At 43.9% G+C, this 144179-nt stretch overlaps 8 protein-coding genes and 1 pseudogene across 10 annotated transcripts; 2 read left to right on the top strand and 7 right to left on the bottom strand.

The window, feature by feature from the left end:
* Nucleotides 1-588: 588 nt before the first annotated feature.
* Nucleotides 589-3106, bottom strand: LOC311137714 (NADH dehydrogenase [ubiquinone] 1 alpha subcomplex subunit 6-like). Its single transcript, XM_084172268.1, has 3 exons — nt 2949-3106; nt 1068-1183; nt 589-806 (listed from the first exon to the last, which is right to left on the bottom strand). The coding sequence occupies exons 1-3, from the start codon at nt 3085-3087 to the stop codon at nt 675-677; spliced, it is 387 nt and encodes a 128-aa protein (XP_084028394.1). The 5' UTR covers nt 3088-3106; the 3' UTR covers nt 589-674.
* A 1419-nt stretch (nt 3107-4525) lies between these two features.
* On the bottom strand, nt 4526-35401 carry LOC311139205 (TRIO and F-actin-binding protein-like). Its single transcript, XM_084174107.1, has 13 exons — nt 35026-35401; nt 33367-33423; nt 32732-32800; nt 32524-32613; nt 32251-32360; nt 30589-31021; nt 29664-29901; nt 29339-29450; nt 17654-17813; nt 17382-17495; nt 14450-14536; nt 6910-7109; nt 4526-6786 (listed from the first exon to the last, which is right to left on the bottom strand). The coding sequence occupies exons 1-12, from the start codon at nt 35029-35031 to the stop codon at nt 6948-6950; spliced, it is 1638 nt and encodes a 545-aa protein (XP_084030233.1). The 5' UTR covers nt 35032-35401; the 3' UTR covers nt 4526-6786; nt 6910-6947.
* A 10246-nt stretch (nt 35402-45647) lies between these two features.
* On the bottom strand, nt 45648-48068 carry LOC311148235 (nucleolar protein 12-like). The gene is made up of 6 exons (XM_084185131.1): nt 47892-48068; nt 47369-47474; nt 47160-47208; nt 46838-46992; nt 46649-46743; nt 45648-46233 (listed from the first exon to the last, which is right to left on the bottom strand). Exons 1-6 carry the CDS (start codon nt 48002-48004, stop codon nt 46020-46022), a joined length of 732 nt encoding a protein of 243 aa, XP_084041257.1. The 5' UTR covers nt 48005-48068; the 3' UTR covers nt 45648-46019.
* A 983-nt stretch (nt 48069-49051) lies between these two features.
* Nucleotides 49052-67515, bottom strand: LOC311105159 (sterol regulatory element-binding protein 2-like). Its single transcript, XM_084147207.1, is given in 23 exon segments — nt 49052-49779; nt 51427-51676; nt 51832-51946; nt 52045-52221; nt 54551-54725; nt 55434-55566; nt 55889-55992; nt 56085-56202; nt 56320-56491; nt 56623-56792; nt 56923-57172; nt 57360-57370; nt 57373-57390; nt 57393-57407; nt 57410-57535; nt 57717-57921; nt 58065-58216; nt 58319-58430; nt 58722-58997; nt 59248-59397; nt 59588-59736; nt 59954-60487; nt 67172-67515. Coding segments are annotated over 22 exon segments (3486 nt in total). The 5' UTR covers nt 67275-67515; the 3' UTR covers nt 49052-49779; nt 51427-51455.
* Nucleotides 67516-68301: 786 nt separating this feature from the next.
* On the bottom strand, nt 68302-77067 carry LOC311147378 (uncharacterized protein). The gene is made up of 2 exons (XM_084184074.1): nt 76951-77067; nt 68302-70919 (listed from the first exon to the last, which is right to left on the bottom strand). The coding sequence occupies exons 1-2, from the start codon at nt 76970-76972 to the stop codon at nt 68923-68925; spliced, it is 2019 nt and encodes a 672-aa protein (XP_084040200.1). The 5' UTR covers nt 76973-77067; the 3' UTR covers nt 68302-68922.
* Nucleotides 77068-77250: 183 nt separating this feature from the next.
* On the bottom strand, nt 77251-86834 carry LOC311104061 (coiled-coil domain-containing protein 134-like). 2 transcript variants are annotated; one of them, XM_084145720.1, is made up of 7 exons: nt 86613-86834; nt 80661-80785; nt 80400-80521; nt 79931-80015; nt 79427-79608; nt 79144-79215; nt 77251-78884 (listed from the first exon to the last, which is right to left on the bottom strand). In XM_084145720.1, exons 1-7 carry the CDS (start codon nt 86804-86806, stop codon nt 78759-78761), a joined length of 906 nt encoding a protein of 301 aa, XP_084001846.1. In that variant the 5' UTR covers nt 86807-86834; the 3' UTR covers nt 77251-78758. The 2 variants fall into 2 exon arrangements, with proteins under 2 accessions (XP_084001846.1, XP_084001847.1); XM_084145721.1 differs by having other exon boundaries at nt 86457-86688.
* Nucleotides 86835-90438: 3604 nt separating this feature from the next.
* LOC311139195 (meiosis inhibitor protein 1-like) lies at nt 90439-114095 on the bottom strand (annotated as a pseudogene). Its single transcript has 27 exons — nt 113946-114095; nt 113589-113712; nt 113451-113501; nt 112958-113031; nt 112166-112271; nt 109086-109289; nt 108783-108952; nt 108519-108633; nt 108319-108430; nt 108104-108203; nt 107663-107767; nt 107385-107493; nt 107168-107259; nt 106934-107075; nt 106741-106852; nt 106530-106590; nt 103482-103579; nt 103047-103224; nt 102136-102221; nt 101551-101655; nt 101121-101231; nt 100663-100835; nt 100239-100323; nt 98689-98870; nt 97719-97800; nt 91282-91388; nt 90439-90591 (listed from the first exon to the last, which is right to left on the bottom strand). The product of its transcript is annotated as a meiosis inhibitor protein 1-like (transcript).
* A 4021-nt stretch (nt 114096-118116) lies between these two features.
* Nucleotides 118117-125310, top strand: LOC311148225 (ankyrin repeat and fibronectin type-III domain-containing protein 1-like; the record flags this gene model as incomplete). The annotated part of the gene is given in 18 exon segments (XM_084185119.1): nt 118117-118278; nt 118494-118752; nt 119120-119320; nt 119461-119574; nt 119690-119787; nt 119965-120055; nt 120289-120396; nt 120629-120728; nt 120974-121103; nt 121216-121335; nt 121541-121762; nt 121866-122032; nt 122279-122282; nt 122286-122444; nt 122650-122812; nt 123911-124077; nt 124200-124398; nt 124601-125310. Coding segments are annotated over 18 exon segments (3174 nt in total).
* Nucleotides 125311-141856: 16546 nt separating this feature from the next.
* Nucleotides 141857-143260, top strand: LOC311105255 (GTPase IMAP family member 9-like; the record flags this gene model as incomplete). The annotated part of the gene is made up of 2 exons (XM_084147344.1): nt 141857-141917; nt 142221-143260. 2 exons carry the CDS (start codon nt 141857-141859, stop codon nt 143258-143260), a joined length of 1101 nt encoding a protein of 366 aa, XP_084003470.1.
* Nucleotides 143261-144179: the final 919 nt, after the last annotated feature.

Genomic DNA, 144179 nt, shown 5'->3' with positions numbered 1-144179 from the left:
GATTTAGCTAGTGATATTTTCTACATTGATGGAAATATTTGTTCTATGTTTTCAATCGTTCTGGGGATATTGATTTATTTGGGAAGGCCTTAGTCAGGTGACAGGCCTGCATAGGTGTCCCTATTTATGTGGTTTCTGATATAGGTTATCAAGAACCCTTGGTCCAAACTGTTAAATTTGTTTTTGATCAACTGATCTAATAAAGACGACCTATATGTAATGTCCGTCAGTGGCATGTCATTCATGACAATTCACAAACTATTCAGAGTCTTATCAACTAATAACTGGCTAATTGAATTGGAGTGGGTACAGGGTAAACACAGGGTCCATGACAACCATACTGATATTCCTTGGTATAAGCCATGGTCTCAGCATCCATCTTCTGAACTTGGTGATCATAAGGGCTAGTTTGCACAAACACTTCTGTATCACATTAAAGCATCTCTACTGTGGCAACGCAGAGGAATAGCTATGAAGTCCACAAGGAGAGCATTAAAGGAGAGCCTTCCAACTTCAAGTGGGAAGTAACAGTCCCATGACTGTTTTCACAAAATGAAAACATTTGTACAAGGAGGACTTGACACAAGATTGGGTATCATGTGTATATTTACAGTTCAATAAGGGGAAGCCTCTGTTACACTGGACAAAACAGGGTGGAAAGTACAGGGAGCAGTTCAATTGTCATGTCCAACATAAAATCTGGACAGAAAGTCTGCAGGGCGTGGTACCTCCGTCTCATGGAAATAGCGCATAATGTGGGTCTTCTGCTTCCAGACATTGATGGTCTCCTGCAGCTCCATCTTACCCTATTGTAAACAAAAGTATGCAAAGAAAACATCACTCACTACACTTGATATGTGGCCATTGAGCTTTGTAAATATTCACATAAAAAAAAAATCTTGATTTGGATGTGTCCCATGTAAAATGATGTAGAGCATGGTAGCCCAGTTATATAGACAGAGTTTGTATCTCGGTCTAGCAGTATAACACTAACCCACCGTGCAACTAAGAAACTGGGTTAACTGCATGAGAGCAAACTAACTGATTGGGGAGCAGAGTAGACTAACCTTAATGACAAGCATGTCAATCACGCGGGGGTCATTGACGTGCTTGTTTCTGTGAAACATCTCCCTCACTTTGTCTCTTCCTTGGCGAGCTGTGATGTCCAGCTGGAAGGTAGTTACTGTGGGACAAAACATAAGACAAGAAGATGTGGGCATTTTATAGGACAACAAGCTCAAGCAAATATTCATATCAACGAAATTGCTAATCATGTCCTATCTGCAAATGTAGGTAGTGTATTGTACTGTCCATACATTAAATAAAAGAAGTGGTTCATGACGATAAACTAGCTAGCTAGCTAGCTCATTGACTAGCTATGTAACCTTAGCTAGTTAGCTGCTAGTACATTGAACAAAAGTATAAAACGCAACATGCCACAATTTCAAAGATTTTTCATGAGTTAATTCATAAGGAAATCAGTCAATTTAAATAAATAAATTAGGCCCTAATCTAAGGATTTCACAAGACTGGGAATACAGACGTGAGTATCTGGAGTGACTACAATTTGCCTCATGCAGCACGACATCTTCACATAGAGTTGATCAGGCTGTTGATTGTGGCCTGTGGAATGTTGTCCCACTCCTCTTCAATGGCATTGCGAAGTTGCTGGATATTGATGAGAACCGGAACACGCTGTCATACACGTTGATCCAGAGCATCCCAAACATGCTCAATGGGTGACGTCTGGTGAGTATGTAGGCCATGGAAGAACTGGGACATTTTCAGCTTCCAGGAATTGTGTACCGATCCTTGCAACATGGGGCAGTGCATTATCATGCTGAAACATGCGGTGATGGCGGTGGATAAATGGCACGACAGTGGGCCTCAGGATCTCATCACGATATCTTTGTGCATTCAAATTGCCATCGATAAAATGCATGTGTTCATTTTCCATAGCTTATGCCTGCCCACACCATAACCCCACCACCACGGGGCACTGTTCACAATGTTGAAATCAGCAAACTGCTCTCCCACACATCTGCCCGGTACAGTTGAAACTGGGATTAAATCTGTGAAGAGCACACTTCTCCAGTGTGCCAGTGGCCATCGAAGGTGAGCATTTGTCCACCAAAGTCTGTTACAACGCTGAACTCAAGACCCTGGTGAGGACGACAAGCACACGGATGAGCTTCCCTGAGACCGTTTCTGACAGTTTGTGCAGAAATTATTTGGTTGTGCAAACCCACAGTTTCATCAGCTGTCCGGGTGGCTGGTCTCAGACGATCATGCAGGTGAAGAAGCCAGATGTGGAGGTCCTGGGCTGGCGTAGTTACACGTGGTCTGCGGTTGTGAGGCCGGATGGACGTACTGCCAAATTCTCTAAAACGACATTTGAGGTGGCTTATGGTAGAGAAATGAACATTAAACTCTCTGACAACAGCTCTGGTAGACATTCCTACCTTCAGCATGCCAGTTGCACACTCCCTCAAAACTTGAGACATCTGTGGCATTGTGTTGTGTGACAAAACTGCACATTCTAGAGTGGCCTTTTATTGTCCCCAACACAAGGTAAACCTGTGTAATGATCATGCTGTTTAATCACCTTCTTGACCTGTCAGGTGGATGGATTATCTTGACAAAGGAGAAATGCTCACTAACAGGGACATAAACACATTTCTGGGATCTTTTACTTCAGCTCATGAAACATGGGACCAGCACTTTACATGTTGCAATTTATATTTTTGTTCAGTGTAGTTGCACCACGTTAGCTAAATCTGGCCATAGATTGAAAGTATATGTTAGCTTACTTACATCGACATGATGTAGCCAATGAGCTAAATAAATATGTAGCTAGAAAGAGTGCCTTACAGCTAGTTAACGTTAGCACGACCTTGACGCTGGGATCCAGCTCGTGCGGTTCTAATACAAAGGAGAGGTTGTTTTACCTGTGTTTGGAACCTCTCTGTACCAGGCACGATACAGTTCCCGAACTCTGCGCTTAGCTTCATCCAGATCCCTGCTGAAAATCGGTTTGACAACTTTAGCAGCACCAGCGGCTGTCCGGGTCGCCGCACTGGACGCCATGTTTGTTTCTTTTATCTTCTTTCCTGGTTAGCCTCGTTTTAATTCTACACTGATTTGAAACATGTATTAGTCCTGCCACCTAGCGTACAAGAGGACATTTATCTGCTTCATGTGGGCTCACTATCTGGGCTCAAGTCAACTCACACACAAAAAAAATGTTTTATTATATGCAGATAGTAATAGGCCAGGTTCAGGGATATACACTATATATACACACAAGTATGTGGACACCCCTTCAAATTAGTGGATTCGGCTACCCATTGCTGACAGGTGTATAAAATCGAGCACACAGCCATGCAAGCTCCATAGACACACATTGGCAGTAGAATGGACCATACTGAAGAGCTGTGACTTTCAACATGGCACCATCATAGGATGTCTCCTTTCCAACAAGTCTGTTCGTCAAATTTCTGCCCTGCTAGAGCTACCCCGGTCAACTGTAAGGGCTGTTATTGTGAAGTGGAAACGTCTAGGAGCAACAAACGGCTCAGACACAAAGTGGTAGGCCACACAAGCTCACAGAACGCTGAGTGCTGAAGTGTGTAAAAATAGTCTGTCCTTGGTTGCAACACTCACTACCAAGTTCCATCAGCACAAGAACTGCTCGTCGGGAGCTTCATGAAATGGGTTTCCATGGCCAAGCAGCTGCACACAAGCCTAAGATCATCATGCGCAATGCCAAGCGTCGGCTGGAGTGGTGTAAAGCTCGCCGCCATTGGACTCTGGAGCAGTGGAAACGCGTTCTCTGGAGTGATGTATCACACTTCACCATCTGGCAGTCCGACAGACAAATCTGGGTTTGGCGGATGCCAGGAAAATGCTACCTGCCCCAATGCATAGTGCCAACTGTAAAGTTTGGTGGAGGAGGAATAATGGTCTGGGGTTGTTTTTCATGGTTCGGGCTAGACCCCTTAGTTCCAGTGAAGGGAAATCTTAACGCTAGAGCATACAATGACATCCTAGACGATTCTGTGCTTCCAACTTTGTGGCAACAGTTTGGGGAAGGCCCTTTCCTATTTCAGCATGAAAATGCCCCTGTGCACAAAGTGAGGTCCATACAGAAATGGTTTGGCGAGATCGGTGTGGAAGAACTTGACTGGCCTGCACAGAGCCCTGACCTCAACCCCATTGAACACCTTTGGGATGAATTGGAACGCCCACTGCGAGCCAGGCCTAATCACCCAACATCAGTGCCCTACCTCACTAATGCTTGTGGCTGAATGGAAGCAAGTACCCACAGCAATGTTCCAACATCTAGTGGAAAGCCTTCCCAGAAGAGGGGGGGACCAACTCCCTATTAATGCCCATGATTTTGGAATGAGACGTTCGACGAGCATGTAGTGTACCATTAGACTAGCCTACATACCATTACGAGTTAGGCTTAGTACAGAGTTCTGAGACTAGTGTAAGTCAGCTAAATATGGATGATTCACACGGCTGTATTAACATGCATTTTATTGCTTGTAAAAGGATGGTACTTTACAGATATCGCATGCCCTACATTAAATATGAAAAACATTGTCAAAAGACAGTTGTCTACTTTATCATCTCGTCACAAAACACATGATAAAAAAAAAACATTGGCTCACTAGACATTTTTGTGGCACAAAAAAATCATGCCACACAATGTTTGGAGGTGGAGGTTGGGAAACGATCGCAACATGCATCTTCTTAGCCTTAGTCAAAAATCAAGAATCCTTGCAAGGTGACAACATTTCATCAAACTTCTACAAGCAATTCTCCAGTCACAGAAGGCACTATATAAAACAAAAAGCACACATTCAGATGACTTTATCTACACACTAGAGGAATGATTGTGATTTCCAATTTGGCTTCCCAGGAATTTACAGTAACAAGCCATGAATGTCACTTTCTCTGTATCAATCCCAATGGTAAATAGTTATAAAGTTTATGTTCATAATGGAGACCAACATTGTAAGATGATATTACACGGAATAAAGCGACAAATAGGTTTGCGAAGTAGAAATTTAACAATGACAACAATCACTGAGAGCAACCATGGTTGATATACAACATTAGGGTCGTTCCACCTCAAAAAGCACAAGAAAGAGGATTGAAACCCACCGTCTCAAATTGTTCAGAAATCATTTCTGTAGTTAGTAAGAGAAGATTAAGATTCCTGTAACATTTTGTTTAAATATAATTTGATCTCATAAATTAAGCTAATTGATTGTGCCCAAATTGGACTAAACTTCTTATAAAATTGGACAACCCTAATAAAATACAATGAATGGCAGTCATGTTTTTCAATAAAATTATTAGCTAACAGCATTGTGATTAGTGACATTTAGCATTAAATCCAACCCAATACCATTGCAAAACACTATATAGTGTATGTTTGGGACTTTTATCATTGAAGACCGTAACACTGAAAACATTAGAACTGCTATAGCTTAATGGTTTTCTTGTTCACCAGGAATGGTCTAACAGTAACTAATCCAGACCTTTTTTGAAGGGAATAAACCACACACACAAGGGGGCCATTTCCTGGACACATATTAAGCATAAAATGACAAACTGAATTGCTTTCATGGAGGACTGGCTGGTTTTCTACCCAAAGTTCCAAATGAAATGAAATGTTGTAATCTATTTAATAAACACAAGAGACCAGCAAAATGGATAAAAGAGCGCGGCAGTATAGCAGGAACAGCGACATCTAGTGGTCAAAACCTGATACTTTCACACTACTTTATGGTAGATAATGCAAGCGACTTCAATTATTAATTTCTCTGAACAGGGGGGGGGGGGGGAGAAAAACATCACCAGATTCATAAGGAATACATTACATAGTATGGAGAAGCAATACTCCAAGCCGCAGCTTCATACTACTTGTTAAACATAGAGAACTGATACTGTATACTGGTTGTTGGTGTTGGATTGGCATGGGGTGTGGTGGGTCCGTTGGTGGCTTTTGACAATGTTAAGAGATTCCTCATGTCTTACTCATTAGTTGGAAGAAGTTTGGTCCAAATCGGATGTTGGGTACTATATTTATTGAATATTATCTGAATCCTATAAAAACAAAGAGAGGCAAATTTGGGTGCAATCAATTACCTTAATTTCTCAGAGATCAAATTAAGTTTCAACAAAATAATGTTTCAGGAATGCCAATCTTAACCGTTGCCAACTACAGAAACGATTTCGGACCAATCCGAGATGGTGGGTGTCATGGCTTGCTGAACTAACATGGAATGACTCATTGGTCTGTACAAATCCATGCTCTGAGATGAAAATAGTTTTGTTTTTGGCGAGAATTTTATCCTGCTTCCGTATTCAGCTTTTTGACAGTAGCCAACATGTAGACCAACTGTTTGTATGTTGGCTACTGTCAACATGTAAACAGTGTCTACATGTAAGTAGGTATTCAGAGAAAGGTAATCCAGTACTGTTTCAGGTCACAAATTCATCACAGCAACTTTCCACAAATAATCCAGTTTCTCAGACCAATATTTTCATTCACTCACTCTCGCACATCCACAATAGAAAAAAAAGTTTAAAAAGTGCAGATAAAAATGTGCGCGACCCAGTGTAATATGACCGATCAGCTGATCCTAGTCTATGCCGCTCATTGGCTGAATGATTGAAAGCTAAGGCACTATCATGGTCCCCCTAGCCGGCATCTTCTGGTGTGAAAACTTCTGCTCCTCTCCTATTTCAGTCACCATTGTGCCCACACGACTAGAAAAACAAACAAAAAATATTAGGCAATCACAGTTTCATCATAGAAGATTGATGTAATCTACTATTTCAAAGCTGTGTGAACATGCCTATGTATCTCTTAATAATGAGCTACGTCTATACCTCTCTGTGTCTCTGAGCAGAGCCCCAGGGGCGGTATCTCAGTGCTCCAGGCTGTTGCCTAGTTTCTGGCCCTCCTGCAGGGCAACTATGGCCAATCTCAGGTGCTCCCTAAGGCTCTGGATCTCCCTCTCGCTCCTGCTCTTCATACCACTCAGCTCCCCGTGCACCTCTTTATACTGCTCACAGGCCGACTGCTTCTCCTATAGGGGTAAGGACACACATACAGAGGTTTATCAGATGGACAAAGTATACCTCTTCAACTCCGGGCAGACATACAATGTTGGGATGGACAGAATAGCCTGAGGACTTGCTCTTGTGATTGACTTGGAGCCATCAACCACAGAAGACAGCTTTGCTAACTTGTAGATTAACATTCCAGTTTGTGTGCATAGTTAAAGTAATCTCCTCCTATACATTGGTTCCTAATAGACGGATTGGTTGTTTAGCAACAAAACCGACGCGTGTGCAGCTATGGGGCAAAAGACGGAGTTGGCTTATACTGTTGACAACATGCAAACTGTCTCCAAATGTTTATTGAAAACAAAAACATTTGCAAAATGAGCACTTGAAGTCTCAAATGCATCGTTACAGTTGTTGGCTAGCTAGCTAGTAGCTAATTTTAGCCATATTGGCATAGACATGACATCACAGTCATAACACCTCAAAACAAGACATGGTATCAATAACAAGATACAACGAGCAGAAACGAGCCACCTATGATTCCCCACATGGCAGCTTCTTGTCATTGTTGCTAGGGGCAATTCCACGTTAACGGAATTACCCTGTTTTTTCACTTTCAAATGTATGCCAAACAAAAACCATTGATTTCAGAGTTTAACTAACCATTCAACTCTATACACAATTTCCACTGAAAACTGTACATAAACTAATTTAGCGGAAGAACTGTGCAGATGCGAAGTTGGTAACGGAATTACGGTAAAATCTCCCTCAGGTTTTTATGCAACCACGTTTTCCAAACACTCTTAAATATCTTATTTCGAATTAAGATTCAAAGATGTCTGCAGAAAGAAAGGAGTGTCAGCTATGACATGGCACCTTGAGTTTGAAAAAAATCAATTTTGGTTATTGAACTACAGTAAATGAATTTACACCCGGTAACGGAATTACTATAACGGAATTATATCATGGATCCCTGATCTATACCACACAGAAATGCATAATTATGTGTTGCAATCAGTTGTGTTGTGACAAGGTAGGGTTGGTATACAGAAGATGTGTGGTTCCCACCGTGAAGAATGGAGGTGGTGTGATGGTGCTTTGCTTGTGACACTGTCAGCGATTTATTTAGAATTGAAGGCACACTTAACCAGCATGGCTACCACAGCATTCTGCAGCGATACACCATCCCATCTGGTATGCGCTTAGTGGGACTATCATTTGTTTTTCAACAGGACAATGACCCAAAACACACCTCCAGGCTGTGTAAGGGCTTTCTGACCAAGGAGAGTGATGGATTGCTGCATCAGATGACCTGGCCTCTACAATCACCCGACCTCAACCCAATTGAGATGGTTTGGGATGAGTTGGACAGCAGAGTGAAGGGAAAGCAGCCAACAAGTGCTCAGTATATGTGGGAACTCCTTCAAGACTGTTGGAAAAGCATTCCTCATTAAGCTGTTTGAGAGAATGCCAAGAGTGTGCAAAGCTGTCATCAAGGCAAAGGGTGGCTACTTTGAAGAATCTAAAATATAACATATATTTTGATTTGTTTAAAACTTTTTTGGTTACTACATGATTCCATATGTGTTATTTCATAGTTTGATGTCTTCACTATTATTCTAGAATGTAGAAAATAGTTTTAAAAAATAAAGAAAAACCCTTGAATTAGTAGGTGTCCAAACTTTTGACTGGTACTGTACGTCTATGTTAGGTTCAGATTTGGTCCAGTCCGGCACATCTAGGATGGAGTACACAAATTTCAACGTCCATGGACATGTTGGTCGGTGCTCAGTGGGTGAGGATGCTGGTTACAGTAAATGTAAAGAGAGGGGGCTCATGGGTAGGTATCAGTAAGAACTGGGAGAGGTGATGTATGAGCAGCTGAGAAATAAATATAAGAACATTTATTTCACTCCATGCATCAACCACTGTTTGAGGAGCATGCTCTCGCTGCGCAACAGGTGATATTCCACCCAAACTCTGTATGCCACGGGCTCTCCGACCTTGCTCGTGCAGCTACCCAGTGCTTAAATTTGGGAAACCAAGTGAAATCTGGTCTGGAACATCCATAGTAACATGTTTTCGCAACGAAACGTATGTTATTAAACTGTTGACAGCCCCTCTGCGTGCTCGAAAAAGGAATAAAGGAGAGAGGAGGAGGAGATGGAAACTCATGGTGGTGAGATATTCTGTATAGCTAAAGGTATTACTAGGCTATTCAAAATCGCCCTGCACAATCAATGAACCATCTGTGTCGCTCGCCTAGGGCTATTCGTTCTCTCCCAGACTCATGGATAGAAATTTTGGAGCATAGAATAAATTAACTACGGTGAGGGAAAAAGTATTTGATCCCCTGCTGATTTTGTACGTTTGCCCACTGACAAAGACATGATCAGTCTATAATTTTAATGGTAGGTTTATTTGAACAGTGAGAGACAGAATAACAAAAAACGCATGTAAAAAATGTTATAAATTGATTTGCATTTTAATGAGGGAAATACAGTGGGGGAAAAAAGTATTTAGTCAGCCACCAATTGTGCAAGTTCTCCCACTTAAAAAGATGAGGTCTGTAATTTTCATCATAGGTACACGTCAACTATGACAGACAAAATGAGGAAAGAAAATCCAGAAAATCACATTGTAGGATTTTTTATGAATTTATTTGCAAATTATGGTGGAAAATAAGTATTTGGTCAATAACAAAAGTTTCTCAATACTTTGTTATATACCCTTTGTTGGCAATGACACAGGTCAAACGTTTTCTGTAAGTCTTCACAAGGTTTTCACACACTGTTGCTGGTATTTTGGCCCATTCCTCCATGCAGATCTCCTCTAGAGCAGTGATGTTTTGGGGCTGTCGCTGGGCAACACAGACTTTCAACTCCCTCCAAAGATTTTCTATGGGGTTGAGATCTGGAGACTGGCTAGGCCACTCCAGGACCTTGAAATGCTTCTTACGAAGCCACTCCTTCGTTGCCCGGGCGGTGTGTTTGGGATCATTGTCATGCTGAAAGACCCAGCCACGTTTCATCTTCAATGCCCTTGCTGATGGAAGGAGGTTTTCACTCAAAATCTCACGATACATGGCCCCATTCATTCTTTCCTTTACACGGATCAGTCGTCCTGGTCCCTTTGCAGAAAAACAGCCCCAAAGCATGATGTTTACACCCCCATGCTTCACAGTAGGTATGGTGTTCTTTGGATGCAACTCAGCATTCTTTGTCCTCCAAACACGACGAGTTGAGTTTTTACCAAAAAGTTCTATTTTGGTTTCATCTGACCATATGACATTCTCCCAATCCTCTTCTGGATCATCCAAATGCACTCTAGCAAACTTCAGACGGGCCTGGACATGTACTGGCTTAAGCAGGGGGACACGTCTGGCACTGCAGGATTTGAGTCCCTGGCGGCGTAGTGTGTTACTGATGGTAGGCTTTGTTACTTTGGTCCCAGCTCTCTGCAGGTCACTGGTTCTAGGATTTTTGCTCACCGTTCTTGTGATCATTTTGACCTCACGGGGTGGGATCTTGCGTGGAGCTCCAGATCGAGGGAGATTATCAGTGGTCTTGTATGTCTTCCATTTCCTAATAATTGCTCCCACAGTTGATTTCTTCAAACCAAGCTGCTTACCTATTGCAGATTCAGTCTTCCCAGCCTGGTGCAGGTCTACAATTTTGTTTCTGGTGTCCTTTGACAGCTCTTTGGTCTTGGCCATAGTAGAGTTTGGAGTGTGACTGAGGTTGTGGACAGGTGTCTTTTATACTGATAACAAGTTCAAACAGGTGCCATTAATACAGGTAGCGAGTGGAGGACAGAGGAGCCTCTTAAAGAAGAAGTTACAGGTCTGTGAGAGCCAAAAATCTTGCTTGTTTGTAGGTGACCAAATACTTATTTTCCACCATAATTTGCAAATAAATTTATTAAAAATCCTACAATGTGATTTTCTGGATTTTTTTCCTCAATTTGTCTGTCATAGTTGACGTGTACCTATGGTGAAAATTACAGGCCTCTCTCATCTTTTTAAGTGGGAGAACTTGCACAATTGGTGGCTGACTAAATACTTTTTTCCCCCACTAAGTATTTGACCCCTCTGCAAAACATGACTTAGTACATCTAAGGAGGGATTTTGTCCCACTCCTCTTTGCAGATCTTCTCCAAGTCATTAAGGTTTCGAGGCTGACGTTTGGCAACTCGAACCTTCAGCTCCCTCCACAGATTTTCTATGGGATTAAGGTCTGGAGACTGGCTAGGCCACTCCAGGACCTTAATGTGCTTCTTCTTTGTTGCCTTGGCCGTGTGTTTTGAGTCATTGTCATGCTGGAATACCCATCCACGACCCATCTTTCAATGCCCTGGCTGAGGGAAGGAGGTTCTCACCCAAGATTTGACGGTACATGGCGCCGTCCATCGTCCCTTTGATGCGGTGAAGTATTCCTGTCCCCTTAGCAGAAAAACACCCCAAAGCATAATGTTTCCACCTCCATGTTTGACGGTGCAGATGGTGTTCTTGGGGTCATAGGCAGCATTCCTCTTCTTCCAAACACGGCGAGTTGAGTTGATGCCAAAGAGCTCGATTTTGGTCTCATCTGACCACAACACTTTCACCCAGTTCTCCTCTGAATCATTCAGATGTTCATTGGCAAACTTCAGTCGGGCCTGTATATGTGCTTTCTTGAGCAGGGGGACCTTGCGGGCGCTGCAGGATTTCAGTCCTTCACGGCGTAGTGTGTTACCAATTGTTTTCTTGGTGACTATGGTCCCAGCTGCCTTGAGATCATTGACAAGATCCTCCCGTGTAGTTCTGGGCTGATTCCTCACCGTTCTCATGATCATTGCAACTCCACAAGGTGAGATCTTGCATGGAGCCCCAGGCCGAGGGAGATTGACAGGTCTTTTGTGTTTCTTCCATTTGCGAATAATCGCACCAACTGTTGTCACCTTCTCACCAAGCTGCTTGGCGATGGTCTTGTAGCCCATTCCAGCCTTGTGTAGGTCTACAATCTTGTCCCTGACATCCTTGGAGAGCTCTTTGTTCTTGGTCATGGTGGAGAAATTGGAATCTGATTGATTGATTGCTTCTGTGGACAGGTGTCTTTTATACAGGTAACAAACTGAGATTAGGAGCACTCCCTTTAAGAGTGTGCTCCTAATCTCAGCTCGTTACCTGTATAAAAGACACCTGGGAGCCAGAAATTTTTCTGATTGAGAGGGGGTCAAATACTTATTTCCCTCATTAAAATGCAAATCAATTTATAGCATTTCTGACATGCGTTTTTCTGGATTTTTTTGTTGTTATTCTGTCTCTCACTGTTCAAATAAACCTACCATTAAAATTATAGACTGATCATTTCTTTGTCAGTGGGCAAACATACAAAATCAGCAGGGGATCAAATACTTTTTTCCCCCTCACTGTAGTCCATCCAGTATGCATAGAAATACAGTCCACACAAAGGCGATTACTCAAATGTGTTTAATTTTAGAGTATAGGCTAGACCAATTAAGTACCAAAGACATCTTAAAATCAGTTTTGTTTTATGTTTTTCTGCCATGCGTAATATGCAGTAGGCTATGTATTGTAATTTATAATGGGGGGGGGGGGGGGGGGGGGCTTGGGCTCATAAGAATATGCATATTGTTTTTCAAATTAATCACCTTAGAAAGCTGTCAATTTCATTGTGTTAGGCTTTGAAACAACATCCACAATGACCATGTTTACACTGTTTCAACCTGCTGTTGAATTTCTTTCTTCAAACTAGTCATCACAGTGAGGTGAGTTTTAAAAGTATGATAGGCCTACTGTTTGATGTGATTTTCGATTGCATTTGCATTGATGTCAGTGGTTAGAGGGACAATAGAGCCCTGAGCACCAGGCCATTAAGACCTGATGGTCGTTCGCATATCAGGAGATGACCGTGATTCAACGGTCACGTAGAATTCTACTGCGGTCATGACTGCCGGTGTGGCGGTATTACGGTCACCGCAACAGCCCTATTTGTGACTTATGATTTCCCATTGTAGCCAATTCAGTTGCAGTAATTCCGTTACTGATTTTTTTGTAAAAAAGAGATTTAACCACTTAATAATTCATAAACAAAATTGATATCAGTAAAATCACTATAACTAATTGATAGGTCTACCATTACTTGTTACTTCTGTGAACTTTCATTATCTTCCCTCATGAGAAATTAGAAAATATTAAAGATGTGGGTTTTTGGTAATGGAATTACAAGGCACAACGCAATATTTCCTAGACTCCAAAATTAAATATAAAAAGTGTTATTAGTTGGCAGGGGTCTTTACATAAACATTATTGCGTTTTGATGATGTATTTCTGATACCTTTTAATACTTTCTGGTAGATGTTTTCTAAGACCCCTTTTCCATCTGTTTATGCAGAAATTAAACCCTTGTGCCAAACATTTTTGTTGAAAAATGTATCAATAGCTAGGTTTCCATCCAACTGGTGACACATTTTCATGTGAATATTCTACAACCTGCATAAAAACAATATGCACAAGTTAAATGGGTTTCAATCACATTTTCAACTCTACTGGTGGTTTTCCTCACAAAAGAAATGTGCGTTATATAGCGAGTGTGCCCACTCTGGTCTTGGCACGTGTGCTCTAGCCAACAGCTCCCAGATACAGTGCGGGTATAACGTACATGATGAGATTATTATGGACAAAAGAGTGAGTTAAGCATTGATGATCATGTCACCAGAATAAGACTAAATATTTATTAGAAAAGATCATCAAGCTCAACACCTTGCACATTCACCACCCTGTGAAGTTCATCATAACTTACTTCATCTGTAGCCTAATAAACTTAATGCTTTCCGAGTTGTAGTGGGAGGACCACAACATATCATTGTGTGACTCCAAGTTTACTTCTATATGATGGTTATTATAGCAATATTTGCGCATAAAAGCTTTTCTACCGTAATTTCTCGCAAAAAGATCACCTTCTGTAGCATATTTTGTTTTGTCGACATTTGGAAAGTTTCCCGAAAAATGTTCTGTTTCCATTAGGCCTGTCATTACATTTTTTTATCCGACATGTACTTTACTCGCATAAAAAGGTTGGATGGAAACCTGGTTTACGCCTTCATTTCCCAAAAATATAAATTCTTAGCTATCATTTGACACCCAATTTGATGTGCTCCTATGAACTTCACATGTTGGTACTTATGGGTCCTTTGATGGAAATGCCCCTAGCTATCTGACCGTTCAGAATCATAACGCATGCCTTCCGGCCACATCGATACACATGCATCATTTTCGTGACGTTGTCAGCCACCCCGTCTATAGATGAAAACATATCAGACCACTATGCCTGCACACAGATACACAGTGAACCAGTACCGTGTTCAGGAACTGCAGTTCGTTCCTCAGACAGCTGATCTCCTTGTGCAAGTACTGCACCTCATTCTCCTTCACCCTGAGAAGAACCTGTGTCAAAACAAAATATAATATTATTACAAGCTAACAAGAGCCATCAACCCAACATCTAAGGCACTGAGCAGACAAAGAGCAACTGTCCCTAAAAACGTATAATTTAGAAAACAGACCATGTGGCATCTATAGGAGTCAGAAACATGTTTTTTGTCAAAATTGACTACAAAGTGTAAATAGGATGATTTTGGTAATAAAGTCAGTCTCGTCCAAAACTGAGTTTTGTGAGACTTGTTGTTGTGATGCAGATGAAGGTTGTTTTTTTTTCAATCCTGCCCACATCTGGCAACACAAGTAATCATCAATTCGGAGTACAGCTGCACGCAACCCAATCGTAATGCTTGTGGTAAATTTGGGTTGACTTTGGATATCCTATGTACATGGGACAATATGTACAATTCCAATAGCTCCAAATTTCAATGACTTAACCGCCAACTATAAATTGTAGAGATTCAACTAGCCCCGGAGATAGGCTATCCAAAGTCAAACCAACTTTGCCACGGTCGCACAACAGCAGGCTGAAGCTAAATGGCAAAATAAATAATTACTCTTCCCACCTGCGAACACACACACACATCAAACCAACGCACGGTTGAATTCAGTCATGGCCGCTAGCATTTCTTAATGAATCAAATCTAAAAAAACGAGGCCAAACTAGGAAGTGCAGTCACCATTTAACAAATTAACTTGTGTATTAAAAACACCTCTGGCGTCTCCATGGGGCACAGCATCCAGCAGGGGGCAGAGTGTTTCATTTACATTTACATTTTAGTCATTTAGCAGACGCTCTTATCCAGAGCGACTTACAGTTAGTGAATACATATTTTTTTTATACTGGCCCCCCGTAGGAATCGTACCCACAACCCTGGCGTTGCAAACGCCACGCTCTATCAACTGAGCTACATCCCTGCCGGCCATTCCCTCCCCTACCCTGGACGACGCTGGGCCAATTGTGCGCCGCCCATGAGTCTCCCGGTCGCGGCCGGCTGCGACAGAGCCTGGATTCGAACCAGGATCTAGTGGCACAGTTAGCACTGCGATGCAGTGCCTTAGACCACTGCGCCACTCAGGAGTTTCAGTGTGCAGTGACGTAAATGATGCATTTACAGTACCCGTCAACATTTGGACACCTACTCATTCAAGGGTTTTTCTTTATTTTTACTATTTTCTACATTGTAGAATAATGGTGAACACATCAAAACTGTAGTAACCAAAAAATAGTTAAACAAATCAAGATATTTTATATTTGAGATTCTTCAAATAGCCACCCTTTGCCTTGATGACCGCTTTGCACACTTGGCATTCTCTCAACCAGCTTCACCTGGAATGCATTTCCAACAGTCTTGAAGGAGTCCCCAGATATGCTGAGCACTTGTTGGCAGATTTTCCTTCACTCTGCCGTCCGACTCATCCCAAACCATCTCAATTGGGTTGAGGTCGGGGGATTGTGGAGGCCAGGTCATCTGATGCAGCACTCCATCCCTCTCCTTCTCGGTAAAATTGCACTTACGCAGCCTGGAGGTGTGTTGGGTCATTGTCCTGTTGAAAAACAAATGATAGTCCCACTAAGCCCAAAGGTGGGATGGCGTATCGCTGCAGAATGATGTGGTAGCCATGCTGGTTAAGTGTGCCTTGAATTCTAAATAAATCATAGTGTCACCAGCAAAGCACCCCCACACCATAACACCTCCTCCTCCATGCTTTACTGTGGGAACGACACATGCAGAGATCATCCGTTCACCCACACCGCGTCTCACAAAGACACGGCAGTTGGAACCAAAAATCTCCAATTTGGACTCCAGACCGAAAGGACAGGTTTCCACCGGTCTAATGTCCGTTGCTCGTGTTTCTTGGCTCAAGCAGGTCTCTTCTTCTTATTGGTGTCCTTTAGTAATGGATTCTTTGCAGCAATTCGACCATGAAGACCTGATTTACGCAGTCTCCTCTGAACAGTTGATGTTGAGATGTGTCTGTTACTTGAACTCTGAAGCATTTATTTGAGCTGCAATTTCTGAGGCTGGTAACTCTAATGAACTTATCCTCTGCAGCAGAGGTAACTTTGGGTCTTCCCTTCCTGTGGCGGTCCTCATGAGTGCCAGTTTCATCATAGCACTTGATGGTTTTTGCGACTGCACTTTTTTTGCGACTGAAATTTTCCGCATTGACTGACCTTCATGTATTAAAGTAATGATGGACTGTAATTTCTCTTTGCTTATTTGAGCTGTTCTTGCCATAATATGGACTTGGTCTTTTACCAAATAGGGCTATCTTCTGTATACCCCCCTACCTTCTCACAACACAACTGATTGGCTCAAACGCATTAAGAAGGAAAGACATTTCACAAATTAACTTTTAAGAAGGCACACCTGTTAATTGAAAATCATTCCAGGTGACTACCTCATGAAGCTGGTTGAGAGAATGCCAAGAGTGTGCAAAGCTGTCATCAAAGCAAAGGGTGGTTATCTCAAATATAAAATATATTTTGATTTAATTTATTTTTGGTTACTACATGATTCCATATGTGTTATTTAATAGTTTTGATGTCTTCACTATTATTCTACAAGGTAAAAAATAGTAAAAATAAAGAAAAACCCTTGAATGAGTAGGTGTCCAAACTTTTCACTGGTAGTGTATGTAAAAATTCACAACATATTTACATCGTACCACACATGTCCTTCAAGTCACTGCCCTACATAGTAACCAACTGCACGCTGCCTTTCATAATCCCTTCCCTTTCTATTCAAACATGAGACAAGTGCCCCCTATGTCATTGTTGTAGGTAGAGGCGCTTGTTATTGTTGAGGGGCTCTACAACTTATCTCCTCCTCTCCTCCTAACCCACCTCCAGCTCACAGGACGGCCTGTCCTGGTTGTCATGGGAAACACCCTCCGATCCCTGGCCCGTGACGATGGAGCGCATGAGGCTGATCTCCTCCATCAAACGGGTCTGTAGGTCCTGAAAGGAGAAAACATTCAACAGTATTGAGCATACTGACAAACTGCTGAATGTGTCAAATAGATACATACATTGCTTGTCTATAACAAAAGTGTTAGGGTAGAGTAGGCTAAAGACCCAAACAGCTGATAACAAAGACCTCCAGACTCCTGGCTCACCTGGTTCTCTTTCCTCAGCTGCTCCAGCTCGCTCTCCTTGCGAGTGATGTCTTTCTCCCTCTCCCCGTTGCTCTGCTCAGCCCTGTTCAACTCCAGACACTTTTGGGAGTACCTCTCAGACAGGCCGGACAGCTCCCTCTGCAGGGCCTGGGTCTCTACCCTGAGGGGACGAGAGAGGATACACAAACATTTAATATAAATAAAATGTATATTATAGTAAATACTATATTAAGCCTGAGATTAAAAGCAAAACTGGAGAGACTACTGGTATTCTGTAGAAAACTTGACACTGCACTGGCTGTGCACAGTCAAAACAGTAGCAGCCATGTTGTGTTTACATGGCAGACCATTACATGAATAACATGCAGTCTTTTTAAAAATCGAACCTTGAAAATGGTGGTGAGGGTGGGTGTGCTTCGTTCTGAGTAATTCTGGTTTCACAAGACATTTGTTGTACAACAGTGGTTTAGACGGAAACCTCTGCCCACACCCATTAACCACAAATGTAAAAAGAAAACCATAAACACACACACCTCACGTAAAAGTAATGTTCATTAACATTCTATGCGCAACACATTCCTTGACTTTTTCCACATTGTTGTGTTACAGCCTGAATTTGAAATGGATTACATTTTGTGTCACTGGCCTACACACAATACCCCATAATGTCAAAGTAGAATTACGTTTTTAGAATTTTTTACAGATTAATAAAAAATGAAATGCTGAAATGTTTTGAGTCAGTAAGTATTCAACCCCTTTGTTATGTTATGCCTAAATAAGTTCAGGAGTAAAAATGTGCTTAACAAGTCACAAGTTTCATGGACTGTGTGCAATAATAGTGTTTAACATGATTTTTGAATGACTACCTCATCTCTGTACCCCAACACATACAATTATCTGTAAGGTCCCTCAGTCGAGCAGTGAATTTCAAACACAGATTCAACCACAAAGACCAGGGAGGTTTTCCAATGCCTCGTAAAGAAGGGCAAAAAATAAAGAAAGCAGACATTGAATATCCCATTGAGCATGGTGAAGTTATTAATTACAATTTGGATGGTGTATCAACACCCAGTCACTACAAAAGATACAGGCATCCTTCCTAACTCAGTTGCCGGAGAGGAAGGAAAACACTCAGGGATTTCACCATAAGGCCAATGGTGACTTTAAAACACAGTTACAGAGTTTAACAGCTGTGGTAGGAGAAAACTGAGGATGGATCAACATTGTAGACCATGAATCAACATTGTAGTTACTCCACAATACTAATCTAAATGACATAATGAAAAGGAAGCCTGTACAGAATAAAAATATTCCATAACATGCATCCTGTTTGCAATAAGGCACTAACGTACAACTGCAACAACAAAAAAATTGCCAAAGATATTAACTTTATGTCCTGAATACAAAGCGTTATGTTTGGGGCAAATCAACTCAACACATCACTAAGTACCACTTCATATTTTCAAGCATGGTGTTGGCTGCATCATGGGTATGCTTGTCATCGGCATAAAATAAATGTAATAGATAAAAATAAATGGGATAAAAATAAATGTAATAGAGCTAAGCACAGGCAAAATCCTAGAAGAAAACCTGGTTCAGTCTACTTTCCAACAGACACTGGGAGACGAATTCAACTTTCAGCAGGACAATAACATTAAACACAAGGCCAAATTTACACTGGAGTTGCTTACCAAGACGACATTGAATGTTCCTTAGTGGCCAAGTTACAGTTGACTTAAAATCAGCTTGAAAATCTATGGCAAGACTTGAAAATGGCTGTCTAGCAATGATCAACAACCAACTTGACAGAGCTTGAAGAATTTTAAAAAGAATAATGTACAAATATTGTACAATCCAGGTGTGCAAAGCTCTGACTTACCCAGAAAGACTCACTGCTGTAAATGCTGCCAAAGGTGATTCTAACACGTATTGACTCAGGGGTGTGAATACTTGAGATTTCTGTATTTCATTTTTGATACATTTGCAAAAATTTCTCAAAACATGTTTTCACTTTGTCGTTATAGGGTATTGTGTGTTGATTGCTGACCAACAAAACAATACATTGAATCCATTTTGAATTCAGGCTGTAACAACAAAATGTGGAATACGTCAAGAGGTATGACTACTTTCGGAAGGCACTATACACACCCTCACTGAAGAACACATACAGTGGGGAAAAAAAGTATTTAGTCAGCCACAAATTGTGCAAGTTCTCCTACTTAAAAAGATGAGAAAGGCCTGTAATTTTCATCATAGGTACACGTCAACTATGACTGACAAATTGAGGAGAAAAAATCCAGAAAATCACATTGTAGGATTTTTAATGAATTTATTTGCAAATTATGGTGGAAAATAAGTATTTGGTCACCTACAAACAAGCAAGATTTCTGGCTCTCACAGACCTGTAACTTCTTCTTTAAGAGGCTCCTCTGTCATCCACTCGTTACCTGTATTAATGGCACCTGTTTGAACTTGTTATCAGTATAAAAGACACCTGTCCACAACCTCAAACAGTCACACTCCAAACTCCACTATGGCCAAGACCAAAGTCTGTCAAAGGACACCAGAAACAAAATTGTAGACCTGCACCAGGCTGGGAAGACTGAATCTGCAATAGGTAAGCAGCTTGGTTTGAAGAAATCAACTGTGGGAGCAATTATTATGAAATGGAAGACATACAAGACCACTGATAATCTCCCTCGATCTGGGGCTCCACGCAAGATCTCACCCTGTGGGGTCAAAATGATCACAAGAACGGTGAGCAAAAATCCCAGAACCACACGGGGGGACCTAGTGAATGTCCTGCAGAGAGCTGGGACCAAGGTAACAAAGCCTACCATCAGTAACACACTACGCCGCCAGGGACTCAAATCCTGCAGTGCCAGACGTGTCCCCCTGCTTAAGCCAGTACATGTCCAGGCCCGTCTGAAGTTTGCTAGAGTGCATTTGGATGATCCAGAAGAGGATTGGGAGAATGTCATATGGTCAGATGAAACCAAAATATAACTTTTTGGTAACTCAACTCGTCGTGTTTGGAGGACAAAGAATGCTGCATTGCATCCAAAGAACACCATACCTACTGTGAAGCATGGGGGTGGAAACATCATGCTTTGGGGCTGTTTTTCTGCAAAGGGACCAGGACGACTGATCCGTGTAAAGGAAAGAATGAATGGGGCCATGTATCGTGAGATTTTGAGTGAAAACCTCCTTCCATCAGCAAGGGCATTGAAGATTAAACGTGGTGGGTCTTTCAGCATGACAATGATCCCAAACACACCGCCCGGGCAACGAAGGAGTGGCTTCGTAAGAAGCATTTCAAGGTCTTGGAGTGGCCTAGCCAGTCTCCAGATCTCAACCCCATAGAAAATCTTTGGAGGGAGTTGAAAGTCTGTGTTGCCCAGCGACAGCCCCAAAACATCACTGCTCTACAGGAGATCTGCATGGAGGAATGGGCCAAAATACCAGCAACAGTGTGTGAAAATCTTGTGAAGACTTACAGAAAACGTTTGACCTGTGTCATTGCCAACAAAGGGTATATAACAAAGTATTGAGAAACTTTTGTTATTGACCAAATACTTATTTTCCACCATAATTTGCAAATAAATTCATAAAAAATCCTACAATGTGATTTTCTGGAGAAAAAAAAATCTCATTTTGTCTGTCATAGTTGATGTGTACCTATGATGAAAATTACAGGCCTCTCTCATCTTTTTAAGTGGGAGAACTTGCACAATTGGTGGCTGACTAAATACTTTTTTCCCCCACTGTACCACACAGTTATGGTACTGCAGAGTTGGGAGGCCTAGGGAAACTAAAAGGCCTAATCCGTGACCAAATGTGCCTGCATTCCTCAAGAGCCTAACAAGAACCACAGCGGTAATGGTCTTAAAAGAGAAGAGGGGAATTGTTGTGTTGAGTCTCCATATTCAACCTCTGTCCCTAAACATTTTAGACCTTTACTTAAAAAATTATATAGGGTGATATGGCCCATAAATACCACAATATTAATCAAATTTTTGATGATATTATGTTTTTCAATAATACAAGTTCTAAATATGCTTTGAGGAGTTCATGACCCTAAGGTGGCAACAAATAAGTGATTTCAAATCGGGCTCTCATTCTGATTGTTCTATACTGTTCAATCCAACCTCAAATATTTTTTTCTGATTGTTCATAAAGTTCAGCATTTCCTGCACTTTCGTTATCATTTCCACACTGCCACTGATATGGGCAAAATAATATAGGCTTAGTTAAAATCGGTGAACTGTTGGAATCATAGAAATATAATGATTATTCTAATTCTATAGTTGGAATAAAGTGGGCAGCACCTTGTATACATTGTTGTTTGATATGACAACAAATGAATAAGCCAGGGAGGAATTATTGACAGGGTAGGAACCTAATTGTTGGTCAGTGTTTCCAAGGGACCCTAATTTGATGTTACATTACATGTTTTCTTACCTCATGTAGGTAGCTAGCTACATATTCATGCTTCACCTATTGCTCTCTGATTTCGAACAGTGGTTCCCAACCAGGTGTACTAGGACACCTGTGGGTACTTGGCCTATCCACAGGGGAACCTTGAAAAGACCATAGGCAGAGACAGCCAGTATTTCTGTTGCATGTATTTGAAATACGTATTTTAATTACTTTCAGTATTTTGTAATTTGAATTAAACTAGGCTGAACTACACTCCAATGTATTTAGTATTTTCAAAATACGGTCATTTGCAAACTACTTTTCTATACCATTTGTTTTATAGCGGATCACATTGTGGCCCCTCTTTCACCCTGCATTGGTATCAGAAGTCTTATAGCACTATAGTGTGATAAGAGTGTCTACTAAATGAACTAAATATAAATGTACACTACCAGTGAAAAGTTTGGACACACCTACTCATTCAAGGGTTTTTAATTATTTTTACTATGTTTCACATTGTAGAATAATAGTGAAGACATCACAACTATTAAACCACACACATGGAATCATTGTAGTAACCAGAAAAGTGTTAAACAAATCAAAATATATTTTAGATTCTTCAAATAGCCACCCTTTGCCTTGATGACAGCTTAGCACACTCTTGGCATTCTCTCAACCAGTTTCATGAGGTAGTCACCTTGAATGCATTTCAATTAAAAGGTGTGCCTTCTTAAAAGTTAACTTGTGGAATTTCTTTCCTTCTTAATGCGTTTGAGCCAATCAGTTGAGTTGTGACAAGGTAGGGGGGGTATACAGAAGATGGTATTTTACCAAATAGTGCTAAGTCCATATTATGGCAAGAAAAGCTCAAGTAAGCAAAGAGAAACGACAGTCCATCATTACTTTAAGACATGAAGGTCAGTCAATACGGAACATTTTCTTCAAGTGCAGTCGCAAAAACCATCAAGCGCTATGATGAAACTGGCTCTCATGAGGACCGCCACAGGAATGGAAGACCCAGAGTTACCTCTGCTGCAGAGGATAAGTTCATTAGAGTTACCAGCCTCAGAAATTGCAGCCCAAATAAATGCTTCACAGAGTTCAAGTTACAGACACATCAACTGTTCAGAGGGGACTGTGTGAATCAGGCCTTCATGGTCGAATTGCTGCAAAGAAACCACTACTAAAGGACACCAATAAGAAGAAGAGACCTGCTTGGGCCAAGAAACACGAGCAATGGACATTAGACTGGTGGAAATTTGTCCTTTGGTCTGGAGTCCAAATTGGAGATTTTTGGTTCCAACTGCTAGGTCTTTGTGAGACGCGGTGTGGGTGAACGGATGATCTCCGCATGTGTAGTTCCCACAGTAAAGCATGGAGGAGGTGGTGTTATGGTGCTTTGCTGATGACACTGTCAGTGATTTGTTTAGAATTCAAGGCACACTTAACCAACCGGCATTCTGCAGCGATACGCCATCCCATCTGGTTTGGGCTTAGTGGGACTATCATTTGTTTTTCAACAGGACAATGACCCAACACACCTCCAGGCTGTGTAAGGGCTATTTTACCAAGAAGGAGAGTGATGGAGCGCTGCAAAAACTTGCTAAGATAATACAAAATAGCAGACAGTAGTTTGCAGACAGTAAGATACACAAACGAATAGTGGAAAGCAACATCGTTGTCACCAACTTGTTGCATCTATCTGACCATGCAGACTGCAAAGTGAACTGCAAGAAAGTGCTCGTGACTCCATGGTCAAGCAATTGCTTTCCCCTTGAGTGACAGGGGGCAGGGCTTGGTATGGGAAGCGGCATGCAGCAGGAGGAGAGGGAGAAGGACTGAAGTAACTGAGTAAACTATAAAAACTGATATTACACGCCTCAGAGTTGCTTAACACATTCAACAAACCAAATATTGAAATACCGTTATAGAAGTAAAAACCCAAACCGATCTGTCGCATGTAATGGACATACACAGAATAGTCCAAATTGGTGAAGTGAAATGAAAAAATAATTTGTTTAAAAAAATAAATAACGGAAAACTGGTGCATGCATATGTATTCACCCCCTTTGCTATGAAGCCCCTAAATAAGATCTGGTGCAACCAATTACCTTCAGAAGTCACATAATTAGTTAAATAAAGTCCACCTGTGTGCAATCTAAGTGTCACATGATCTGTGTATATGTGTATATATATATATATATGTGTATATATATATATATATATATATATACACATATACACACACACACACACACACACACAGTTAAAAAAAAATAAAGGGAACACTTAAACAACGCAATGTAACTCCAAGTCAATCACACTTCTGTGAAATCAAACTGTCCACTTAGGAAGCAACACTGATTGACAATAAATGTCACATGCTGTTGTGCAAATGGAATAGACAACAGGTGGAAATTATAGGCAATTAGCAAGACACCCCCAATAAAGGACTGGTTTTGCAGGTGGTGACCACAGACCACTTCTCAGTTCCTATGCTTCCTGGCTGATGTTTTGGTCACTTTTGAATGCTGGCGGTGCTTTCACTCTAGAGGTAGCATGAGACGGAGCCTACAACCCACACAAGTGGCTCAGGTAGTGCAGCTCATCCAGGATGGCACATCAATGCGAGCTGTGGCAAGAAGGTTTGCTGTGTCTGTCAGCGTAGTGTCCAGAGCATGGAGGCGCTACCAGGAGACAGGCCAGTACATCAGGAGACGTGGAGGAGGCCGTAGGAGGGAAACAACCCAGCAGCAGGACTGCTACCTCCGCCTTTGTGGAAGGAGGAGCAGGAGGAGCACTGCCAGAGCCCTGCAAAATGACCTCCAGCAGGCCACAAATGTGCATGTGTCTGCTCAAACGGTCAGAAACAGACTCCATGAGGGTGGTATGAGGGGCCCGACGTCCACAGGTGGGGGTTGTGCTTACAGCCCAACACCGTGCAGGACGTTTGGCATTTGCCAGAGAACACCAAGATTGGCAAATTCGCCACTGGCGCCCTGTGCTCTTCACAGATGAAAGCAGGTTCACACTGAGCACATGTGACAGACGTGACAGAGTCTGGAGACGCCGTGGAGAATGTTCTGCTGCCTGCAACATCCTCCAGCATGACCGGTTTGGCGGTGGGTCAGTCATGGTGTGGGGTGGCATTTCTTTGGGGGGCCGCACAGCCCTCCATGTGCTCGCCAGAGGTAGCCTGACTGCCATTAGGTACCGAGATGAGATCCTCAGACCCCTTGTGAGACCATATGCTGGTGCGGTTGGCCCTGGGTTCCTCCTAATGCAAGACAATGCTAGACCTCATGTGGCTGGAGTGTGTCAGCAGTTCCTGCAAGAGGAAGGCATTGATGCTATGGACTGGCCCGCCCGTTCCCCAGACCTGAATCCAATTGAGCACATCTGGGACATCATGTCTCGCTCCATCCACGTTGCACCACAGACTGTCCAGGAGTTGGCGGATGCTTTAGTCCAGGTCTGGGAGGAGATCCCTCAGGAGACCATCCGCCACCTCATCAGGAGCATGCCCAGGTGTTGTAGGGAGGTCATACAGGCACGTGGAGGCCACACACACACTACTGAGCCTCATTTTGACTTGTTTTAAGGACATTACATCAAAGTTGGATCAGCCTGTAGTGTGGTTTTCCACTTTAATTTTGAGGGTGACTCCAAATCCAGACCTCCATGGGTTGATAAATTTGATTTCCATTGATAATTTTTGTGTGATTTTGTTGTCAGCACATTCAACTATGTAAAGAAAAAAGCATTTAATAAGATTATTTCATTCATTCAGATCTAGGATGTGTTATTTTAGTGTTCCCTTTATTTTTTTGAGCAGTGTATATAGAGTGGGGAGAACAAGTATTTGATACACTGCCGATTTTGCAGGTATTCCTACTTACAAAGCATGTAGAGGTCTGTCATTTTTATCATAGGTACACTTCAACTGTGAGAGACGGAATCTAAAACAAAAATCCAGAAAATCACATTGTATGATTAAGTAAATAATTTGCATTTTATTGCATGACATAAGTATTTGATCACCTACCAACCAGTAAGAATTCCGGCTCTCACAGACCTGTTAGTTTTTCTTTAAGAAGCCCTCCTGTTCTCCACTCATTACCTGTATTAACTGCACCTGTTTGAACTCGTTACCTGTATAAAAGACACCTGTCCACACACTCAATCAAACAGACTCCAACCTCTCCACAATGGCCAAGACCAGAGAGCTGTGTAAGGACATCAGGGATAAAATTGTAGACCTGCACAAGGCTGGGATGGGCTACAGGACAATAGGCAAGCAGCTTGGTGAGAAGGCAACAACTGTTGGCGCAATTATTAGAAAATGGAAGAAGTTCAAGATGACGGTCAATCACCCTCGGTCTGGGGCTCCATGCAAGATCTCACCTTGTGGGGAATCAATGATCATGAGGAAGGTGAGGGATCAGCCCAGAACTACACGGCAGGACCTGGTCAATGACCTGAAGAGAGCTGGGACCACAGTCTCAAAGAAAACCATTAGTAACACACTATGCCGTCATGGATTAAAATCCTGCAGCGCACGCAAGGTCCCCCTGCTCAAGCCAGCGCATGTCCAGGCCCGTCTGAAGTTTGCCAATGACCATCTGGATGATCCAGAGGAGGAATGGGAGAAGGTCATGTGGTCTGATGAGACAAAAATAGAGCTTTTTGGTCTAAACTCCACTCGCCGTGTTTGGAGGAAGAAGAAGGATCAGTACAACCCCAAGAACACCATCCCAACCGTGAAGCATGGAGGTGGAAACATCATTCTTTGGGGATGCTTTTCTGCAAAGGGGACAGGATGACTGCACCGTATTAAGGGGAGGATGGATGGGGCCATGTATCGCGAGATCTTGGCCAACAACCTCCTTCCCTCAGTAAGAGCATTGAAGATGGGTCGTGGCTGGGTCTTCCAGCATGACAACGACCCGAAACACACAGCCAGGGCAACTAAGGAGTGGCTCCGTAACAAGCATCTCAAGGTCCTGGAGTGGCCTAGCCAGTCTCCAGACCTGAACCCAATAGAACATCTTTGGAGGGAGCTGAAAGTCCGTATTGCCCAGCGATAGCCCCGAAACCTGAAGGATCTGGAGAAGGTCTGTATGGAGGAGTGGGCCAAAATCCCTGCTGCAGTGTGGTCAAGACCTACAGGAAACATATGATCTCTGTAATTGCAAACAAAGGTTTCTGTACCAAATATTAAGTTCTGCTTTTCTGATGTATCAAATACTTATGTCATGCAATAAAATGCAAATTAATTACTTAAAAATCATACAATGTGATTTTCTGGATTTTTGTTTTAGATTCCGTCTCTCACAGTTGAAGTGTACCCATGATAAAAATTACAGACCTCTACATGCTTTGTAAGTAGGAAAACCTGCAATATCGGCAGTGTATCAAATACTTGTTCTCCCCACTGTATATATATACACACACCTGTTCTGAAAGGCCCCAGAGTCTGCAACACCCCTAAACAAGGGGCACCACCAAGCAAGCGGCACCATGAAGACCAAGGAGCTCTCCAAACAGGTCAGGGACAAAGTTGTGAAGAAGTACAGATCAGGGTTGGTGTTATGATGAGTTTCTGGTATTGAGAAGTTCAGGATGCAAGAGATCAGTCGACACTCAGCTGGAAGTTTGATTTACATTTATTTCAGTACTGGATCATATGACAAGATGAACGTGTCTTGCCTCTTGTCATATGACTGACTTCCATACCAAATCTCTCAGTTTATATAATGCCCTTCCAATCTACTTTTATCTTACACAGTTGCTAACCATTATTGATTGTCACTCATCTACCACCATATCATCCACCTCCTTGGTGTCGTGTGGCACCTTAGCCAGGCCATTACATCACGCACCCATCCTAAGATTAGCAACAGTGGCCCCCAATCTATCTTGGCACACTGACCTTCTATTACTCACTCGTGACATCACTAACACATGGTGTGTCCTTGTCCTGTGTCTCTCATCTAGTCTAGGAGTTTACACACATTAATGAATCCTTTATCAAAACTCGTTATAACAGTTGGGTTATAAAAAAATATCTGAAACTTTGAACATCACATGGAGCACCATTAAATCCATTATAAAAAAATGGAACCACAATAAACCTGCCAAGAGAGGGCCGCCCACCAAAACTCACGGACCAGGCAAAGAGGGCATTAAATCAGAGAGGCAACAAAGAGACCAAAGATAACCCTGAAGGAGCTGCAAAGCTCCACAGCGGAGATTGGAGTATCTGTCCATAGGACCATTTTAAGCCGTACACTCCACAAAGCTGGGCTTTACGGAAGAGTGACCAGAAAAAAGCCATTGCTTAAAGAAAAAAATTAGCAAACACGTTTGGTGTTCGCCAAAAGGCATGTAGGAGACTCCCCAAACATATGGAAGAAGGTACTCTGGTCAGATGAGACTAAAATTGAGCTTTTTGGCCATCAAGGAAAACGCTGTGTCTGGCGCAAACCCAACACCCCTCCTCCCTCCGAGAACACCATCCCCACAGTGAAGCATGGTGGTGGCAGCATCATGCTGTGGGGATGTTTTTCCATCGGCAGGGTCTGGGAAACTGGTCAGAATTTAAGGAATGATGGATGGCGCTAAATACAGGGAATTTCTTGAGGGAAACCTGTTTCAGTCTTCCAGAGATTTGAGACTGGGACGGAGGTTCACCTTCCAGCAGGACAATGACCCTAAGCATACTGCTAAAGCAACACATGAGTGGTTTAAGGGGAAACATTTAAAATGTCTTGGAATGGCCTAGTCAAAGCCCAGACCTCAATCCAATTGAGAATCTGTGGTATGACTTAAAGATTGCTGTACACCAGCGGAACCCATCCAACTTGAAGGAGCTGGAGCAGTTTTGCCTTGAAGAATGGGCAACAATCCCAGTGGCTAGATGTGCCAAGCTTATAGAGACATACCCCAAGAGACTTGCAGCTGTAATTGCTGCAAAAGGTGGCTCTACATAGTATTGACTTTGGGGGGTGAATAGTTATGCACCCTCCAGTTCTGTTTTTTTGTCTTATTTTTTGTTTGTTTCACACACAAAAAATAGGCATGTTGTGTAAATCAAATGATACAAACCCCCCCAAAATCCTTTTTAATTCCAGGTTGTAAGGCAACAAAATAGGAAAAATGCCAAGGGGGGTGAATACTTTTGCAAGCCACTGTATGTATGTATGTATGTATGTATGTATGTAAGTAAAGGTGTGTGCAGGCACAGGTTGTGTTTTGAGCACTCACTGCTGCTGTGTGCGTAGGGTCTGTGTGTTGGCACTCCCTCCACCAAGCCGCTTTGCCTTCTCCACCTCTCTCTCCAGCTCCTCCCTGTGGGCCTTCTTCAGTGTCTCCATAACTAAACCACAGAGAGAGAGAGAAGAGGGGGAGGATGTGATGTGATCTGATCTCAAAACAAATATACTGTATTACCCCATGAAATGCTGTGGTGTTGACTTTGTTCCATTCTGACGTCACACGTCTCATAAACAACTAAAGTCCTTGAACTGGGGTGCTAATGACCTCTATGTACAATTTTGACCCTTGACCCCATGATCCCGTGACCCCTGACCTTGTGCTGTGTCCTGGGTCTCCTCCCGCAGCAGCCGGTCCCTGTCCCTTTCCAGCTCCCGGGTCTCGCGGGCATGCTGCTTCTGCAGCTCCTCCAGGGCCTGTTTGTGGGCCCGCTCCATGGCCTGAAGGCTGCGGCCGCACGTAGCCTCCCGACCACAGCTACCTCCCCCCCCCACCCTCCCCCCACCCCACCCTTCTCCCTGCAAACGCTCCAGCTGCTGCCTTAGAGACGCCACCTGAGTGTCACAAAGGGAGAGAGGCGGTAAAGTTCACTGAGAGAAAAAGAGAGGCGGCGGGGTATGGAATTACTGGGTTGAACCAAACTGTCATGCGAGTAGTGATGGGGGATTTGAATGACATATTCCATGCAGTCATATCAATCCCACACATCATGCAGGTCATGTGTCTCAAGGGCAATGTTAGGGACTGTATGGACCATAGACAAAGGGATGCAGTGCAACGAGTAAATTAATCTGGACCAGATTCCCCCAACCCCATGATATGATTGTATGGTCTGCACAAGTCCTAAAACTACCCCTGTGAAGACACAGTAGTCAACAGCACACTATACAATGTTATCACATGACACAGCACTCAAAGATGGAATGAGACTTTCAGCCATTTTTTCACTATCGACATCTGATAAACTCACAGTTCTAGAACCAAGGAATTGCTGTCTTACTTTATTTTTCAGGGCAAACAGGTATTGCTAACTAAGCCCCTATTACACCTTCTTCCTTGGTATTTTGAAGACTGACAGGGTCAGTATTACTGCAGAGAGCCTGATTACCATCCCGCATGCATTATAGAGCAAGCCTAGTGTTAAAGAGTTTAACTTCATCTGTAGATGAATCATCTAGATGAATAGTAAATTTGCATTTATTTATTGTTTTTGCAAATTGAAAAACATCTCCACGCACTACCTCCCTCTGCAGCGCCTCATTGGCTGGATGGCTGGACCGTGAGCCCATTGGCAGTAGTGACCTCATCTCCTTTAGTGGCAGTCGCTCAAACTCTGCCCACTTTCTCTCAATGTCCTCCTCTGCTCTTATCCTGGGATCTGAGCCTACACCCGGCCCTTTCCTCGACAGCACCTGCTCCCATGTGCTACTGGTCACGTCTCTGCTCCTCTCCTCCTGCCATTGGGCGTGCTCCCTGCCCTGCCCCTCCCCTGCCTCTCTCCGAGTGGCTGGCAGAGGGCTGGTGGGGACGGGCACTGGTGACAGCTCGACACAGTCAAATCGGCGTCCGGTGGAGGTGGTGATTTCTGATCCAGCATCCCCGTGGTGAGAAGGTGGTGGACGAGTGGAGGCCAGGGAGCGAGAGTTCTCCTTGTCACTACTGCTGTCAGGCAGTCTGGAGGAGAGGAAGGACAGGGAGAAACCAAGTCAGACAGAGAGACAGAGTGCAGATCGATAAAGTGACAGTATAATAGGGCTGTGGCGGTCATTACATTTTGTCAGCCAGTTATTGTCATGCAAAAAACTGCCTGTCTCACGGTAATTGACCGTTAATTTACAAACACATTTAGCATCTCCAGGCCACCAGTAGCTGAATAAAATAGAAAGTATATTTTTCCCATTCGGAGCGAGTGCGCATATGAGCGTAAAAGTGATCATTTGAAACAGGTCCTATACTCTAGATTTAGAGTTATTTGGCAACTTTAGTTGTGAATGATACAAACCTTAGAATGTCTTGGAAATCAAAACATATGGGCTGCATGATGAGACTATAGGCTATTGATGATTTGAGAAAGTAGCCTCAGGCTGCACAGCCGTTCTCTCATCAAGTGAGTACTGTAGGCTAGACCAATTACGTACCAAAGACATCTTAAATAAATAAAAATGTATGTTTTTCTGCCATGCGTGATATGCGGTAGGCTATGTATTGTTTAACAGCTCAATCAATTTTAATTCAGGTTTTTTTTCAGGCTTGGGCTCATATAGGCCTATGCTTAAGCTCAAATATGAGTATGGGTGATTTGAATTAATCATCTTAGAAAGCGCTGTCCATTTCCTTGTGTTAGGCTTTGAACCAACATCCACAATGACCATGTTTTACAGTTTCAACCTGCTGTTGAACTTCATTCTTCAAATTGATCATCACAGTGAGGTGAGTTTTAAAAGCAAGATACTGTTTTGTTAAGTGTTTGATGTGATTTTTGATTGCATTTGCATTGATGTCAGAGTGGTTAGAGGGACAATAGAGCCCTGAGCACCAGGCCATTAGGACCTTATGGTTGTTAGCAAGTTGGGTACTACCAAAGCATGTCCAGAGTGCATAAGCAGAGATTACTGTGGCTCAACTGTCACGTGGAATTTTACTGCGGTCATGACTCATGACTGCCGGTGTGGCGGTAATACGGTCACAGCAACAGCCCTAACACTCAATATCACTATGTAAAAGAAAGCCCTGGTGATTCACTATGTAAGCAACATAACATTACAAATGATTAATGAGACGAAGTAATCCTCGACTGCCCAAGGACATAGTAGCCCGTCTGTACACCTCTATAAGAAAACAATAGGACTCCTTATGTGACTTGTGTATTTGCCAGCTGGGACAGAGAGGGAGGAGGAACTCACTGTGTAAGGTCTGGAGAGCTGCTGGGCCGAACACTCTTCCTCAGAACCTCAATCCAGTTCCTCCTGATCCCTGCAGTCATAGCTGACAGTGTGACAACTGCCTCCCTCGTCTGACCAACAGAGAGGAGAGAAAAGTAGAGTACGAAATGGAAAGGGTGTGGTGAGGGAAAGAGAAGGATGGGGAGAAGATGGAGAAAGAGATCATCATTAAATACCCATCACTCATCTTCACATAAAGAAGAAAAGATTTGGAACAGTGAAAAAGACACTCACCTGTATTTGAAATCCATAGTTCTTCTCTACATCAAACTCAGACACTTTTACACAGGACTTCAGGTCAATCTCCCCATCCAGATCATCCTTCTGTAAGACACAGTAAGGAATATACAAGTAGGACTACAGACACATATCAATAACTCACAATGTATCCCTAAGACAATTATTGCAAGTCAAAATACCTTTCAAGCCGTTGAAAACTTACCTCCTCTGCCCCAGAGTCTCTGTAGTACCTCAGACCAGCATCGGTCAGCACAAACCAGTGCTTCTTCCACTGCAGACACACACAAGCCACCAGTTAAACCAGCACTATTTGACCAATCCGTTGCATTAATGGACACATCCAGCTAAGTGACAGTTCTCAGCAAGACATCATTCAAATCAAGTTAACATGGACCAATGAAACCTATGAAGTACACCGTGTTTTCAAGACATTATGACAAGTATAATAAGAGTGCTTAAAGTGATGCATGGGTCATCTGAGTGTTTGTACTGTGAATTCAAAATTAGTTCAAACACATAACATACAAACCTAGCACATAGATGATACAATGAGCCACAAGCTCATATGAGGACGTTTCATACTCAGTCATATCCTGCTAGAACATACCGGCTGTGCCTGCCTGGGCACACCAAGCTATTACTGGGATAACACATGGAAAGTCTGCAGCTATCGCCTTACGCACAAGCTTTCTCATTAGGAGAGAGGAAACAAACAAGAAACCAGAAGGGAAGAGAGCTAGAAAGAAAGAAAGAAAACAGATAAACAAGTGATACATGACTTCTGACTAGATAAGACAAGAAAGAAAGTCATTATAAATGCAAAAAACATGACTTTACCTCTCCATTCTCATCCAGTTTTGACATCCATCCCTTCTTGAAGTTAAGGAGGTCGGGCTACAAGGAAAGAAGAGAAAGTGTCAGGTTAACGGAACCATTTTGAAGAAGTGAGACAAACACAAAAGTAGAACAAAGGATGCCAGTGTAAAATATAGGATGTTCACAATACAAAGGCCAACATTTTTCCATGTAGAATTTCAAAAGGGCAGGCGTTTCACGCAGTTACATTGCACCATGGCAAACACTTGCGTGTACATTCAAATGTGTGAGGACATGGAAGGGTGGAGGGTTTTTAAAAGTGTTCAAGGCAACAGGAAACAAAAAAGCACGCCTTTGAGTAATATGAGAGAAGACGGGGGAAAAAAAATATTGCTAAGGTAACAGTAACAATCAACAGAGACATGGGGAATTAGAGCATGTAGAGAGATTTGCAGGGTCATTAAATCTACAGTGGTAATGAGACCAGGGGCATATACAGTAGCACTGTCCACATCACTAATACTGTACTATTACTGAAACAGCTTATAGGGTTCAAACATGGATTATACATTTAAAAATCAGACTAATATGTTACTGACATTTAACCACCGCAGCCTCAACTATTTCTAGGAATACTTTCAGTTTGAGAGGGTGACGGGAATACAGGAAAACCTGTGAAGTACTTTACAGAGGAGGTGATCCTGGATGAAGATTAGGAAACTTTTTCCATCTACATTCCTCAGTTTGGGTCTTTATCTCCTACAACCCTCCCCCTCTACCTGGCATCACTGCCTGTTCTCACTGTAACTCATAAGTTGTCACATTGTAACCACCACTGTGCTTTGTTCCAACCAAACCATTACAAGGTCTGAGGAACACTAACAGGCAAATGTATGGTTACAGCATGAGGTAGACATAGAACTTTTTAAATGTTTGGGGTATTTTGACTGATGATAACAAAATGTGTAATCTTTATAACTATGAGCATACTGGTGTGTGGGTCTCAAAGCATTTAGTCTACGTAAATGCTTTAATATAGTTTTGAAATTAATGCAAGAAACTAATAGTTGGCAACAACAGGAAACATCGTTGACAATCTGACACTTCAACACTTGCTTATTCATTTGAAGCAACAAACTATAGGTTGTTAGAATAACCATGCAATTATAGATTCCTCGAAGGCCAATTACAAATATTATAAAATATAAGGGATCTAACAAAACAAACGATTGGGGTGAGGTGTTCGTTTGCACATGCAAACAGTCAACATATGGAGCTCAATGTAGCTCCAATTCAACTGACACTTAAGAGTTGTAAACAATTGGATAACCCTAATGCGCTTACAAATACACTACGTATACATTTTTGATTAGCCCTGATACTTTGGCAATGGCATCAATTATAGCCACAGGTACGCACAAAATACATAACGTGATCTATAGAAAAACTATAAAACAAAGAATTACAAAGGCCACGAAACACAAGAATAGACACACCCACTCCTCGAATAAAAATGTATCAATTTTAATCCCCAATGTTCCATGTTGCCTAGTGGCTGCGGCGAACAATTAAACATTATTGCAACAATGTCTTGGAACAGGGTTCAGTAATAGGCACAAAAAGATTAGGATATGTAATTCAAGTAACGTTAGTAGTATCAAGGCACAAAAGCAAACGTACCGTCATGTTAGTAGGACCCAGGAGGCAGTTGAGAGAAAAATAAGTAAACACTTCAAATAAAAATATTGTAATTGCCTACTCGTCCAACAAGTTTATTTGGTACCAATGTGATCGGGGTACAATTAGTATTGCCTCAGTTTTCTACCTGCTGATCCGTTCGCGTAAAAACTCGTATACCTAGCGGAAGGCTATGCGAAACTAAAACAAACCCCGCCATTTCTACCCATCTTGGTCGGTGAACCGTATCTTATCGCCCAAACCTCTTTTCCATGGACTATTTCAATAGAAACTGAAGATCATAGACATCATTGACACATACAACTCTTGAAAGCCACAATCTCACAACTTTCTGGCCGTTTGTTACGATGTTTTTCGTTCTGCACTCTCGCCCTGTTTGCTACTTCCTGGGCGGATCTGTAAGAATCGTTTGAGCAAACAAGCTAACCAATCAAGTGATCAATATTCTACTCAGAGCATTTGCATATTAAAGTATAGACTGTTTGCCAAAAAAGCAACCAATGGCACCTACTTCCAGACCACATAGCTTCTACTAAAATACACATCAAAGCATGTATTACATTCCTTAATTGAGTAGCTAGATTCTTTATGCTGACTAGGTAAAATCTTGGGAGGCTATTTAATTACGCCGATTCTGTTGCAAAACGTTTATTAAACGGAATCAAACGGGAGGGAACTACCTGAATTTGTCCAATAGAAACTCTCGTTTTAGTTGCAAAACGTTCGCAACTGTTTGAACTAATGATTACACCCCAGCCCAAGAATTTCAAACACGCCCCAGCAGCCCACTTTTGACAAAGCTCACTCTTTATGAAATGCCAGTAGGGTGCAGGTGAAAGAAACAGACCTACATCCCACGGCATACTTCAAAGTCTGAATTACATTTAGGAATGGTGAAAGAAAGCATTGAAGTCACACTGCATTCGAATTGAACAGAGCGGGCCTATACCAGTTTATAAAAGCAGTTTATCGCAACTTCTTGCATTCATAACCTGAATAAATAGACAGATATGTGTTTTTAACATTGTCAACAAAATAGCCTGCATGCAGGTGGAAAGCATTGTAAAACTAAACATTCAGATTAGATATACTGTACAGTAATAAGCGTGTGAGTAAATAAATACTAGATGTTGACCATTATTCAAAGCAGCAACAGGGCAATAAATATTAAAGACACAAAAGCCCTTCTATAATAGGATCGGAGAAGGAAGTTTGGATGTGGGCAGGTGAATGTGCACTCTGGCCTTTTCTCAATTGGATTTGCTCAAGTCCTGCGTCCTTTCTCCTCCATCTTCTCTCACCTCCTTTTGAAAAAGGTCAAAGGTAATCGAGGAGAGGCAGTGAAGAGAGGGAACGTGTAGAACATATAGATAAAACGATATGTAGCATATTGTTTTTAAACGTGTGCATGCTTTTCTCCTCTGACAAAACAAAAGCTGGTTCAAAGGGGGTGTGGCAGATTTCAAAACTCCTCCACGAAGGACTCCGGTAGGATACACATGACTATCCTCCATGAAAGGTGGCTATGGAAGAGGGAAGGACACTCTTCCGTTCGCCTACTAATTAATTGACATCTCCTCGACCACAATGGTTTCTGGGTCACGGAGGAGAGAGGATGGAGGACAGACTTTTTTCCCAAATGAGAAAAGGCCTATACATGCCATGCTCCTTAGTATGGGAGGTTTAGTTTATGAAAACTGAAGGAAGACTAGTCTGATGACCTGTGTACATGGGCCACCTTCTGCATTAAATTAGACAACCTCCATAAAAATGTACAATTTGATATAGGCTACAGAAAGCACACCCAAGTAGACCTGTACCTGCATTTGTTCCAATGAAGAGCTATGGTGTGCCCTCCATGGACTGGCCTCCTCCTCTATAGTGGGGCTGCTGGGCCTCTGTGAAGGATGAGATTGTAATTATTGGGCTACATGCATTATAAACTAGCACTTTGTAGCCAAGTCTCCAAGTTTTCACCATCATTGTAAAGCCCTAGTTATTTGTTGATTTGACAAAGTCGTTTCTGGAGATTATTATTTATTTAATGTGATTAGTGATTAATTTACACTACCGTTCAAAAGTTTGGGGTCACTTAGAAATGTCCTTGTTTTCTAAAGAAAAGCAATTTTTTTGTCCATTAAAAGAACATCAAATTGATCAGAAATACAGTGTAGACATTGTTAATGTTGTAAATGGCTATTGTAGCTGGAAACGGCTGATTTTTGGAATATCTACATAGGCGTACAGGGGCCCATTATCAGCAACCATCAGTCCTGTGTTCCAATGGCACGTTGTGTTTGCTAATCCAAGTTTATCATTTTAAAAGGCTAATTGATCATTAGAAAACCCTTTTGCAATTATGTTAGCACAGCTGAAAACTGTTGTGCTGATTAAAGAAGCAATAAAACTGGCTTTCTTGAGACTAGTTGAGTATCTGGAGCATCAGCAATTGTGGGTTCGATTACAGGCTCGAAATGGCCAGAAACAAATAACTTTCTTCTGAAACTCGTCAGTCTATTCTTGTTCTGAGAAATTAAGGCTATTCCATGTGAGAAATTGCCAAGAAACTGAAGATCTCGTACAACGCTGTGTACTACTCCCTTCACAGAACAGCGCAAACTGGCTCTGACCAGAATAGAAAGAGGAGTGGGAGGCCCCGGTGCACAACTGAGCAAGTGGACAAATACATTAGTGTCTAGTTTGAGAAACAGACACCTCACAGATCCTCAACTGGCAGCTTCATTAAATAGTACCCGCAAAACCCCAGTCTCAACAGTGAAGCGGCGACTCCAGGATGCTGACCTTCTAGGCAGAGTTGCAAAGAAAAAGCCATATCTCAGACTGGCCAATAAAAATAAAAGATTAAGATGGGCAAAAGAACACAGACACTGGACAGAGGCAGATTGGAAAAAAGTGTTATGGACAGACAAATCGAAGTTTGAGGTGTTCGGATCACAAAGAAGAACATTTGTGAGACGCAGACCAAATGAAAAGATGCTGGAGGAGTGATTGATGCCATCTGTCAAGCATGGTGGAGGCAATGTGATGGTCTGGGGGTGATTTGGTGTTGGTAAAGTGGGAGATTTGTACAGGGTAAAAGGGATCTTGAAGAAGGAAGGCTATCACTCCATTTTGCAACGCCATGCCATACCCTGTGGACGGCGCTCGATTGGAGACAATTTCCTCCTACAACAGAACAATGAACCAAAGCACAGCTCCAAACTATGCAATAACTATTTAGGGAAGAAGCAGTCAGCTGGTATTCTGTCTATGATGGAGTGGCCAGCACAGTCACCGGATCTCAACCCTATTGAGCTGTGTGGGAGCAGCTTGACCATATGGTACATAAAAAGTGCCCATCAAGCCAATCCAACTTGTGGGAGGTGCTTCAGGAAGCATGGGGTGAAATATCTTCAGATTACCTAGAATGCCAAAGGTCTGCAAGGCTGTAATTGCTGCAAATGGAGGATTATTTGACGAAAGCAAAGTTTGAAGGACACAATTATTATTTCAATTAAAAATCATTATTTCTAACCTTGTCAATGACTACATTTCCTATTCATTTTGCTATATTTCCTATTCAAACTAATTTCATGTATGTTTTCATGGAAAACAAGGACATTTCTAATTGACCCCAAACTTTTGAACGGTAGTGTACGTCTGTACCTCATTTTAAGGTCAACCCTGTTACTTGAACTGAAGTCTCGTTTTAATATGGTGAAACTATTCCATTTGATATTATATATTTTTTTAAAGAAACATTGAACATCTAATAGTCAAATCATAGTGTAAAAGTTTCTGGTGTTTTGTGGTGGAAAACTGAGCGGGTCGAGCATAACACGTCAACCCTGTTACCCATAGAGAGACAGGCTACAAATGTTTTAACAAAGGAAAGTTTGCATTCAATTGTACTTCCTGTTGCACACAACAAGCTTCCATTCCCCCTGTCACAAGGGGATTCATGGCTGATTTAAGAGGAAATCGTCAACCCTGTTATGGTCAACCCTGTTACTTTATTTGGCACTTAATAGGCACTTACTACAGTCATTTCTGAGATGGGAAAACTAGTTTTTTTATGAAGTTGAACATGTGCTCTTTATGACAGAATGCAAAAATTAGGTGAAATAAAACGTTTCTTTTGACCAAGTTACTGTACACTTCTCAAAGGGCACCGAATTGGCGGAACAACCCACCTGCATGTGCAAAGAGGTGGACGAGTGTGCTCGAGACAGTCTACTGCTGCTGCCATTTTGCCATTCTATGTGGTTTCTCTCTAGGTCCCCTGAGTCATCTAGCCACTCTCTGGAGGGATGCTTGGAGAGGGAGTGGCTGAAACATCAGACACGTGACTTTAGATACAACATATTAATACTTTAAAAACTGTCAGTGACAAAATACTGATGTCACAGCTGAAATACAGAGGGAGAAACCACTTGCAACCCTAACCTTGCTGGTTTGAAGAGCTCCTGTCTCCCTGAGGGTCGGTTTAGAGTCTGTCCCACATGACCAAGCCCCTCCCTTTGGAGGACAGGCTTGACCTTTGGTAGATCGGCCATCATGACGTACTCCTCCCTTTTCCTCCCCGTTGACTCCCCTGTCAACTGGCCAGACTCCGAGGACTCCATTGAACTCTGGGACGAGGTGTGCTTTTGCATCTGAGGGGAGGGACTTCGGTTGCGGTTCGTCAATCGCTGTGTGCTTGGGGAGGAGCTACGAGGCTCCAGACCCCGCCTACTACTGCTACTCCTAGTGGTTTCCCAGGTGACAGCAGAGGCCCTCTGAGAGGGGGCAGGTGTTCTGTTCTCTCTGCCCTCTCTGGATGGGGAGGTGCTATGTAGGAAGTGGGTGGAGCCTTGCCAGGAGCCAGGAGAGGGGTTAGAGCCAGGCCGAGCATCACCGTAAGTGCTTTTTCTCTGGTAAGAGAGGCTAGAGTCACCACCACTGGTGGTTTTCCTGAGGAGTGATTTACCTGGTGGGTCATTCCCTCTTTTGGATGAAGCGGAGTTGCGACTGTCAAGCCTCCGACCGTTGAGGGCCCCACTCTTCTCAGATTTGTGCAGTAGTGATTGGCTGAGGGTGTCATGGCCCCTCCTTGAAGGGGAGGAGCTATGACTATCACGACTTTGACATCTGACAGAGCTGTTCATCTCTGATTTACAAAGCAGTGATTGGCCAGGGGCATCATAGCCCTTTCTCGAAGGGGAGGAGCTTCGACTGTCTAGACTTTGACTATTCAGGTAGTTGTTGGATTCACTTTTGTGCAGAGATGACTGGCTCGGGGTATCATAGCCTCTCCTAGAGGGAGAGTAAGTAGGACGATCACGACTTTGACTTCTGACAGAGCTGTTCGTCTCAGATTTACGAAGCAGTGATTGGCCAGGGGTATCATATCCCTTTCTCGAAGGGGAGGAGCTTTGACTATTTCGACCTTGACTATTCAGGTAGCTGTTGGATTCACTTTTGTGCAGAGGTGACTGGCTCAGGGCATCATAGCCTTTCCTAGAGGGAGAGGAGCTTCCACTGTCACGACCTCGACCATTTCCATAGCCGCTTTTCTCACTTTTACGTAGCAGGGATTGACAAGGAGTGTCAAAGCCACGTCTAGAAGGGGAAGAGCTACCATTTTCATACGCATGAACATTTAAGTCATTCCTAGAATCTGATTTCCGCAGAGATTGTCTTTCGGCATCATAACCCTCCCTAATGGGAGAGCCACATCGGCCGCCGTGTCGACTATGACCATTGAGAGAACTGTTTGTTTCAGATTTGCGAAGGAGGGACTGGCTGGTGGTATTGTAACTCCTCCTCGAAGGAGAAGAATTGCGACTTTCACGACCATGACCATTTATCGCGCTGTTCCCATCAGATTTGCGAAGCAGGGTTTGGCTGGAGGTGTCATAAGCCCTCCCCGAGGGAGACGAGCTTCGGCTGTCACGGCCATTTAAGGAGTTACTTGTTTCAGATTTGCGGACCAGGGATTGTCTGGGGTTTTCGTAACCCCTCCTTGAAGGGGCGGAGCTTTGAGAGTCACGTCCATGACCATTTAAGGAGCTGTTTGTCTCATTCTTACGCAATGCACTTTTAAAATCTGCAATAGAGTTGGCCTGTGATATAGAACCAACTGAACTGGCCATCGATATTACGTTTTTATTCAAGCCTCTAAAATCAACACCTCGTCCATAAGAGATCTGGGGGGGACCTCTAGAAGTATGGTCCCGCCCCTCAGACCAGCCCTCAGAGTCTATGCCCCGCCTGTTGAGGGAGGTGGTACATTCACTTCGTTTGAATGGGGAGGTGCTTCGTGAGGGTGAAGAGGTGCGGGACAGAGAGGAGCCTTGTCTCGATGAATTGAACTTCCCAGACTCCTGATAGGAAGGGGAGTTTCTTCTACTGTATGAGCTGTTGAAACCCCTCCGGTTAGTGGAGGCCAGGGATTCTGCAATCTTAAAAGGGGTGGGGCTTGGGGAGCGAGGACCCACCTGAGCCTCAACCTCGATGGTGAGGTCAAATGTGTCAGGAGGTTCAGGGTTTTCCAGAGGCAGGTCTGGGTTTAGTATCTCTGGGTTTAACCTCTCTGAGGCCAGCCCCAGGTTAGGGTTCCTGAAGGGGATGGTAGCTTTGGGCTCAGGGCTCCGGTTGCTGTATAGGGGGTGTCCCCTCTCTGAATGGCGGTAAACGGGAGGGGGGCTCTGATCCCTGAGAGAACGGGCTCCTCCCGCCCTCCCCAGAGAGAAGTAGCCACTCTCACGATTCCTTTCTTCTTTTAACCCTAAAAAATAAAAACACTCCATCACATAGGAAGGATATTTTTGACATGGTATACTCATTCTAAACGCTGTAATTATTGATACATTCCAAGGAGTTCTAAGGACGTCCACAACGCAGTTCTACAAGATACCACCACACTACTGATAGCACTATCAATAGGTCCCACCTCAACTCATGACATTGAACACAGGTACCTGACCACATCATCATGTAAATAACACCTATGGCTGTAATAAGATACATGTGGTTAAGTGCAGTCCTCACCTGAGTGGCTGCCAATCCTGCCCCTGCTATTGGCCTCCTCCATCCAGGCTTTGGGGTTGGTTCGGTGGGGTGGTGGGTCCAGGCGGGTCATGGTGAGGTGGGTTGAGTGGTGCCGGAGAGGCAGGTAGTCGTCCTCTGCACTGACGGAGCCACTGAGATCAGCGTAGACACTCTGGTCCCGACAGCTGGAAGAGGAGATAGCGTGAAGAGGAGATATTCATAGAATGGTGGAGAGAGGGAGAGAATGAGGGAGTGAGAAAGTATATCTATTGTCCCTCTAGAATCGCAATATGAGGCTCATTGACTACTTGGTTTACAAAGCGTGCTCAATTAGTTACTTGTTTGAAGTTCTTTGTACCTAGTTCGTAAATGACATTTCCCCCCTGCAAAATGCCTAAATATAAAGCCCAATCAAATGCCAAGTCTCCAAAGGTACCTTAACAAAAGTGCACAGAGTAAACAAACATTATTTTCTACTAATCATGTATCCTTAGTGGAGCTTCTATCTCAGACACACACTAGATCCAATAGATTCTGAAGAGAACCTGTCAGTGCTGTCGTCGTCGTCTCCGTCACAGATGTAGAGGTCACAGTCAGGGCTCAGGATGCACAAGGAGCTCTCTTCGTAACCCAGCTGATCTCCTCTGACATCACAGTAGCTGCTCACAACTGACAGGCCATCAGAGTCCTCCTGATAGGTCAATGAGAACACACAGACCAATCACAACGTACGGCAAACACAACATCAGCCGATAGGGCTACATGTGACTTAATGTATTGAAGTGTAATACCATGTTAACCAACACTTTCTGCAATTGTCAATAATTCTGGTTATAGGAAATTCAATGTCAATTTTCACAAAAAACAAATACCAGACACTGACAAATACTGTTTGTACTATGAGACAAAAGCAAACACTGACAAGATAAGACAGTGAACAGCCATAGAAACTACACATTTTGTTGGAACTAGCACAATTTAACTCACTAGGCCTACAATGCATAATTAATTTACAGATACAAATTAACAATGAACACAGGTTTAACGCAGTTGTCATTACCAAACCTGAACGCAACACATCCAAGTCTCTTTATAGATCCATTTCCATATGGGGAAGTTCATGAATAGTGTCTCCCCTCTGTCTCACTCTTCTGTTCCTCCAGACCTCCCTCTCATACTCACACGTTCTGTCTGTCGCTGGATTAGAGTTTCACTGTTGTAACTCTACCTAGATTGTGGTTCTCCTCATTATTATTTCATAGCAGTTGTTTTCTTGACATATCCAACCCTTCTGGGTTGTCTTCAAATACATACTCTAATCTTCAGTTTGACTTGAATGAATGGCAATATCAACAACAACTCTATAACATTATAATACTAGGTAGGTATACAAAATATATTGCAATGTAACACAGCAATGAAAAACAATGAGATAAGATCTGACTTCCACAAAATGTATATTGCCATAATTTGTGGCAATCAAAGGCAAAACAAGGAGAATGCTATGCTACCAATAAAGAGTCGTGGCTTCATAAATGAATGTGCCTTTGCAATGACATACTGTGTGTAGATGTGGGCTGGCTGGTGCTTTCTGTAACCTGCCTTCATGTATAATGTTACCAGTGATTCCCAAAGGGCAGTAAATGATCTCCCTTCATTAATTTGTAATGGGAACGTTCTCATCACCGCCCTCCTCATATATTTTTCCTCATACGTTCCTCCTTATTCATTACACTCAACACAGGGTCATACCTCACCAACGTCTGTTACTGAGCACTTTGTAGTTCATCTTCAACACTTTGAGTGTTACTGGTTAAAGGCTTCTCTAGAGTAGTCTGCTAGCCAGAGTTGAAGTAGACTCAAAGTCAACATTACCACTCAGCCATCTCCCTTACTTCCTCTCATGTATTGATCCATGACTGTCTGACCGCAATGTCTATCTGACCCTTTCCCTGAACCCATATCTTACCTTACAGCTCAGTCTGTATAGGCCCAGATAATCCTATCACTCACCACTCTTCTAATCCCCTCTCCCTTTGTCTTGAGTCCCTCACCTTGGCACTGGCGTCCCTCTCCACTGCCTGTGGTGCTGTTAGTAGTGTTGGTGGAGGTCCAGTGCCTTGCCCTGGCTCCTTCTCCACTGTGAGGCTCAGCTGTGGTGTTTCGGCTGTACCCGTGCCCGAGTGCAGGTGCTTCTGGCGCAGGCAGTCGTGGCAGCGGGAGGAGTCGAAGATGTTGGGCTGGAACTTGGGACAGATAAGGTCATCGCCGGAGAGGGGCATTGCGCGTCCGGAGGTGGCAGTCGCTCACTCATCGCACCCCTCAGAGAACACTGAGGAACAACACAGGCTGTAAAGGCAGAGTAAAACCAAACACAGTATTTAATGAGCCTAAAACACCACAAATTAGAAAAAGTGGTTGTAGTAAAACAGTAGTACCAGTAGTACTTAAGGAAAAATAGTGGATTTCAAAAGAATATACAGTAGTCTATAAGGAGAGAATAACAGCTAAAAACCTTTCAACATTTATATTAAATGTGCACATTGCAAGACATTGATGGGATATTATTACAGTGTAGTTGTAGTAGGACCGTGTAGTAGAGCTGGAAGCAATGCTGTAGCATATTTGATCCACAAGGGTAGTTATTCCATGGTTAGTGCGATAAAACGGAACAGTTAAGCTAAGTGAAAACTAATTACACAAGAGGATATAGTGAAACACAATACAGATAGGAAGATATCAGAACTATTTCCAGCATATCATTAATATCATTACTAAACGTCACTGAGAGCACTTGGTAACATCCCAATTTAAAAACATTTCAGCAATGAAAATCTAAATACAAGTCAAAGTATTGAAGAATGAATTGCTAGATTTCTTAATGTGTATTATTTTTCATTTAATTATTCTCTTCTAAATTTGAGGAAGAGGTTTTCAACGATACCTGACAGAAGAGTCCTCAGCCGTCAGTTAAACTGAGAATATGCCATTTAGAGATAGAGAATATACTGTCCATCAGACCCCCGGCACATGTCTCTTCCCCCTGCTCACAATCCCCCTGAGGCTCCCACTCTTGCATAGATCCGATTGGCTGTTCCGACAATGGATGAAACTGATGCACTTCTGACTGCCATGTTGGCTCTGCTTAACATTACAGAGAACCTATCAGTCTGCCAGATCTAGAACCAATATGGAGTCAGTTGCATGACAGTAACTCTGTTGAGGGTTGTATTAGATATCATGGGCTTTAGAAAGCAAAATGAAATGCTTGTGACAGATGGCACGCGTTAGCTCAGGTTAATGTAAATAAATAAACACTTCTAAGGTATGAGATTAGCATACATTAAGATCCTTGATTATACAACATTTCTTGAAATCAATCAAACAAATGAGGGCATAGTGGTACTATGTCTAGAAATACACACGTAAAGATCTATTCTCTGATGCTCTGAAAAGGATGTTGACTGAGGAGTCAGGTTTCCTATCAAACAATAGGCTATAGAACTAGAGGGATTCACAGACTATTGGTTTATACAAGGATATAAACATTAAAAAAATATTAAAGCAAGTGATTCGTATATATTCTTTCCTTTTAATCCAACTTTGAGCATATACACATTGTATGAAATACAACATTACCAAAACAGTTAGCATATAAACCAAAATGTAGAAAGGAGAGAGCATAACAAAGGAAACAGCAGACAGGTTGTGTCCAATTGGTGAAAACAAAACAGTATTTGAAAGGGGCGCTCTGGATTGAGCAGACATTGGCTTTCAATGAGAATGACTATTTGCAGTTTGTGTATTGGTGATTTTGTTTGCTCCGTAGACTTTCCCAACTGGTACCATAGAAACTCTAAAATGTCCATCATGGCTGATTAGGATCCTGATCAAACAAAAAGGCCAGACAGACCCTTACACTGCAAATCTATTTTTCCTAACTCTCAGTCCTTGTGATGTACCCTCTTCCCAGTCAGTCTGCGTCTTTGCTTCTTGGTGGTCCTCCCAACTCTGTTCTTCTCAATTCTGCCCTTCTTGTCTGTGGCACTTGGCTTTTTGTCTGTTGGCCGGCCTCGTCCTTTGCCTTCCTGCTTCCCTTTCCTGCTTCCCTTCCGCTGCGTCTGGTGAGCGTGGAGCGAGGCGTTCAGTGAGCAGATTCTGCAGACAGGGAGAAGGGGGGATAATAACGTGTGAGAAAAACTTGTCACCACAGTGCTCATATTGTTATATAGGAATCATATTAGACAAAATTAGCTGTCAGAACTGAATACAGAATGAGAATAGAACAGGAATTGGGGGCTCATTACTATTCATTAGCAGGGTGTATAACACAGTTGTTGAGGAATAATGCAATTTGCATAAAGTATCACCCGTTTTATAACTCCTCCAGTGAATATTACCATTATCAATGACACATAAATGTTATTGATAGACACGTCAAATTACACATTTTAATTACACATCTTTAGGATATGAAGCCACAAATTGTGCATTCAAATCTATAAAATATTATTGACAGGGAAAGAGTACAAGTGTTTTTCACTAAATGTGAGTGAGGATGAACACAACATACTTTTTATTGAGGATGGGATTACCAGATTTCTTTGGCATAGCGCTAATTTTCTCCTGCTCCTCCACCTCCTCCTCCTCCTCACCGTCCTCAGTAACCTTCAAAAGACAATTTACAGTTTGAATACCTTTCAGAGAAACTATTTCAAAACATAAGAACACGGGACGTGGAAATCAGTAACAAATGCTTTACATGATTGGTTGCTGACGCAAAGAGACTGGCCCCTGTGAGGTCAAGGTCACTGATGGTTGTTACGGTAACAGTGTGGTTGGGGTGATCGTACTGTACAGACTCGGTTGTGCCCGTTATCACATCCTCCAATTCATCTTCTTCATCATCATCATCATCTGTGGAGAGTTAACCATAACAATAAGAGTAAGTAAGCAGATTAAATGGATTCACACTACATGTTTACTTCTGGTTAAACCTGAAAACACAGATACGGCATGTGAAGGCAGCCAACAATATTCTGTCAAGCCTAACCGACATGTTTAATTATTTCGCTCAAACTCACCGAGAGCCTCTTTTCTTTCCTGCAGTAATTTCAAATACTCCTTGTGTCTCTGGAATTAAAGAGTAAATATGATTAGTGCCCCCTTCTGTCCACATTGTTAGTATTCCCTTCATCTAAACCTCTACTAAAGTGACAACAGTTTTACACACCATGTCTATTTAATTAACACTTGGGTTTTAATCTTGTGCTTTCATTTAGCTGGTGTTTACCTCTTCTTTGACTCTCTTCTGCTCCTCCTTTATCTTGGTCTGGATTTCCACCACTGCTGCTTTCCTCCTCTCCACCTTTCTCTTGTGGAATCCTGTCAGATAGTCCCTGCAAGAGATAAGATAAGTCAAATAGATGAGTACATTCATGACAAGTCACTTGTGGTCAATTTATAACATTCACCAATACTTAACTACTGATAGGATTAAAAGGAAACTTGGCAAACCTATTAGAGGTCCACTAAACAAAGACAGAGAGGCAGGATGATGTGGCTTATGGTTCTCTATCAACGATGAAGGCATTTCATACAAGTTGACCATGTAAATGAGACTTACATAGCAATCTAGCTAGTTTATTAAAAAATAATGTATGCACTCACTAACTGTAAGTCGCTCTGGATAAGAGCGTCTGCTAAATGACTAAAATGTAATGTAAATGTTTAGCCAGAGATGCTCTATAGTTAGCTAACGTTAGCTTGCTATGCGTTGAGGGATTCCTGTGCTGTTTATAATGTGCCAAACTCACTGTCGCTCGTTATCGTTGAACATGACCACACATTTCTCTCTTTTCTTAGATCCAGGTTTAAATTTCTCATGCTTCCCCTTTTCCTTTTTGTTCCAGTTCTTCATGTTTTTCATTTTGAGAACACGTGAGCTTATTTTTCAGCTGGCTTTTTGCTTCAGTACTTCCTAATTTGTGTGTGCATCATACAAAGTGGTCCGACTGGGACAAACTCCCAAGCACTTTGGTTCTTTGAAATTGTGGCCACTCTCTCACCAATGCCCAGTTCTAGAAGTGTAATGAAAAAAAGTGCATTGAAATTAATGTTAGTTATTCAGAATTCTGATGCAAGTAAAATAACATTGCCGTGCCTACATTAAACATTGATAAGTGCAAGACTTTAATATTTCCAACATATTTATGGACAATCTGTTGAAAATACACAAAGCAATTGGCCAATATCAACATTTTTGCACTGTTGAAATCAAAGCCTATGAGGATGGAATAATCTGTTTGGTGGACACTTTTTACCTCAGAGCAGTGTGACCAACACAAATTTGATAATGTAGGTAGGTGTGCAAGTTTCAAATATAGACCACGTTCCACTCTGAACATGAAACCGGGTAGTCAAATACTGGGATCCACAGTCTCCTGGGACATTCCTATGGATTCCTATGGATTAATACAGAAAGACAGCGAGTCTGGAGACAATAGTTATTTCTACTGTGGGGAGTGGCTGTAAGACACCACTATTCAGTCCAAGTCAAATAAAATATTTCAGGGAGGGGAGGTGGAGACAGAAAAGGAGGGCACATACATCATGAGCTCAACAATAAGGCCAGAGACTGAGGAAGAGAGAGCCAAGGGCCAGAGAGAAAGAACCAGCAAGTAGCCAAGTAAGCAGAAATAGAGAGCAGTATAGTAAAGTGTGGGTGGTCCTCTTCCCCCACCTTCAGGTGGATAAACAGTACCAGTGTAGTTTTGTTGACCAGCCCAGTCGCTAGTTCCAGTGAAACACACAATAGGGATCAAGATCGGTGTGTGAGCATAATGCAGAACACTAACACTGCTTTAACAGTGTTCTGTCTAAAAACATCTTGTTTTGTCAACATAATTTTTACAGTAGTATCCCTACTGCTTGGCATTTATAGTGATTTAAAATAAGACACGAACAAACACACACATGCTGTCCACAGTCATCTTTTATTAAAAAACAAAATCATACATAGAAATCCAGAAAACAATACATACAAAGGGGAAAACATTAGATGAGATATTTTGTAACATTATAAATCGTAGTAATTCCATTCACTGCAAAAGGTTGGTTGTGCAGCACTTACTAGCCCACACTAACCAGTCTGATAAATTCAATCTGAAGTAACGGAGCAGATACAAGGGACATGGTTGGGTAAATTGACATCATACACCTTCTTGTGGTGTATACGGCTGGTTTGAGCAGGAAGACATACAGTAGGTCTTTCTCATATTAGGGTAAAGTGTATGAACACATTTCTGTGCATTGGAGTCCATGTCAAAAACACTACAAAGTGCCAATAATGATGTCCTATAAACTGCCATACTAATTACTTGGACAACAGTACTTCCTGCATAAAATATTAGGATAACTCCTTTATCCTAATTTTAAAAAAGTAACTCCTTCGCACTCCTTGCCTTGACAATATAAAACAATAAAGAAACAAGATTGCTCAACAACAAAAAAATATTACAGCCATTAAAATCAGAACACAAAGATGAGAATGACGAAAGTGACAAAGTCTAGCCAACAGACAATACAATTAAAAGTAATTGGACTGAGATTCCACAATGATAGCTCTGACACTGAAAACATCAAGGCCATTATGCTCGAGATTCCCAATCCCACCATCTACAGCAGGGTTCTTCAATTCCGGTCCTGGAGGGCCGAAACACTTCTGTTTTTTATTTCTACCTGGTAGTTAATTGCACTCACCTGGTGTCCCAGGTCTGAATTAGCCCCTGATTAGAAGGAGAGGATGAAAAACAGAGGTGTTTCGGCCCTCCAGGACCGGAATTGAAGAACCCTGACACAGACTACACTTCCCAGGAACTCCTCTTCACCAATGGATCACTGTGGCTTAAACTGGCAAGGCACCCTGTGACCACTTCAATGAATAGATTGGTCAGAATCAACCTTACTAGTGACAGTGACCGAACTGCCCATTACACAAACCATTTAACCTTCCTACAGAGTTGAGGGTACCTTCTTTCTACCCATTCGTTTCCCCTCTCGCATAGGTAAGAACATCCTGCTTTACTCTATTCAAGACTGCTGTCTCTACATGGCTACAGAATGTACAATCTATATACAATCACAACTGCTATACTGTGTATGCGACTGACTGTGTGCATGTGTATATGTGTGTAACCTGTATAAAGAATTGGGCTTTGATTTTCCATTTAGGGTGACTCTCCAATCCATGAACCTTTTTTCTTGTTGAAAAATAAATTGCACTTTTACAGTGCTGGCCCATTAATATTGCACTGCACTGCTGAGTCTAAATAAAGCTGATCTGAATACTGTACGACTACTGTCAACTGTCACCATGCCAACTGGTGTGGTACTATATTGCGCTAGAGTACACTGGCATTGTACAGTCAATGAGGTAGATATAAATAGATACTACTCTGCACTGTACTGTGAGAAGCAAGTTATTTTGCATTGTACAGTAGAGGCTAGAGGGTGACTATCAAAGCTAGAATGCACTGAAGCCACAGTAGGTCTCCTTGCGTTGAACTATTGTATTGGTCAGTCAAAAACACATACATTTTAAATGTATCATTGTGAAGCTTGGACGTACATTACATTTTAGCATGTAGCATCTATAACCTGTGGACTGCCAGTGCATGTGCTTCCCGTCATCTACCTGTGACCTTACAGCTCTGTCAAAAAGCTTTAGACACGACGAGCACAACCTCTTGTGGATGAAGGTCCATTCAACGTGGGGAACAATTCAAAATAACTGTTGGCTGATTAGCCAAGCAAAGAGAGAGACTGAATTGTATGTAGATGAGAGACCCAGTGGCAGCCATTTTGGTCCTTTTTCCCTTAGGGGCCTGTAAGCAGATTCCCTCTACGCTAAGCAGTGTTAGCAACGTTACAGTGTTAGCATTATACCAGTGAGCATATGAGAAAGCATGTGCAGTGGTCCAGTGTATGGGCCGCATTATATCCTATTTCCTTCTGTGTGGCTATGGGGGTGTTGACATTAAATATGACACTGCCAGAATGTTAATAGTAGTCAATGTTCAGGCTGGCAGTGTGAAGATTGAAGGTCCCTTTTGGTGTCTCTCCTGTACAGTGATAGGTCCATGATATACGACTGTTTGCGTAGTTGACTATTAGATGCTGTGTGGAAATGGCTGACTAGTAATTTATCAGTGCTATGTGTGTAGGGCTAGGTGACTATTCTGGGATCTGTATGAGTGGGCTAAATTCTAATATGTGGTGGAGAATAACTCATCACTGATCAGTACTTGAGTGAGTAGATCACCAGTCAGCGTTACTGTGTGTGGGTCTAACTGATCTGAGATCTGTGTGAGGGGGAATCATCAGGAGGCAGCGATGGTGGTGCCCCCGCTGAGGCGGAGCAGGATCTGCTGGCAGTCCTGTAGGGATCGGCGGTCGCCCACTCGCTCAAGGGTGCGCTTGGCCTCAGCCAGCAGGCGGGCGCGGTGCCCTGGTGGGGTCAGCAGGGGTAAGGGTAGGTGGCGGCACGCCAGCAGGATGGCATGAGCCCTTTCACGCTCACCCAGAACACAGTCACCCTCTGCTGGAGGGAGGAGGAGCGAAAAGTAAAGAGATAAGATCTGTAAATTAGCTGAAGGGTGGAAAGCACTACATTTGTTCTAATTTGACATCAAAAACAAATTTGATATCAACTTCAATGGCATCATTCATGATAATAATTGAAGTGCGTGTCCTTACCCGTGGTGTATCCAGGGTTGTTGGTCCTGCGTCGGAGGCTGTGCTCCAGTAGCTGGTGTGTGCGGGTGGGACTGGCTCCAGCCATCAGCCTCACTGTGGTCTCATGCAGGAACACCTGGGGGAGGGCAAGAGCGGGAACACACTTACATTATTACACCACAAATATCCATGAATAATCCATGAACAAGCCGTCTGGTCTGAAGCCCTAGTTACCTTGTGTTGTGCCCGTCTGTAGCATTGTCCCAGCCTTCGCAACGAACTCAGGTCCCGCTGGAATCCAGCCAATTGGGAGCCAGGGGCAGGGCCTGGCTCCCCATTGCTGCTACTTCCTCTTTGCCATAGGCTGGTCCTGAGGGTCAGCAAGAGGTCACAGACCAGGAGCTCCACCCCCTTTGGTATTGGAAAGACAACAGTAAGGCAGACATAAAAAAAACTGTTGAACTACGTAATAAATGACTACACAATGAGTTATGGATACTAATAGAGGTATATGGGACAGTACATGCACCGTAAGTAATGTCTTGTCCTGGATATGGTGTGATATGTTGCAGGTGCCTGCAGATTCGGGAGGCCTCTGTACTGCACTGCAGACACATTGCACTGGGCTGCAGGATCATGCAATGCAACTACAATGCACCACAGCCACCCCCTACCACCCACACACACATAGCCTCTACTATACCTAGCTAGTGTCAGCTTGTGCCTGTGCTTTTGTGAGTCAAACGAGCACCCATGCAACTGTCACAGTGTGCAGTATATGTTTGTTCATGGTGTTTGTGTGTGTGTGTGTGTGTGTGTGTGTGTAGTATGACCAAAGGGCACCGTGAATCAACCAAACTCCATTACAACCTTTACTGCATGTATATACACAAAGGTTAGAGTTGGTTTAAATATAAATCACAGAGAGTGCATACAGTGAGGGAAAAAAGTATTTGATCCCCTGCTGATTTTGTACGTTAGCCCACTGACAAAGAAATTATCAGTCTATCATTTTAATGGTAGGTTTATTTGAACAGTGAGAGACAGAATAACCCAAAAAAAATCCAGAAAAACGCATGTCAAAAATGTTATAAATTTATTTGCATTTTAATGAGGGAAATAAGTATTTGACCCCCTCTCAAATCAGAACGAATTCTGGCTCCCAGGTGTCTTTTATACAGGTAACGAGCTGAGATTAGGAGCACACTCTTAAAGGGAGTGCTCCTAATCTCAGCTTGTTACCTGTATAAAAAGAAACCTGTCCACAGAAGCAATCAATCAGATTCCAAACTCTCCACCATGGCCAAGACAAAAGAGCTCTCCAAGGATGTCAGGGACAAGATTGTAGACCTACACAAGGCTGGAATGGGCTACAAGACCATCGCCAAGCAGCTTGGTGAGAAGGTGACAACAGTTGGTGCGATTATTGGCAAATGGAAGAAACACAAAATAACTGTCAATCTCCCTCTGCCTGGGGCTCCATGCAAGATCTCACCTCGTGGAGTTGCAATGATCATGAGAACAGTGAGGAATCAGCCCAGAACTACACGGGAGGATCTTGTCAATGATCTCAAGGCAGCTGGGACCATAGTCACCAAGAAAACAATTGGTAACACACTACGCCGTGAAGGACTGAAATCCTGCAGCGCCCACAAGGTCCCCCTGCTCAAGAAAGCACATATACATGCCCGTCTGAAGTTTGCCAATGAACATCTGAATGATTCAGAGGAGAACTGGGTGAAAGTGTTGTGGTCAGATGAGACCAAAATCGAGGTCTTTGGCATCAACTCAACTCGCCGTGTTTGGAGGAGGTGGAATGTTGCCTATGACCCCAAGAACACCATCCCCACCGTCAAACATGGAGGTGGAAACATTATGCTTTGGGGTGTTTTTCTGCTAAGGGGACAGGACAACTTCACCGCATCAAAGGGACGATGGACGGGGCCATGTACCGTCAAATCTTGGGTGAGAACCTCCTTCCCTCAGCCAGGGCATTGAAAATGGGTCATGGATGGGTATTCCAGCATGACAATGACCCAAAACACACGGCCAAGGCAACAAAGGAGTGGTCCTCTGTAGCTCAGCTGGTAGAGCACGGCGCTTGTAACGCCAAGGTAGTGGGTTCGATCCCCGGGACCACCCATACACAAAAATGTATGCACGCATGACTAAGTCGCTTTGGATAAAAGCGTCTGCTAAATGGCATATTATTATTATTATTAAAGGAGTGGCTCAAGAAGAAGCACATTAAGGTCCTGGAGTGGCCTAGACAGTCTCCAGACCTTAATCCCATAGAAAATCTGTGGAGGGAGCTGAAGGTTCGAGTTGCCAAACGTCAGGCTCGAAACCTTAATGATTTGGAGAAGATCTGCAAAGAGGAGTGGGACAAAATCCCTCCCGAGATGTGTGCAAACCTGGTGGCCAACTACAAGAAACGTCTGACCTCTGTGATTGCCAACAAGGGTTTTGCCACCAAGTACTAAGTCATGTTTTGCAGAGGGGTCAAATACTTATTTCCCTCATTAAAATGCAAATCAATTTATAACATTTTTGACATGCGTTTATCTGGATTTTGTTGTTATTCTGTCTCTCACTGTTCAAATAAACCTACCATTAAAATTATAGACTGATCATGTCTTTGTCAGTGGGCAAACGTACAAAATCAGCAGGGGATAAAATACTTTTTTCCCCTCACTGTATATTAACTTGCATCCTAAACACCCGTATTTTGGGAGACTACCTTGTTGAGCCAGTTGCCAGACTGGGCGGACAGGGGAACAGAGATGCTGGTGCGCAGGTAGCCGCTGGCCCTGTCACAGTGAGACAGACAGGCCACCACCCCCTCTCCCTTCAGAGGAGACAGGCTCATCTGCACCGCCTTACACAGCAGCAGCACAGCCTTGGGCAACGGGTGACTTCAGGACGACAGGGAGAACAACGGAGGGTTATGGCAATGCTTCTAATGTCATTTACATACACATCACTGGCACCATGCTCCAACACTTTCAGGACTACTTGAAACGGTGCCTGAGGAAGGCCCGCAGCATCATCAAGGACCCAACACACCCCAGCCACGAGCTGTTCACTCCCTTACAGTCAGGTAGACGGTATTGGAGCATGATGTCTGATACCAACAGGCTCAGAGACAGTTTCTATCTACAAGCCATCAGACTGCTTAACACTTGAACTGGACTGACCACCTGCTCTGATTCTCCACACCTTAGTACACATGCACTCACACACACACACACACACACACACACACACACACACACAAGTATATATACATTCATGCTACCCACACATCACAACTGATACCAGACCCTTATTATGATTGCTAAATACTGCACAATTTAAAAACTTGCTCCCCAAAACACATGTAAATATTGGACTATAAATTGTACCTTCCTGTATTATACTTATGCTAAAATGTTTATTATATTCTACTGAGACATTTACTTTATGTTCATATTCTTATCTTTTATTATTTCTTATTGTTATTGCATTGTCGAGAAGGAACCTGTAAGTAAGCATTTCGTTGGACGGTGTATACCAATTGTTTCTCGAAACATATGACTAATAAAACTTGAAACACACACATAAGACAAACAAAGTATACTGACTCAATGGTATGGAGAGCTCTGGGCATTCGCTCTGCTTCTGCCAGCAGCGACCTCACAGCGACATCATCCCCTTGCAGCCAATGGACAGCAGCCTTTAGGACCAACGCCCACCAGCGACTCACTGGGTCTGCCACTAAGCAGAGAAGAGATTACATGAAAACATTATAGACTTCCTATGGGGAAGATGTCACACTTAAAGACAAAGGGTGAAAACGTGCAACAAATCAACTGTGGCATCAAGAGGTTTAACAAAAAAAATTCACATGTTCAATTGAATAAGTCAATTATGTTAATCATAAACTCTATCTTTAGTGTTCAAGATACATTTGAGAAAAAATCTAAAACACATTCACAGCATCTGATCCCCCCAGGAAACAAAGATAAGAGAAATATGTAAATAAATCTGTCCCACACAGAGCATGGTGTGGTTCACACTGACGTGTGCATTCCAGTACCTGGCATGGTGGTGTGATTAGGCAGGGCTGGGAAGGGAGGAGAGGGGGACTCCTCTGTGCAGCTGTTCAACAGCTGGAGAAACTCCAAGGCACTGGAGAACTCCCTGAGAGAGAGAGAGAGATAGTAGAAAAGTAAACAATTTAACATAGGTAAACTGGGCAGAGTGACTGGGCACTGTGAGGACCCTGCCCTTACCCCGAGTCGTTCTTGGGCTTGCCTGCCTCCGTGTCAGTGTGGGGCTGGATGAGGGAGTGCACAGCTCTCTCCAGTAGCTTCTCACAGAAACAACGATGCAGCTGGGCGATGGGGTCAGCTAGAGGAAAGAGAGAAAGAAAGAAAGATAATTAAATGGCCTAATTGTTGCTTAATTGTTACATGAGGGCATTTCTGTATACCCTATTAGCTCTTCCTTCGACTTTATTGTTCACACCTGGGTCTCTCTGGGAAGTGTACACGCCCTCTCTGCTCTCAGACTTCACAGACCAATCACAGCTGAGGAAGAACTGCCTGCCCAATGGGGTGAAGAGCCAGTGCAGACAGTCAGGGATGGGCTTGGAGTCTGATTGGCTGGCCACACCCTCAGCACAGCACAACAGGTAACCCTGGGACACAGACATGTGAGATGACAGTGAGTGGATAGTATCAGAGATATCATTACCATAGCAGTAATGGAGGGATGTGGAGGGTTAGTAATGGAGGAGGAGAGGATGGCGGGATGCCCTGAGACACTCACAGGCAGGCAGGAGAGGTGGTGGCCCAGTACAGTGCGCAGAGCTGTTGCCACAGTGACATAGATCTGGGCCTGCTGGGAGGGGGCCATCTTGCTTTGGGCGCTCTCACTGAGGTTGACGGCACTCATAGACAGAGACAAAGCCCACAGGCCACTGCGCTGGGGAAGCTTCCCTACACACAGAGAGAGAGAGAGAAGTTACAGACATCAGAGGATGGGGTACTACTGTGTTATGTTATCATGTTTACAATGACTAATGATACTGATCTAGGCTCAATGTTCTTGACTATTCAGTGTAGTCACCTGTGAGCTGCAGCTGGCTCAGCCTATGGTAGACCAGAGCTGCGTCCCGGGAGCTAGTCTTGGACTCTTCCCCCTTGTGCTTCCCACCAACCTGGCGAACCAGCCAGCCCAGAGGGGTGGGGTGATGCAGACAGTAGCGAATCAGGTTCCAGGAGAGGGAGAAGAGGAGGTCCCAACGCGTGGTGGGCAGGGCTCTGGTCAAGACTGACAGGCAGGTTTCCAGACTGGCCATGGCTGCTGTATAGTCACCCTGTAGGAGAGGCAAGGTGGGAAAAGCTATAAGAATACTTCTGGAACTTGGCATTCATGTACCTATAGACACAGAGAGATGGTATTACCCAATCAGGGCACCAGTTTAAGAGATACTCAAACACAAGTACAGAGAAAAACAATAAGGTAGGGGACAATACTTTAGACATAAAGGGATGTGAACTCACTCTGTTGAGATGTAGGTCTGCTTGTTTACGGTGCCTCCAGAAGGAGACTGATTTGGGCGAGTGGAGGGGGGTGACAGGCTCCCAGAGGTAGAGGACCCTAACACAGCCCCACACCGCCCCAACACCACTCAACACCCACACCGTTAACCATGGCAACAGGCACCAAAGCCAGGTCACTGTGGGAAAGAGGGGGAGGAGTCAGTATAAATTACATATACTCCAATACATCCTCAAAACAACTCACAACTGAGAACTCGTATCAGTAACTACTACTGTTAAGAAAAATGACTGACTATAATAGCCTGCCTTGAATGCAAGACTTGTATGGTCAGTGTAAGGGTAAACTAAGGGGCTGACCAAAGTTCTGGGTCTGGCTGGGTAATGAGAACAGGGTCCTGGAGGCTCCGTGTGCAGAAATCAAGCCAGAGCTGCCCTGGGCCTCAGATCCCAGGAGAGAGGGCAGGGGGTTGAGGGAGAGACAGAAGAAGGTGAGGGCGCAGAGGAGGAGACGAGAGCGATCCATCACGCCCACGGAAGAGGGTGAGCCAGGCTCACTCTTCACCTGAGAGAAGGAAGAGAGAGAAAGAGACAGAATAGTTCAACTACTATGTAAGTGTTCAACCTTCGCAACATTCAATTCAAACCATTTCCACAAACAAAACAAAAAAATCACACTTCCTTGACTATCATCATCACTGTAGCTACCTGTTCATGGTCCAGTAAGGGGCTGCCAGGCTCTGAGTCGATGCAGTATGGAGAGAACTCATGAGGAGATCCAGAACCAGGCTCTGAGGCTGGAGGTGACATCATCAGCATCTCTGGTTTCATCTCCACATCGTCAGACAGCACCACTGACTCTGACAGAGAGAAAGTGGGAGAGAGCCCAATGTGTTCATGAACTGAAGACCTAAATATCAACACAGTTGTGATGGATTAACTAGTAATAATGGGGGACTTACTGTTCTTGCTGTTCATCTTGAGGGCCAGGTTCTCCTGCCGTAGTTTGTGGTTGACCTGCTGCAGGTATTTGATGTAGTCGATGGCTTTCCTCAGCACTCCTGACTTGTGCATCTGCGTACAAACACATTAGCAATGTGTCAGTGTACATTTGGTGAGAGTGCCCTATAAAAACAGGTCTTCCAGTATAACTCCATTCCTCTACTGACTTCCATGCACGCTAAGAAGTCTGTGGTTCAGCCTGTAGCCTAATTAAGTTTGACACCTGTGAAACATTCAAATTGTTCTAGCATGCTCCTCTCTCTAACTTTCTATCCAACTTGGATCACAAAATAAAACTAAACCGACTGTTCCTGTAAGGTCAAAGGTCAATATTGGATTATTATATCACTTAGTTTTCCTGACCTTGGTGTCGCCGCCCATGACTAGGTCTCTCAGCTCCAGGATCTTGTCATTGATGGAGGAGCGGTACCTCTTCTCGATGATGTTGTGGGTGGTCCTCCTCTCCCCCTCCTTCATCACCCCCCCTGGACCCATCACCATCCCCATCCCCTGGTCCATCACCTGCCTGTTCCCACCTACACAGTGGGAGGTGCCTGACGACAGCTGTTTGATGGGCAGCTTGTCTCCGCACCCCATCATGACTGGCACGGTGGTCAGGATGTTACTGCCCATCAGCGTCTGTGAGGGAAGAGTTAAGGTAAGAGTCAGTGATGACATATGAAACAGCTAAGATACTAAGGGGTCGTTGGATGGACCGAGATAGAACAAAGAAGCATGTTCAATGGAAATTCTCTTCTCATCTCCATTTAAAGTACTTTTCAGTCCAAGCATAGGTTTAATCAGGGTCTTTGTGACCGTCCCCATCAGACACTGAACAGAGAGAATAGAAAGAGAGAGAGTGAAGCAGACAGATAGTATAGAGACCTACCGGTACCTGTAGAGTCTGTGTCTGGATGGGATGGGTCAAGGTGGTGATCCCAGGGTTCTGCATGGTGGACAGAACCTGTGTCCCGTCATGCTTCAGGGTGGTCAGAACCAGATTCTCTGTCTTCAGAATCTGAGGCTGGTGGACCAAAAGCTGAGAGAGACCAGGGACACTGGATCAGTTATAACCAATGATGCCGTACACACAGAGTCTATGGTTACAACATGAGTGATAAGTGCTAGGATCTGCATGTATTTAGAGAGACTTTATAAAGATTGGACGGAGCTAGTTTTGATTAGGGACTCAAATATTGTAAAGTATGAAGCTTGATACTCATGGGTACCTGTTGAACCTGCTGTTGCATGGTGTGGACTGTAGGTGCTGTGGAGAGAGTCTGGATGGTCTGGCCCGTCTGCAGTAGTCTCTGGTGCTGGATGGTCATGGGTTGAACCTGTGGTGATGTCATTATGCTCTGCATCTGCGGTTGGAGGACTGTAGAAAAAAAGAGAGGTATGGTGTAAGGATACACTGTCAAACAGCACCATTCATATAGAAAAACATGCAGGCCCTATTCATATAGAAAAACATGTAGGACTCGGAATATCTTCACATGATAAACATCTATACTAATTTAAGTGCATTTATAATGAATATCCACTGTTTCCCAGTAACCTAATCTTTTCAGTAAAGAAACAAAGTTGCTCCTAACCTTGGAAGCTTGTAGTGGGACTCTGGTGGCAGATGACAGGGTTCTGGATGAAGCGGGACTGGCCACCGTTGGATGTGATCATCACCGTCTGGGCCTGGGTCTGGATGGGCATAGTCTGGTTGTGGGTCTGGACCAGAGAGTGCACAGGGAAGCTATGCGTCTGCATGGGGATGCTCTGGGTGTGGACCTGGATGGTGGGTTGCTGCTGGGGCTGGGGCTGGATGGCCTGCATCTGGGGCCGGGGCTGGAGCAGGGGAGGGGTGCGGATCTGATGCTGCCCTGAAGAGAACGTCTGGACTGGGGTCTGTGGTGGGGTGAGGGGCAGGGACAGGGACAGGGGGGCCAGTGTTTGGGTGGGGGTAAGGGTCACGTTGCTGTTCTGGTAAACTGTGGTAGTGGTGGTGGTCTGGGGTGTCTGTGGGGCTGGGCGTGGGGTGGCCCCTGCACCGTTCTGTAGGGAGCCCGCCGAGGCCATCTGGTCCTCAAAGAGGTCAGGGAACTCCCCCACCTGGTTGCTGACGAACTGGAGCATCTCTGAGGAGAGACGAATTCAAGGGGTTCATGAGTCTCTGGTAGTGGGTAAGCTAAAATGCACTTTATTCTAAGTCATAAAATCATGTGCAATGGCAATTGATTTAATAGACAACAAATTCGACTTTAGATAGTTAGCATAAAATTGGCTTATTAGACATAATCCATTGGTTAATATGGCCCTCTAATGAGTTAGGGCTACACTGTTGCAGTCAACCTGTCACAAGGAAGGGAGAAAAAAGGAATCTATCAAGAAAGGAATCTCACAAGGAACCAACAGGTGTGTGGATTAATTGCATCACAAATCACACTCTCACCTAACTGACAGCGGTACTGATACGCATTTTGCTGGCCTCACTCACGCATTATTAAAGTATACCCCATAATGACATGAAAACATGTTTTTATAAATGTGGGACAACCACATATCACAGGTAGACTTTTCCTCAATAAAGTAGCTATCAGCAAAGTTAGAGCTAGAAAGGGGGGGGGGGGGGGGGTCAACAACTAGGGACTTTTCTAACGCCTTCAAAGGCCTGCCTTAATCAATTGGTCCTGGAGTTCTTATCACTGCCCAAAACGATTTGTTTTAATGTCGTATAGACCTGGTCTTTTTATTAAGAGCTGTCATTTTATTGTGAGGAACTGCAGTTTAATCTGACATTTTTTCAGTTGTCCTCTTATGTGAGTGATCCTTAGTTTCAGGTTATTGTCCTGCTGAAAAGTGAATTTGTCTCCCAGTGTCTGTTGGAAAGCAGACTGAACCAGGTTTTCCTCTAGGATTTTTCCTGTGCTTAGCTCTATTCCGTTTCTTTTTATCCAACAAAAAAAAAACTCCCTAGTCCTTGCCGATGACAAGCACACCCATAACATGATGCAGCCACCACCATGCTTGAAAATTTGAAGAGTGGTACTCAGTGATGTGTTGTGTCGGATTTGCCTCAAACATAAAGCTTTGTATTCAGGACACAAAGTTAATTTCTTTGCCAAATGTTTAGCAGTTTTACTTTAGTGCCTTATTGCAAACAGGATGCTTGTTTTAGATTTGTTTTGTTTTTTTCTGTACAGGCTTCCTACTTTTCACACTGTCATTTAGGTTAGTATTGTGGTGTAACTACAATGTTGTTGATCCATGCTCAGTGTTCTCCTATCACAGACATTAAACTCTAACTGATTTAGAGATTTAGGTGAAATCCCTGAGCGGTTTCCTTCCTCTCCGGTCTCTGCATTAGGAAGGACGCCTGTATCTTTGTAGTGACTTGTAGTGAGTATATTGATACGCCATCCAAAGTGTAATTAGAACTTCACCATGCTCAAAGGGATATTCAATGTCTGCTTTTTTAAAGACATTTCAGCTTTTCATTTTTTATTCATTTGTAAAAAAAAATCTAAAAACATAATTCCACTTTGACATTATGGGGTATTGTGTGTAGGCCAGTGACAAAATCGCAATGGTTTAAATTCAGGCTGTAACATAACAAAATGTGGATAAAGTCAAGGGGTGAATCCTTTCTGAAGGCACTGCAGATTATTAACACACATTAGAAATTGGCCTTGAGTGAAGAGATCACAGGAAAGCCAATAGAGGAAAGAGGAGAATCCACCACCAGCAGAGACTTACAACAGTGACAATGCTGTTTACTGCCGGGGCAAGGTCACTGAAGGAATTAAGAGAGGTTTATGGAGTGGCAGCCTTGGTTTGATACACTGCTACTGTTCTAGCAGAGTCATGGAAGAGAGCCCAGCCAGCTAGTACTAATAGGAAAGCCTTCAAACGACTAGCCCTGAAAAAAATGACATGGTAATCTAGTACAGACGCCCTGAGAGACCATGAGAATGAGGTAAAAGAGCACCCAGATAAGAACATTACTTCAGCTACAGGTGGAGTATGTCTTGACTGTGGACAGCTTTGTACTGATAAGAGCAGTGGAGTTGCACATGCTAAAAAAAAATATGGTTTCAAACCAGTCTTGCAAGAAAAGAGAGTAGCCTACATGTTGAAACTGTTTCTAAAGCCCTCTACTGCAGGGTGTTTAACACTTGTCCATTCATCCTAAGACTACAACATCACAACCATGCCATCTCTCATATCCAGAGGTAGGCTAAATCTTCTCATGTGCTTTACCATTGTCTGGGGTGCATAACAGGCCTACGATCAATGGGAAGAGTGTGCCATTTCTCATTATCAAAATGACAGCTTTACTTAGGCTCACCATTTGCCAATATCATTTTGTCAAGTTTAAAACTGCTGCTGTTAGCAATACTACCTAAATCCCTTCTCTAATGACAATGTCGAAAACATGTCACCTTATACAGAAAGCATGTCCAGAGCATGGGCTTCAAAGGACTTTGGAATTGAAGGACTTTGGCATGGTCTTATAGATTCCACTGTGACAGGAGTGAAAAGTGTCCTGTAGGGACCTATGTATAGATAATGTTGCTAGAATCGGGGTTAAAGAATAATCACGCTTTTATCAATGAGGGGCTGCAACCTTGAACTCACACTTGCGATAAAGAAAGGCCAGACACCTAGGCCAATAAATGCATCCTCCTCCCATTTATGATTATGGTGACACCATTTATCAGCATGCAGCAGCAACTACTCTAAAACCCTTGGATGCAGTGTACCACAGCCTGCTTGGCTTTATCACAGGTGACAGGTTTAATATCACTGGTTGGCTGGACCTCTTAATTCCCTTCATTTCTCATTTTCCTTTACAAAGCTCTTCTGCACAAGCTTCCAACATCTCACTTCTGTTACTGGGATACTTTGGGATTTTGGCCCTTTATCTACTTCCCCAGAGTCAGATGAACTCATGGATACCATTTTTATGTCTCTGTGTCCAGTATGAAGGAAGTTAGAGGTAGTAATGACTTGAACATGTTTCAAGCAGACCACCATAGTCCCCGTGCCCAAGGACCCTAAGATAACCTGCCTAAATGACTACCGACCCGTAGCACTGACGTCTGTAGCCATGAAGTGCTTTGAAAGGCTGGTCATGGCTCACATCAACACCATTATCCCAGAAACCCTAGACCCACTCCAATTTGCATACCACCCCAACAGATCCACAGATGATGCAATCTCTATTGCACTCCACACTACCCTTTCCCACCTGGACAAGACGAACACCTACGTGAGAATGCTATTCATTGACTACAGCTCAGCATTCAACACCATAGTGTCCTAAAAGCTCATCACTAAGCTAAGGATCCTGGGACTAAACACCTCTCTCTGCAACTGGATCCTGGACTTCCTGACGGGCCGCCCCCAGGTGGTAAGGGTAGGTAACAACACATCTGCCACACTGATCCTCAACACGGGGGCCCCTCAGGGGTGCGTGCTCAGTCCCCTCCTGTACTCCCTGTTCACCCATGACTGCATGGCCAGGCACGACTCCAACACCATCATTAAGTTTGCCGACGACACAACAGTGGTAGGCCTGATCACCGACAACGATGAGACAGCCTATAGGGAGGAGGTCAGAGACCTGGCCGTGTGGTGCCAGGATAACAACCTCTCCCTCAACGTGACCAAGACAAAGCAGATGATTGTGGACTACAGGAAAAAAAAGAGGACTGAGCACTCTCATCGACGGGGCTGTAGTGGAACAGGTTGAGAGCTTCAAGTTCCTTGGTGTCCACGTCACCAACAAACTATTATGGTCCAAACACACCAAGACAGTCGTGAAGAGGGCACGACAAAGCCATTCCCCCTCAGGAGACTGAAAAGATTTGGCATGGGTCCTCAGATCCTCAAAAAATTCTACAGCTGCACCATCGAGAGCATCCTGACTGGTTGCATCACCGCCTGGTATGGCAACTGCTTGGCCACCGACCGCAAGGCACTACAGAGGGTAGTGCATACAGCCCAGTACATTACTGGGGCCAAGCTTCCTGCCATCCAGGACCTCTATACCAGGCGGTGTCAGAGGAAGGCCCTCAAAATTGTCAAAGACTCCAGCCACCCTAGTCATAGACTGTTCTCTCTGCTACCGCACGGCAAGCGGTACCGGAGTGCCAAGTCTAGGTCCAAAAGACTTCTCAACAGCTTCTACCCCCAAGCCATAAGACTCCTGAACAGCTAATCATGGCTACCCGGACTATTTGCACTGCCCCCCCACCCCATCTTTTTACGCTGCTGCTACTCTGTTAATTTATACATAGTCACTTTAACTCTACCCACATGTACATATTACTTCAACTACCTCAACTAGCCGGTGCCCCCGCACATTGACTCTGCACCGGTACCCCCCTGTATATATAGCCTCACTACTGTTATTTTATTTTACTTCTGCTCTTTTTTTCTCTCAACCCTTTTTTGTTGTTGTTTTATTTTTTTATTAAAAATAAATGCACTGTTGGTTAAGGGCTGTAAGTAAGCATTTCACTGTAATGTCTGCACCTGTTGTATTCGGCGCATGTGGCCAATAAAATTTGATTTGATTTGATTTGAAGTCTATGGGTATCTACTAACATGCTAGCATTGAATTATCATGTGAGTAGTTTGTTTTCAGGTCACCATTGTGAATGAGACCCTGGTCTCAAATTGGGCTTTATAAGTGGCTTGTCTAATATTGACAATTCATTGGAATTGTCTGCTTCATCTACCACACCAAAGTAAGACTCACATGCGCATGCGCACGGCTCCACAGGGGGTTGGCTTTCAGAGGCACAGAACAAAACAGAGCCCCAAGCCCCCAGACAAGTGTGACACAAAGGACTAAAACTGTCAAGCGGGGACAGTTTCCTAGGGCTGCTCAGAGCAGAAAAAATAGGTTATGTAACCGGAGCAGCTATTGCATTGGGAATAGCGGGGATAAAAGTCTAGATAGTAGGGCCGGGACAATACCAGTATCGCAATACTCATTAGTATTGTGGTAAGGAAACAAAACACAAAGCGGATTTAACTTCTTTAGGGAAATAGCCCTAATGTTAGAAACAAACATCATCTTGTCATCCAGTCACATGTAATTATTTTCCAAGCTTTGGCACACTATATTTCACATACAGCAGGTTTATTAAGGACCAAAGAGTTTGGTCTGCGTCCTGTTAATTTTTGCCATGGAAAGAAATATCACAATACTGGTATCGTCACAGCCCTACTAGGTAAGGCTATGCAGACACCTTCAGAGGGGGGCCCTTAGTTCCAAGACTTAAATAGCCTAGATCTCATATAAAAATATATAATTTAAAACACAAGTGAGTTTCTAATTGCATTAGGCACCTATAGAGACAAACAAAAGATTATGTAGCAGCAGAGTTGCCCACCATCAAACTATTTAAGAGCTTTGGACTACATCTGGGTACCCTTTTAAAAAAGTTTAAAATTGCTATCCAATTTACTGATATGTTTTCCTTTATATAGGAATAACACTGGACCAATTCAACTTACCAAATATTTATTGTGGGGAGGAGTACATTTTGCATAAATAATTTAAGACTAAATTGAGTTAGACTCATACACAACATTCTCTTTTTCTCGTTATATTGTTGTACCCAAGACAAGGGGTCAAAACTCTTTGCATACCTCTCTTTTTAACACTAAAGAGGGATTACATAGCATAGCCTCTGGGGTCTCTTAGTTCCTGCATTGCAATGGGTCCCATCTATCCCATATTGTATGACAGCGACAAATCAGTTCGGTGACTTAGCATTCAGTAATTGGAATCCGGTGACCTGCGCCGGTCAATTCTGTGTCCAAAGCTCCATGCTTTCACAGTGTGCCAAGAGTAAAACTGCTGTTTTGATAAGAAGGGAACAGGGATGCTGTCGCCATATTGAGTCATTGTGCTAAGCCTATGAATGAGCAGGGTGAAGCGGACATGTTTGCCCGTCAAAAAACAGAAGGGGTATTAATGATAGACAATGCTAGTCACTTTCTTCTCCATTATTGATTAACAAACCCTCAACGGTATGACAGCCAGGAAAGAGGTAGACAAGCATGACAAAAAAAACAGCTCAGAACAAAATGTAATGAAGAACATATAGATAAATAAGAAACAAGTAAAACTAGGCTAATAAGCCACTGGGAAAGTATAAGGATATTTTTGCCTACCAATAATTGTATGACAGCTCACAGTTGTGAGTCACACTCAGTTACATTTGAGGAGTTGTTTATTCACACACACACACTAAACTGTTGCATGACCACTGTGCTGTAGGCAAACCACCCCTTTAAAATATGCTTGAATGTAAAACGCGATTGCAATATTAATCATCAGTGACACAGAATAATTTAAGCAAACTATTGTTTAGAAATGTAAAATAGTGGAGTGCTAAGTGTATCTAAGTATCCTATACAACGCCCAAAAACAAAAGGGTGAAGAAGTTCGAATCCTATGGAATCCACAATAGTTTCATGGTTGACGACACTGTCCTCCTGCCAATGTTTGACACAGACATAAAGTATATCATTATTTATATACTATTTTAATGTGAGTTGCATCATAATTAGCTAGTCTAAATACAGTAGCTATATGTAAATGTAACCAATGCTGACTATCAACAAGCGGCTTGCTTGACACATGATACACATCACCACCGACTCCTGCCGGCCTTATCGCAACGAGGACACATAATACTGTCAGAAAGCGGAAAGCAAATAGGCCACAACAAACTTTCGTGGACAAACACACACAATAATTCCATATTCTCTCATCAATTATGACATAAACAGTCACTCACCATCGATGTCTCCCAGTGTAAATTCGTCCCCTAGTTCTGACAAAGTCGGATCCATATTTTCCATAGTCGAGATGTACTCCCCACTAACGTTACTGTCCATCATGAAATTCAGAACTTCGCCTCCCCGGCTTTAACCCGGAGGTTGCTGAAGGAAAGAACCAATATGTTTGAAGCGTTAACAACGCATAAGGTCACTTTATCTTAGCTCGAAGTTTATTAAACTATCCGAGGAAGGGTAACACTTCACCGATGCCCCAGAGAGGCCGATTTCTATTTAGATAAACTAATTTACGACTTAGACGTCGCCATCTTGTTTTCCACTACTTACGTCATTTACCAACAGCGTTTGTGAACCAGGACGACTCCTGATTGGCTTAATCCTGGCTGTTGTTGTCATGAGACCAGGCACCATTGTCCAATAGAAATGTCACCCTTACCGTGGCCTGACAGTACGTCAACCATCAGAAGCTTTCTTGAAATTTGCATTGACTCCGCCCAATACTTTCCTTTTAAAAAAGAGCCCATCCGAAGAGATTCACCCTAATAAATATTTAATGACATCTCTTGACTTTATGTATGAGCCCGCCCCGTCTATACAGCATTATTCATTTTCTGCCTATCCCCAGATGCTACGCAATACCTACCATCAGGATATGAATTACACAGTAATAATTTAAAAGTTCACTAATTACAAATTAAAATTCTCATGTTTGTGGGAAAAATATCCAGTTGTTAGACGGTATCAAACTGACCTCAAGTATAAATACATTAGTTACATTTTGTATACACAAGTAACATTTTATACAGATTTTCATCAAAGTCAAGAAATACTGCCTTCTTTCATTTAAAAAAACGTGTTGCATGACTGTTAGTATGTCAGTGACTGATATGTGATATCAAAATAAATGAAATAGTAAATTGTTATTCAGTACTGTTACTAAACACAGTCACTTCTGTGTGTGTGTGTGTGTGTGCCTAAAGTCTAATTCCTTGATGCGTCAACTGAGCTGAGGGTAACATACTATTTCTTAAAATCCACATCCTTGCATTAACCCCAGTTGTTTCTTATTTATTCTGTGTCCTCAATATGAATGTAGATCTATATAAAACAAAAAAATGACAAGGACAGACATTTTTTAAATCAGATTTTATTTTATGGATTTCAATTATTTCCCCTTCAAAAAGCCACAATACTGCAACTTAATACATAATGTGAAATGTGTGTTATACAGTACATCATTTCAATTGTGAATAAGATCTAAAAAATATATATTTTGTAATACTGGACCAGACTAAAATTTGTAGATTATATATGTGGATTTATGAAAATCTGCATGCAGAAAACTACAACTGTCTTTCATTGAAACAGTAAACTACTAATTTGATTGAATACGGTGGAAAACCATATTCTATAATGAATTAGAAATAACTATAGGATCACAAGAAATCATACAAATTGTGCATACCAAAAAGCTCAAATAACCACAGTAAGTGCTTGAACAATGCTAAAACGATAGTTCAGTAATATTGTGGGTAGATACTTCACTGCAGAAGAGCTATAGTTTATTAACAGTGAATAGAGGAAATCACACCATCCACTGCCAGTAAAAGGAACAAAGACTCGCTACATGTGCTTTTACTGATAATTGTGATACGGTGCTTAATGATTGAACCTGAATCCACATTTTGAAAGGTCCTGATAGTTGATGTCTTTTTCTTCTATGGTCTGGTGTTGCAGGCCTAACTGTCCTTTATTTGTTCCAGTAGATCTCATAGGACTTCTTTGTGTAGTTGGCGTCTGCTGAGCTGGTGCTGTTCCTGACCCTCTTCTTCACCACCTTCACGACCAGCCCTCCTGCCAGGGCGATTCCCACTGCAGCCTTGCCTATCTCTGCAACCGCTGTCATGATGCACGCTGTCCCTCTCATGGAACCCCAGGCATCAGAAACAACATGCCCTGCAGATCCACACACCCCACCGGCCTGAACCAGCGGCCCACTCACAGCCACCCCATCTGCCACAGCGGCTGCTGCACACTGAACAGCTCCAGCTGCAACACTGCCCCCAGTGGCCACTGCTTGCTGTCCAGCTGCTACTGAGCCAATAGCAGTAGCATTCGCCACACCTACTGTCCCTGCTGTGGTGCCCACCCCTTTCAGGGCAGTTGTACTGACAGCTGCACCTTCCAGAGCGGCCCCCAGGGCAGCTCCTGCTCCCATGGCACCCCCCACCCCTGCTGCAACTCCCACTGCTGCAGTCCCGATCAGGCTCACCTGCCCCAGAGCATCCAGAGCACCCGCCCCAGGACTGGCAGCTTCTGCCCCAGCTAGGGCGCCCACAGATCCCCCCAGCACTCCTCCGGTCGCTGCCCCGAGAGCCATGGCTGTTTTCCCTGTGGCTGCTGCCACTATGGCACCCACAGCTTTTCCCATCCCTGTGCCGCCTGCAACTGACATCCCAGCCAGCTGCCCTGCAGCAAAGCCCACTGTGTTCCCCATGACTGCAGCTCCCGCCGCTGCAGCTAGAGGGGCAGCCGCCCCGAACACTGCCCCCACGACCATGCCAGTGGCTCCAGCAGCCACCAGGATCTTCACTTTCTCTAGGACCTTCTCAGAGAGGGCAGCCTCCCTCCTGAACTGCCCCAGGGCAGAGCAGAAAGACTGCCTCCTGCTCAAGGCCCTGTCGCTGCCCCTCCGCCTGGTCCTGAACAGCTCCCTCCACCTGTCCCCTCTATCCCTCAGGAGGCTAACGGCACTTCCTTTCCTCTCCTCTGTCCACCTCTCCATCTTCCATCCCTCCTCATTTGCTCCTCTCTTCAGGGCTCTCTTCATTAATCCTGTACCTCCCACAGCTGCCCCCCTCCTCTCATCCCACCCACTCCCACTTCTCACACCCCCAATCTGCTCTAGATCGCACTTCCGTCTTTTGGCTATCTTGGTCTCCCTGTCTGTCATCTCACTGCCCTTCCCTTCCTCTCCCTCCCCCTGGCCTCTCTCTCTCATCATCCTCTCCTGCTCCTCCCTGATGGCTGACTCAGCCTCTCTGAACATGGTGTTGGTGTAGAAGCCTCCATTGTTCTCTTCCACAATCCTCTCCACCTTCTCCAGCAGCCCTACAACCTGGTGCAGGTCACTGGGGTCTCTGTTGTTGAGGACGTGGTACCTGCCCCCACACCTCTCTATCAGGGCCTTCAGCTCCACCGGGGCGCTGGCTCCGAGGTACGCCTCCATCCCCCTCCCTTCTAGGTCATCACCACGAGTGAACAGGACTAGTGTGTGGTCATGGACCGCCCCCTCCCCAAATATATGGACCATCTCCCTCACGGCTCGGTCCTCATCCTCAGTGTAGCGGCCCAGTGGGATCACCAGGAGGAATGCATGGGGGCCTGGGGCGGACAGTGCCACACACTTGGCTATTTCAGCATGAGTCTGCTCAGCATCAAAGCGTGTGTCTCCAAAACCAGGCATGTCTACCACCACCACTCTCGTCCTCTTCCTCCTTACTCCTTGTCCTTCCACCACCTCCTCCTCAGTCAGGTCTGCGCTGCCTTGTTCACAGACATGGGTAACTGAGCTGGCGCTGAGCTCTGACAGGAAGTGCCTGCGGCCCAGGATGGTGTTCCCAGAGGCACTCTTCCCTGATCCTGTCTTTCCGATCAGGACAAGACGGAGCTCTGTGGCTAAGGACACATCCTCCATCTTGCTCTCCGAAAAGTAATCTGGGTCTTTTCCCTCCCCTCTTCTACTTCCTGAATGGACATGAAAATACAGTTTAATTACTAATGACACAAAACAGCTTCAAGTGCTATACAGTATTATTAGCTGCAGATTTAGCAAACAAATAGAAAATACATGCATCATATAAAAACACAATGTGTTGACATCAATGATGTATATAAACCCTGGATTGCTGATGCTATTTATTGGCCACTGAGAGGCTTTGAAGCCAGCGGTCAGCCATATTGGCACTCCCCAGAAGAAGCAGTCCTCCATAGGAATGAATGGACTTCTACAGTATTGCAATTCAATGTTTCAAGGACAAAATTACATGTTTTAAAGTATTTTTTGTTGTTCTAGTGGGGACAGTAACATTAGAACTTCCAAAAAAATTATACTTTAAAAGGCATGTAGCAGCTATTTCTTAATGCCAGAAACGCATATAATAGAAACGTAGAGCCCTAACGTTAGCTAGCTATAGAACTACTGCATTTAGCTCACGTCTTCCAACTAAATAACAGTGATTAACGCTAAAGTAACCAAATTAACATGTCTGCCAGCTGTTGGTAACTAACTGCTGTCATACTATAGATAGGCTTGTACTATGAGAAAATATTTGTTTGTTTCTGTATAGAGCCCTGTGGCTGGGGCCGAAACTGTGTGTGTGTATGTGCTAAACCGAAACACAACACTTTGGCCATGTATTCCATCGTGGATCTGGAGGCATTTCGGAAAAAGGAGCCAGGCTTTCTTTGGAGGGGTGTATTGTGAATTTTACTCAATGATATGTTTATTTTTAGATCTTAGGATTTGGAATTTTGGTATTTATTAGGATCCCCATTAGCCGCTTTCAAAACAGCAGCTACTGTTCCTGGGGTCCAAATTAAACATGACATAATACAGAACATTATTAGTCAAGGACTGAACTACATACATTTAAAACGTCACACATAGCCTACATACAGTGCATTCGGAAAGTATTCAGACCCCTTATTCTAAAATTGATAAAATTATTTTACACACAATACCCCATAATGACAAAGCGAAAACAGTTTTTTTTTTTAGAAATGTTAGCAAATGTATTAAAAACAAAAAACAGAAATACCTTATTTACATAAGTATTCAGATCCTTTGCTATGAGACTCGAAATTGAGCTCAGGTGCATCCTGTTTCCATTGATCATCCTTGATTGGACTCCACCTGTGGTGAATTCAATTGATTGGACATGATTTTAAAGGCACACACACCTGTCTATATAAGGGTCCCTCAGTTGACAGTGCATGTCAGAGCAAAAACCAAGCCATGAGGTCGAAGGAATTGTCAGTAGAGCTCCGAGACCGGATTGTGTTGAGGCACAGATCTGGAGAAGGGTACCAAAACATTTCTGCAGCATTGAAGGACCCTAAGAACACTGTGGCCTCCATCATTCTTAAATGGAAGAAGTTTGGAACCACCAAGACTCTTCCTATAGTTGGCCGCCCGGCCAAACTGAGCAATCGGGGGAGGCCTTGGTCAGGGAGGTGACCAAGAACCCGATGGTCACTCTGACAGAGCTCCAGAGTTCCTCTGTGGAGATGGGAGAACCTTCCAGAAGGACAACCATCTCTGCAGCACTCCACCAATCAGGTCTTTATGGTAGAGTGGCCAGACGGATGTCACTCTGCAGTAAAAGGCACATGACAGCCCGCTTGGAGTTTGCCAAAAGGCACTTAAAGAACTCTCAGACCATGAGAAACAAGATTATCTGGTCTGATTAACTCTTTGGCCTGAATGCCAAGCATCAGATCTGGAGGAAACCATGCACCGCTCATCACCTGGCCAATACCATCCCTACGGTGAAGCATGGTGGTGGCAGCATCATGCTGTGGAGATGTCTTTCAGTGGCATGGACTGGGAGACTAGTCAGGATCGAGGGAAAAATTAATGGAGAAAAGTACAGAGAGATCCTTGATGAAAACCTGCTCCAGAGCGCTCAGGACCTCAGACTGGGGCGAAGGTTCACCTTCCAACAGGACAAGGACCCTAAGCACACAGCCAAGACAACGCAGGAGTGGCTTCAGGACAAGTCTCAATGTCCTTGAGTGGCCCAGCCAGAGCCCGGACTTGAACCTGATCGAACATCTCTGGAGAGACCTGAAAATAGCTGTGCAGCGACGCTCCCCATCCAACCTGACAGAGCTTGAGAGGATCTGCAGAGAATAATGGGAGAAACTCCCCAAATACAGGTGTGCCAAGCTTGTAGCATCATACCCAAGAAGACTGGAGGCTGTAATCGGTGCCAAAGGTGCTTCAACAAAGTACTGAGTAAAGGGTCTGAATACTTATGTAAATGTGATATTTCAGTTCTTTATTTTATTTGCAAACATGTCTAAAAACCTGTTTTTGCTTTGTCATTATAGGGTATTGTGTGTAGATTGATGAGGGGGAAAAACTATGTAATCAATTTTAGAATAAGGCTGTGAAGGGGTCTGAATACTTTCCAAATACAGTTCATACACACAATATCTAGGTCTAATACATAATAGAGTGCAAATTACAAAACAATATATTTCAAATGGCTCTCTCTTCACAGTCCCCTGTGTGCAGTAAGGTTTTCTTTTATCTGGTTATATTGCTAGCCATGTAGTCATGGCTCTATTTAATACTGTGCGTTTCCCAGCCTCTGTTCTGGACCTGGGGACTGTGAAGACACTTCTGGTTGCATGTCTTGTGTTGTACCGATGAGTGTCCGAACTGTGTGCCAACTGTTTGAACAGACAGTTCGGTACCTTCAACACATCACATGGGTGGTCCTCTGTAGCTCAGCTGGTAGAGCACGGCGCTTGTAACGCCAAGGTAGTGGGTTCGATCCCCGGGACCACCCATACACAAAAAAAAAAAATGTATGCACGCATGACTGTAAGTCGCTTTGGATAAAAGCGTCTGCTAAATGGCATATTATTATTTATTTATTATTACATTAATACCTGGCACAAAGACCAATAGTGATGCAGTCAATCTCTCCTCAACTTTGAGCCTGGTGAGATTGACATGCATGTTCCTGACACTTGCCCTCTGTGTACATCTAAGTGCGATACGTGCTGCTTTGTTCTGGACCAACTACAATTGGACTATGTCACATGACCACACAGATGGGCAGTAGTCCAGGTGTGACAAAATTAGGGCCTGTAGGACTTGTCTGGTCGACTGAAATGTCAAGAAGGCAGAGCAACGCCCTATCATGGACAGACCTCTTCCCATTTTAGCCACCATTGAGTCTATATCAGTGGAGGCTGCTGAGGGGAGGACGGCTCATAATAATGGGTGGGACGGCGCGAATGGAATGGCATCAAACCATGTGTTTGATACCATTCCACTGATTCTGCTCCAGCAATTACCAAGAGCCCGTCCTCCCCAATTAAGGTGCTACCAACCTCCTGTGGTCTTTATGTTTTGACCGTGACAGCTTACTATCTATCTAGGGTTACACCCAGCAATTTAGTCTCCTCAACTTGCTCAATCGACACATTATTCAATAATAGATCTAAATTAGGTTTAGCGTTGAGCAAGTGATTTGTCCCAAAAATGATGCTTTTGTTACTTCTTGTTAAAGAGGCATCAGCTAACATGAGCTAGCTATCCTCTTCCTCAGTTCCTGAATTTATTTGTGGCTGTTTCTTTCTAGCTGGCAAAATAAGATTTTATTTGTTTTCTGCCGTATGTCGATAACATAGCCAAGTTTGTCACTGGTATGGGCTAGTAAATATCCTAAAGCTAGCCAGCTAGACAGTGATATCCACAAGCTAAAACTGGGGAGAGAGGGAGGAGAGAATTCACTTTCTGTTTAATCTGCTGCTGGCTTGATAATGTTAACTGAAATACGTTTTTCCACATGATCAAATTAGATTTTTTATTCAATAAAGATTATAATTATGTAAATATGTTGTGAATTGTAGAAAAATCCTCACAACCGTTTTCCATACTAAAACATGAAGTACAACCTGGTGCACACCAGCTTACCATGTACAGTAGGCTCACAGTGTGAGTCATCAAAATTACGATCTTGCGTTCGGGCCTTTCCGGCAGTATTCATGGTTTTTATATACAGGGAGCATAAATTGTACAATTATAAACGAACAAATAATTGTTCAAGTTAGAACATGTGTATATTTAAGCAATAATGCCAGAGGGGGTGTGGTATATGGCCAATATACCACGGCTAAGGGCTGTTCTTAAGCATGACGCAGCGCGGAGTACCTGGTATATTGGCCATATTCATAGCTTGCACCTCCATCACTCAGTCGCGTCATGCCATTGTTATGAACATTCTCAAGCCGCCCTCTATCGGCGGTGCCATAGTGGTGCCCTAAAGTGGTGATAAGCCCAGTCATTCTGGATGGAGGTTAACTACTGTTTAGTCTAAACTACACACTACTGCCTCGAAATAAGATTAAATTGCTAAAGTAGTCAAATATTTAGTAGAAAACAACTTTGCCAGCATTATCATGTCGTTAGCTAGGAAAGTTTGTCAAAAATAGCTAGCAATGCTAACATTAGCTAGCTAACATCCAGTGTCCTCCCCTCAATCTTAGCTAGCTAACGTTATACTGCAGCTGAAGTCAATCTGGTGACATCAAAATTATGATGAAAGGTTTTCCTACTAATTATTTGCCTCCTTTTGAATGTCATTGTATTTCCAAGCCACTGTAATGCACTTTTGATTAAATCTTCAGCACTCATTGACGATGCATTGAGCAGAATGCTCAGTCGGGCATCAGTCCAAACCGAATGTTAAAATATTGTGACAAAACATGCAACCAATGGTTACCAAAAACCCCTGAGGTGCCTTACTGCTATTATAAACTGGTTACCAAGGTAATCAGAAGAGTTAAAATAAATGTTTTGTCATACCGGTGGTATACGGTCTGATATACCATGGCTTTCAGCCAATCAGCATTCAGGGCTCGAACAGTTAGTTTTAAACTGGGGGGTATTATAAACCGTGTCGTTTGAGCCTTGAATGCTGATTGGCTGAAGGCAGTGGTATATCAGACCGTACACCACGGGTATCACACAAAATTACTTGTTTACTATTCTAATTATGTTGGTAACCAGTTTATAATAGCAATAAGGAACCTCTGGGGTTTGTAGTATATGGCCAACATAACACCTGTATCCAGGCACTCCACGTTGCATCGTGCTTAAGAACAGCCCACAGCCGTGGTATATTGGCCATATACAACATCCCCTCGTGCCTTATTGCTTAAATATACAGCACCAACTACATAAATATATGACAGGGTCCATTATCTTCTACCTGGACTTTAAGGAAAATGTTTTAATATATATTTCTAATGATTTTTATATTTAGCTCACATAATATAATTTAAAAGTATGCATTAAGGTGTCTGTAATAGAATAAACGTGGCAAAAACAAATGTAGACATGAATAAATGCATCTCTGTAGCGTCCAAAATACATTGGTGAAGTGCCAAAATGGCTTCAAAACAGCGCCCGTCAGTCATCTATTGTTTATATGAATCATTGGTTGACAGAGGAGCAGCTGATTCTGACATTACTTAGGCTAGGTTCATATGTGCATTTTTCAGCTGAACAGTCTGCAAACTACACTCGTTCTGAGAGACTAGGCCTACTATTTATACAGTTAAGCAATTAGCCTAATATATCCACTGTGCATTACATAACTTGGTGTAGGCCTGACCTCACAGTTCTTTGACAGGCTGGTGAAGAACAGTCAGGAACGTTCAGCTAATTTACAGCAGATTGTTCAGCTTTGTTTTCCCTTGTCAAAAACAGCATTGTTTACTAACGTTGTCTAGAGATAGCACAATCATTAGCTAAACATTGCCAAAAGATCAAACAGCACGTTGGCTAATTCTATCCTATTCTTTGAATAAAGTATAAATAAGAAAGACTATAGCTAGCTAACGTTAGCTTGCTCTGTTGTTGACAGTTAGCTTGCTGCTAGCTAATGTTAGCTAGCTAGATTTGCATGAGTTCTCATTTAGCTAAATGCTATGTTCCAAACTGTCGATAAATATGAAGAAAAAAACCTTGACCTACCCGATTCCACGAAATTAGACATGATCTCTCAGTCTGATTAAGCTTCACGTCTACATTTGGGCTTGTGTTGCGTTGGTGAAGTGTTTATGGCGGACGGGACTGTTTCTGTTCGGCAACAGTCCAATGAGTTCAACCAAAAACAGTGGGGGGAAACGTGACTTCATGACTGTCGATTACACACCTTTGGCGCCGTCTGGTGGCAGATGTTCCGCATTCTGATTTCATTACATTGACTTTTATCATAATAATCTTCAGTGTACTGAGTGATTTATTTGTAATGATTCAAAATTACAAGTATGATTCATAGTAATTTCATTTTATTAAACTTAACAAATGTATGATAAATCTACACAAAATAGTAAATTCTCAGCAATGAGATGCTTCATCTGAACCAGAGGAGGCTGTGGGAGGAGCTATAGGAGGACAGACTCATTGTAATGGCTGGAATGGAATCAAACATATGTAAACTCTGTTCCATCAACTCCATTCCAGCCATTAAAATGAGCACGTCCTCCTATAGCTCCTCCCACCAGCCTCCACCACTCTGAACATACATAAATAACATTTGCATTTACAAAACTCTAGTAAATCATAATCAGTCATTCATCACCTTTGTATATTGAATAACTTATTTGAGCTAATTTCCTTCAAAATGTCAAGGGGGCAACAAAACACTAAGGAAAGATCTCAATCGCATACTCCTTGCATCCTCTTTCTCAAAACCCATTGGAGGAGAAGGTCAGAGGGGAGGGATTTCTGGTTTAATGGATTTTGAGGAGACAGGACAGGAGGAGTATGGAATTTAGATCTTCCCTAGATATGCCAAAATATATAATGTTTTTTAAAAGGCATTGTTCTTGGTGACTGCTGTTCTAACATGGCCATTCTGACATTTCCTTTTGGCCATCAGATGGACAGAAACAAATGTGACATGATATAGAAGTTTAAGCTGATGAGTGGTTGCCAAAAGACACAGCTCTAAGACATTATCCCTCCCTAATTGTAGACAAAATAATATGTAAAATAGTTTGATTTAAACTCATAACAAAAGTGACCAAACACCATTTAACACTCGTGCGGACAGTCACACACAGACAAAGCTAAGAAAGCATTCAGCTCTAGGAAAGCAAGTGGCAGACATAAATGGACCATTCAACAACAACCTCATAAAATCTCATTATATAAATCTGCTAACTCCGGAGAAGGCGACAGGAAAACTTAAACTAACACAAAACAGAATTCAACATATTCAAGCTTTATATTTTAAAGCTTGTTGAATGGGAATGTAAACAACTCATATGTACACATGCTGTAGTATGGTGAGGACAAATTAGAATTTTCCTAAGACCATATCATCAAAACAATTGTAATGTTTTTGCATGGTAGTGAATTGTATTAAATCTATTCACAAAAAGATAACATATTGGGTATTTGCTGTTTCTTCCAAAGTACAGTTATGTAATCAAGTTATGAAAATGAGCTTTCCTTATTAAAATCTTCTTCAACATAGTGCTAACTGTATTTTATTTGTTTCATAATAACTGCAGGTTGGGCACAGTTATGTATACAGTAAGTCTGATTCCACAGATACAGCTCACCCTCCTTTCCTTCTCTCCAGTTTGTTCCTGTGCCACATATAAAACAGTTCTAGTTCCCTCTTTCCTCTCAAATTCTCTGCTGCCACTTTATCCCTTTGACACCGGTTCCAAGACCAAACCTCTTCATCACTGAATCTAGGACTCAGGACATCCCCCTACATGTTCCTTCTCCTCTCCTCTTCATTTCTCTCCAAGAGTTGAGGTAGAGTACTATAGCTCAGCACGGGAGCGGGAGATGCGGGGCCCCTTCCTAATCTCTTTCCTCTTGTCCTCTTTCCTCCTCCTCTTCTCCTCCTCCCTCAGGATCTTCTGAAAAGCCTCTGCAGTGTGAAGAACCTGCGCCAGAGAAAAGCAGAGCGTGTGAACGTGTTTGAGAAGGGCGTTTTTGAATAATAGGTGTATGGAGTATCAAACAGCAGAGGATGGGAAAGCAAAAAGGTGCAGTCAGTATGAGTTTTACTGACACAAACATAGTCAAGCTTGTTTCTTAAACAAGTCTTAAAAGAACACGTCTTCCAAGTCTGTCTGGTAGGCTTCACTGCGATAGTATACAATGTGGTTACAGAGGCTGAGAGCCACTGTGTATGTTACTCACGTCGTCTCTCTCAGTGCGATATGGGTTGGTGAAGTCTGGGGATTTCTCTATTATTCCCAACTCCTGCGACATCTGAGAGACAAGGAGGGGAGGAGGGAGAGTTATCAGCCATTTTGAATCCATAGGGAAAAAAAAGGCACATACAAAAACATGAGTTATTATAATGGTATGCTTATAACACATTTAGTAATAAGGAGGTTATAATACATTTCACCTGTTGGCAATAAATAAACCATTTTCCGCTATGCCCCAGAATTTCCTCCCAGTTCTACCCCAGTCTCACCAGTGAAAGAACATGCTGGTGTGCTCCCCCGGTGAACACCCCAGTAAGGTTGCAGAAGCGTAGCCCCCATCGCAGAAGGCCACCCCAGTCAGGGTTGCGGTCGTAGTAGTGGTGGACAATACGTGGGAAACGCAACGCCACGTCCCCAAAGAACGCCGTGTTCTCCACCACATGGGAGTAGGCTATGGGGGGAGGGGGAGAGAGAGAGAGAGAAATCTACATTTCATACTTAGGGAATAAACTAGAACCTAAATCACTGCAGACTGACATACTAAAAGAGAGAGCAAGAGAGAGAATGAAAAAGGGAGGGGACAGTTTGGAGGGACAGTGAGTAATGACAGAAAACGTAAGAGGCGGAGAGGGAAAAGGGGAGGGAGAGGAGAGGCAGGCAGAAGTGGAGAAAAAAACAAGATGGTGACAGAGAAACCAGATTAGCATTGAGTGAGAAAGAGAGGGAGGAGAGAGACCAAAGTGTAGTAAAGGTATAATGGTCCATAATCTGACCTTCTTTGATTTTGTCATCTATGGGGAAGGGATCATCAGCCTTCATGTTGGCTGCAATAAGGATGGCCCTCGAGTCCTCCAACACCTTCACAGAACACACACACACACACACGCTGACAATGTAGATTGCCCACTGTGGGTTGACTACCATAGTTATCCTTGGGCAGAGAGCAGATATGTCCTCTGGGAATCAAACCGTATACATGTGGGAAGAATACAGTATATACGGTGATGCCTCAAGCATAATAGGATGACTTATAAGCTAAATCCAGGTTACTCTAGTCTTATTAGTGACCGGATACTTAGATACTGCTTAGCAAATCGCCTTATTTGCCTACTCATGAGATCATAATAATCTAAACATGATTAGAAACTAACACTGCTATTACTTCCCACTAAGGCCACAACGTCCTGTTTCTAGCTAATGGTCAGCATGAAGGGAAGTTAAACAGGAGTGGAGCCATTGTACCTTAAACAGTCCCTTCAGCATGATGTCTATGATCTTATACTGCTGGTTGATGTCATTGAGCTCCACCAGGTTCTTCAGAGCGTTTAGTTGGTCTTTCCTCTTGGTCTCAAACAGACGCTTGTCTGAGAGGAGGGGGGTTCAGGAAGAAATGCTGACAGACATTTCAATACATACACACTAATCAAGGGTCCTCCAAATGGACTCCTCTTTTAATATTCTGAAAAAGGAAACGGATGCAGACACACACACACAGCAGGATACAGATCTCCAAGTTGGAGTCGTGTCTGTGCGTGTCGGAGTCTGCAGAGGAGAGGGCTGCAGCAGCCACCACCAGGAGGACTGTACACACACTCAGCATGGTCAAGAGGTTGTGATGGTGAGGCACTCTAACGTACACAGAACAAGAGAAAATGAAGTTTAACAGTATTCTGAAATATACAGTGTTTACTGAACTTGTAAAACTAAAATTGACAGTAGGTCTCAGTCTGACATGAGAGCGTATTCTTGTATTTTGCTATACATATTTTTACATTTATGATCATATTTTTACTTTTCAAATCCAGTTTGGTCCTGTACTATATATATATATATTTTACACAGGTTCTAAAGTTCCTTCTGTCCCATTTAAAACAACTTCTAAACGCCACTTGACATCTGTCACTTATCTAATACCTAAATAACTTTCACCGACTTCTTGCCAGCCACCCGTCTTGCATCCTCTTTCTTTCTTTCTCTCATATACTCTCCCTCCTCTAAGCTGTGGGCTGCCTCAACATTCTCTCAGTTCCAGCCTCCTCTCCCTTGGAGCATGTTAATACATTTGAAAGGGAGGTATGAAAGTCAAGATAAATACAAACGCTAAAAATAGGTCTTGGACTGATGCATATTTGATGAGCACTGGTTCTTAAGACAACATTAGCAGAAAGCAAAAGTGTAGTAGGAGGAGAAGACAGTATCGATAGAACACCAAATGTATAATTCAGCAATGTCTCCATCAATGATATTATCGGAGAGAGAGAAAAAGAAAGTGGCAGAGGGGGGATTGTGAGAGGCAGAAGGAAGATGAGGAAGGAGTACTGTGGGATGAGAGCGAGCCTGGGGGAGCCAACTGCTTTTCTGCTGAATATTTAATTCCTCTTTTTCAAGACGCAACAAAGTCAGGCCTAAAGACAGGGATCTGATAGTGAGAGAAAGAGTCAGGGTTGTGAGTGAAAGCCAATGAGGACTGACACCTGATCAACATCTTTTCAGCTGTTTCTCACAATGTAGTATCTCTATTCTGAACTCTTCAGTGGCATTCCCCTACTCTCTGACACTTACAGAACCTCCTATTTAATTAGAATACTGCCTGAAGAGTCAGAGATTGGGTTATGCAAGCCGTGTGATTTGACATAGGCTATGACAGGGCATTTGCCCGAATCACCAACGACATACTTTGAGCAACTTTGTAACATCTTCTGTCTCAGCAAAAATGGGTGCTGATGATACAGTTGGAGTAGCAGAATACAGACAGTGTTCGATTAGGAGCAATTTGGGCTGCCTTCCAGCTTTTTGTATTGAACATGCAAGTCAATAAGTCCAATATTTCTAAGACGGACAACCAGGGAACAGGCTTACTAGTAGGGAGCCCCATATGCTTGTTTCGTTAGAAGCATAACCAAGAAGGCCATTGATTTTTATTAGTGTCTTCACCATCGACAATGGGCATCCAGCATTGATGTTTCCATCGGACTAGACAAAGTGCTGGGATATTAAGGTGGAGCAGAGGGGGCAAGCGACTAGAAGACAGATCAATCATATCTCACGGGCATCATGCAAAGCACAGAAGTTGAGAAATTACACTCCAAAATGCACCCATTTACTGTAAGCCTCCCATCAGCTGTGTCCAGAGATGTCATGCCCATAGGGGGCACAAGGGCACATGCCCCCTCAGATTTGTCCTGTTTTAAACATTTTCAGATGTTAAATTAATTACTAAACTTCATTTTTAAGCCCACGTTTTATAATAATTATTTATAAAAAGATCTGTCAGTGGTATTTTACAGAGGGGGCACAGTGACTGGACCAGGCAAAGAGTAACCCCCCTATTCTCCCTAGTAAGTGGTTCCTTACTAGGTGCACCAAGGAGCAAAGATATTCTAGGCAGGACGCTAGATACTCTAGTGCATGCAGACAGTATCGTTAGTGGAGTAGGAGAGAGAGAGACACACAGTGTTTGACTTGATTTTAGCTGCCAGTGATGGGCAGGACTTGCAGGAGGTATGTTTGTAAATGAATTTGATCAAGCTCTGTAGCCTATTGATTCCTTCTTGATTAATAAATAAAACGAAAATGTTTGGTTGTTTCTCTGTAATAATAGCCACCTAGCAATTTTATGAAGTTGGCTTTAGCTAGCTAGAAAGGTTCCCAATCTCCCAACCTCATAACTAGCTACCAAGCCATTTCAGGCGATCACGTTAGAGTAGCTTGTCTAACTACCTTAGCTGGCATACCTGCTGGCAAGGTTGCTAGACTTTAGAAAAGCAAGGAATTACTAAATGTACTGAATAAGACTCACATTCCTTTAAATCTTTTACCCAGATTTTAGCAGAGATGTAGGCCAACCGGCTGCATTATTCCTTTTACGTTGTTCGTCATCTGCGTCCAACTGGACTCTATGTAGCCGGCTATAGATTGGTTAGCTGACAACGTCACGAAAACGATACAAACGCTTCAAATGGGGCAGAAGTCCGTGAGTTGCTGTGAATTGGGATGGCCAGATAGCTACCAACAATGACAAGAAACTGCCATGTGGGGAATTGTAAGTGACTCCTTTCAGCTAGTTTCATCATGTTCTTGATACCATGTCTTGTTTTGAGGTGTTTTTAATGATTTCATGTCAATGCTAATATGGCTCAAATTCGCTAGCTAACCAACAACTGTAACAATGTATTTGAGAGACGACAACTGCTCATTGTGCAAATGTATTTCCACTGGACAAAAATATAAAACACAACATGTAAAGTGTTGGTCCCATGTTTCATGAGCTGAAATAAAAGATCCCTGAACTGTTTCACACACAAAAAGCTTATTTCTCTCAAAGTTTGTGCACAGATTTGTTTGCATCCCTATTAGTGAGCATTTCTCCTTTGCCAAGATAATCCATCCACCTGACAGGTGTAGCATATCAAGAAGTTGATTAAACAGCATGATCATTACACAGGTGCACTAAGGCATGCTGACTGCAGGAATGTCCACCAGAGCTTTTGCCAGAGAACTGAATGTTCATTTCTATACCATAAGCCGCCTCCAACGTCATTTTAGAGAATTTGGCAGTACATCCAACCGGCCTCACAAATGCAGACCACGTATAACCACGCCAGCCCAGGACCTCCCCATATGGCTTCTTCACCTGCGGGATCGTCTGAGACCAGCCACCCAGACAGCTGATGAAACTGTGGGTTTGCACAACCGAATAATTTCTGCACAAACTGTCAAACATTTTCAGGGAAGCTCATCTGCGTGCTCGGCATCCTCACCAGGGTCTTGACCTGACTACAGTTCAGCGTTGTAAAATACTTCAGTTGGCAAATGCTCACCTTCGATAGCCACTGGCACGCTGGAGAAGTGTGCCCTTAACGGATTCATCCTGGTTTCAACTGTACCGGGCAGATGGCAGACAGCGTAGCGTGTATGGAGTTGTGTGGACGAGCGGTTTGATGATGTCAACGTTGTGAACAGAGTGCCCCATGGTGGCAGTGGGGTTATGGTATGGTCAGGCATAAGCTACGGCAAATGAACACACATTTTATCAATAGCAATTTGAATGCACAGAGATACCGTGACGAGATCCTGAGGCCCATTGTCGTGCCATTCATCCACCGCCATCACCTGTTACAGCATGATAATGCAAGGCCCCATGTCACAAGGACCTGTATACAATTCCTGGAAGCTAAAAATGTCCCAGTTCTTCCATGGCCTGCATACTCACCAGACATGTCACCCATTAAGCATGTTTGGGATGCTCTGGATCAACGTGTATGACAGCGTGTTCCAGTTCCCGCCAATATCCAGCAGCTCATCAGTCATTGAAGAGGAGTGGGACAACATTCCACAGGCCACAATCAACAGCCTGATCAACTCCATGTGAAGGAGATGTGTCGTGCTGCATGAGGCAAATGGTGGTCACACCAGATACTGACTGGTTTTACATTTACATTTACATTTTAGTCATTTAGCAGACGCTCTTATCCAGAGCGACTTACAGTTAGTGAATACATCTTTTTTTTTTTTTTTTTTTTTCTGATCCACGCCCCTACTTTTGTTTTTTAAAAGGTATCTGTGACCAGATGCATAGCTGTATTCCTAGTCATGTGAAATCCATAGATTAGGGCCCAATACATTTATTTCAATTGACTGATTTCCTTATATGAACTGTAACTCAGTAAAATCTTAGAAATTGTTGGATGTTGCATTTATATTTTTGTTCAGTGTATGTTTTCAATAAACACTTGGAGACAAAATATAATTTACATGTCAACAATCTAAGCCAACCCAGTCTGTTTTGCCCCATAGTTGTGCACGTGTCGGTTTTGTTGCTAAACAACCAAGCCCTTTATACACTTGTCCTCTGGCGACAGGCTCATACATAAAGCATCCTCAATTCAGGCTCAATTTCCTCAAATAGTTTTAATTGAGAGCAGCTGGGAAAAAATATGCGTACTGTCTTAATAAAATAAAATGTTCCACCACCATGCTAGAGTGGTTAATGCTACCTCTGATATTCAGCCATTCCGGTTGCAGCAGTCTGTTTACCCCTGGCTGAACGCCATGTGCAACATCAGGAAGTAGCATTAGCCAGTCTAGCATGGTGGTACAAAATTGTGTTTTATTAAGACAACTAGCTTTAAAAATATGCACACTAAGGAGGAAATCGCCGCCCTTGCAGCCTGAAAGGAGGATGTTTTATGTAGAGCTGGTCGCCGGGGGACATGAGTGTATAGCCGGCTGCATAGAGTCCAGTTGGATGCAGATGACAAAAGCTGTAAAGAAGAAATAGCGCAGTTGAATATGCAGCCAGTTGGGCTCGCAAAGGTGCAGAGAACCATATTAAGGTTATGATACTATATACCAGTGTGGCATTTGAATGAAAATTACAATTGAACAGTAAAAGAGGTACGCTTAGATAACCTCTGCAGAAAAATACATATCTTTTACATGGAATTAGGCATAATGATATGGCTCTAGATTGCAGGAAAAAGCTGTTTCAGGTGTTTGAAAAATCCTACATTTTCAAAATTCTTCAGCAGGCTCCAGACCACCCTCAAGAATCCATCCACACATACTTAGTGCCCCCTATAAAATAATGGGTGCATGACGCCCCTGGCTGTCCATTATTAGAGAATGGGCCATCTAACTGTATGTAGGCTGTTGTAAGATAATATTTTCTTAATACATGAGAAGTAAGGTATTACAGTATGTTGTACCATATAATGTGGGAGGTTTGAGGTTCAGGGTGGGATATATTACAATATCTGAGCTCTCTGCATGATACATACAGCTGTTATTAGTAACGTTATGATTTCAGAGAAGCACTGGGTATTGACTAAGTATTTTGTTGGCAATTAATTATACTTAGAGGGAAATGTCATACAAAATGTCAACTTCATTGTTGAGATAAAGGCTAACATACTGCCAATCAAAATGACCCCTTTCTGACCCCTCTTGGAAGCTGTTTTGCATATATTTTGCATACAGTGGACTTGAAAGACCCTTTCATTTCATTACAAATGTTTCCCATCATTAGTATGTCAGACACCATTTTCAAGGAAGAGGCTCGAGCCACAATGATCTCTGTTGCATGGTTTTAGAAAATATTTGTGAACTGCACAAAAACAATCAAGGAACATGAAATAGCAGCATTTCATTAACTGACGGGACTATTTGTGAATAAACCGGTCATCGAGAAATTGAATCGCAATGTCAACCCATCTGTATTCCAATGCATGCATTTCGCTCGCTACAGGTCAGCTGTGGATAATTGACTTGGACATCATCACAAACTCGCCGTTCACTCACCTTGTAGTAAGAAACAGCACGATATACAACGATAGCGAAACCAACGATTCTGTCTAGCTAGCATCAGTTTCCTCGTAAAGATGGAGACATTAGTTGCGGAGTATGTGCTACAATCCTCAGGTGACAATGTCGCGTTTGAAATATTAATTTACATACAGCAGTCGCTTGCTCCACTCCGCCAGTGCCACGATCGCACCCGCTGGCTCTGCTTGGACGAATGACAGCCAGCGATTACATGGAAGGAGGTGGTTTCCAGACGGATATTTTAGAGCGGCACACAGGCCGTGGTACGCGGTAAATCCCTCCCCCTCCCGCTTATCACGAAAGCATCCTGTCAAGAGTGAACTCATAGAGATAGACGACTTTAATGCCAAAAGGTCGTTTTAGCATGGGCAGCGCCATTGAGGACTTTCACCATTTGAAATAGTAAACTGGGTGGGACTTCCTATGGGTTATGAAGGATCACATACAGTAATTCCATCCAGGTCACCAGGAGGGATCAGCCAATGAATTATACTCATGAGTAAACATTCCATAACTTCAGTTGGCAGTAAATCCCCAACCTGGTCTTTATACCTGGGTTTTGGCTAGAAGGGATACAGCAAGTGTAGGCAACCCTGGTCCTTGAGTGCTGCAGCCACTTCATGTTTTTGATTTAACCTACCTGGAAGACCAGGTGTGTTGAATTTAGGCAATCACTTTACTGATCAATTAGCTCAGTTGGTCAGGTGTAGTGCCTAGTTGGGAACAAAATCCTGCAGTACCTGCAGCAACATGTCAGGTTAGGAGAATTTACGCAGCAGGTTAGGAGAATTAATGTAGCAAGTGTTGGTGAACACATAATTAGGAGAGGGAGTACAAACCATTGACGCTAGACAGAGAGGAATTTGTTTAAGCAAAAGGCAGTTTATTAAACACAGAGATATCTGTTACTGTTAGCTAACATGCATGGGATCCTGTTAATTAACATGCATGGACCTAATCATATAGCACTCTATTAGTGTCAGCTGAGAAGGATGGATAAACAGAGTTTACAGCATTACTTTATACAATGTAACACAAAAGGAGGGGTCCTTCTTCTAGTCCCTTGATTGGTTCCCGAGGCGTAGGAGGCGGGTCTGCTCTGTCCAGAGTAGAAGCCTCATTGGTGCACGGCAGAGTCCTCTGCCCTTGGCACCCGACCAGTAGAAGGGGGGGTTTGAGAATGAGTGTGCGTCCACAGTGAGATGTCTGTGTGTGTCAAAGGAAACTCGTGAGGAGTTGAGAATGAGTGTGCGTGAAAGTGAAATATTGGTGTGTGTCAAGAGAAAGTGGTGGGGAGTATCTGGTGGTTTATGGCCGGAGAGGGGGTGTTGTCCTGTTATCGCATTCCTGCAAGACTAGGTCATCTGGTGAGAAGATATGGTGTTCTCCTCTGTCCTTTGTTCTCTGACCTAAAACAGCATTTATTGAAAACAAGCTCCTAACGGGTCTTTGCACAACATTTTAGTCAGACCAATCTATAACATTTTATATTTACTCCGACAAATTATATTTACTACGACACAAGTTATGAGAATTAGGTTAATCTTAGGAAAAGAGTTAGGGTTAGCTAAAATGCAAAAAACAAAAACCACATTTGACTTCTGTATCCCATCTAGCAATGGCCATCCAAATGGGTGACCTCATATTGTCCTATATTTCCACTGAATTGACATTCCGCAAATTAACTTTTAAGAAGGCACACCTGTTAATTGAAATGCATTCCAGGTGACTACCTCATGAAGCTGGTTGAGAGAATGCCAAGCGTGTGCAAAGCTGTCATCAAGGCAAAGGGTGGCTATTTGAAGAATCTCAAATATAAGATATATTTTGATTTGTTTAACACTTTTTGGGTTACCACATGATCCCATATGTGTTATTTCATAGTTTTGATGCCATCACTATTATTCTACTATGTAGAAAATAATAATAATAATAAAAACCCTGGAATGAGTAGGTGTTCTAAAACTTTTGACCGGTAGTGTATAACAACTGTTCTTTTCCCAACAATTCTTTATGATAAACTTATATTATTGAAAGACCTCAAACCTAAAGGCAAATGAATGGATGCTCCCCCCTAGTATTTTTTATTGACGCAGTCAATCAGTAATAATATGCCAGGAGTCCTACCAGACACCTCTTCAGGATAAGGCTGTTTGGTTGCAAAAACAGCCATAAATAAATTGATAAATAAATCAAGTAAATCAATAATGTAGCCTCTCACAACAAAAAGGTCTATAACTGAGAGCCAATGTGTCCGTCTGTCTTCACAGTGAAGTCAGACAGGCAGACCGACATCTCTCCAACACGCCTGAGAAAGGGGGTTAAGGACAGATAGGAAGGAGAGCTCCTAGAAAGAGCACTGTAATGGTATGTGTCTGTGTCTTTGATGACTAAAACAAGTTGGTCTACACCTCTGGCAGACAGAGATGCACTGAAAAACAAGACTCAGTATGTGGCAACAGCAGGGACAGCACATTTTCAAAGAGATTAAGTGAAATGCATCACGTATGACAGAGATTTAGTCAATGGCCTGTATCTTTTATGTTATAACTGTGTGTGTGTGTGTGTGTGAAGGATACAGAATGCTGATGGGAAGGTTGTCGTTGGCTGTGGGAGGCAGGGAGTTCAGTGACTCCATCAGAGTATTGGCCCTCAGTCTGCTCTCCTCTGTAGGAGGGGGGTGGAATATACTGCAGTGGAGCTGAGGAAGAGAGGGGGAGAGGTGAGAAAGAGTCAGTGGGTGAGGGAGAGACAGCAAGAGACTAGAGAGAGAGAGAGACTACAAGAGAGATGAGAGTCTGGTGGAAACAGCTATAATACAGCACTGGCTTTTTTCCACCTGCCCTCTTTGCATGAATGATGTGGACTGCGGTGTGAGGCGTTGAGAGAGGCCTGCCTCGTAGGGGACTGTTTCCTGACTACTGCTGAGGTGTGGTGGTCTTTCTGGCACTTATAGCTGCTGAAGCATCACCCAGGTGTAGCTCAGCTGGTAGAGCACGGCGCTTGTAACGCCAAGGTAGTGGGTTTGAACCCCGGGACCACCCATACACAAAAATGTATGCACAAATGACTGTAAGTCGCTTTGGATAAAAGCGTCTGCTAAATGGCATATTATTATTATTATTATTATTTATTATTGCTACACTTCAGTAGTGGACTATCCAGCCTACCTACAGAGGAGGAGACAACAAACAAGGTGCCTGATGAAGCGCTCTGGGCCTGTCTAAGTAACTGACTGACGCTGCTCCCTCTCAGTGCCATCGAAGCTCCCTCCGCTTACGCTACTGCCCAGCTTTTTTTGACTACCTGGCTAAACAACACCTTATCATCTGAAGCTGTGGAAGAACATCACCAAGACCTGCCAGATCTCTACATTTGTTTTGTTTGTTTTTACAGCATCTTTGAGATTCTCTTTGTAGTGAAAAGCACTATCTAAAATAAATATATTATTATAAGAGGCAGCAGGCACTGGAAATCGTGAAAGTCTCCCATAAGACTTGCTCTGATCTAACAAGCTACTGAACCGCATACTGCTGGAGTATATTCAGCTCTGCTAACCCCTGAATAAGAGTCACTAGGCCACACACACACACACACACACACACACACACACACACACACACACACACACACACACACACACACACACACACACACTTGTCACAGCTCTGTCACTAAGAGAGGCAGCAGAGCCAGCATGATGTTGTATCACATGACAAATGGGGCAGTGATGAACTTTCAGTGCAGTGACATTCCATTCCTGAGCCAGATGAACCCTATGAGGGCCTGTGTCCTGCCACTGTCATGTGTGACACAATGGCGTAGAGGTGGTGACAGGGGGCTGCGTTGACATGGGACAATTAAAAGACTGTGTCTCAGTGACGTTCAACATAGCCTCATAGGGCTCTGCCTGTGTGCTCTCTGTTTGCGTTTTACTGTGCTGCTGTATGTGTCCCAGTCAGTGTGTTGTGTACTGTACCTGTGTGAGCAGCTGTCTCAGGGCCTGTGTTGTGTTCTCTCCCAGCTCCTTCAGGCCTCTCTTCTCCACCGCCTCCAACACCTGACACAGGTCTGGCTCCCACACCACCACCCTACTGCCATACCGCAACAGCTGCATAGGAGGGACACGTGTTGGTATTCAAGGCTTTTTCAGGGTGCTTACAAACAGAAGGCAAAGACACATTTTAATACACTTCAAAATGGCCCCGTGCTGCTTCAAAGACCAACAGTAGTGTGAGTGTGTCTGGGTGCAGTCTTGAGGCATCTGCAGTTCGGAGTACCGGTAGTTCATATATGTGCATATATTATGATGCCATTTTGTGACGTTTTGGTCTTAGGCAAGTTTTTCTTTCGGCACACAAACATTTTTCTCATGGCAAGCCGAAATTCGGTAGCCGAAGTCTACGTCCCTTCATCTGTGATTGGTCAACAGTAGGGATTCTTCAATTAAGTGTTTGTTGTCATTCAACAACAGACTATTTGTTTCCATGCAAATCTTTGCACTTGAGAAATACTGCACCAAACATTTTAGTTAGATGTAAAATTGCGTGACTAAGATCTCCTCTTCAAAAAACATCAACATTAATTAGAGATTTCTTGAGTTATATTCGATTAATTCTGACTATTTTGAAGAAGTGTATACTGGCTACGGCGTCTCAAGATGGACAAACAGTACTATTGCCGCTTTGTTCTAGTTTTTCAAGCGAAGGTCATGTAAGGGAGTATGTGAGCACACTCGTTCAATTCGCCTAGCCAAGTTCGGCTAGGCGCCAGCCGAACCGAAGCATGTGGAAGCCTTTACCAATGTGAGTAGTGTGAGTGTGGCTGGGTGCAGCACGCAGCTCTCTCCAGAGTTGAGCAGAGAGTAGAGCAGGAAGCGACTCCAGGGCTGACACACCACATGCTGGGCTGGTGACAGAGAGGGGGAATGGACAGGTCAGGGTGATGGTGAGGCGTGAATACACTGACAGACACATGAAAAGACAACCAGACTCTGGCCATACAATGACAAAATCACCCGCACACACAGCGGCAAAACTCTAGATCACCTTTACTCCACACACAGAAACGCATACAAGGCCCTCCTTCGCCCTCCCTTTGGCAAATCAGACCATAACTCTATCCTCCTACAAGCAAAAACTCAAACAGGATGTACCAGTGACGGACTCAATACGGAAGTGGTCCGATGAAGCGTATGCTAAGCTACAGGACTGTTTCACTAGCACAGACTGGAATAGATTCCGGGATTCATCCGATAACATTCAGGAGTTTACCACATCAGTCACCAGCTTCATTAATAAGTGCATCAACGACATTGTCCCAACAGTGACCATACATACGTACATCCCCCAACCAGAAGCCATGGATTACAGGCAACACCCACACTGTGCTAAAGGCAAGAGCTGCTGTTTCAAGGAGTGGGTCACTAATCTGGATGCTTATAAGACATCCGGCTACGACCACCAACGAGCCATCAAAAAGGCAAAGCGTCAATACAGGACTAAGATTGAATCCTACTACGCCGGCTCTGATGCTCATCGGATGTGGCAGGGCTTGCAAACTTTCACGGATTACAAAGGGAAACCCAGCCGCGAGCTGCCCAGCGACGCAAGCCTACCAGACAAGCTACATAACTTCTATGCTCGTTTCGAGGCAAGCAACACTGAACCATGCATGACAGCGCCAGCTGTTCCGGACGACTGTGTGATCTCACTCTCCGTAGCCGATGTAAGACCTTTAAACAGGTTAACATTCGCAAGGCCACGGGGCCAGACAGAATACCAGGACGTGTACTCAGAGCATGTGCTGACCAGCTGGCAAGTGTCTTCACTGACATTTTCAACCTATCCCTGACCCGGTCTGTAATACCAACTTGTTTCAAGCAGACCACCATAGTCCCCGTGCCCAAGAATGCTAAGGTAACCTGCCTAAAAAACTATCGCCCCGTAGCACTCAGTTACAGTGGGGAAAAAGAGTATTTAGTCAGCCACCAATTGTGCAAATTCTCCCACTTAAAAAGATGAGAGAGGCCTGTAATTTTCATCATAGGTACACGTCAACTATGACAGACAAAATGAGGAAAAAAAATCCAGAAAATCACATTGTAGGATTTTTTATGATTTTATTTGCAAATTATGGTGGAAAATAAGTATTTGGTCAATAACAAAAGTTTCTCAATACTTTGTTATATACCCTTTGTTGGCAATGACACAGGTCAAACGTTTTCTGTAAGTCTTCATAAGGTTTTCACACACTGTTGCTGGTATTTTGGCCCATTCCTCCATGCAGATCTCCTCTAGAGCAGTGATGTTTTGGGGCTATCGCTGGGCAACACGGACTTTCAACTCCCTCCAAAGATTTTCTATGGGGTTGAGATCTGGAGACTGGCTAGGCCACTCCAGGACCTTGAAATGCTTCTTACGAAGCCACTCCTTCGTTGCCCGGGCGGTGTGTTTGGGATCATTGTCATGCTGAAAGACCCAGCCACGTTTCATCTTCAATGCCCTTACTGATGGAAGGAGGTTTTCACTCAAAATCTCACGATACATGGCCCCATTCATTCTTTCCTTTACACGGATCAGTCGTCCTGGTCCCTTTGCAGAAAAACAGCCCCAAAGCATGATGTTTCCACCCCCATGCTTCACAGTAGGTATGGTGTTCTTTGGATGCAAGTCAGCATTCTTTGTCCTCCAAACACGACGAGTTGAGTTTTTACCAAAAAGTTCTATTTTGGTTTCATCTGACCATATGACATTCTCCCAATCCTCTTCTGGATCATCCAAATGCACTCTAGCAAACTTCAGACGGGCCTGGACATGTACTGGCTTAAGCAGGGGGACACGTCTGCACTGCAGGATTTGAGTCCCTGGCAGCGTAGTGTGTTACTGATGGTAGGCTTCGTTACTTTGGTCCCAGCTCTCTGCAGGTCATTCACTAGGTCCCCCCGTGTGGTTCTGGGATTTTTGCTCACCATTCTTGTGATCATTTTGACCCCACGGGGTGAGATCTTGCGTGGAGCCCCAGATCGAGGGAGATTATCAGTGGTCTTGTATGTCGTCCATTTCCTAATAATTGCTCCCACAGTTGATTTCTTCAAACCAAGCTGCTTACCTATTGCGGATTCAGTCTTCCCAGCCTGGTGCAGGTCTACAATTTTGTTTCTGGTGTCCTTTGACAGCTCTTTGGTCTTGGCCATAGTGGAGTTTGGAGTGTGACTGTTTGAGGTTGTGGACAGGGGTCTTTTATACTGATAACAAGTTCAAACAGGTGCCATTAATACAGGTAACGAGTGGAGGACAGAGGAGCCTCTTAAAGAAGAAGTTACAGGTCTGTGAGAGCCAGAAATCTTGCTTGTTTGTAGGTGACCAAATACTTATTTTCCACCATAATTTGCAAATAAATTCATTAAAAATCCTACAATGTGATTTTCTTGGATTCTTTTTTCTCATTTTGTCTGTCATAGTTGACGTGTACCTATGATGAAAATTACAGGCCTCTCTCATCTTTTTAAGTGGGAGAACTTGCACAATTGGTGGCTGACTAAATAATTTTTTCCCCCACTGTGTATAGCCATGAAATGCTTTGAAAGGCTGGTCATGTATCACATTACACCATCATCCCAGACACCCTGGACCCACTCCGATCCACAGATACCTTTGTAAGAATGCTGTTCAATGACTACAGCTCAGCATTCAACACCATAGTCCAAATAAACAAATAATCACCAAGCTCAGGACCCTGGTACTGAACACCTCCCTCTGCAACTGGATCCTGGACTTCCTGACAGGCCGCCCCCAGGCGGTGAGGGTAGGCAACAACACATCCGCCACGCTGATAGGACTGATCACCAACAACTATGAGAAAGCCTATAGGGAGGAGGTCAGAGACCTGGCAGTGTGGTGCCAGGACAACAACCTCTCACTCAACATCAGCAACACAAAGAAGCTGATCGTGGACTACAGGAAACGGAGGGGCGAGCACGCCCCCATCCACATCGATGGGGCTGTAGTGGAGCAGGTCGAGAGCTTCAGGTTCCTCTGTGTCCACATCACTAAGGAATTAACATGGTCCACACAGACCTACACAGTTGTGAAGAGGTCACGACATCCCCTCTTCCCCCTCCGGAGGCTGAAAAGATTTGGAATGGGCCCTCAAATCCTCAAAAAGTTCAACAGCTGCACCATTGACAGAATCTTGGCTGGCTGCATCACTGCTTGGTACGGCAACTGCAAGGCACCCGACCTCAAGGCGCAACAGAGGGTGGTGAGTACGGCCCAGTACATCACTGGGGCCGAGCTCCCTGCCATCCTGGACCTCTATACTAGGCGGAGTCAGAGGAAGGCCCAAAACATTGTCAAAGAATCCAGCAACCCAAGCCATAGACTGTTCTCTCTGTTCTATCTGCTACCGCACGGCAAGTGGTATCAGTGCACAGCTTCTAAACCCCAAGCCATAAGACTGCTAAACAAGCCTGCATTGACCTTTTGAAAAAACTAAATCTCACAAACACTGGACTCTACCCACACACTCACACATACTTACACTGACACCCCAACACACACATGCACACACACTACATACGCTCACACACACATAACATGGGCCCCGTGTAGCTCAGTTGGTAGAGCATGGTGCTTGCAACGCCAGGGTTGTGGGTTCGATTCCCACGGGGGGCCAGTATAATATATATTTTTTTAAAGTATGCACTCACTAACTGTAAGTCGCTCTGGATAAGAGCGTCTGCTAAATGACTAAAATGAAATAACATGCGCATACAGGCATACTGACGACACACACACACACACACACACACTCACTCACCACATACGCTGCTGCTACTGTCTATTATCTATCCTGTTGCCTAGTCACTTTACCTATATGTATATAGCTACCTCCATTATCTCGTACCCCTGCACATCAACTCAGTACTGGTACTCCCTGTATATAGAAAGCCAGTGGGTTTGCGCTCAGCCTAGAATGAAAGGCGGCCGGTGGGTGGGAGAGAAAACATCTGTAGAGTTCAAAAAGTACTCGCACTCAAATCATAAAATGGAATAACCCAAGGAGGCCGAGATGCAAAAAAGAATATAATTAATTTAATCCATGCTCGAAAGAATACATAAAGTGAAAGTGCAAGGTGCTATATAAAAAAGGAACAGAGCGTTCCTTTTTTATTTTGATATAGCACTTTCACACAGATTGTAACGATGTACAGTAGCTACAGTGAGGGAAAAAAGTATTTGATCCCCTGCTGATTTTGTACGTTTGCCCACTGACAAAGACATGATCAGTCTATAATTTTAATGGTAGGTTTATTTGAACAGTGAGAGACAGAATAACAACAACAAAATCCAGAAAAACGCATGTCAAAAATGTTATAAATTGACTTGCATTTTAATTAGGGAAATAAGTATTTGACCCCTTCTCAATCAGAAAGATTTCTGGCTCCCAGGTGTCTTTTATACAGGTAACGAGCTGAGATTAGGAGCACACTCTTAAAGGGAGTGCTCCTAATCTCAGTTTGTTACCTGTATAAAAGACACCTGTCCACAGAAGCAATCAATCAATCAGATTCCAAACTCTCCACCATGGCCAAGAACAAAGAGCTCTCCAAAGATGTCAGGGACAAGATTGTAGACCTACACAAGGCTGGAATGGGCTACAAGACCATCGCCAAGCAGCTTGGTGAGAAGGTGACAACAGTTGGTGTGATTATTCGCAAATGGAAGAAACACAAAATAACTGTCAATCTCCCTCGGCCTGGGGCTCCATGCAGGATCTCACCTCGTGGAGTTGCAATGATCATGAGGACGGTGAGGAATCAGCCCAGAACTACACGGGAGGATCTTGTCAATGATCTCAAGGCAGCTGGGACCATAGTCACCAAGAAAACAATTGGTAAAACACTACGCCGTGAAGGACTGAAATCCTGCAGCGCCCACAAGGTCCCCCTGCTCAAGAAAGCACATATACATACATGCCCATCTGAAGTTTGCCAATGAACATCTGAATTATTCAGAGGAGAACTGGGTGAAAGTGTTGTGGTCAGATGAGACCAAAATTGAGCTCTTTGGCATCAACTCAACTCGCCGTGTTTGGAGGAGGAGGAATGCTGCCTATGACCCCAAGAACACCATCCCCACCGTCAAACATGGAGGTGGAAACATTATGCTTTGGGGGTGTTTTTCTGCTAAGGGGACAGGACAACTTCACTGCATCAAAGGGACGATGGACGGGGCCATGTACCGTCAAATCTTGGGTGAGAACCTCCCCTCAGCTAGGGCATTGAAAATGGGTCGTGGATGGGTATTCCAGCATGACAATGACCCAAAACACACGGCCAAGGCAACAAAGGAGTGGCTCAAGAAGAAGCACATTAAGGTCCTGGAGTGGCCTAGCCAGTCTCCAGACCTTAATCCCATAGAAACCTGTGGAGGGAGCTGAAGGTTCGAGTTGCCAAATGTCAGGCTCGAAACCTTAATGACTTGGAGAAGATCTGCAAAGAGGAGTGGGACAAAATCCCTCCTGAGATGTGTACAAACCTGGTGGCCAACTACAAGAAACGTCTGACCTCTGTGATTGCCAACAAGGGTTTTTCCACCAAGTACTAAGTAATGTTTTGCAGAGGGGTCAAATACTTATTTCCCTCATTAAAATGCAAATCAATTCATAACATTTTTGACATGCGTTTTTTCTGGATTTTGTTGTTGTTATTCTGTCTCTCACTGTTCAAATAAACCTACCATTAAAATTATAGACTGATCATGTCTTTGTCAGTGGGCAAACGTACAAAATCAGCAGGGGATCAAATACTTTTTTCCCTCACTGTATATAGCCATGCAGCGATACTGGACACAGAAACCAGGCTAACCTTCCAAAGGATACTGACTAACTCAGTTTGAGCTGTACCACATGGCAGTTGTTATGTACATGTTGTTTTATTCCTTTTCCTCATTTTCTCATTTAACTGTAAGATGTAAATATTGTGTTTTTGTTGTTCCTGGAGGCTGTTGCTATAGTGATAACCAAAAGATACCTGTGTTGTTGTTATTTTTACTCGTTATTGTTATTCATTATTCACTGTGTATTTATTCCTTGTGTCACTATTTCTATTTTCATCTTTAACTCTGCATTGTTGGAAAATAACCCGTAAGTAAGCATTTCACTGTTAGTCTACACCTGTTGTTTACGAAGCATGAGATAAATACACATTTGATTTGATTTGTCTGAGTCTGGTACCTGTAGATGGGCTTCTCCTATGCAGAAACCCCAGCAGAGAACCCAGGCAGTTCACTGACACACTGAGCAACAGCTCCTGCTTCTGGAAGAGGGGGAAGACAGAAAGACATTTAGCAAGATGGAGGGATGAATAGAAGAGGGAGAGAGAAGATATTAAGCCAAACAGAGGGATGGTGAAAAGAGAGAACCAGATAGAAAGAGAGAGTGAGGGATTATTTAATAATGCATTATCCTCCCACGCCACAGCCGCCCCTACTGAGGCAGTGACTAGTGATTAGTGTCCCAAAATAGTGAAGTAGGGCAGATGGCTATAGAGAGGAGGACCACAGAGAGTTCCACTCTAATCCTGGAAGCCAGTGCAGACTCACATCATCGGCGTAGCGCACCACAGCGCAGTGGACCAAGGAGGAGCTACGCTCTACAGTGCAACCACTGACATGGAACTACTGCACTGACTGATACAGGGTGGTATTGTTCAACACCGAATTGGTTATATAGGAAGAGGGACATAGAGTTGAGCATTAAATACATTCTTCACTATATATACACAGCATAGACTAAACTATGCTATAGAGACAGCGGGAGAGACAGGAGGAGTTGAAGATGCTTCATGTAGACTAACGGTGAGCTCTGACCCAGTCATTAAGTGATGACAGTAATGATACGCTGTATTTATGAAGTGCGTTTATCCCCTTAACACTGCCATTAACAACAATGTACTACACATAGACCATAAAAGGCTGCACTGTAGAGACAGAGAAACAGAGGGTAGAAAGGAAGGACACATTTGAGTGCTTTACCACATCAGCCTTGAGTTCTATCAGGGATGCTTTTCAAACAACAATGAAAACAATGAAACAATGGGAAATTGAGGGGGAAAAACAGTATGGGAGAAGAACTCTGGGGTGTTAACAGCCCTGCAGTGTGAGAGTGTGTATGTGTGTGTGTGAGTGTGTGTGGTGTGTCTGACCTGCAGCAGGAGGCCGTAGAGTGCGGTGATGAGGCAGTGGGCCCCGTAGGATCCCAGCGGGTACAGAGAGCTGTCCGTGTCCCCCAGGGGCCTCTGTCCTACCCCGGGGCCAACAATCACACACAGCACTGGAGACTCCAGGTCAACATCTAGAAAAGCCTGCAGCAGCCTCAGGGAACTAGCTGTGTGGTGCAAGGCGATGTCACGCTCTGGCTCCGGGACTCTGTATATTGAGCCAGGGTGTGTTCATTATTTGGGTGTATTTCTATGTTTGTATTTCTGTTGGGTTTATTTCTATGTTTGGTCAATGACTCCCAATCGGAGGTAACGAGTGTCAGCTGTCGGCTCGTTATCTCTGATTGGGAGCCATATTTAATCTGTATGTTTTCCTGTGGGTGTTGTGGGTTTTTGTTCCGTTTCGGTATGTTTAACCGTTGGACTTCACGAGTCGTGTTTTGTTTATATTTAGGAACTTTAATAAAATAAAGTCATGTTTGTATCACACGCTGCGCCTTGGTCCGCTTCCTGTAACGACGATCGTGACAGGCGAGGGAGGAGAGGCAGGATGAGGGAAGACAGAGGAACGAGAGGATGTGGAGGGGGAAGGGGTGGGATTCAAAGAGATTTGGAGTGAGGAGAGGGAGAATGTGGGCAGAGAAGAGAGAGGGGAGAGGTTGAAAGAAGATTGGCAGGTGACGGGGAGGAAGAGACGACCAGAGTGTGGGTGGTAAGTGTGGGTGGTAAGAGAGAGGAAGGGAGAGACAGGGTTACAGGTCAGTTGGAGATCTGATTAAACACACTGAGACACAGACCAGGAGCTGGTGGCCATTTGCACAGCCCTTTTGTCAAACACTCATGTACACTGAGATATTAGACCCCTCTAAGGGAGAGAAGAGACAATTAGCGATAGCAGAAAGAGAGAGGGAGAGCAGGAGAGAGAACCGAGACCGAGGGAGGAGGCGGCAGCGGAGGAGCGAGACCGTAGATCACCCTGGCCCTGATAGCCCACTCATACAGCAGGGAGACAGACCGTAGATCACCCTGGCCCTGACAGCCCACTCATACAGCAGGGAGACAGACCATAGATCACCCTGGCCCTGACAGCCCACTTATACAGCAGGGAGACAGACCGTAGATCACCCTGGCCCTGACAGCCCACTCGTACAGCAGGGAGACAGACCGTAGATCACCCTGGCCCTGACAGCCCACTCATACAGCAGGGAGACAGACCATAGATCACCCTGGCCCTGACAGCCCACTCATACAGCAGGGAGACAGACCGTAGATCACCCTGGCCCTGACAGCCCACTCGTACAGCAGGGAGACAGACCGTAGATCACCCTGGCCCTGACAGCCCACTCATACAGCAGGGAGACAGACAGTAGATCACCCTGGCCCTGACAGCCCACTTATACAGCAGGGAGACAGAGATACAGAACCAGCAGGCCATTTTTATCCCATCTCCTCTGTTGGATGAAGGCCACATAATGGAATTAAAGCCTGTGTAACAATGCTGCTTTGCTCTGCTTAGTGTGGTGTAGCGTTGTTACCCAGTAAGAGGCTGCCTGTCTTCCTCTTCCCAAAGACCAGAGCCTGCACCGTGCTGCCCAGGTTCAACCTGATGCTTCTATGGACCTTGGGATACAGAGAGGGAAGAAATGACAAGACATAATAAGGCAACAACCATAGAATTCGGAATGTAATTTAATAGGATCTCTATGGCAACAACGCTCTCCGTTCAACAACACGCTGTCCTACAGTACAAGAAGACAAATGTATTTTCTAACATCAAGGTCTCTGATAAATGTTTCTGCTTTGAGTTCTGTATTCAATTTCTGTGTTCCATTGTCAGCTGTAGAGTACAGTGTGTCTCCCCTGGTAAGTCCCCTGGTCCTGTCCTCACTAGAGTGTGTTTTGTACTACATGGTGTACCCTGTGTAAAGGTCTTTATAAGGGTTAGCATGACAGAACAACCTTAGCAGAACGAGTGTGCTGCAGGGTGATGAGGGAAGACAGGAGCAGACGGGAGCAGCACAGCAGGGCAGACGTAGGAGAGAGGGATGGAGCGAGGGAAGAGGAGAAGGAGAGGTTCAGCGTAGCCTGCAGTTGGTCCATCAGCCCGGTGTTACACAGCAGCATGGACACAGCTGGAGGCGAAAACAAAAGACAAAACGATATCACACTCAAGATATCATCCAATATATAAAACATACTACCAATTTAATGTGTGAGTGTGTTGTGTGCCCTTGTGAATGGCACTGACTGGTTCTGTACAAGTGTGTGCCTCTCTTATAGGCCAGATGGCACAACACAAGTCTGTGTGTCTGGGGGACTGTGTGTGTGAGAGAGAGAGGCAGGTGGCAGCGTGTATGAAGGCTGCTCGCTGTGCTGCACTGAATGAGAAGGACAGTGTGGCAGACTGAGTTTGTCACCTCTGTCAGTGCAATGAGGGGGGGACAGACGCAGACAGCAGTACAGGTAGCTGAAGGCTGGCAGCAGACACTCTGTGTTGGAGGCTTTCAGCTTCCCTGTCAGGTTACTCACTGGAACACGCCCATAATAAGACAGGAGACAAAATTAGACATCAGACAGAATACAAGATCATAATATCTATCGTCAGAAGAAGGCCCCCATGTTATTGATACTTAAATACTACTTTCATCTATAAATTCAGCTTACGCTTATGTAATATGCTTTGCTGATGTGAGCAAAAACCCTAAGGCATTTCAATGTCGATTGAACTGATATTGAATGTAGAGAGTGAGTACAGCAAAAAATAGTGGTTAAATTATGATGTTAGACCAAAGCTATAGATCTGAGTGAATTATGCATGGCTGATTCCTTTTGACCCTGTGACCTCACCGTGGTAGAGCAGTTTAAAGTGGATGCCGTCCATCTCATTCTCAGTGGAGCCACTGGTCTGCATCAGGCACAGCAACCTAAGGACCAGAGGGAGAGAGCCCACAGCTAGAGAGATTGGGAGAGGGAGGGGGGAGATGAGAGAGAAAGAAAGAGATGAGCACAATCACAGTGGGGATAAGGGGGAGAAATAATTAAAGAGAGAGAGAGAAAGAGGCCAAAACACTCATTTCCATACTCCCCTGGCTGCATTTTATTTACATAAATTGTTCACCCTACAACATTATAGGTTAATATAAAATATATATTAATGCAAATTCTATCGTGCAGCGTGGTCTAGTGGGTGAGCTGATGGTAACTAGTTAGTTCAACCCCCCAGAGTGGACATATTTTTGTGTTGTGCCCTTTTGTTTGTTTCACAAGAAAAAAATATTTTGCATCTTCAAAGTGGTAGGCATGTTGTGTAAATCAAATGATACAAACCCCCCCAAAAATAAATTTTAATTCCAGGTTGTAAGGCAACAAAATAGGAAAAATGTCAAGGGGGGTGAATACTTTCGCAAGCCACTCATCAACCACTTCATTCACCACTAAGGTCTTGAGGAATAATGGAGACTTGCACCGAGCACAGCAGAGTCACCACACAGGAGAACACTGTGGAGTCAGGGAGCAGCCTGGTACACACACATACACACAGAGACAGACACACACGTGCACAAACACACACGATTTATGGTGCGGTGATAGGTACAGGAGGTGTATTGTATTGTAAACACATACACTGAGTGTACAAAACATTATGAACACCTTCCTAATATTGAGTTGACCCCCTTTTTTCAGAACAGACTCAATTCGTTGGGGCATGGACTCTACAAGGTGTCGAACGCGTTCCACAGGAATGCTGGCCCATGTTGACTCTAATGCTTCCCACAGTTGTGTCAAGTTGACTGGATGTCCTTTGGATGGTGAACGATTCTTGATACACACAGGAAACTGTTGAGCGTTAAAAACCCAGCAGTGTTGCAGTTCTTGACACAAACCGGTGCGCCTTGGCACCTACTACCATACCACATTTAAAGGCACTTAAATCTTTTGTCTTTCCCCTTCAATCTCTGAATGGCACACATACACAATCTATGTCTCAAGGCTTAAAAATCCTTCTTTAACATGTCTTCTCCCCTTCATCTACACTGATTGAAGTGGATTTAACTGGTGACGTCAATAAGGGATCATAGCTTTCACCTGAATTCACCTGGTCAGTCTATGTCATGGAAAGAGCAGGTGTTCTTAATGTTTTGTACACTCAGTGTATGCACACTCGCATACAAAACCCTCCCATGCTATGTAAATCACTGGCCACAGTAAACATACATCTTTCAAAGCAATGCTGTATCATTAATAACCATAAAACTGTGCCAGTGTCTACATGTCCACAAGTGAACTGAACCCTTGTTGAATGTGTTATAGTGGTTTGTGTGTGTGTGTGTGTGTGTTAGTACCTGTCTCCATGCTGCAGGGCCAGGTGCAGCAGGGTGAGCAGACAGTACTGAGTGGCCCTGGGGCCGGCAGGGTCACATTGGGACCCTGGGGACTCACACAGCAGAGAGGGCCACTCACACACACGACAACATAGAGAGGGCAGGCTGGACCTAAACACAGCCTCTATCTCCTCACAGTCTGGAGAACAGAGGGGGGTGAAGGGGGGAGAGAGAGAGAGAGAGAGACAGTAGAGAACACACTGACAGCAGCTCTCAGTAGACCTTTTCATTATTTAATTGCATCACAGTCACTCACAGGACATCCACACCACACGTTCCCATGCATAATGAAGTCCAAAGGCCCACTCCACATATTTGAAGTGCTACAAAGTGCTTTACTGTGACATGAAACCTTAATGCTACTGTGTTTTTATGGCTAATGTGTTCTGTCAGTACCTTGTGGGAGGATACTGGTTGCAGGGTCTGGTTGGGACAGCAGACACACACTGAGCCTCTGCAGAAAACCACAGCAGGCTGCATTCAGAGCTGGGTTTCTACCATGAGATGAGAGAAAGAGCGAGTGAGTGTGAGAGAAAGACAGAGAGAGGGACAACTAAGAAAGGTAGATGTTATACTGTATATAACCCAAGTGGTGCAGTGGTCTAAGGCACTGCATCGCAGTTGGTTCGAATCCAGGCTCTGTCGTAGCCGGCCGCGATCGGGAGACCCATGGGGCGGCGCACAATTGGCCCAGTGTCGTCCAGGGTAGGGGAGGGAATGGCCGGCAGGGATGTAGCTCAGTTGGTAGAGCAATATTAGGAAGGTGTTCATAATGTTTTGTACACTCAGTGTATGTGTTTACAATACAATACACCTTCTGTACCTATCACCGCACCATAAATCGTGTGTGTGTGTGCACGTGCACCATAAAAATTTGTGTGCCCGTGTGTGTTTGTGCATGTGTGTGCCTGTCTCTGTGTGTATGTGTGTGTACCAGGCTGCTCCCTGACTCCACAGTGTTCTCCTGTGTGGTGACTCTGCTGTGCTCGGTGCAGGAGCAGGGAGACTCGGCCCTGCCTCCCTGTGTGCTCAGGTCTGCCCTCTACCTGCTGTCGGTCACACAGGACAAGAGCCCCGACCTGGACTGGGTAAGTCAACTCATTTCAATACGATGAAAATAGTGGGGTGCTGGCGCTCTAACAACATTTAATAAATTGCAGATGGGTTGTTCATTCCTTGGAGTATTTAACTGAAGGTATAATCAATGCAATATAATCCCACTTTGGTGCAAAGGCTCTAACACTCTTTGTTCTTGGAACTCTGTTATGGAGTTACATCAACTTTATATACCTTCCTTTTTGAAGGCTGGGTATTAATGATACCGAAAGATAAATAGTTTTCCCTTTTATGTCCACAACAGAGCTAACACAACTCTAGTCCTTAAGGACATGGCTCTGCAAGTCTCCATTATTCCTCAAGACCTTATTGGTGAATGAAGTGGTTGATGAGTGGCTTGCGAAAGTATTCACCCCCCTTGACATTTTTCCTATTTTGTTGCCTTACAACCTGGAATTAAAAAATGTTTTGGGGGGGGTTTGTATCATTTGATTTACACAACATGCCTACCACTTTGAAGATGCAAAATATTTTTTTCTTGTGAAACAAACAAGAAATAAGACAAAAAAACTGAACTTGAGCGTGCCTAACTATTCACCCCCCCCCCCCCCCCCCCAAAGTCAATACTTTGTAGAGCCACCTTTTGCAGCAATTACAGCTGCAAGTCTCTTGGGGTATGTCTCTATAAGCTTGGCACATCTAGCCACTGGGATTTTTGCCCATTCTTCAAGGCAAAACTGCTCCAGCTCCTTCAAGTTGGTTGGGTTCCGCTGGTGTACAGCAATCTTTAAGTCATACCACAGATTCTTAATTGGATTGTGGTCTGGGCTTTGACTAGGCCATTCCAAGAAATTTCAATGTTTCCCCTTAAACCACTCAAGTGTTGCTTTAGCAGTATGCTTAGGGTCATTGTCCTGCCGGAAGGTGAACCTCCGTCCCAGTCTCAAATCTCTGGAAGACTGAAACAGGTTTCCCTCAAGAATTTCCCTGTATTTAGCGCCATCCATCGTTCCTTAAATTCTGACCAGTTTCCCAGTCCCTGCCAATGAAAAAACATCCCCACAGCATGATGCTTCCACCACCATGCTTCACTGTGGGTATGGTGTTCTCGGGGTGATGAGAGGTGTTGGGTTTGCGCCAGACACAGCGTTTTCCTTGATGGCCAAAAAGCTCAATTCTAGTCTCATCTGACCAGAGTACCTTCTTCCATATGTTTGGGGAGTCTCCCACATGCCTTTTGGCGAACACCAAACGTGTTTGCTTATTTTTTTCTTTAAGCAATGGCTTTTTTCTGGCTACTCTTCTGTGAAGCCCAGCTCCGTGGAGTCTATGGCTTAAAGTGGTCCTATGGACAGATACTTGAATCTCCGCTGTGGAGCTTTGCAGCTCCTTCAGGGTTATTTTTGGTCTCTTTGTTGCCTCTCTGATTAATGCCCTCCTTGCCTGGTCCGGGAGTTTTGGTGGGCAGCCCTCTCTTGGCTCCCAAGTGGCGCAGCGGTCTAAGGCACTGCATCTCAGTGCTTGAGGCGTCACTACAGACCCCCTGGTTCCATTCCAGGCTGTATCACAACTGGCCGTGATTGGGAGTCCCATAGAGCGGCGCACAATTGGCCCAGCGTCGTCCGGGTTTGGCCGGTGTAGGCCGTCATTGTAAATAAGAATTTGTTCTTTACTGACTTGCCTAGTTAAATAAAGGTTAAATAAAAAAATTAAAAAATTGGCAGGTTTGTTGTGGTGCCATATTCTTTCCATTTTTTAATAATGGATTTAAGGGTGCTCTGTGGGATGTTCAAAGTTTCTGATATTTTTTTATAACCCCCTGTAGCTCAGTTGGTAGAGCATGGCGCTTGCAACGCCAGGGTTGTGGGTTCGTTTCCCACGGGTGGCCAGTATGATAAATGTATGCACTCCCTAACTGTAAGTCGCTCTGGATAAGAGCGTCTGCTAAATGACTAAAATGTAAATGTATACAATATATCTAATAATATTATTAAACCTACCCCTGTGTGCAGTAAATGTTCTGACTTAGCATTTCAACCGAGTTAAAAAATATCCAAATGCAATGTGGACTCAGTTTCATAGGGGAGAGTTACAGTTAGTGAACCTCAAGCGCAACCACATAGCCAGCCTGGCCTGTGAGCTTCCTCTTCATATGCACACAGACAGACAAGACTGACACTGATGAGAGAAGAGCTTTCATGGCTAGACTGAAACAAAGTGACGTGAAAAACGCTTCTGTTTGTGTCATCTCTCACTTTCCTGGGCACTTTTACTGGGTCCACTCAATAAGAACTCCACACTATAACAGCGCCATTAGCAATTACCTGTCTGGGGGGTTAATAGTGGTCTCTGTGTGTGTGTGTGTATTTCCTCAGGTACTCCTGTTACCTGTTTCCTGCACAGAGGACAGCTTTGTGCTCCAGAGCCAGCCTGAAGAAACCAGAGGATGCTGTAAAGAAGAGAGGGAAGAAGAATGGAGGAAGAGGGGGAGGAGTCAGAGGTGTGGTGGGAGGACAGAGACATAGGTCATTACACCTGGAGGTGAGAAAAACAATGATGGATCAAAATGATCACCCTGACCCCTGACAACATGCCTCACCCAGTTTGGCAGCGAAGAGGGGCCTGAGGGAGGGTAGAAGGGAGAACTGGTACGACAGGATGGAGAAGAAGTGCTGGAGCACCTGGGCGCTGGGGGCGTGCTCACAATGCCTCTAAACACACACGTACGTGTATACACATGGTGCATGAATGTGTGTGTGTGTGTGTGTGTGTGTGCTGGGGGCAGGGCTCACTGTGACGGTGGGGATGCAAACAGTGTCACAGCAGTGTAGCAGACACAGGGACTCCAGCGGGTCCTGACCCTGAACCTGCTTGGACGGAGCTGTGAACACATTCTCCTTCAGGCCAGGCTCAGACGAACACTGCTCCACTAACCTGGAACACACAACACACAATCAAACATTAAACACACTGAAGGGGGGGGGGGGTTATCTGCGACTGCAACAATTGCATTCTGCCTCACTGACCTGCATGCGGCATGGAAACAGACCAGGGCCTGGAGTAGAAACCCTCCCGCTCTCGAGGCCTGGCTGCTGGGCTCAGCTCCTTTGAGGCTCACCTGGAAGAGAGAGTAACAGGGACACAGTCAATAAACTTTTTCAATGATGATTCCTGAAATGAAATGAAGTGGCGCTCTCCCAGTGCTGACACCTGATACACAAAGGTGAACAGAGACTGACTCACTCTGCACCGTGAGGAGGCAGGTAAGGGCAGCTCAGTGCACCTTGCAATAATGGCTTCTACCAGCTTCTCCAGCTCTTTGTACTGCACTGGGCTGGACTGGTGGTTCACTCTACAGAGACACACAGTACACAGAGAGGGAGATGGACAATCAACATGTATATTTAGCTCATGTTTGTGGTGACTTTCTAATAACATTGGTACGCTCACAGCCTGCACCGCCTCGCCTGCATGCTTCTGTCTGTCTGTCTGTCTGTCTGTCTGTCTGTCTGTCTGTGTACCTGAGGAGGGCGGTAGCACCGTTGGAGGAAACTCCTGAGAGCACCGCCTCTGCCACGGCCACAAACCCTGGACCGCTCGGGAACAGACGCACCCCCACAGGCTGCCTGGAGAGAGAAAGACACTCACAAAATAAACAGCTTTGACCTATCACTGTCACAAAGCTCAACAGTGTTTTTCTGACGTCAGCGACATGGTACCATAATAGATGTGGTCAGGCAGGCTGTTGCCACAACAGCCGCTGGACAGCCCAGAGGAACCTGGAAAACCCTCTAAACACTCCCCTACATGCAACAACCCACAATATACAAGATGCTGTGAATGAGGTCAAATTACCACTTTGAGACCAGTCTTGTCACTTTCACTGAACGTAAAGGACAACTTGCGATACATTCACAAAATGTAAAATAGAACGTATGGGGTAGACAGACCCGATGCCTCACCTCTCCAGTATCTCTGTGAGCAGCAGCAGGCCCTGTCTCTGCACCTCCACGTTAGTCAGCCTCAGGGCCTCCTTCAGACTGCGTACCAGAGACTCAATACCTGGCACACACACACTGTGACTTTTACGTCTTGCTCAGTAATCCTATGATGCCATACTGTGATTGTGTGTGTGTGTGTTTCTGTGTGTGTGTGTGTGTGTCCTCTTTTCTCTCACCGTAGACAGAGTGACACTGGGAGAAGAAGAGCAGCAGTGAGCAGCAGCAGACAGCTGTAGACGGACCAGAGCAACACCTCACTGCCACTGCTCAGACGCTCAAACAGAAACTCTGGGAGAGAATGGTGAGACACAGGAGAGAAAGATACAGTAACAGAATGGGCATAAGGCTTCTCAGACATTCAAATAAGTTCTCTCACCGGGTACGTCTGCCTGGATGAAGGAAGCACAGTACTGGCTGGGGGAGTGGACCAGGATAGCAGCCATACACTGAGCACTGGCCACCTGCAATGTCTCATCCCCACTCAGCAACAGCTACAACACACACAAACATTAGTCGTCATGACAATGTCTTCAAACACTGTCGTTTTATAGACACTCAATGTAATCAGTCAAAGATAGCTTCTACTGCTTCTACTGTTGCTATCACATTTTAAGAAAGAATTGTGTTAGATTGGTGAAACCTTTTTGAGTATGAGTGGCAGTGGGCAGCGCTCCAGAGAGAGCTGGGTGCTGGACTGGTCCTCTCGGTCCTGGCCCAGGCTCTGATCCACATCAGACCGGATCTGCTCACAGGGGCTGTTCATCAGCACAGACACCACCTCACCCAGCTTCAGATGCTGCTTCAGGAAACCTGACACAAACAGAAAACACACTTCCATATTCACTGATTCATGCTAAATGTTAGGTTACATGCACATAGCATATGCTACTATCGCTTATTATATGGTAATAAGCACTGTCCCCTTGAATATGATGGTTCTCACCCAGGCAGTTGATGGTGAGCTGAGTGGAGCAGGCGTGGGCCAGGGTCTGCAGCAGCAGCAAACACACCCTGTCTCTGAGGGGGGAGGGGAGAGACTGGGCAGCTCCCGCCGCCCCCCACACCCTCTGCCACACGTAGAACACTGAGGCCTTCAAACCCTCATCTGGGTAGAGCAGCGTCGAGCACAACCGCTCCAACAGGGGCACTAGAGCGAGAGAGAGAGAGAGGGAGGAGGGGAGAGAGGAAGCGGGGCGGCAGGTAGCTTAGTGGGTAAGAGCGTTGTGCCAGTAACCGAAAGGTCGCTGGTTCTAATCCCCGAGCCGACTAGGTGAAAAATCTGTCGATGTGCCCTTGAGCAAGGCACTTAACCCTAATTGCTCCTGTAAGTCCCTCTGGATAAGAGTGTCTGCTAAATGACTAAAATGTAAATGTAAATGTAAAAAAGGGAGGTGGGGAGAGGAAATGAGAGAGAGACACATACACACACTAAAGCAGAGACAGACAGAAAATGAGGGCGATGGCCGATGGAAGGGAAAACAACAGTGAACAAAGCAGAAATTAAACCCCAGCTACACTCTTGGCTGAGAGTAGCGGAGAACACTGACAGTTGTGTGTATAAAGCATGGCAGGCTGATACTACACATGACTCAGTCAGGCACCCTGTTGAATTGAGTTTGTTTAACTTTGACGCAGCGAGCTAGAGCTGCTCACACAAGCCTGAGAGTTAGAGGCCCAGACACAGCTGCTCTGTGGAGCAGGTCCGACTCCAGAGGCAGCCAGCCAGGAGAGACGTCCATCTCCAACCATGTCTGGTTACACCACAATACGAACGGGAGGAGATGAGAGAAAGGAGGGAGAAAACATGTCTGTCTGTGCATTTCAACACTATGCAAAGTAATGTAAAGGAAAATAATGACATAAATATGACATTAGATGATTAAAAACAAGCTGTGGCTACTATTTGTGAGTTGAGTTCTCTGTATTGAATAGTTTCTCCCTCTCTACTGTACTTTCTCTATCCATCTCTCTCGCTCTCTCTCTCACTCTCTTTCACTCTCGCTCTCTCTCTCACTCTCGCTCTCTTTCACTCTCGCTCTCTTTCACTCTCGCTCTCACTCCTTTCCCCATTCAGGGCCTCAGTGCCTGTATACCAGCTGGGTGGTGTGAGCTCGCTGACAGGCAGGCACCGTCAATAGCGGCAGTCCACATGGACTCACGACACCGTGCTGCTTAGACACAATAGTAAAACACTGACAATGCCCACACACACAAAACTATTACGGAGTGGCTGCGCTTCTGGATTTTCTGGAACCTGAAAGTTCTGTGGCTAAAGATACAAGAGATTTCTGCTCATTTGCGGGATAAAAAAAAAAATAATATGTAGCACTGCCCACTCCGCTACCTACGTAGCTGTTGCTCAGTGCGCCGCTCGCTACCGCTCCCCCCTCCTTGATTGGCTGCTACTCAGTGCTCCGCTCGCTACCGCTCCCCCCTCCTTGATTGGCTGCTGCTCAGTGCGCCGCTCGCCACCGCTCCCCCCTCCTTGATTGGCTGTTGCTCAGTGCGCCGCTCGCTACCGCTCCCCCCTCCTTGATTGGCTGCTGCTCAGTGCGCCGCTCGCTGCCGCTCCCCCCTCCTTGATTGGCTGCTGCTCAGTGCGCCGCTCGCTACCGCTCCCCCCTCCTTGATTGGCTGCTGCTCAGTGCTCCGCTCGCTACCGCTCCCCCCTCCTTGATTGGCTGCTACTCAGTGCTCCGCTCGCTACCGCTCCCCCATCCTTCATTGGCTGCTGCTCAGTGCTCCGCTGCCGCTACCTCCCTCTCCTTGATCTCCGATGAATGTTGTACACAAAAGACATGGTCGACATGTTACAACTATTGCATTCCATGCCCCAGTAGGCTATTAAGCATAAGCGCAATTTCATGTTACTTTTTCAGGAGGGGAGTTAGGCTACATACAGCTATTTACATGTTGCACACAAAATACATGATCAACATGTTTGTACAAACTTGGTGTCTGTTGTAACAGTATTGCAAACATAAGCACCCGGGGCACTGGGCGATGCAAAATGAACTTGCCCATTTTCAGACTCTGGTTACCGGTCGGGATACGCGCTTGGCTGCCTAGATGGTTCGGGTGCCCAGAGGTGGAACAGCTATAGGTAGCTTACTCATGCAATAGGCTACTTACATGATCATTGAGAGACAAAATAGCAGTTATAGGGCCTGTGTGTGCTTAAAATGGGGAGTTATACATGCAGCTATATAGGCAGCATATCAAATACAAGCAAGACCCAGACTCGCAGTCTAATTAGCGATGTAACGTTCTATTTTCATAACTATTGCAAACATTGGCTATAGCAGGAGGCAGACCGGCAGTCAAAGTAGTAGTGTAACTATGGCTGGTGGCTTCGATATGGCAGCAACTATAAAGATTAGCCTACATCATCACACAAAATGCAGATTGCTCCAATGCAATGTGTAGGGACTGCAATATCTGTTACAACAGACAGAAAGGGTTGTAGCCTTCATAATATGTATTTTTTGGAACATTCGTTCAAATCCCTGCGTGGTTTTTATTTCAGCTATTCAAAAATATGAGGCAGCGACATCGGCTACATCATGTTTCATAGGGGAGTAAAGAGAGAAACGTGAAGGGAGGTGGAGTGTGAGCAGCAGCTATGTAGAGAAAATGTGTGCGTAAAATAACATGTGCAGATCCTTAGCTTTGAGAAAGAGGTTTCCAGAGGGCCAGTGCGGGGGCGAAAACTCAGTGTTCGCAGCCACGGCTAAACTATAAAACCAGTACAGGCAATTTCACAATAACACACACACACAGCTCACCACCAAACAGGCTAAAACCTTTCAATGATATGCCAGCCCCACCTGACCTAAGTTAAGATACAAATGACTAATGGGCCAAGTCCCTGGTCATTACACAGGTAATGGTGGTAAAAAAAAATAGGGCAGAGAACGCATTGAGGGTGAACGAAGGTAAACACTCAATGGGTAGCACAAAGAAGGAAGAGTATTTTAATGTGAGCTTAGTGAGAGATGGTGGTGGTGTGGTACACTATCTCACCGTGGCTGGAGGCCAGGCTCTGTGGCAGGGAAGGAACAGCATCTACCAGCTTCCCCAAGAAGGTGAAGGTGGGCAGGAAACCCCTCACACTGGACTGGTCACACAGCTGGACATGGGACAGAGAGGAGGCTCTAGAATCATTTTCACAAACTTTTTGTGTCTAAATTCATACCAACCAAATCAATCTATTCCTAGAGTACTGTATCACTTAATTCCTGTCAGTCTTGTCAATGACAGTTAGTCCACAATCCACCCTTCCATTCCCACCAGTAACAAAAGTGCACCAACTTCTTTATTCCATCCTTTGACTCTAATCAAGTTTATTTCTAGTAGTGTGAGAGGACTTGTCCACACCTCAGCCCGCTGTTATCATCCCCAGTCAACCCTACAGACAGCACTTCCACCTGCTGCTTACAGTAGTGTTTCCACTGTATCCCAAGGTGACACAACAACACAGACTACAGAGCCAACATTTCAACATTACCAAACAAGCAGGCAGGCTTTACCCAACTGATGTTGGATTGTGTGTGTGTGTGTATATGAGTCTGGTAGCAGTCATCTGCTGGTGTGAGTAAAGGAGAGTGTTGGACTGAGAGAAGCATGTTGATATTAACAGACATAGCCAATAAAGTGATGACCAAAACAGTGGAAAATCCAACTCTATCGACAAGGTTAGTGTACAAATTATGGGTAGGCATGAGATTCTATCTGGCATTTATTCCTGTCTCTTTGTTTCTGAGTGAATTTGGAACAGAGAGACAGAGACAGACCTGTATGTGTGATATTACTCACCTGTGTGTGTATCTCATCCAGGATGTAGCACACATACTGTTCACTCTGTAACTCCAAGAGCAGCTGAACCAGCACTGAACCGAGAGAGAGATAGAGAGAGAGCGAGAGGGAGACTTATCATAGCATTATTCTTAGGGCTCAATTGACACTGTTTTGAAAACTTGCAAATTGTGCAGTTCACACTTTACCCTGGCACAGTGCACACAGTGATATTGTTAGTGCTTCAACACAGGTGAAATGCTTCAACACAGTGGTCCTGTGGGGTTCCATAAACAGCAACACTCTAATTAACAATTCTGCTGAGGCACTCAACAACCCATATCTCTCTTAAACCCAGATTATGAGAGCCAACAAACCTGGTCATGCTATAGTATGTAGTGACATGGGGTACAAGTTGAGATAATAGTCCAACGATATTATAATTTAGTCAGTAAAGAGTGAGCATTCTCAAGCAGCCGTGTGTATAATCAGGGCATTTAAGCTTTTCTCTTACCCTGTATGGCCTGCTTCAGAGTGGCTGGGTCCTCTACTGTGTGAAGCATCCCTGTACAGAAGACAGGGAGTCAAATAAAGTAAGGGATAAAGCAAGGCTTTGTTTGATTGCGTGTGTGTGTGTGTGTGTGTTTCTTACCCAGTAAAGATGCTGTGAAATGCAGACAGACCCTATGGTCCTGTAGTAGCAGCTCCTTCAGAGCCCCAGGACAGCTTTTCAGGACCCCACTGATCCCCGACAGCGCCACAGACTTTCTCACAGACTATTGAAGGGCAAGAGATGTCATAATAATAATAATAATAATAATAATAATAATAATACATTTTATTTGCGCCTTTCAAGATACCCAAGGACACTCACAGTAAAACAAATTATGGAACCACAGGAGCAGCCAAGTGCATATATGGATAGATCACAGCTCATGTCATGTTAGCTGTTGTAGCAGAAATACCAATATGTGGTCAATAAAACATGTTTAATATTTAGATATCATACCGCAACGTTGTTGCTTTCCATCATCTCAATGACACAGGCGACGCAAATCATCAAGCTGCCCTGGTCGGGGTGGCCCATGCGAACATGAACAGACCATTTCGGATCGTGCCTGAAGTGAATATTTTCATAAACAACGTCCATGCTCGTCATTTTACCCTGAAAATAAATGCAGACCAGAATGGTTTGTTTAACTAATGTAACTGATCATATTTGCGCCTCCTTCAATGTAGCTAAAGTAAATGTGTTGTAACCTATCTTCCTGCCTTTCCTACCGCGGTTGCTAGCTAGCTAACTTTGGCTAACTTTAACTTAGCTAGCTGACTGTCACCAGAGATCATTCGTTAGATAGTTTTATTCAAACTGCCAGATAATGGGTCAAAATGAATAGGTTAACGTTGTCTTAATTAACTAACTGCCGCTAAATAATGTTATTACAAACAATGTGATCAAGTCTAGCCAAGTAGCTAGATAAATCAGAGATTAACCGTGTCTAAAAGGAAGTCAAGTGGCTTTCTACAGATGTTGGCGGCAAAACTGTCAATAGTGAATCATGTGACAGCAAGGATCATTTCTATATTTCAACTGAAACAACAAGTCAAAGAAATAAATATAAAAATTAGAAGAAAAATAAATAATGGTTCTAACTCTAACCAGTAAGTCGTGTCTTATGCCCTTGATATATAGCCAACAGAAACACTGCATTCAATGGTGTGGTCCTCTGTAGCTCAGCTGGTAGAGCACGGCGCTTGTAACGCCAAGGTAGTGGGTTCGATCCCCGGGACCACCCATACACTAAAAATAATGTATGCACGTACGACTGTAAGTCGCTTTGGATAAAAGCGTCTGCTAAATGGCTTATTATTATTAATGGCTAGCCTGGCTTGAGGCAGGGAAAAAGTCTGCATATGCCACAGAAAAAGGTATCTTTATTTCATGCCGGATTTGAACCCGCGATGCACTGCCTGTGGCAGCCTTGAGGCCAGGAATAAAATACGTTTTTGGCCGACACAAGCCCACTGCACTGCTGGTGGTCTGTCATAATGGCAGGCTCAGCCGATTGTAACGCCCTGAACCAGAGCTAGTTAGCGATCTGACTGCTGTCAAGATGTTGGAAGGGTGGGGGAAGAGGGGGGTTGGACCTACAACAAAACCATAATCTCTCATTTGCTTTGATCTGAGTGCTCTGATCTGCACAGGCCAAGGTCTCAGAAGCTGGGGTCTGCATCGTTTCAGATGTTCATATCATCATTCATCTTCATACATAGAGGCCCTGGGCTGTTGATCTAAATATATATTTTTTCCACTCACTCAACCTGTCTCTCATCATGTCACAGTGTGTGTCTCAGTCTGTGTGATGCTCAGCTTCCTGTCGAAATGACAGACAAGACCGATGTTGCTTAGAGACACCATATGTCTTTGACCACCAGCCAAAAAAGACTGACTGACTAATGTGGAGCCAAAAATAAGAGACTTCAGAATGTAATACATGATCGATAGTTATGTAGAACAGGGGCACAATAACATTTTATCATTGCATTAGCTACTTATTTCACATTTTGTAATAGGCATACATTTGCCAATTAGGTTATTGATGCAAAGTGACTGAGGAATATATTAACAGTAGCCTATTGATATGGAGCCCATACCTTATCTACCTTATTCCATCTAGCTGTATAATTATGTGAATTCTGAATTGGTCCATAAATATCTGCCTCAGCATATGTGAATGAGAGAGAGAGAGAGAGAGAGAGAGAGAGAGAGAGAGAGAGAGAGAGAGAGAGAGAGAGAGAGAGAGAGAGATGGGAAGGGCGCGAGGCACTAAAGCACCAAATGGTATGTTGAGCGTCAGGAGCAGGTTTGCTTGACCGTGAGAAGTGAAAGTTCATGAAAGTGGGATGAATGAATTCCGATTGCTATCATAACTCTAGGATTAATTTATTTAATTTTAGTTGACGCTTTCGTGGTGATTGTGGTGTAATATGTGACAATGGAGAAGCAGGAGCTTACACCTACGGAAGGTATTGCCCTGCATACTTTTAATCTAACATATTTACCTGGCTAATAATTCAAAATGCAACACACAACCAGGTTGTTACAGAGGCCATAGGATGTGAGTGGATTATTGCAATAGGGTATGAAATGTTTTTTATTGAACTCATTTGTAATTTGCCACTGTTTGTAAATTCGTTTGTATACGATGTGCATGCTGAATATGATGTCGTGCATTCTATTCTAACTTGGATAATTTTCTAAACTTTCATTTTCTGTCCATTCATGGGCTCAACCAACTGTGTATTTATTACATTGGCATAACTGTTGCATTTGTACTTTGGCTGCTATCAGATGCTGGTGTAATGTTTCAGGAATTTTGAATTCATTATCTGTATGTATACAAAATCTTCCAATGTTTCCTTATTTGGTTCACACACTTATAAATGATTGCGTTTCTTTTGAGTAACAGCATCACTTCCTGGTGCCAGGTATGAGTCATAGGATATTTCTTTATAGACTTACACACTGTGAAACAAGGCTTTGTCTGTTATCAAGCAAATGCTTAGCCCTACAAAAAAGCCACAACAGAATGGAATACATTTATAATAATGACATAATCTGCATAGCAATATGTTAATGCTACTTCATAGAAGCATCAATATCAACTGACATTACTGAATGTCAATTCTTGTTTGCATGGAGTCTTTTTGTCCAGTGATTGTCATCTGTTGGTACCTCCATACAGCATAGACACTAATCCCATCACTCAACCAGTTTCACAGACGCAGATCGGCACTTTCCATAAGAGATGTAAGGCACAATAAACAAACAATAGAACTGAATCTACCAATAACAGTGAGGAGGTCTCACCCTTATCTTTTCCCTATGCATGGGAAGGCAATGCAGGGGGTAAGAGGAGTGAAGGGTTGTTATGTCACAAGTGGGCATACATAGGTACAGAATGCCAGCTGGGGACACCAGGCGCCTTTGAGGTCACAGGAAAGTGCCACACTACCAGCACAAGCTAAGGGAGTATTCACTTTCTCTAGGAGACACAAAGGCCTGGAGTAATTAGAGTCAGAACATGACCAGACAGACATGAAGATTGAATGTGGCTTTCATTTCCATTAGAATGAGGGATGAGTGGAAATGGGTGAGGGACAAGGAGAGATGACAGAGAGATGGAGTCAGGGTATCTCTTGCCAGGGATGTATTTTGTGTCTGAATAATACTATGATGTAAATGGAAGGGGCGTGAAAGTAAGTGGAAAGCTGAGGAGTTGAAAAAAGGTAGAAGAAGAGAGAGAGAGGAAGGATGGAAGATAGTGTAGTGACTGAGGAGAGAAAAGAAAAGTGAAAGAGAGCATTTTGGTCAAAGCAACAAAAAAGTGTTGGGGGCTTTTGGAAGGAAAGTGGGCTGCTGGATTATGAAGACAGTGAACGGTGCAGGATACAATGCTGCTGGTTTTTCCTATCTGAAAAGAGGTGAAGAAGAATATACAATTATCCATCACTAATGTAAGACATGATAAAGGCAAATGTGAGGGCAGATAAATGGTTATATATGTATGACATGTTTGATCTCAGGAGCACTGAATGTAATAGTTTTACCGTGTACTCTGTAGACTTCCATTCCATTAGATTGATGGTGAGATTGCTTTGTGCAGAGACTCCATTGAGTAGGAAGAAAAGCCATAATGCATTAGACTAGAAAATGGGAACAAAGGGGAGAAGAGTAAGATGTTCTAACTTCTGTGAGGCATTTTCCATCTGCTGTGCTCAGGCATTGTAACTTTGATCCACTTATCCACCCACACACAGTGCTGCTCAGCTCAACCAAGCTCACCCTAAGTAGTGATAAATTGCTGCAACCGTTTTAACTGCTGGTAAGATGACAGTAAGACTGACTTTGTTCTGTTAACTTTTTAAAATATATTTTCCCTCCCTCATCTTATTCCTACCGTATCACTCCATTCTAGTCCTCTAATGCACCTCTTCCTATTTCACACCCCCTTCATCCTCCCTTCTTCCCCCTCTCCCTCCCGTGTGCCATTCCTCTCATCACTCTGTCTTTCTGTGACCTCTCCATCATCCATCCACCTTCTTCTGTTATTGTTCCCTGTACCTCCTGTGTCCTGCTGGTCCCACTCTCTACCAGTTGTGTGTGTGCCATCTATTGTATGTCTGTGTCGGTGAGAATCCCGCTACAGCGGCGGCGCTCTCTGGGTCCTGTCTCGCCTAAACGCGTCTACAGGAACCTGTCGGTTAGGCTGAGGGGCGGAGAGTCCTCTGTTGCCGGGGAGACAGGCATGCCGAAACATCCATGCAAGGCCACACCCACAGTAAGACATCCTGAGAGAAAATGACTTTTGCATCCATTTTGGATGTTTTATCTTTGCTTTTCTTGAATTGTCTTATATTGTTGTTCCATATTATCACCTAAAGTTACATTTTCTTCCTGCACTTTTCTGCCATGCCCATGAAGATTTACCCTCTTACCCTGTATCCCTCCATGTGCCTGTTTCTCACTCAATCCCCTCTCCTTCTCCTGTGTTAGTATAAGAACCTGTGGGAGGCAGTGGAGAATGAGGACACCCTGGCGGTGCAGAGCCTGCTATTCAGGGACAGAGTGTGTGGCGGAGGAGGAGGATGGGATACAGGGGAGAAGAAAGAGAAGGATTGGGAAAGAGAGAGGGAAAAAGGTGTAAACAGAGTGAGTGAGCAGGGCCTGGTACCTCTGGACGTGGCTGCTCTAACCCAGAACTCCCCTCTGCTGCACGTCTTGACAAAGGCAGGAGCCAGACACAACCCCGTCTGTGAGTCTTACACAGTGACGTACATTGAATCAGTGCAATCAAGAGATGGCAAGTAACAGTTGTACACATTTTTCACAAACAATGGATCATCCAGTACATTAAGACATTATTCTTTTTGGGGTAGTGACTACTAGTGAGTGATCTTTAAATGTAATGTTTACAGATATATCTTGTTCCCACTGTGTAAACAATGCAAAACATGTTTATTATCTCTCCCTCCCTCCCTCTCTCTCTCTCTCTCTCTCTCTCTCTCTCTCTCTCTCTCTCTCTCTCTCTCTCTCTCTCTCTCTCTCTCTCTCTCTCTCTCTCTCTCTCTCTCTCTCTCTCTCTCTCTCTCTCTCTCTCTCTCTCCATCCCTTTCTCTCAGTGTGTTGTCCGGCTGAGTGGTTGTGCAAGCTGGATGCCCTGGTGATGTTGGCCGGCAGGCAGGTGGAGGACAGGAGGGAGGAGCTACTGGGTCGAGCAGGGGTGGAGCCACATGTGCAGGCCGACATCCAGAGACAGCTCCACCTCTGGACCCTACGGCAGCAGCTGTACTGCAGGATGAGGGAAAGCTTCCACCACACAGGTCAGAGGCTAGGGGTCAGGGGTGATGAAGGACAAGTATGATGCACTCAACCCAGTCTCATTGATTCGTTTATGTTATGTACCTTTTGCTCCAAGTCTGTGTTTACTGTCGGTGTCTCTCCATCTCTCCATGTCCCCTAGACCTCCCTGGCCCTCCCAGTAGTGTGTCACTGTTTGTGACCAGTGCCTCTTCCCTGTTTGTGTCCATTCGAGAGCCAACCGGTATCGTCACTGGATTGATCACACACTACAGAGGTGGGGTTCTACTACTCCAACTCTAACATTGGCTCTAATCACTATTGCTATTATGACTCAGTACTCAATATCATAGATACATCGATGTCTCTGTCTCTCTTCCTGTCACCTACAGTGGAATGGAGTACCTCTGCCAACTTCAAGAGCATACTTGGCTCAGCCCATGTGATTGACACTAAGACCCCCATCCATAGCATCACAGGACTCACGACAGTAAGACACACACGACCCCGGTCACATCACCTGAGCCAGAACACCCTGAGGCTAGGAGGCACTTAACCTCAACTGTCTCAGTTACCTGCATAAATGAACAACTACCATGTTAAGTTATTTGCCCTGGTCTGCCTGTTCGTAAGGTTAAGTCATGATGTTAATGTATTGGTGTCTTAGGGAGTGCACTACTTTGTGAGAGTGGCCGCCTACAATGTGAAGGGATGGGGCCCAGCTCAGAGCTCCAGCCCAGTCAGTGCTGCCCCCTCCAGTGAGTAAATGGAACTGCAGACAGCCAGACAAAAGAGCTTTCTGATATTCAATATTATCATCAATGCTCCGAGAAGAAGTTGGCCCTTATCACAGATCAAGAATCAGCTCCCCAAATACCAACCTCAGCCATTTGAAGAAAACAACTGACCTTGGATCAGTGTCTAGGGGCAACTTCATATGACTCCACAGTGAATATCAGTGACCGCTGGTGGGCTCTGTCTCCCTCTGCAGGCTGGATTGAGTGTATGGGGGTGAAAACTCCAAGCAGGAATAAGGAGGCTCTGGTCAGGAGACTGTTGGAGCAGACCAGAGAGCCACACTACAGGGGATACTGTATAGGTAGTGTACTTCTTAAACCATAACATAGATACAGCATCTCAGTTCCGCCTCTCATACAAGGGGAATGAATATACTATTCAAATGATTTGTGTAAGATAAACAGCCTTGTACATTCAATACCTGTATAATAAATGAGAAGGTAAACAGTATCAGTCACTCAAAATAATACTCTGGCTCTTTCACATGGTCCTCCATGTCTGTATGTCTCATTCCTTTGTCCTGTGGACCATAGAGAGCTCGAAGTCCCAGAGCCACAGAAAGCGCCTGTCAATGTCTCGCGGCCTGAAGCAGCTCTTCCAGTCAGCCACCAAGTTTGTCCGTCTCCTACAGAGGTGAGACAGCAATGCTCCTCACCCAACAACTCTGTCTCTCTGCCACTAACATCTCACATAGTTACATTTAGAGAAAGATTACACTCTGTTTCTGTCCCCTCAGTATTTCCCCTACTCTTTGAACAAGTGTTTCAGTCCCTTTCAGCCCTCTCTTTCTTGCACCTACCTCTCTATTCAGTCTTCCCTCCTTAGGATGAAACTAATCTTATTCTATCCTCTGTTCTTCCTCATTGTCTCATTGTTAGGGGTGTATACCTGGCAACTGTGTTCTACAACAAGGAAAACATCCTGGTCACAGCAGATGACCAGCTCCCATTGGTGGAGATCCAGTGCTGCTCCACCTCCATCACTCAGGACTTCCTTTGGTTCGCCAAGGTTAGCTGTCAATCAAATTGAATACATTGGAATGTAAACCTGTGTGAAATATATGTTCCAAAGTTATATTGTCTCTTTTCTATCTTTCTATCCCTCTCTCTCTTTCTTACAGTTGTCCTGTGCGTGGCAACAGGTGCCCTGGCTCCAGCAGGCCCTCTCCTCCGCTCTCTCCTCCTCTTCATCACTCCTTCAGAACAGGCACAATATCTTGCAGGCTGTAGCACAACTACAGGTGAAAAAAATATATAATTTACACTAATAGGTCACTGTACATGGCCTTCTCATCAAACAAGCACCTAGCAAAGATGAAGAGACAACATTTTCTGTAAACTTTCTCTTTCACTGCCTGTTTCTCGTTGACTTTCCTTTTCAATCTTTCTCTTTATCCTGATATTTCATACTTTTCTCCCTCGCTCCTTCCCTGCCTCTCTCTGCAGTCCTCTCTGGGGACAGTAGACTTGGGGCAGGTGTACTATGAGCCTCTGAAGGACAGGCAGGGTAACGTTCTGCTGGTGACGGTGAGGGATTGTGCGGCCCACACCAAACCCCCTGACCCCCCTCTCCACTGGGTCCCCCTGGCCTTGCTGGAGAAGAACCAGAGCAGGACCCCTCTACTCCCAGAGCCTACTGCCATGGACACCCTCACAGAGCAGCTCAAGGTGACCCTTCCTGGCTGGGCCACTATGTGCTTGTGTTTATATACAGTAGTAAGGCTTCTTATTATGCTAATACAACAATGCCTTTCTCTGTGTCCCTCACCAGGAGAAGCTGTCCTTCCACAGACGCAGTGTCCAGTGGGCCCAGCCTGGCCTGTACGTGGGCATCTTGAAGCTGTGCAGCACAGTGGAGCAGATCAGGGTTCTAGTGCCCCAGAGGCTGCCCAACCTGCTATGCCACGCCAGAGTGCGCCACAATCCCCATGTGTCCCGGTAACACAGCTAACACACTACCACTGAGCTTACCACTGAGTTTAGTATGCACTACTGCGTACAGACTGACTTTTAAACTGTTCTGACCTGGTATAGCCGATGATGAAATGGAATACTGTATAATACTTATAATGAAGTGTGTCCTCAATGTTTGCCTAGTGTTTTTAAGGATTACTTACTGGTCAAATCAGGTCATTGCTAATGATAGTTCCTTGTGATGTGTCTTGGGCTGCATTTTTGTTTTAGAGATTAATGGGCGTGGTTACAATGCCACAACATCTTAACAGCCAATGAGGACACAGAGGGTGAGGATGAGACCTCGATGGACAGCTCTGGGCTGGGGGAGTTTGTGAGGTCACTCAGGGCCGCTGTCACTCTCTTGTTGACAAAGCTCAACATCCCCCTCTACAGGGTAACCATGGTTTCACTTACTCTTCAACTCACATGCTTTTAGATCTAATTTAAATGATATAATGTATCATGTCATACACCTCTCTTACCTCTTCTTGACTTCTCTCTATTCTTTTCTTTTTTCTTTTTCTCTCTCTCAATGTTCTTCACCTCTCGTCCTCATCCTCTGATCATCACTCCTTTCTCCCTGCTCTCCTCTCCTGCAGGCATATCAGTACGGTGTGTACACTCGGGAGCTGCTGCAGTTTGGGGATAAGATGTCCATGCTGGTCTTGCTGCCCCCCAGTGAGGACTTCAGCTCTAGCTACTGGCCCCTAGTGGGCACCAAGGAACCAGGCCTCACAATGCCACTGCAGATCTTTGAGCTGGGTACGTATTGGTGCCAGGGTTGGGTTTAAGTTTCAAGTTTTTATTGTCATGCGCACTAGTACAGTGAAACGCCTTTTTTGCTTGCTCTTTCCCAACAATGCAGTAATCAATATCAGTAGTACTATACAAAAATAAATACAAAGTAAAGTAATATACAGGGTCAGTTCCTGGGTCAGTTACATTACCATATTTACAATGTGCAGGGATACTGGAGTGGTAGGGTTAGATATGTATAGGGGTAAGGTGACTAGGCATCAGGATACATGATAAACAGAGTAGCAGCAGCCTATATGATGATTGTATGTGAGTGTGTGTGCGTGTGTGTAGAGTTAGTATGAATGTACAGTATGTGCGTGTTATGTGTGTGTGAGCAAATGAAGTGTGTGTGTGTGTGTGTGTGTGTGTGTGTGTGTGTGTGTGTGTGTGTGTGTGTGTGTGTGTGTGTGTGTGTGTGTGTGTGTGTGCGCGCGCTTGCCGTGCGGAGGTAGAGAGAACAGTCTATGGGTTGGGTGGCTGGAGTCTTTAACAATTTTCCGGGCCTTCCTTTCACACCGCCTGATATACAGGTACTGGATGGCAGGCAGCTCGGCCCCAGTGATGTACTGGGCTGTCTGCACCACCCTCTGTAGCACCATGTGATCGAGGGCAGTGTAGTTGCCATACCAAGCGGTGATGCAGCCAGTCAAGATGCTCTCAATGGTGCAGCTGTAGATCTTTTTGATGATTTGAGGGCCCATGACAAATCTTTTCAACCTCCTGAGGGGGAAGAGGCGCTGTCACGCCTTCTTCACGACTGTTTGTGTGTGTGTGGTCCATTTTAAGTCCTTAGTCATTTGGACACCAAGGAACTTGAAGCTCTCGAACCGCTCCACTGCAGCCCCGTCTCGATGTGGATGAGGGCGTGCTCGCCCCCCCGTTTCCTGTAGTCCACAATTAGCTCCTTGGTCTTATTGACGTTGAGGGAGAGGTGCATGGACAACATAGAGAATATAAGATGTGTTATGCCATTTATGTTTTTGCTCAGAGGAAACTGTCGGTGGTCAGTTGATGTGCTTAGATGTTTCTCTTTATTTTCTGTTTAATCCTCACGTCTCACAGTGCACTTCTGGACGTACGAGCAAGACTTCCTGTCTCAGTACTGTCAGGTCTGGGTTCGGTTGGAGCTGGACGCCCATCTGTCCCAGCAGGCTTTGCGAGAAGCTCTGGACACTAAGGAGGTGCAGGAGGCCAGAGGCCGTCTTAGTCACATCACTCAGCTCTCACAGGTAGACTACCCATAGAGAGTCATGAAATAGATATCAAAGGAGGACAGTATGTGTGTATGAGAGGGAATAAGCCCTCTATTAGAACTCTCACCCTTGCCTCTCTGTCCCTTTGCCCTGTTTAGAGTCTTGAGGTGGTGTGGCGCGAGGCCAGGTGGATCATGGATGTCCTGCAGTGTGTCCGCTCTAAACAGTGTGTGGGGGCGGTGCCTCTGGGCCTGGTCATGGGAGGAGACCCACCTGCCCGCCCAGACGATGAGGAGGATGACAGGGCTACCACCAGAGTCTGGCCCCAGTGCATACTCTCTCAAAATAAAATATCAGGTGACTTGTTAATGTAGTAGATGTAGTTGATTAATTATTCAATGTATTTGATTGAAGCATTAGAGAGCAGGCAGGGGTGAGAAGAAAATCATTTTATATTGTGATGCACTTAATTCCACAGTTTAATATTCAGTTACTTCCTTTGTCCGTTTGAAGTAACTAACTCTCATTTCTGTTGGCCCTCTCCTCTCACTCCCTCTAGAGAGCATTACCTGTACTGTTACAGACATTGGTGTCAGCGGTGGGATCTCTGAGCCAATATTTATCCCGGGGGTCAATGAAGAGGCTGTCTGTTTAATGGAGGGGACTAGCAAAGGGGGGTACCCCGTGGACCTCAGTGCCCAACAGCCTGTTGTGGCGTTCAACAGCCTGGATCAATCAGGAGTTGGATTCGACAGTGTGACCCAATCAGAAGTGGTAGATCATGACAGTGGAGAACTGGAGTATCCCCACAGTTTTGTCAGTGATGTGATCCCGCCTCTACCAGAGCTGGACATCATCTTCCCCACACTGAGTCTGATAGACGAAGAGAGGAAGGAGGACCCTGTACCTGGGGGGATGGATATGTTAGACAGTTTAAGTCTTGGAGTCGGTGAAAGCGAGGCTTTCTTTGGACTAAACTCCGACTTGATGAGTGGACCTAAGGGTTGCTCTCTCTCTGATGTGCATCATGATACGAACACACTGACAGCAGGCCTTAGTTTAGGAGACAGAACCTGTGCAGATACACTGTTCTCAGGTCATTTAGATGGGCTGGCCACATCTGCCCCTCCTCCCATTGTGAGGACCACCCCTGCCCAAAGCTGGGATTTACCTACAGAGGACACTGTGATACATGATGACAACAGGGGGAGCAGCATGCCAGCCAGGAGCCGTGTGGAGTGGGTGAACTCCTCTAACCAGGCATCCTGATGTATCCAGATATTGTTATGACTGAACGTTACACCAAAATACAACCAATTCTCAACAAATTCTTAATATGCTTTCAGTGCCTTTAAGCAGGTGTGGCAACCGATGGGATATTCATGGTTGTTTTCTCAACACATTATCTTACTCTCTGTAGTTGTTCCAGTGGTGAAATCACTTAATGCACACCAACCACTACTATGTAGAATTCATTTCAAAATTGTCGCACAACATATTCAAACCATGGGGCAAGGATGAAACTCACAAATATTACCTGGTATCCCACAGCTGTAGACATTCCCAGCTGAATTGTTGTGTGTATTTGTAATGGGGAATTATTTGATTAATTTGTCTCCTGTATTTGATTTACTGTACCTAAGTACTGATGTTCCTACCTTTGACCTGTTTAACTGCCAGTATCAAATGTCTGCCAGTATTGAATGTTATGGTTAAAGTTTGATGCCACACTGAGCCTGAAGCCGCTGATGTTGTGTCTTCCTCCCAGCCTCTCAGGCTGGTGTTTACAGAACATTTGGTACTGTCGGATTAGAATATAAAGGGCCTGTCTCCAAGAGGCCCGCTATACATTTTCTGTGCTTCTGTACGCGAGATGTCTCCCTGTTGCAACTTGTATTAACCTGAATTGATTTATGATTGACTATATCCACAACTGCTCTTCTCTTTTGTTCAACTGAAAATACTCTTTACAGTATTTTACTCTATTAACCTGTTTGCACTTTTGTCCTTTTAACACACAACTAGCTAGTCTACAGTAAAATCAGTTGAATGGTTTATCTTCATGAAATGACCAAATAAAAATATTTTCAGCTGTATTTGTGTTGTTCCACATTTTATTAACAAGACAAAGGGTTAGCTATCTTTTTTTACATGATCCTTTTCAGAAACGTGTGTGTATTTGAGAAGAATACATAGGCCAACTGGGTATTAAGGTGAGGATATGTGTGAGGATATCAATTCAAAATGCCAATATTAAAAGGTCCAATGCAAACGTTTTTATCTCAATATCAAATCATTTCTGGGTAACAATTAAGCACCTTACAGTGAAGGGCAATTTCTCAAGCAAGAATTTTGCTAGGACTGTCTGGGAGTGGTCTGTGGGGAGGGTAAAACAGAAAATAAGATGTTATTGGCAGAGAGGTTTGGAACTCTCTTTCTTATTGGTCTATTAACTAATTTACCACACAGTGATGTCACCATGGAAGGCCATCCCACAAAAACAAGCAGAAATTTCAGGCAATCTTTTCAAACAGCTCATACACTAAAAGGGCATTATCATCATTTTCACAGTATTATTCCAAAGTCATAGTGTGGAAATATACACTCAGTGGCCAGTTTATTAGGTACACCCATCTAGTGTACCCCCTTTGCTTACAGAAAAGCCTGAATACTTCGGGACATGTAAACGTTGCTGAATTGGAATCATGAGACCTAACGTGTGCCAGGAAAACATTCCTGTGGGGGATTTATTATTCTCATAATTGATGGGATGACTAACTTAGAAAGAATGCATTCTGGACTGTGCTGATGTGGGTTGTGTCACCTGGCAAGCTGTGATTGATGTGAAGAGCTGTTTTAAGGGGTAAAATGAGATAAGAATTTGTGTCTCCAAATACTAGACTATACTGGTCCTTTGTGATCTGTGAACCATCCTTGGACGTAGGAATGGTGTCTAGGGGAGCTGGCTCTTCTCACCATGACAGGTTGTTATGATAAGAACTTATGCCTGGCAACAGGGGTGCGCCAACGGATTGGCTGAGTAAGTCTAAACCACGCTCAGTCTCTACTCTGATTGGCCAGCAGAGAGGTGGGAACTCTCTCTCTGTCAGAGTATTTGAGGAAGAACCTGTAACAATGGATTAGTTCTCTGAGTGCCCTGCGAGGTATTTCATCGGACCCGTATATACGAACATCATATTTACCATTGAAGGTTTTGCATTAATTAAAATACTAGTCTATTTAGAAGACGTGTATTGACCTCTTTTGTTCCTAATACCAGATTTGAATTGATGCAACTTAACAATTGGTGACCCCGACGTGATCTGGTAAAGGGACTTCGCTGGGTATTGTCCGGCCCATTTGGTCATCTCTGTCATTGGACGGTGTGTTTCACAAAGAGTCCGGACTACTAAAAAAGGTAAGCAGAAACCTATTGTTATATAACTAAAGTTCTGCACATTGGCTTTATCCAAATTAATTTTGTGAAACACCTGTTTGATGTAAGTGAACTAAATTATGAAACTATTATGAGTAGATAAGCACAATATTCATTTCCAAGATGGCGTAGCAGTACGGTCGCTTTTATTTTTCGTCCTGTGTAAATATCCCGTTTCTTGTTTTTTTGTCCATATTTCTAAATTTTTTACTTTCATTCTTTAACTAAATATACTCTCCTGCAACCCGCCTCACCCAACGTGGAAAGGATTCTATTATTTCTTTATAACTTTCATCAAGAACCGTAAGCTGAAACGTGTGTAGCCGCAATCTGAATTGGCTACCTGCTATTAGTTACCGTTAGCGTCTTCACCACTGTCCGTGGCCTACACTATCCACCAGCCAGCTCTAGCTAGCCTGGACAATTCGTCGGCCAGTCTGCACAGCGTGCTATCGACCCAGCGTGCTATCGACCCATAGCTTATTGGACTTTCTGCCGGAATCACTGGACCCTAGCGCCGGATCATCACAACCAGCTAGCTAGCTGCAACTAAATGGCTACCTGTTATTAGTCACCGTTAGCGTCTTCACCATTGTCCGTGGCCTACACTATCCACCAGCCAGCTCTAGCTAGCCTGGACAATTCGTCGGCCAGTCTGCACAGCGTGCTATCGACCCAGCGTGCTATCGACCCATAGCTTATTGGACTTTCTGCCGGAATCACTGGACCCTAGCGCCGGATCATCACAACCAGCTAGCTAGCTGCAACCTGTTGTTGGCTGATTACCATTACCATTGCCATATAGCAAGCACCAGTTAGCCTTGAGCTAGCCTGCTAGCTCCCTGCTAGCTGTGCTGAAGCACCAATTTGAACTGCTCTCGGACTCACATATTGCTGTTCACTGGACCTTATGATCACTCAGCTGCACAGCTGATGCCTGCTGGACTGTTCCTTTACACGGTACTCTGTCCTGTTTATTCTGTTTAGTCTTAGCCCAAACGTTATCGCTATTTCCAGTTGTGTCTTAGCTCTCTCTAATAACACGTGACTGCTTTATGCCTCTCTCCCATGTCAATTATGCCTTGCCTATTGCTGTTTGGGTTAGTTCTTATTATACAATTTCAATGTAGAACCCCTAGTCCCTCTCAAACTGTCTCATATAGTTCCTTTGTTCCTCCCCCCATACACGCCGAGACCGGCTCAATCGATGCCTCCAATGACGCTATCTCTTTCATTGTTACCCAACACTTAGGATTACCTGAACTGTACTCATATCCTTCCATATCCTTTTCTGTACATAATGCCCTGAATCTTTTCTACAACGCCCGGAGAACTGTCCCCTTTATTCTATGTACCCAACGCACTAGAAGACCAGTTCTTAAAGCCTTTAGTCGTATCCTTATTCTAGTCCTCCTCTGTTCCTCTGGTGATGTAGAGGCTAACCCAGGCCCTGCAGCCCCCAGTATCACTCCTACTCCCCAGGAGCTATCATTTGTTGACTTCTGTAACCGTAAAAGTCTTGGTTTTCTGCACATAAATATCAGAAGCCTCCTTCCTAAGTTTGAGTTATTCACTGCGTTAGCACACTCCGCCAACCCTGATGTTCTAGCAGTGTCTGAATCCTGGCTTAGGAAGGCCACCAAAAATTCTGAAATTTCCATCCCCAACTATAACATTTTCCGTCTAGATAGAACTGCCAAAGGGGGTGGAGTTGCAATCTACTGTAGAGATAGCCTGCAGAGCTCCATCATACTATCCAGGTCTGTGCCCAAACAGTTTGAGCTTTTACTTCTAAAAATCCACCTTTCCAGAAATAAATCTCTCACTGTTGCCGCTTGCTACAGACCCCCCTCAGCCCCCAGCTGTGCCCTGGACACCATATGTGAATTGATTGCCCCCCATCTATCCTCAGAGTTCGTACTGCTTGGTGACCTAAATTGGGATATGCTTAATACCCCAGCCATCCTACAATCCAAGCTAGATGCCCTCAACCTCACGCAAATTATCAACGAACCTACCAGGTACAACCCTAAATCCGTAAACATGGGTACCCTCATAGATATCATCCTGACTAACTTACCCTCTAAATACACCTCCGCTGTCTTCAACCAGGATCTCAGCGATCACTGCCTTATTGCCTGCGTCCGTAACGGGTCCGCGGTCAAACGACCACCCCTCATCACTGTCAAACGCTCCCAAAAACACTTCAGCGAGCAGGCCTTCCTAATTGACCTGGCCCAGGTATCCTGGATGGATATAGATCTCATTCCGTCAGTAGAGGATGCCTGGTTGTTCTTTAAAAGTAATTTCCTCTCAATCTTAAATAGACATGCCCCATTCAAAAAATACAGAACTAAGAACAGATATAGCCCCTGGTTCTCCTCAGACTTGACTGCCCTTGACCAGCACAAAAACATCCTGTGGCGTACTGCATTAGCATCAAATAGCCCCCGTGATATGCAACTTTTCAGGGAAGTTAGGAACCAATATACACAAGCAGTTAGGAAAGCAAAGGCTAACTTTTTCAAACAGAAATTTGCATCCTGTAGCACTAACTCCAAAAAGTTTTGGGACACTGTAAAGTCCATGGAAAATAAGAGTACTTCCTCCCAGCTGCCCACTGCACTGAGGCTAGGAAACACTATCACCACCGATAAATCTACAATAATCGAGAATTTCAACAAGCATTTTGCTACGGCTGGCCATGCTTTCCACCTGGCTACCACTACCCCGGCCACCAGCTCTGCACCCTCCGCTGCAACTTGCCCATGCCCCCCCCGCTTCTCCTTCACACAAATCCAGACAGCTGATGTTCTAAAAGAGCTGCAAAATCTGGACCCCTACAAATCATCTGGACTAGACAATCTGGACCCTTTCTTTCTAAAACTAGCCGCCGAAATTGTCGCAACCCCTATTACTAGCCTGTTCAACCTCTCTTTCGTAACGTCTGAGATCCCCAGAGATTGGAAAGCTGCCGCGGTCATCCCCCTCTTCAAAGGGGGTGACACTCTAGATCTAAACTGTTACAGACCCATATCCATCCTGCCCTGCCTTTCAAAAGTTTTTGAAAGCCAAGTCAACAAACAGATCACCAACCATTTCGAATCCCACCGTACCTTCTCCGCTATGCAATCCGGTTTCCGAGCTGGTCATGGGTGCACTTCAGCCACGCTCAAGGTCCTAAATGATATTATAACCGCGATCGATAATAGACAGTACTGTGCAGCCGTTTTCATTGACCTGGCCAAGGCTTTCGACTCTGTCAACCACCGCATTCTTATTGGCAGACTAAATAGCCTTGGTTTCTCAAATGACTGCCTCGCCTGGTTCACCAACTACTTTTCAGATAGAGTTCAATGTGTCAAATCGGAGGGCCTGTTGTCTGGACCTATGGCAGTCTCTATGGGGGTGCCACAGGGTTCAATTCTTGGGCCAACTCTTTTCTCTGTGTATATCAATGACGTCGCTCTTGCTGCTGGTGACTCTCAGATCCACCTCTACGCAGACGACACCATTTTGTATACATCTGGCCCTTCATTGGACACTGTGTTAACAAACCTCCAAACGAGCTTCAATTCCATACAACACTCCTTCCGTAGCCTCCAACTGCTCTTAAGCACTAGTAAAACAAAATGCATGCTCTTCAACCGAACGCTGCTTGCACCCGCCCACCCGACTAGAATCACTACTCTAGACGGGTCTGACCTAGAGTACGTGGACAACTACAAATATCTAGGTGTCTGGTTAGACTGTAAACTCTCCTTCCAGACTCACATTAAGAATCTCCAATCCAAAGTTAAATCTAGAATCGGTTTCCTATTTCGCAACAAAGCCTCCTTCACTCATGCTGCCAAACATGCCCTCGTAAAACTGACTATCCTACCGATCCTTGACTTCGGCGATGTCATTTACAAAATAGCCTCCAACACTCTACTCAGCAAATTGGATGTTGTCTATCACAGTGCCATCCGTTTTGTCTCCAAAGCCCCATATAATACCCACCACTGTGACCTGTACGCTCTTGTTGGCTGGTCCTCACTACATATTCGTCGCCAAACCCACTGGCTCCAGGCCATCTATAAATCACTGCTAGGCAAATCCCCGCCTTATCTTAGCTCATTGGTCACCATAGCAACACCCACTCGTAGTCTGCGCTCCAGCGGGTATATCTCACTGGTCATCCCCAAAGCCAACACCTCCTTTGGCCGCAATTCCTTCCAATTCTCTGCTGCCAATGACTGGAACAAATTGCAAAAATCTCTGAAGCTGGAGACACTTATCTCCCTCACTAACTTTAAGCATCAGTTGTCAGAGCACCTTACCGATCACTGCACCTGTACACAGCCCATCTGAAATTAGCCCGCCCAACTACCTCATCCCTATATTGTTATTTATTTTGCTCATCTGTACCCCAGTATCTCTATTTGCACATCATCTCTTGCACATCATTCCAGTGTTAATACTAAATTGTAATTATTTTGCACTATAGCCTATTTTATTGCCTTACCTCCATAACTTGCTAAATTTGCACACTGTATATTAATTGTATTTCTGTTGTATTTTTTTTGATTTTTGTTTTGTTTTACCCCATATGTAACTCTGTGTTGTTGTTTTTATCGCACTGCTTTGCTTTATCTTGGCCAGGTCGCAGTTGTAAATGAGAACTTGTTCTCAACTGGTTTACCTGGTTAAATAAAGGTGAAATAAAAAAATAAATAAAATATTGTGACATGCAAACCTTTGGTGAATGTGATGTTAAACCATGGTACCAGAGAGTATTTGTGCTACCGGCAAGGTCCGTAACTGTGGGATACGGCTAGGTTCAGGAGACAATACTGACATCTATCGGCAAGGTCCGTAATTGCGAGAATACGGCTAGGTTCGGAGATAAAGGGAATAATTGACTTAAGTAATTGCTATCGGCAAGGTTCGTAACTACGTGGATACGGCTAGGTTCGAAGAATTACACCGGCAAGGTCCGTAACTACGAGGATATGGCTAGGTTCGAGAAATTTTTGATAAATACTAGCGACTGGCAAGGTCCGTAACTTCGAGGGTATGGCTAGGTTCAGCTGAGTATTTTGAAGATAGTAGAGGAGGCTGTGTGCCCAAATAGAAGAGGCTGTGTGCCCAAATAGATTGTGTGTGGAGTGTAAGTGTGTCATTTATGACTGTGTGACATATTTGACTGTGTGATAGGATTATGACTGTATATTGTGAGTGAGTGCGATAACTGTGTACTATTTTTGCTGTGTGATAACTGTATACTACGTTTAACTGTGTAACGTTAACAAAAGACACCCATAGGAGGTACTATAAAAAGTTAGACAGTGCGAGTGTTGTCGTATGCATGAGAGTGTGAATGATAAACCTGTATACCTTGATAGAAAACTAATTGGGAATCAAATACGTCTGTGGCTGTCCAAACTGTATAATTTGGGGATAACTGTTGGGTTTGTGGTTGCTTAAACCATATAACCCGTTAATAACAATTAGGAACATAAAGCTAAAGTGATGAATTGTGTGACTGAACTGAAACATTTGAGCTGATATGATTGAACTGTGGCGTTTGGTGTTAGACATAGCATAATACTGGTTTTAGGTGCTTGGGTTGAGGCTTTTTGGTAGATTATTTGATGTAACGTTTGATGTTTGACCCTGCAAAATACTGGTTAAACAATTAGACTGAAATAATTCAGTTTATCGTTGAAATATAAATATGCACCAACTTTAACTAATTAGGTGGGAATTATTTGATTTAAATAAATAGACTAAAGTACCTTAAATAACGGCAGAATATTGGAAACACTAGCTCCTCAAAAGAGCCTCTTCCCACTGGACACGGAAAGAGAGAGTTGCGAAGGGAGGGGCTGGAGACAGCGAAAGTGTGGCTTTTGGAGCCATGATAGACTGGGAGTTGGCTGGGAACACCACGGGGCGATTGTTTGAGAGGTACCTATAAATTTATAACGATATATACGTATGGGCTTGCTCACCCGAACGTAGACGTACATCATGGGTGAGAAAGTAGAGAATATTTACATTTGCGGTAATTGGCAGACGCTCTTGTCCAGAGCGACTTGCAGGAGCGATTGGGGTTGAGTGACTTGCTCGAGGGCACATCGGCAGATTTTTCGCCTGGTCGGCTCGGGGATTGGAACCGGCGACCTCTCGGTTGTTGGCGCGGCGCTATTGGTCACTAAGCTGCCTGCCGCCCCATATGAGTTTAAGGTTGTGGCGTTGTTTGATCATGTGATAAGGTTTAATGGGTAATCGGACCATAACTAAAGTGGTTATAGAAGTAATGTATAAATAGTAGTAGAGCCAATAGAGGGTTCCATTGAACTTATGTTTTGTTGGGCATTTAAATGACATAAGGTGAAATATGTGTGTATGAGGGAATTCAACGGTTGGGATGAATGGTAACCGGATACTACTTAATATTTGGTTGGTTAATGCTAAATGGAAGATTTGGAGCGTGGTTGGGGGTTAAAAACTCACTTATTCAATAGAGAATGGTTGAAGGGAGAGATAGCATTACTTTTTGTTGCTGAATGAGGTGAAAGCTAGTGCGACTTTCATTTGGTGACGTCATTTGCTCTATGAACTGGAAGTAGTTACTTTGAGAGCATCGCAGATGGTGTGGAATGCCTGGCGATGTATGTAGTGGGTTCCTGGTTCGAAAACAGGTAGGGACAGTGAGTAAAGCTTTCGCAGTGGGGCTATATACCTAGATTACTATGTGGATTGAGAAATGTGAAAGGTTGAATTAGATAGCTTAAATAGAAGTATTCTAGAAAGGTCTATGAAAATATGTTATAAGGACACCATGCGCTTTCCCCGAAGGAGCAAGGGGAGCGGGGAGAGAGAGTTCAAATGATAGGAACATTTACATTTTACATTTACGTCATTTAGCAGACGGAACATCATTAAGTGTATGCTTATCAACGATATCAACTATTTGTTGTATTGATTGGGGCCGAATCAGAGAGAACGGTTAAAGAGATTGAATAGCGAACTGAAATGGGTTAGCGGGAAAATACAAAATAGTTGGAAAATTTTAGAACGATAATTCATTTTCGTTACGGGGAAGCAAGTGGCATTGGCTGTTGTGATGGGGGAATAGCGCCAGCCTGTGGTGGGTTCTGAATTTGTTATAAATAAATTTATATTTTAAACTAAAGTGATGGAATAGACTACAATTATAACATCAGAAAAAGGGCAATAAAATAATTCGTAATAGTTATTATAATTATTATTGATAGTTATTGCAGTTATTATCATTGATTCAGTAATGATAGAAGGGTAGAGAGGAAATAGGCAGGTTAAGGGTAGAGTTAGATAGAGAGAAAGAGGCAGGAAGAGCTAGAGAAAGTAAACACAGAGAGTTTAAACACAGGGAGTTGAAGAGATTAGAAGACTATAATAAGCCAGGGAAGAGAGAGTGGTTAGATGATGAGGAAGGGGATGACTAGTACCCTTTGATAGCCTTGCCGAACCCAAGGGCTGGGGAGGAGCATGCACCAGACACACTGGATGTATATAGGGCGTGGACACAGCGAGATGTAGTGAGAGCTATAGAGGGTGTAGTGCACCCTAAGAGAGGAGAGGGGTCAGAGGAACCCATTGATACGGGGTGGGAAGTGTTTGAATTGGAAACAATTGAATTGGCTCTGCAGCAAGAACAGAAACCATACCTCACCTTAACAATATTGGGGGAAAATATTAAATTCTTGTGTGACACAGGGGCATGTCGAACAGCAATCTGTGTAGCCGACATACCCAAAATAATTAGAATGAATGGGGAAAAAATCACGGTACGCTCGGCCTCGGGCCATCAATTTATGGAGCGATTATCAGCCCCTGTGACTTTACAACATGAAGATTCAGGGGGAGAGGTATGCATACCTGTACTGGTATCAAGCCTGTGCCCAGTAAATTTACTAGGAAGGGATGCCATGACTCGGTTGAACGTAGCTGTGAAGCCTACGCTGAGGGGTATGAAGGCATATGTCGTAAGGGATAATATGGTATTGAGCGGGGAGGGAAAACCATGCTATTGGTATAGCCAGGATCTGCTAAGAGGGGGACTTGCAGACATACCGAAAGCACTAATAGACCTAGGAAATGAGTTAGTGATTGGATCAACTAAGATGACAGTAGATGACTTACACTGTACAGTATGGTGTAATGAGCACCCAGGCCCTAACCCAGATTATGAGGAAGAAGTGTTAAGAACCACAGAAAAAACAATTGGGTTAAAATGGGTTCACAGAGCCAGAGGCTGTACAGAGAAGGGTGGAGCCCCCATGTTGCCCTAGTGAAAGAACATTCAGAGGAATGGTTATCACTAGGTAAATCGATAAAACAGGGGGAAAACATTACTGACTGGCAGAATACACCAAATGGGGATCAGTATAGCCACTCCACTGGGAGATATAGAAGAAAGTTGAATTGGAGAGCAAAAACCCTGCCCGGGGTCCACCTGGAGACAAGTTTTAACGGATGACAGGAAGAGATTTTCTTAACTCAGGAACAGGAGGCTGAGTTAGCAGCAATTCCGTTCAAATTATGGTCACAAGGACCAGCCGATGTAGGACTAATTAAGGGGGTAGCTCCAGTACAAGTGATTCCTCGATCCGATCATAGACCATACCAAAAGCAATACCCTATGAAACCAGAAGCAATAAAAGGGATAACACCTACATTTGAGCATTTACTTAAGAGAGGGGTGATAATTCCTGGAGATGAGGCACAATGCAACTCTCCAGTATTTCCTGTTAAAAAGGCGGCACCTAGCGCCGACTGGAGGATGGTCATGGACTTGCAGGGGGTTAATAGAAATATAATTCCCAGAGCTCCATGTGTACCAGATCCACATACATTGCTGAATCAATTGAAACCAGAGAACTCCTATTTTACAGTGATAGATTTAGCTAATGCTTTCTTTAGTATCCCAGTTCATCCGGATAGTCAGGGGTGGTATGGCTTTACTTTTCAGGGAAGGAAATGGACTTACGCTAGGATGCCTCAAGGCTACTCGGAAAGTCTTACAATCTTTGCCCAGGCTATAACTAGGAATTTGGGAAAGTTTGAACCTAGGGAAGGAAGCCAAATGTTAGTTTATGTAGTTGATATTCTATTGGCTAATCCCACTCAGGAGGGATGTAAGAGGGATACAATCCAATTGTTAACCTTCCTGGCAGAACAGGGACACAAAGTGAGCAAAAATAAACTTCAACTTTGGCAGAGCGAGGTCATTTACCTAGGACACACTATAACTCAGGAGGGGCGAATGTTAAACTCATCCAGGAAAACTGCTGTACTTGAAGCGCCAAAACCGTTAAACAAAAAACAAATGATGAGCTTTTTGGTAATGATAAACTGCTGTAAAGCTTGGGTACTCCATTATGTACTGCATACGGGTAAATTAAGTGATCTTATCTATGGGAAGGCAATGGCAGCCCATGGTAAAATCATTTGGAACTCTAAGGAGGCATACATACATCAGGGATGTTATCCAAATGGTAGAGAGTAAAGAGGGATATGACATTGGTCGTGATTTAAAGATGATGAGGGTTTTTTTGGTGGGCTATTAGATATAACTGGGTTAATCATGAACATAGAGGTTTTTATTCTTTGTTGCTAGGCAGAAGACTTAGGTGACCTAAATATGGACTTGTCATGTCCAACAATCAGTCTTCAGGTCAAGCCCGGGAGAGCCTGGGTAGAACAGAGTTTGAACTAAACATAAGTGTTTTTACAAGATAAGAGATTGATGATTGGATTACTAATTGATTCTGAACTGGATGAAAGTCGAATTTAGCTGCCATAAAAGACAAAGGAAGTGGGAGGAGCAAAAGACAATCTCAAAAATGAAAGGCATGGCATTTGGTTGATAAATTACCTAAGGGATTGTTTAGGTAGGTGGTAATATTGACACATGGGCAAGTCATGTGTCAAAAGGGGAGAGATAGGATTAAATAATAAATATATACGAAGGAGAGGACAAAATACTTTAAATATATATATATATATATATATATAGAAATTGAGAGCTGAACATGTATGTGTGAAGATAGTTTATTAACCACACCCGTATGTCAGAGGTTTTGTGCCCCACAGGTGAACTAAAGGAGAAGGTGACCCACTCTATCTCACCAGGAGACTGGGTGAGCATCCAGTCCCTAAAAGAAGAAAAACTGGAAGCAGGCCTGTTGGGAAGGGCCCTATCAAGTCCTATTAGATCCACCTGGGTGCATGTCACACACTGCAAAAAGCCAGAGGATTTTAGGAACCAAAACCAGGCCCGTGCTGACATCTGATGGTTGTGTGGTGATAACTGATTGTGAACTCACCTACATATGTAAACAATCAAACGTGTCAGAGACTGGTGAGTTGTCACGTAGAAAGTGGGACCTCCTCCCGGGATCCTTTGATGAAAGGATATATATCAGTACCTCGAGGGGTTCCAGAACAATTCAAAGCTAGGAATCAGATCGCAGCTGAGTTTGAATCAAGTCTTTTTTGGTGGTCAACAATTAATAAAAACGTAGATTGGATGAATTATATTTACTATAACCAGCAAAGATTTATAAACCACACTTGTGATGCAATAAAGGGATTAGCTGAGCAGACAGCGGCAACTAGCTTAATGACATGGCAGAATAGAATAGCTTTAGATATGCTTTTGGCTGAGCGGGGCGGAGTTTGTGTTCTGTTTGGATATATGTGCTGTACTTTCATCCTCAAACAACATAGCACCGGACGAGTCCGTGACAAAAGAGCTTGAGGGACTCACCATGTTGGCGAACGAACTGGCTGAGAACTCTGGTATTGATAGCTCCATAAACGGTTGGTTTGATAACATATTTGGTAAATGGAAAACTATTGTTGTAACTATTCTGGGTGAAGTTATAGCTTCTATGGGTATACTTGTTCTTTGTGGATGTTGTCTTATTTCCTGTGTCTGAGGTTTGGTGAGAAAGGAGATGGAGAAGGTGGTTTCCCAACAGATGGTGAGATACGGCCCAATCCTGGACTCCGACCTAAGAAATGATAGATATGACCTACCAGGCTTGGTGGAGTGACACTTTAGAGGGTGTCTAAAGGGGGCCAAAATGTACTTCCCTGTTTGTGTTTTATGTGTTAATAATCTTATGTTTTGTGTTCTATTAATCCTGTGTTTTATGCTTTATTAATCAAGTTAACCATTGTGAATGTTTGTCTTTCCTTATGTGATGGTTTGAAGTTCCTTGGTGACTGGTAACAATTTGCAAGTTGGGTGTAGATGGACTGAGGGTTTTTATTTTTTAGTATCATTATGGCCTATTAATGAAAGTGTGATTATTTTAGTTTGTAATGTATTTTAATGACTGACACCCTGTGTTTTCTTATTTTGGGTTCACACCCAGTGGGTGTGAAAAGGGGGATTGTGGGGGATTTATTATTCTCATAATTGATGGGATGACTAACTTAGAAAGAATGCATTCTGGACTGTGCTGATGTGGGTTGTGTCACCTGGCAAGCTGTGATTGATGTGAAGAGCTGTTTTAGGGGGTAAAATGAGATAAGAATTTGTGTCTCCAAATACTAGACTATACTGGTCCTTTGTGATCTGTGAACCATCCTTGGACGTAGGAATGGTGTCTAGGGGAGCTGGCTCTTCTCACCATGACAGGTTGTTATGATAAGAACTTATGCCTGGCAACAGGGGTGCGCCAACGGATTGGCTGAGTAAGTCTAAACCACGCTCAGTCTCTACTCTGATTGGCCAGCAGAGAGGTGGGAACTCTCTCTCTGTCAGAGTATTTGAGGAAGAACCTGTAACAATGGATTAGTTCTCTGAGTGCCCTGCGAGGTATTTCATCGGACCCGTATATACGAACATCATATTTACCATTGAAGGTTTTGCATTAATTAAAATACTAGTCTATTTAGAAGACGTGTATTGACCTCTTTTGTTCCTAATACCAGATTTGAATTGATGCAACTTAACATTCCCCAAACCATTACACCACCAGCCTGTACGATTGACACTAGGCAGGATGGTGCCATGGACTCATGCTGCTTACGCCAAATTCTGACTCTGCCATCAGCATGACTGTCCAGTGTTATTGATCGCGTGCCCACTGGAGCCGCTTCCTCTTGTTTTTAGCTGATAGGAGTGGAACCCAGTGTGGTCGTCTGCTGCAATAGCCGATCCGTGTCAAGGGCTGACAAGTTGCGCATTCCGAGATACCGTTCTGCACACCACTGTTGTACTGTGCCGTTATTTATCTGTTTGTGGACTGCCTGTTAACTTGCACGATTCTTGCCATTCTCCTTCGATCTCTCTCATCAACTAGCTGTTTTTGCCCACAGGACTGCATGTTTTTTTTTGTTGCACCATTCTCAGTAAACCCTAGACACTTGTTTGTGAAAAGCCCAGGAAGGCGGCCGTTTCTGAGATACTGGATCCGGCGCGCCTGGCACGGACGATCATACCACGCTCAATGTCGCTTAAGTCACTAGTTTTGCCCATTCTAACGTTTATATAGCAAGCCACGGCCACTTGACTCGCTGTCTGTAGCAGCGATACATTTTCGTGAACGGGGTGGTGTACCTAATAAACTGGCCACTGAGTGTATATAAAACACAGGAAAAGTAGTAGTGGGTGAATTCAGAATAAGTGGAACACTTTTTGTCTCCTGTAACCTCTTTCGGCATCTATCCAACATATTAACCCAACAATGCCCAACACATGATACATGTCTAAAATCCTCAAGATGTTTCCTAATCACACAAAAAAACGAATGTTGATATCATATTCACAGGAGGTATGACACACACATTTGTGTGCACGGAGTCAAAACAACTTTTTCAGTTTGCATTTGGCTGACTGGGACAGCAGGTTAGGTAAACTGGTACACCATTATTATAGTCCTAATTGTACCCCAATGACAATTCAATAAAACTTTGTGTGATTGGGAAACATCTGAGGATTTCAGAAATGTATAATGTGTTATGCTAATATGTTGGATAGATGTCTGAAGAGTTTCCAGAAGTCGGAAATGCAAAACATGTCCCACTTTTTCTGAATTCACTCAAATAACAGTACTAATAACAGTACTACAAGACATCATTAACAGGACATAGTACTACAAGAACCAGAGCTCTGCCTAACTTAAGTACAGGGGGTCCCTAATGTAAACTGGATCTCTTTCGTCCATTAGAAAAGCCTATAAGACTGTCCCACTTTAGCTACTCCATGCTGTCCTACTTTGGTATGGCCATCCCTTTTTGCCTCCATGGATCGACTTTAACATTTTCTGCCTGTTCCCAAAAGCATTTGGCAATTAGCGTGTAGGCTATTTGATGCGTGTACTGTTAGGCCCTAAAGCTTAGGGTTACGCACTAACCTCAATGTAGCCTATAGATAGCAAAATAATGATACATTTATGGATTTTTTAAAAGTTATTTTCTCTTTATTCAAACCGCCGCCACCCACCCGCCCTTCATCCACACAATATTGAATAAGCCTAAACCCCGCCTACTGATATAACCTCGGGGACTGCGGGTTATGAGTCAACCACAGGAGGTTGGTGGCACCTTAATTGGGGAGGGCGGGCTCGTGGTAATGGCTAGAGTGGAATAACCCATGGTTTCTATGTGTTTGATGCTATTCTATTTTCTCCATTCCAGGCATTATTATGAGCCACCCTCCACTCAGCAGCCTCCACTGGAGTCAACCCGCACAGTACTAGTATGCACATTTACAATTTGGCACAGTGCATTATTTATGACAATCTTAACATCAAAACAGAAAAAAAAGTTATGTCACTGATCTTATGTGTGCTTTGCAGTGTGAGCTTCCTGTTTAAAGCTTGCTCTGCCCCCCTCTATGATGTCACACCAATTAAGTGATGTGATTTTGATCATTTGGTTTCTCTGCAAGTGCTTAGTAACAATAGTTTGGATTTTCTCTTGTCAGACCAAGAAATAAACACATCAGGACAAAGCTGTCTCAGTTTATATTACGTCCCACCCTTTTTCCCGAATTCATATGCGAATAACAAAATGTAAGCATGAATGGCAAGTTGACAGAATAGGGTAAAAGAACTGATCACAGGTAGGCTAACAGTGCCAGTCATTCAGCGCAGACTGTCTGGTCGCATGTGCGCATTATCACAATGACATCGTTGCAGCGCCGCATGTAAACGGGTTGAAAAGAAAAAGGACATGGATACAAATATATGTAATTTCTCAATAAAAAAGACTATCATAAGAATGACGAAGCGCTGGTAATATACGCAAGTAACGCAGCCGAAGACAGGACCCAATTATTTCAGTGCATATTAGGTATTCCACGGGAAATCCATAGTTGCAGCCGTGTTCGCCATGGCTAACTCATGTGGGGAAGTGGAGATGGCGTCATTGGAATGTGCTGCCTCGAGTCTGGGTGAGAAACAATAATAGCCTACTGTCGTTGATGTGAGCGGGTAGATTTTCCATTCCATTAAAAAAAGATGGCATTTGTATAGCATTTTTTACAGCATCCACCGAGAATGAACAGCAGTACTCAGAAATCTGTAATGTAGGCTAAATACATTTTCCAGCCCCCAACCATTATAAATATAATAGGCCTACATATTATATGGGTGATAATAGGAACACAGTAGGCCTATGTCATACAGTAATTTCAAGGTAGGTTACACTTTTAGATTGGTTAGGTCAGTATAAATTACTGTAATTTGTGTCACAGCACGTGAAGCATCACCGGAGCTGGACAGTGGGGAGCTGAGGATGGTACTGGTGGGGAAGACGGGTACAGGGAGAAGCTCCTCTGGGAACACCATCCTAGGGAGGCAGGCATTCCGGGTGGACATCTCTTCATGTTCCGTAACTGGTCAGTGTAACAGACAGAGTGGAGCTGTGGCTGGGAGGAACCTCACTGTGGTCGACACCCCAGGGTTCTTCGACACACGCCTCTCCCCTCAGGAGGTGACAGCTGAGGCAGGCCGCTGTGTGGTGCTGTCTGCCCCTGGCCCCCACTCCTTCCTGGTGACCCTTCAGCCTGGCAGGTTCACTCAGGAGGAGCGGGATGCCCTGGAGTGGGTCAAGGCCACCTTCGGACCAGGAGCCCTCAGATACACAGTATTACTGTTCACCTGGGGCGACCAGCTTCAGGGAAAAAGCATGGAAGACATCATGAAGGAGAGCCAGGAGCTCCAGGAGTTTGTGAGTAGCTGTCAGGGGGGATACCATGTCTTTAACAACAGCAACAAGATAACAGACTGCACTCAGGTCACAGAGCTCCTGGAGAAGATAGATAAGATGGTGACACAGAACGGAGGGGGCTGCTACACCAATGAGATGTACCAGGAGGCAGATAGAGCCATCAGAGAAGTACAGGAGGGCATTCTGGGAGAAAGAAGGATGGCTCCATTGACGCAGGAGGAGGATGGGGTGAAGACAAGGCCAGAGCCGCAGGGACCGGAGGCAGAGCGAATGAGAAGGAGGGAAGAGGAGGAGAGGAGAAGAGAGGAAGAGGCAGCCAGAAAGAAGGCAGAGAAGTTGTTCTGGTGTGAGCTGGTGTCTGCCCTGGGGAAGGGGGCGGCAGAGGGGGCTGGAGTAACAAGCAAAGGGAAAGGGAAAGCAGTGAAAAAGGTTAAGGCGATAGAGAGGGCAGCAGCTTTGGCTACCACACCGCTGTCAATCACATCAGCTGCCAAAGTGGTGGGAGGAGCTGTGAGAGAGGGAAGTAAAGTGCTTAACAAACACCGCAAAACCCTCCTACACTGACAGAACTTTTAATATCTATTATTATTTACTGTATGGTGCTGGATTATCAGGTAGAAGATGAGGGTCTTAAATAATCAAAGTATATTTGTTTCTGTCTCTGAAGTGCAAATTAGTTTTACACACTTATTTATCACTCAACTGTGTTCTTTGAAAAATCATCACTATGACTTCATAAGGCAGGCTTGCTAAAGAGCGCAGATGCACTTTCTTCCATTGTCAGTCATAGTTGATTAAGCTATTAATGCACTAACACATGGAGGTAAATGAACAGAAAGTTAATAAGAGTTGATAGAATGCAAATTCAGTGTAATACCACTGTAATGGAACTGAACCATCATCCTTAATAGAAGCCCCAGCCCTGACATTTGAGGAAGTGATGCTATTTGTCCAGGTTGTCATAGTGCCACGAGAGTAAACAGGCATCCATTATTGAATACTCAATCGAAAAGTAAAGAGTGCTGTGAATTTTTGTAATGTTGTGAATCACTTGTGTGTGGTTTTGAGTGGTGTGAATCACTTGTGTGTGTGTGGTTTTGAATAATATAATATAATATGCCATTTAGCAGACACTTTTATCCAAAGCGACTTAGTCATGTGTGCATACATTTTTACGTATGGGTGGTCCCGGGGTTCGAAACCCACTACCTTGGCGTTACAAGCGCCATGCTCTACCAATTGAATGGTGTGAATCACTTGTGTTTTTGGTTTTGAGTGGTGTGAATCACTTGTGTGTGTGGTTTTGAATGGTGTGGATCGCTAGTGTGAGTATGCAGAAGGAGTAAACATCCTGGTGTGATGAAACAAAATTTAAAGTAATCAACACGAAGAACCTGATGAACCAGTAAAAATGCCTTTTATTGACCTGATTTACAAATGATGAAGGTTCTTGGTATTACAATGTTGATAATTACAACATGGG

Source organism: Coregonus lavaretus, assembly GCF_964263955.1.
Source record: "Coregonus lavaretus genome assembly, chromosome: 2".
Taxonomy (NCBI): domain Eukaryota; kingdom Metazoa; phylum Chordata; class Actinopteri; order Salmoniformes; family Salmonidae; genus Coregonus; species Coregonus lavaretus.
The sequence above is the reverse complement of the archived record's forward strand: the minus strand, read 5'-3'. Positions and strand labels throughout refer to the sequence as shown.

Excerpts from the sequence above, each read along its gene's own strand:
- LOC311137714 (XM_084172268.1), bottom strand. The coding sequence starts at position 3,087 with ATGGCGTCCAGTGCGGCGACCCGGACAGCCGCTGGTGCTGCTAAAGTT. Across the intron at positions 1,184-2,948 it reads CAGAGAGGTTCCAAACACAG|TAACTACCTTCCAGCTGGAC; the intron begins GTAAAACAACCT and ends TTTGTCCCACAG. Across the intron at positions 807-1,067 it reads TTGACATGCTTGTCATTAAG|GGTAAGATGGAGCTGCAGGA; the intron begins GTTAGTCTACTC and ends TGTTTACAATAG.
- LOC311139205 (XM_084174107.1), bottom strand. Across the intron at positions 32,361-32,523 it reads ACTATGGATTTCAAATACAG|ACGAGGGAGGCAGTTGTCAC; the intron begins GTGAGTGTCTTT and ends TCTGTTGGTCAG. Across the intron at positions 29,902-30,588 it reads ATGAGGCGCTGCAGAGGGAG|GTGGCGTCTCTAAGGCAGCA; the intron begins GTAGTGCGTGGA and ends TGTGACACTCAG.
- LOC311148235 (XM_084185131.1), bottom strand. The coding sequence starts at position 48,004 with ATGAAAAACATGAAGAACTGGAACAAAAAGGAAAAGGGGAAGCATGAG. Across the intron at positions 46,993-47,159 it reads GGAAAGAAAAGAGGCTCTCG|ATGATGATGATGATGAAGAA; the intron begins GTGAGTTTGAGC and ends AACTCTCCACAG. Across the intron at positions 46,234-46,648 it reads AATCCCATCCTCAATAAAAA|AATCTGCTCACTGAACGCCT; the intron begins GTATGTTGTGTT and ends CCCTGTCTGCAG.
- LOC311147378 (XM_084184074.1), bottom strand. The coding sequence starts at position 76,972 with ATGTCTAATTTCGTGGAATCGG. Across the intron at positions 70,920-76,950 it reads GTCTAATTTCGTGGAATCGG|GAAGTAGAAGAGGGGAGGGA; the intron begins GTAGGTCAAGGT and ends ATGTCCATTCAG.
- LOC311104061 (XM_084145720.1), bottom strand. The coding sequence starts at position 86,806 with ATGAGTTCACTCTTGACAGGATGCTTTCGTGATAAGCGGGAGGGGGAG. Across the intron at positions 79,216-79,426 it reads ACCAGCATGTTCTTTCACTG|ATGTCGCAGGAGTTGGGAAT; the intron begins GTGAGACTGGGG and ends CTTGTCTCTCAG. Across the intron at positions 78,885-79,143 it reads ATCGCACTGAGAGAGACGAC|GTTCTTCACACTGCAGAGGC; the intron begins GTGAGTAACATA and ends TCTCTGGCGCAG.